Source organism: Mus caroli, unplaced genomic scaffold, assembly GCF_978045245.1.
Source record: "Mus caroli unplaced genomic scaffold, Mus_caroli_1 scaffold_5, whole genome shotgun sequence".
NCBI lineage: Eukaryota > Metazoa > Chordata > Mammalia > Rodentia > Muridae > Mus > Mus caroli.
In genome coordinates this window covers 37,204,563-37,348,741 of record NW_028227260.1, presented here as the reverse complement: position 1 = coordinate 37,348,741, position 144,179 = coordinate 37,204,563, and the positions used below count along the sequence as shown (strand labels likewise).

General features: G+C 40.5%; 2 protein-coding genes and 1 pseudogene across 9 annotated transcripts; 1 reads left to right on the top strand and 2 right to left on the bottom strand.

Moving 5' to 3' along the window:
- Positions 1-50,149: 50,149 nt before the first annotated feature.
- On the bottom strand, positions 50,150-50,952 carry LOC110287311 (prohibitin 1 pseudogene; annotated as a pseudogene).
- Positions 50,953-62,981: 12,029 nt separating this feature from the next.
- On the top strand, positions 62,982-90,613 carry Cstf2 (cleavage stimulation factor subunit 2). Of its 6 annotated transcripts, none has more exons than XM_029473387.2 (16): positions 62,982-63,210; positions 64,391-64,469; positions 64,692-64,861; positions 65,446-65,582; positions 66,113-66,232; positions 66,343-66,480; positions 69,816-69,939; positions 73,397-73,459; positions 75,967-76,026; positions 76,230-76,316; positions 76,766-76,829; positions 77,680-77,864; positions 78,077-78,369; positions 84,156-84,266; positions 85,018-85,143; positions 88,048-90,613. In XM_029473387.2, exons 1-15 carry the CDS (start codon positions 63,153-63,155, stop codon positions 85,138-85,140), a joined length of 1,812 nt encoding a protein of 603 aa, XP_029329247.1. In that variant the 5' UTR covers positions 62,982-63,152; the 3' UTR covers positions 85,141-85,143; positions 88,048-90,613. The 6 variants fall into 6 exon arrangements, with proteins under 6 accessions (XP_029329247.1, XP_085694159.1, XP_029329249.1 ...); XM_085838033.1 differs by having other exon boundaries at positions 76,230-76,331; positions 76,688-76,829; XM_029473389.2 differs by lacking the exon at positions 76,230-76,316 and having other exon boundaries at positions 62,983-63,210.
- Positions 90,614-90,940: 327 nt separating this feature from the next.
- Positions 90,941-120,306, bottom strand: Nox1 (NADPH oxidase 1). 3 transcript variants are annotated; one of them, XM_021153339.3, is made up of 14 exons: positions 120,275-120,306; positions 117,327-117,426; positions 113,336-113,431; positions 104,264-104,374; positions 103,966-104,050; positions 103,496-103,644; positions 103,176-103,357; positions 102,950-103,082; positions 100,835-100,927; positions 99,372-99,607; positions 99,055-99,217; positions 97,342-97,488; positions 97,030-97,154; positions 90,941-91,067 (listed from the first exon to the last, which is right to left on the bottom strand). In XM_021153339.3, the coding sequence occupies exons 1-14, from the start codon at positions 120,304-120,306 to the stop codon at positions 90,941-90,943; spliced, it is 1,779 nt and encodes a 592-aa protein (XP_021008998.2). The 3 variants fall into 3 exon arrangements, with proteins under 3 accessions (XP_021008998.2, XP_029329251.1, XP_029329250.1); XM_029473391.2 differs by lacking the exons at positions 97,342-97,488; positions 120,275-120,306 and having other exon boundaries at positions 117,327-117,371; XM_029473390.2 differs by lacking the exons at positions 104,264-104,374; positions 120,275-120,306 and having other exon boundaries at positions 117,327-117,371.
- Between the last annotated feature and the right edge of the window lie 23,873 nt (positions 120,307-144,179).

Genomic DNA, 144,179 nt, shown 5'->3' with positions numbered 1-144,179 from the left:
TGTAAGTCTAAGTAATGACAATTTAGGTTGTCTGATTTCCTCGATGCTGTGAAGAATGTTTCAATGAACATGACAATACAGCTATCTCTTCCAGATGCTGATGTTGTTTCTTACATGCATACACTCTAAAAATCAATTTTGGTAGTATCTGGTGCTTAGGTTTTTAAATTTTTGAGGATGCTTTGTGTTGATTTCTGCAATGGCTATACTAATTTACACTCTCCCCAACAGTGTGAGAGTTTCCCATTCCCCAGAGCCTTTCCAGCACCTCTTACATTTAGTTAGTTTTATGCATTTGTTTATTTATTTGGCAGTAAGGCAGAGGGGAGCAAGCTACAATGCATATGTGGATGAGAGAGGACAATTTATGAGACTCACTTCTCCTCTTCCATCATTGTGGGGCCCAGATCTGCATGCTTGGCAGCAGATGTCTTTACCCACACTGACCCATCTCATGTACTCTTTGTAATATTAGCCATTCATTGTGTAAGTGAGTATCTCACTGTGGGTTTCTGTTTTGTTTTGTTTTGTTTTGTTTTGTTTTGTGGTAGTGGTAGTGGTAGTGGTGGTTTGGGATGTGTGTGTGTGTGTGTGTGTGTGTGTGTGTGTGTGTGTGTGAGCATGCACAGGCCTGCATGTACACAAACCTTTGTGAAACAGGATGTAGCTCAGGCTGGTCTTGACCTTTCTAGATAGCCAAGAATGACTTTGAACTCCTAATTCTCCTGATTCCACCTCCAGAATGCCGAAATGATAAACACGTGCTGCCACTACCATGCCTAGCTTTCTCTGTTTTTTTGATTTACAGTTCCTTAATAGTTAATGGTTGAGCACTTTCCCATGTGCCTATTGGCTATGTATGCAATTTATATCTAGAAATGTGTATTTCATTCTTCTTCCCAATTTTAATCAGCTAATTCTACAAGTTTTTTTCACAGTTTAAATATCAACGCTTTGTGAGATATATGGTTTGAACTTACTTTTCCTTTTCCATGGGCTGCCTTTTCTCTCTGTTGACTGATTCTTTGTTGTAGATATTTTTTAGTTTGATGTAAGCCCATTTGTCTATGTTTGTTTTTGCCGTTTGTAATTTAGTGTTATCATCAAGAAGAAAGCATTGCCAGGAAATCCATGTCAAAAAGCATGTGTTTTCTATGAGGATATTTGTGGTTTCAGGTCTTCTGTTCAGATGTTTCATCTATTTTCAGTTGATATTTTTGTGTATGGTATAGATAGAATAACAGTCCAATTATATCTTTCTTGGTTAAGTATGTTTTATTAAAAGTTGGAGAATTTTGTATATGCATATGATATATTTTGATCATATGTATTCCCACAACTCCCCCTAAGTCCCCAAGACCCACGTTTCACCCCTTTTTACTCTCCTGATTTCATGTCTTCTTTTTTAAATTGCCTAATATGTACTACCCATAAGATCATGGGTATGGGGCCATCCATTGGAGAATGGATGACCTATCAGGTACCACGCCCATAAAGAAAGCCCATTGTCCTTTCCCCCAAATCCACCAAGTGTCAGTACCTTCTCAGCTAAGGATACGGCTCAAGAACCTTTCCCCAGCTCCATACTGGAATGTTGTCTGGCTTGATCTTATCCAAATAGTGTACAGGCAAACACAGCTTCTACGAATTTATGAGTTCATATCCCAAGGACATTATTTTATTCTGGTTTTCCTGAAAATTTGGCTCTTTCAATCTTTCTCTGCTCCTTCCATGAATTACCTGAGAGATGGAGAGGAGGCATGACACAGATGCTCCATTTCTGGCTGAGCACTACATTCTAAACCTCTGTTCCTTGACCACTTGTGAGTTTCTGCATCTGTGCACTACACAAAAAATCCTCTCCTATGATGCCTTAGAGTGGCATTAATCTGTGGGTATATACATATGAAATTAGAGAACAATTTGATATGTTATACATTTAGCAAAATAATAGTTGACTGTTTACCCCAGGGCCTGTGAGATGCCCATCTATGGGTTATTGACCAGAGACGCTTTACCTCCTTGGCATGAGTCATAATTTTTTGTTTGTTTGTTTGGTTGGTTTTTTTAGGTTTTTCGAGACAGGGTTTCTCTGTATAGCCCTGGCTGTCCTGGCACTCACTTTGTAGACCAGGCTGGCCTCGAACTCAGAAATCCGCCTGCCTCTGCCTCCCGAGTGCTGGGATTAAAGGCGTGCGCCACCACACCCGGCGAGCCATAATTCTAATGATAAAGTGGTTGATTACACCTTAAAACCAATTCATGCCACTACTGTACTAATTGGCATATCATTGTACAGCAGTCCCAGGATATTTCACAGGCTTCACAGTTGGCTAAGAACGATGATGGCTTTCCTGTGCTAGTAGATTGCATAACACCATTTGGTACTATGAAAGCAAGCCAGCTAGGTGGAAGCATCCCAGTCAGGATCAACTTGATCTCTCCATGTCCTGGGACCAAAATGTAGTGTGTTTTCAGCAACAGGGTCTTCTGTGTGGTGAGCAACTAAGATCAATGGGAATAGTCTATATTTTGGGGGGCAGTCTTTGAGACACTCCTTTCCAACATCTTGAAGAGGGTATCCCATATTGGGTAGTAGGCTTTTTGTTTGGCAATCTATGGTCTCTTGGAAGAGCATTATTCCCTAACTCTAATTAAACTCCATTACATGAGTGTGCATATGGAACTTATAAAATAGTAGATTTATATCTTTTAACATATCGGTATGTTATTTTTCTGGTGCTATTTATTGAAAAAATGGGTTATTACCACTTTGTAGGTCAAAATTCATCTCTAATGCTGGGGATACAGCTCAATAATATTAAAAAAAAAAGTCTTGCCTAAGAAGAATGAATGAAACCCTAGGTTCCATCTCCAGGACCACGGAATAATGGACATTATTGTTCTCTGAGCAAGGGAAAAACTCTTATTTCCAGTAGAGAAAAGACACAAAATTCTATAAGCTACCACATCAACAGAATATGCCATAGAAGAAATGCTTCAGTAAGTAAAAGTGCTTGATACACACACATGAATGCCTGACTTTGAATTCCCAGTACCCAAATAAAATGTCAAGCATGACAGGAGATAGAAGCATTGCTGGGGTTTTCTGGTCACCAGCCTAGCTCCAGGTACATGGAGAAACCTTGTTTCAAAGGAATAAGACAGAGAGTGATAGAGCATAACATCCAACATCCTCCCCTGACCACGCGCACGCGCACGCACATTATAGCTTCCATGGTGAGATTTTTGTTGTTGTTTTCTTTGGGGAGGAGGTTGCCAGGGGCAACCCTATGGGGCAGATACAAATGGAGATGAGTGGTATATGGGTACATGTTGTGAAATTCATAAAAAATCAATAAAAAATAAAATCTTAATGATAATAATAACAATAATGTATTGATTTAATTACATTTCTATCTGGACCCCAAAGTTACCATGAGAGGACCATTCATCAAGAAAGATAGACTGAGAAGAAACAGTGTGGTAACATAAAATAGAAAACTTTATTAAAGTTTTTAAATACTGAGAAGTGAGTAACTTCTTTATATCTCTGTTTTTTAACATCCAGATGATCAGCTCTCCTCTGCACAAAATCCTTTTAGTAAATACTCCTAGGGTGTATTATTAGATGAATTATTGTTAAATCTCCTGGCGATCTATATTCCCATCTGCCCAAGTCCACAGGGGAACTTAGATCCACCATAGCACCAATTGAAGAAGAACAAAGCCTGACCAGAGAAGATGGCTTAGACTCTCAAAAGAGTCATAAGATGCCATTGGTCTTATTAACAAGAGCACAGGAAGCATGTACAAAGGGTGATCTAAGGGTGTTGCCCAAGCAGAAGAATAAAGGCTGGTAAGGGTAAATTCACTGACACATGTGAACTCAACCTCTACCAGTGATGGCCTGCAATAACTGAAGTCAATATATCTGAACTTCTCTAGTGCCCTATGAAGTATGAGTCCAGAGGTACAAGGAATTGGATGCAGTGGAATGGATATATGTATAAACCACTTAACTACCACCCTAACAATACTTCAGAGATGCGCAATATGAGGAAGGCATTCACCAGAGATTAGGCCCAACATAAAATGTGAAGAGTCCAAGTGGAATTAGAAGGATTAGCAGACTCATACCAGGTATTGGATTATGGGCAAGATTAAGGGTGTACCCATGAAATAAATGAATACCCCAGAGCAAGGTGTCCAGGGTCTAACTGGAGCAGAGAAGGCACAAGTTAATTGTGGGAAACTTGAGAATAATAGAGTGTCAAAGTCTGAGGAAAATGAGAAGAGTGCTAGCAAGGGACAGGACCTTCTGGCATAGGGTGTGATGATCCCAGGTGTATGACAATGACTTTCATTCATCCGAAGTCAGAATGCTTATACCCTAGCACAGTAAGAAGGGCTTCAAAGAAAGACTATCTAGAATAAAAGCCAAAAGTGTTAGAAACCACCCACATAAGAAGAGCAGCCTGCCATATCCAGGGATCCTGCCATATCCAGGGATCCATCCCATAATCAGCCTCCAAACGATGACACCATTGCATTCACTAGCAAGAGTTTGCTGAAAGGACCCTGATATAGCTGTCTCTGTGAAACTAGGTCGAGGCCTAGCAAACACATAAGTGGATGTTCACAGTCAGCTAGTGAATGGATCACAGGGCCCCCAATGGAGGAGCTAGAGAAAGTACCCAAGGAGCTAAAGAGATTTGCAACCTTGTAGGTGCAACAACATTATGAACTAACCAGTACCCCGGAGCTCTTGACTCTAACTGCATATATATCAAAAGATGGCCTAGTCAGCCATCACTGGAAAGAGAGGCCCATTGGACATGCAAACTTTATATGCCCCAGTACAGGGGAATGCCAGGGCCAAAAAGTGGGAGTGGGTGGGTAGGGAAGTTGGGGAGGAGGGTATTGGGGGACTTTTGGGATAGCATTGGAAATGTAATTGAGGAAAATACCTAATAAAATATGTATATATACATATTTATATATATATATATAGCGAAGAGCAGCCTGTCATTTATGGGGTCTGAACAAAGAAACAGCTAGTAGGGCATATGTGCACAGTGATAGCCTGGCATGAAGTCTCAGAAGCCACGAGTTGTTACAAGGATAGCCACATAGTGGAGGTGGGAAAGAGATAAGATGGAAACAGTAGCAGAGACTGAGTTCGGCTGAATGGGAAACTCCACAATATATAGCCTAGAATGGAGGTGTCATCAAGAAGAACATCCAAGTGCATGAATGGTCTCATGTGTTAAAACAAAGATAGGTTGGAAAGGTATTTCCATAGGTGAAGGGGTGATAGACAATGTGCTGATTAACTATATACAAGAAACCTAATGAGATTATTAATATTAACTGAATCCAGGACTCTCAAGGACAGAGAAGGGAGTTAGCTACCAATATGATAAGGGGAAAGATAGAGTCATGTGAATATGATAAGGGGAAAAATAGAATCACGTGGTATTAGATTAGAATCACATGGATGAATCAATAAAAATTTACATTTTCACCATAACATTCAGAAATAAGCATGTTTTAATGTAAAGATATGCATTTATATAGAAATTAACCACATTCTTGTGCACATATCTATCTAGTCTGCGGTGAAGGCCTTAAAAAAATGGCTTCCTGGTAACAAAATCACAATTATCACCTAGACTTTGATTGCTAAATATCATTCTCTGCCAAAAGAAAAGAGAGAACCTTGGACAAATGCCTAGTTACAAGAAAACAATCACAGTGCGCTTCACAACTATAGGATTGTTAATGCTTCAAAAATGGTTTTGTTAGAATTTTTTATTTGTTCTTTGAAAATTTCATATGTGTACACAATATATCTTGATCATATCCATCCCACACTCCCCCCCTGGACCCTAGTCACCACTCCCTCCAAACTTAATGTCCTCTGCTCATAATGTTTTCCTTGTTAATTTTTAATTTTTAAAGAATTTCGTACATGAGTACTGCAGTTATATAATTTCTACCCCTTCCTCTCTACCCTCTAAATCTTCCCCTGTCACCCTTCTTAAATTTACAAGTTCTTCTGCCCACTGAGCCCTTTGCTGTTACCCATATGCACATGCATTTAGGGCTGACCCATTAGAAATAGATGACCTATCATGGGGCTCTTCCCTGGAGAAAACATTTTTTTTTCCCCTCTCTTATCAGCCATTGATGGGCTAAGGTCTTCATCTAGGGATGGGGACTTGTGACATTTCCCCTATCCACACTGACACATTGACCTACACAGCCATTCTGTAAGGCTTGTTTAAGGCAGACCAAGGGGCCTCTCTTCCCAATAGCTGTCTCTTGTGAGACTATGCCAGTGCCTGGCAAATACAGAAGTGGGTGCTCACAGTCATCTATTGGATGGAATATGTTGAGTAGGTCTTAAGTCCAATTAGAGAGCCCATTGGTTACCACTGAGGTAAGCATGCTACTAAATGCACTCTTGTGGTTCTTTGCTGTTATAGCTGGGTAGGACTGTTGGTACCTCCTTCCTTTGTAAGATTGCATGGTGCCTTCCGGTACCATGAAAGCTAGTCCTAAGGGAAGGGACATTCAGATCAGTTCTAGCTCAGGAGTCTCCAAGTCCTGATTCTGAAGTGTCTAGTATCTTCAGCAACAGGGACTTATCTTCCACCTCTGAGGAGCAACCAGGGGCAACAGCAATAGGATGCATGCATGTCCCAAGAGTCTCTTGTATAGCCCTGACCAACAACTTAAAAGAGGGTTTCTCAAACCTGGTTTAGAGAGTTGTTTTGTGAGATGGTGTTTGGTTTTGGAGGGAGCAATGTCAACCCAAATGAGAAAAGTTCGTTAAAGTTATATATGCATATCTATACATCATGTGTAATATAGGGGTTGTAAGGTAAATAATTAATAGTATGATTCTTTCTGCCTTTTCAGCTATTCCATTGTTATTATACCTCCCTCCCTCCTTCTTCTGTTTTAGTTTATTCTATTGCTGTGATAAAACTTTGATCAAAGCGAACTTGGGGTGGGTTCATCATACAACTTACAGCCCATCACTGAGGGAAGTGAGGGAAGGAACGGAAGGCAGGAAACTGGTGTCAGGAACTGAAGCAAAGGCCATAGAGAAGTGTTGGCTTGCTCTCCTGGGCTTGCTCAGCTTACCTTCTTAGACAACCCAGAACACTTTGCCACAGTGGTCTAGACCCTCCCATGTCAATTATCAATCAATAAAATGCCCCATAGGAAAAGGTATAATATTTTAATTTAAAATTTTGTCCAACTATACAATAAAAGAAAGAAAAGAAAATGTTCTATATATGCATCCACAGGTTAGTCTGATGGAAGCAATTTCTTAATTGATGTTCCCTCTTCCCAGGTGATTCTAGCTTCTGTCAAGTTGGCAAATATTAACTAGCACACACATTAACGTGTACAACTTTCTTGTGTCAGCTAATTAGAACAATTAAGTTAAACATTACAATTATATTTAAAATAAAATAACAGGGAAAGAAAACCTATCTGGGCGAGAAATTGGATGCATTGATGGAGTTGTTGCAGGCCAGATGGTACATTACACCAACAAGGTGAGTCAGAAAATAAACACCCATTTGATGTGTGTGGAATGTAAAAGGGTTGGCTGCTGTCTCACCCTCCAAATGTCCCACACCATTTTCTCGTGGCTTACACTAGTAAGAAAGGAGAAAGGGTTGAGAATGTATCTCAGTTGGTAGACTGCTTGCATAGTATGCATAAGACACTGGGTTCAATTCCTATCATTGCATTAAACAGCAATTGGCCACTCATAGGCTTGTCCAAATATATGAGTCTATGGGAGCCATACCTAAATATAGCATAATTAAAAAATGCATTTAGTACAACTTCTAAAGTCCCCATAGTCTATAGCAGTCTCAACAAGGTTTAAAGTCCAAAATTCAAAGTCTCTTCTGAGATTCATCCAATCACTTAATTGTAATCCCCAAAGCAAGACAGGAAACCAGCTGGGCAAATGCCAAACTCTGCATCTTCATATCTAATGTCAAAGTGGTCTTCAGATCTCCAACTCCCTTTTCATCTTTGTTACTGTAACAAACTTCCTTCTCCTGAGCTGGTTCCTTTGCCTGTTAGCAGCTTTCCTCAGAAAATATAGCCCACAGCTCTAGTATCTTTAACATCTTTGGGTCTCCAAGGCAACTTCAATGTTACAGCTTCTTCTTTCATCGTCTGGGATCCACACATGATCTTCTGGGCTTCTCCAAAGAGTTGGTGTCACTTCTTCAGCTCTGCCCTCTGTAGCACTCTAAACTCGGGTTGATCCACTCCAGTGCTGCTGCTGTTCTTGGTGATCATTCCATGGTACTGGCATGGGACCCCAATGCACTAAGGTCTTCCACTACAACGAGGCTTCAACAATAGCCTCTCATAAACTCTCTTCTTGTTGCCAAGCCTCAATTCCTTTGCATGATCACTTCAGTCCTAGGCCATCAACTGCAACTGAGGCTGTACCTTCACCAATGGCCTTCCCTGGCCTCTCACAGTGCCAAGAATCAGCGGTTCTTCACGACACCTTCAAAACCAGTACCACCTGGGTGACTCTTACACATTACCAAGTACAGCTGCAGTAGAAGATACAACCTTGGCTATCTCTGGAACACAGTTTCTTTCTTTCTTTCTTTCTTTCTTTCTTTTTTGTTTTGTTTTGTTTTTGGTTTTTCGAGACAGGGTTTCCTCTGTGTAGCCCTGGCTGTCCTGGAACTCATTTTGTAGACCAGGCTGGCCTCAAACTCAGAAATCCTCCTGCCTCTACCTCCGGAGTGCTGGGATTAAAGGCGTGTGCCACCTCACCCGGCTGGAACACAGTTTCTTTGTGCTCTCAGAAAACACTTCCCAGAAAATTTCATCTCAGTGATGCTGGTCTCTTCTTAATCACCACTAATTTTTAGCTCCAGCTAACCATCACCAATTGTCTCAGTAGTCCCTTCTATTCTGGACTCTAAAGCCAGAGCCACATGGCCAAAGCTTCTGAGTTCTGCTGCTTGCTGGGGCTAGAATGTTCCCCCCTTGTTCTATTACATTATCACCAGCTTTCTGTTTTCCAACTCCTTCACTGACTAAGCTTGGCTGTCCTGAAACTTGCTCTGTAAACTGACTTTGAACTCAGTTCTACAAGCCTGTCTCCTAAGAACTGGGATTAAAGTTTACAAAGAGGAGCTGAGAGTTCTACATCTTCATCTGAAGGCTGCTAGCAGAATACTGGCTCCCAGGCAGCTAGGATGAGGGCCTTATAGCCCACATCCACAGTAACACACCTACTCCAGTGGGGCCACACCTTCTAGTGCCACTCCCTGGGCTAAGCATATACAAACTATCACAATGTGACTTTCTAGCTTCAATAAGTGGTGAGACAATTCCTCTAATATATCCCCTATGTCAATGCCCCTAGCTAGGCAGCTGTACAAACATATCCCATTTATTCTGTTACTCTACATACAGAACCTCAACTATCATGCATATATAGGAATAAAATTTATAGGTATTCTACCAATAAACTTAACCTCCTCTACTTACTGTACATAATGCATGGCCTCTTATGTAGTTCACATTTTTAAATCAGATAGACGCACCCAGTTCATTAACCAAGAATAGGGGTCCTATGGAATTTATACATAGAATCTTTTCTTTAATATGTCTCACAGTAGAACTAAGGCTATATTTAATGGTTATTTTCCAATATTCACAATCTATTAACAGGCAAAATTCCAAAATTAATTCTTTGACCCATGTAATAAGAAGAATTATGGTAATAAAATCCAAGGGAAACTAGCCTCGTGATAGTTAACCCAAAGAGATATTATATCCCTAAGGAAACTGTACAAATTAATGCCTTATTCAAATTTCAGAGATGGTACACTGGCAATATATACCAAACCCCACCTACTTGACTACTGTGAGTCAAATGGTTTATAGGAAATGAAGACAAATTATTATAGACTTAATAATTGATACAAATAGGACTGGGTATATATGTTATATGAAACAATTAAACCAGAAAATGTATTCTTTTTCATTTTCATAAATGAGCAAAATCTGAAACAGTTTACAGGCTGGACAACAGTATATGTTCACTGCTTTCCCAGGGATATGCCAATTCTTGGTTTGTTGTCAGCATCTAGGAAATACTGGATTTTCTTTATATCCCAAAGAATGTTTTATGGTTTTATTACACCGATGATGATATTATGCTACATAAACCCAGTGAAGAGAAATAATAAGCACTCTACATATCTTATTGAGACATGTGAGAGAGAATAGACAAAGCTAGGGAGCTTACCAAATTGAAGGAAGTAAGGGTCCAATGGCATGGTACATGTCTAAAAGTTCTTAATAAAATGAGATTGAGCCCCACACTTATATCATTTACATAACTAGTTATACTACTTAGTGATATTCTTTGGATTTTGAAACTAACACATACCATATTCAATTATGTTGTGTGTTAGCTTTCTATCAGCATGATGAAATATAGGAAATGATCAACTTATAAAAATAAAAGATTTACTTTGTCTCATGGTTTTAGAGACTCCAATCCATGATCAATTTTCTCTGGTGAGGCAACATATCACCACAGAAACACATAGCAGAACAAAGAGAAAGAGAAAGAGTCAGGCCTCTACAAACTCCCCCAAGGGCAGACTCCCCTATCCCTAATGCAGCAAGGGATTGTCCTCATTGTCCTCACATCCTAAAGGCCCCACCACCTCCCAATAGCACTAGCCTACAAGAAAAGCCCTTAACACATGTAATTTGAGGACAAGTATCTAAATGCTATTTTGACCTATTTACTAAGAAAATTGTAAGGCTTTATTTTTTAAGGAAACCCACTGTAAAATCAATGGTTTGTAGCAACTTTCAGTAAGACAAACAGGTGTGTCACTTGAATCTTATGCCTCAGAAGATCCAATACCACTCAAAATACCAAGCTAAGGACAAAAAGTGAACTGTACAGACCACTGGTAAGTTCTAATAGGAAAATAGAAACTCACTGTGATATTATGAGGAAGATCATACTTTCATCTGTTGACAACTATTCTTCATTAGAAAATGGCTACTGGTTGACTCCAGACCACTGATAAAGTTTGAACAGCTAACCATAAAACACAAAATAACTCAACAGCCCATGTTTGCCTTCATGAGCTGAATGCTACCTGATCCATGAATCCATAAAACTGATCACACAATGCAACACATAGAAGATGGAAGTAAAAGAGAAACTGGCGAAAATACATTAGAAGCCAACCATTAGACTTCCTTGAAGGTGTCTTAATAGAAAACAATAGATGAAGACTTTTTTTTCCCAAGAAAACCCATTAAAAGCCCAGAAGAGCAAGAATCTACACTGGTTTAACTGGGACCCAATCCCTCCCTCCTCTCATCCCTCAGATAGGTTTGAAGAAAACTTCATTCCAAGAGAGTGAAGCCAAGAGAAATGTCTCTCTTACTCCAAAGCTGAAAATCAAAATTACCTTATCTTATTAGGAAATTCAGGTCACCAGCATTTCCCAGGGTCTCCTGATTGAAGAAACAAAATACTTAGTGAATACTGCTAAAATGCTGCAGTTCCCTGCTCTCCACCTACGGATGGATACCAGAGTGGAGGCACTCTAACAGAGCAAATGTTTAGAGATCAAAATTGCCTTCCTCTTGGTCATTTGAAAGAAGAACACTCCATGTTAGGAGAGACAGGAGGCTATTAGACATATCCAGTAATCAGGAGAAAATTGCAGAGCTCTTTTGTACAGGGGAAAGGGCAGCTTGTAAGTACACAGAACTCTGAAGTTCTGTAAGAATTAGCAGTATTTGAAAACTTTTTGTGGAAAAATTCAATTCTAAGAGTACACTCAGAAACAATGGATATATTTGTAGCCAGCTAAAACCTCTATGAGAGCAACAAGCTAAATTGTAGGCCAGCTAATTTCCAAGAGAGAACCAGGGAAATTATAAAGCTAAGCTAAGACCCTCCTGGCATCAAACCAAACCTCAAATAGGAGCCTCAAAATTATCCCTGTAAGAGTCTCAGATTTAATTGGATTCAGCTGTGATACAATTTAAACCACAGGGTATTCTCTAAAACAATAGAGCAATTAGCCAGCAATTAGAGGAGCCTAACATCTGGGTGTGAGAGCAAGACAGGGAGAGGGTTCAATAGACGATGAGAGAAAAAGACCAAAGACAACCCTGTTGAAGACAGTGTCATTGTATAGAGACAGTGCGTGTGCTTTAGGCTCATCATAAATGGCACCAACAAAGACTTTATACAGCTTGGGGTAAAAAACCATTCTACTCACATAGTCTAGCAAAGCAACTTTGGAAATAAATTAGAAAATAACACAACAGACCACACATATGGAGGAGAAAACAGTATCTACACTTACACGACAGTTTATTACCTAAAATGTGACTCCTCAAAGCCTACCAACTGCCTGCCAGGAATCCTCCAGCTACCCACCATTGCCAAAAGCCCCATGTAGGGAACCCCAACCATTTGCCAGAGACCCTCCAGCTGCACCTTTCCATGGTAGGGAAAGAAAGACTCCAGATTGTTAATTGTTAATTCTCCCAGCCTTTATGGGAGTCCTTGGAGCCTTGCTGCCAAGTCTGTTCTCTTTTTCCCTCTATAGTCTGGATTCCTCGAACCTTCAACCACTGGCGCTCCAAAATCCTATGCTTCTTCCTCTGTGCCTACTTCTCCTAGGGATCTCCCAAAGTCCCAGCTGCTGGCATCTAGTGTCCTGTGCCTCTTCTCCCAGCCTTTCTTTGAAGGGGATTCATTAAAGCCCCACCCACTGCTTGTTCAGGACTCTCCTGCTGCCCCACAAGACAGAAAACCTGAAAACCCAGGTAGTGACCTTATGTGTCCTCTTCTCTGCAGCTGCAGGCCATGGCCCAGAAAACAGTCCACAAAACCAGGGGAAACTTGCCACAGGCACTGCAATCACCAGACAGAAACTGATAATCAGAGAAAACTTGGGATAGATACAAGCTGCAGCTCTCAACTCCAGATCCACTGAGGAAACTGGCATCTCAGCCACAAAATGAGTTAGTCCACTTGAAAACATTATACAGGTCTCTCTGAGATGAGAAAGGTAACTTAAACAACAACAACAACAAAAAAAACCAGGAAGAAGGAATAAATTCTAACAAACTAACCCTGGATGTGCAAATCCCAGCATAAAACCAAAAGTAAAAAGAAAAGTCAGGATATGTCTTGTTTGAAAATTAGCAATTTCATAGTAAAATCCCCTAATAATCCCCTGCTTGCAAAGATTACATGCCCCAATACAGGGGAACGCCAGGGCCAGGAAACGGGAGTGGGTGGGTTGGGGAGCAGGGTGTGGGGGGGTATAAGAGGCGTTTGGGATAGCATTTGAATTGTAAATGAAGAAAATATCTAATAAAAATTGCTTAAATAAAAAATAAAATAAAATAAAACATGAGTGATTTCATCACCAAAAAAGTGACCTAGAAGAAGTTGCAGATGAAAAGTGGTAAGTATGTATTCAAATAACTCAAAGAAGAAAATATGAATTTACTCCAAGACATGAATGAAGTCAATCCAAGACAAGAAAATTGAATTCAACAAAGAGATGAGGAAAGCCAAAGTGAAATGAAACTGGAAATGAAGGCCTCAATAAGCCAAATAAAGGCCTCAATGGGAAACCGCAGCAACTTAATGGATCTTGTGGAGAACAGAGTCAGAACTGAAGGCAAGGCAGAGCAATTAGATCACTCAGTAAAAGCCAATGAGGAATTAATATAGTAACATATATATATATATATATATATATATATTACATACACACACATTTATATATACATATATATATATATAGAGAGAGAGAGAGAGATATCTAACATCTGAATTACTTGCCTTTCAAAGTCATAGAGCTATTTTTTCAGAAAAATCATGAAAGAAAATTACCTAAACCTAGTATCCATCTAGATATGAGTCCTACAAAACACCCAATAGACAAGACCAGAAGAAAACTTCTCCGTGACATATTATAATTAAAATATTAATAATGTATAATAAGAACAATTATTGAAAAATAGGCCATGCATTTGAAAGAGAGCAAGGAAACATATATGAGAGAGATCAGTAGAATAAAGGGGAAATTATATCAATATACTATATTCTTAAGCCATAAAAGAAATCTCTCTTTAAAGTATTGGAAAAAGCTGCCATACTTGACTAGGACTCTGATTAGTGCATCACTCGGCCCTCATCAGAGATGCTGCTTCTCGCAATACAGGAACCCACAAGTGGACAATGTGCAGAGGGTAAGAGATAGGAGCACTCAGCCTTTATCAAACCCCTCCCTTTCAAGGCTCAGGAATATACATGGAAGAGGAAGGAAGAAAAGGGGGAAAAACCTTGAAGAGGTGGTGGATGACTCCAAGGAAAGAGCATATTCCTGGATGAAAGAACTACAAGGATGTAAATAGAGAGGAGCCTGAAGAAAAGAAGGTCCAGCAACAGGCCCAAAGTGGGATCCAGTTCAAGGGGAGGGCCCAAGGCCTGATACTATCACTGAGGCTATGGAGCGCTAACAAAAAGGGGCCTATCATGACTTCCCTCTGAAAGACCCAACAAGTATCTGAAAGAGTCAGATGCAGATATTTGCACCCAACCAATGGACAGAGAAGTTGCTGATCCCTGTTGTTGAATTAGGGGAGGCTGAAAGAAGCTGAGGAGAAGGGTGACCCTGTAGAAGACCAGAAGTCTCAATTAATCTGGACCCCTGAGATCTCTCAAACACTGGACCACCAAACAGGCAGCATACACCAGCTGATATGAGGTCCCCAACACACATACAGTAGAGGACTGCTGGGTCTGGGTTCATTCAGAGATGGTGCAGCTAACACTCAAGAGACTGGAGGCCCCAGGGAGTGGGGAGGTCTGTTTGTGTTGGGGGGAATGGGGAGTGAGGACATTCTCATGGAGACGAGATGCAGGGAGAAGGTATGGGATGTGGAACAGTAGGAGGGTGGGCCAGGAGGGGAATAAAATCTGGAGTGTGAAAATAAATAAATAATAAAAAACAAATATAATAAATCTCAAAATAATAAGATAATTATACACCTTAAGACCTTTAGACAAACCAATCCACAAAACAATAGATTGGAAGAGATAAGAAAAATCAAGGCATAGGCTAATGAAATAGAGCAAACAACTGTAAAATAAAAGCAAGAATCAATGAAACTAAGAGCTGCTTCTTTGAATGATGAACATTATTGACAAAACTCTTAACCAAATTAACCAAAAGAGAGAGAAGATACAAATTAATCAATTAGAAGTGATAAGGGAACTATTACAACAGGTAACAATGAAATTAAGAAAATCATCTGGACATATACTTAAAAACTTCTGTTCTACTAAATCTGAAAATCTGAGTTGGGAATTTGCTTTAATTTATAGGCATGGGTAAGAACTAAAATCAACAATTGGCAAATGGATCTAGTGAGAAACTCCTGTGCAGCTAAGTGAACTGTCAATCAAAGAGACTGCATGGAGAACTGGGAGAAACTGTTTTCCATTTATATGTCTGATGGTGGATTAGTATGTAGAGTATACAAAGAACCTATAAACCTAAACATAATGAAAACAAATGACTTGTTTAAAAAGATATCAAAACAAGAAAAGCAAATGGCTAATAAACACCTTTAGAAGACTTCACCCTCAGTAGCTCTCACGAAAATGCAAGTTAAAAATATTTTAAGATTCCATCCCTCAAAACAAGATGGCCAAAATTTCCCAATAAATGTTGGTGTATATGTGGGAAAGGGGAACATTTATACACTGTTGGTGGGAGTGTAAACTAGAAATAATGCAGGAGGTTTCTCAGCAAACTAGAAATAGAACTCCCATATAACCCAGCTACACCATTCCTGGAAATACTCTCAAAGCACCTTCTATTCCAGCACAGAAATACTCCCACACCTCTGTTTATCACCACTCTATTCACAGCAGAGAGTAAATACAAAAAACAAAACAAAACAAAACAAAACAAAAAAAACCCTAGAGGTCCAGTAACTGAAAACTGGATAATGAATATGTGGTATATACATAAAATGTCCAATTTTCAGTAAAACCAATGAGATAGCCAAAACCAAAAGAAACAAACGAAAGATAGAAAGAGTGAAACATAGGCAGGAAAGAAACTGCGTTAAGTAGTGGCCAGATGATGTGTTTAAGAAAATAAGACTTTTGAGACTGCCATTATAAAATTGTGAAGAAATCACGATTAAACAAATCAACAAAGTCCTGGTGACTTGGTTTTAAAACACCAAACAAAATTTTGGAGTTTAAAGTACAATAACGCAATTAAAATATAAATAATAAATAAATAAATAAAGTTCACTAAAAGACTCCAGCAAGTCCAGCCCTAAATGGAACATCTATACTGAAAGTACTCCCCCAAAGCCTCAGAGATCATCCATTGTGGAAGAAGGCACAGAAAGAGTGTAAGAGTCAGAGATGGTGAGCAAGTTCGAGAAAACAGTGTTCTCTGGACACAGCAGGGCAGTGGCAGGTATGAACTGACAGCCTCTGTGGCACTCTCTGTGACTTCATATGTGCCTCATTGTGTCTAGAAGATACTGTTTCCTTGGAATCATTAATCACCTCTGGGCTTTATAATTTCATCGCTATTTGAGATGCCTAGGAGACATTATTTATCCTAGTTTGATTGAGGAATAGATTTCCCCTCCCCCCCAAAATCTAATCTTTTGAGTAGTGATGACATCAACTTTACTCCTTGAAACATTTCTTGTGTGTTCTTCCTGGAGGAGATCGTTCAGCTTTTGTTTACCCAGAAAGGTTTTCATTTTCTCCCTCATTTCTCTGAAGGACAGTTTTCTCAGCTATAGTACTTTTTTTTTTTTTTAATCTTATTCATTGAGACAGTGTCTCATAGCCCAGGATGGCCTCAAAATCCCTTGCTGCTAAGGATGACCCTGAAGTTCTGGTCTTTCTGTTTCCACTTAACTAAGTGCTAGAATGACATATATGCACTACCATGGCCGGTTTCTGTGATATATAGTGGGTATAGGGAGCCAGCTCTTAGTACATGCTAGGAAAGTATTCTAGCAACTGAACTTCATCGATAGCCCCAGATACAGTACCTTTAGTTAGTCATTTTCCTCTTCTTATTCTCCTACCTTCTATCCTGCAGAGATCCTCTTGAGAAGAAAACTATTAATAATCGAATGGGAATGGGAACTCAACTGTATGTAATGAGTCATTTCATTCTTGCTGCTTTCAAGATTCTCTGTGAGCTTTGATGGTGTGATTATGGTATCTCGGGGTAAATACCTGAATGGAAATTATTTGAGATTACTGAATTTGTGTATGTGTGCTTTCAGATTTAAGACATTTTCAGCTATTAGATCATCAAAGAGCCTCTCTGAGAGTTCTCAGCTCTTGGTCTTCTCTTTCTAGTCATTACATAATGCATATGCTGTTACATGTGAGGCATGATCAGTCCACGAGGCTCACTTTCCTTCATTATTTTATTTTCCTTTTCTCTTCTGCCTAGGCAACTTAGAATATCCTATCTTCAAGTTCACTGACTCCTTTATATTCCCAGGAAAGACTGGTGTTGTAAGCCTAGAGAGTTTTTCTGTTTAGTTTGTGACAATAGTTTTGAACTATTTACCTGGAACTCCATGCATCTTGGTTTCTTTACAGTCTGTTTCCAGATATTTGACTTGTTCTCATGATGAGCCATTCTCTCTATCGCCTTGCATTGCCTTGCATGCTTTATCTTCTGAGGCTTTGGCATAAACAGACAGACAGACAGACAGACAGACAGACAAATAGATAGATAGATAGATAGATAGATAGATAGATAGATAGATAGATACATAGATACATAGATACATAGATACATAGATAGATACATAGATAGATACATAGATAGATACATAGATAGATAAATAAGCAAGCACGTTCCATTCCCAAGTCTTTCCAGTCTGGTTTCTTGCAATGGAGAACATTCTCCAGTATATCTAACTGGAGATTAAAGACCTCTCAATTTTTTCTCCTAAAGATTTGTTCGTTTGATTGTTGGTTTTTTGTTTTGTTTTGTTTGTTTTTGTTTTTAGCCTGATCTCCTGCTCATAATCTTTGTGGTTCTCTGTTCACCATTTCTCCCTCCTATCCGGCTGTAGTAGTGCATCGTGCCTCATACGCCATTAACACGCGGTATTGGAGCGCCACCTAGTATCTATCTTTGGTACTGCATACCATACTGTGAACATCTGTAGCAGCCTCCAACTTGGCACTCAAGTCTTATTGGCACTCAGCTTTAATCAAGACAGCTCCTCCTTGCGTTTACATACAAGTTTCATGCGGATACATGCTTTCAATTTTTTGAGGATATAGCTTTGAGTGAGATTACCACATTGATGTTTATTATGGTTTTATTTTGCAAGAATGATGCACCATTTTACATCCACACCAACAATGTGTGACGTTCCAGTTTCTCCCTGTCCTTACAACACTTATACTTGCAGCTGGCCGTCTTTTTTAAAGTGTTATTATAGCCATCCTGGAGTGTATAAAACACTATCTCATTATGGTTTTGATTTTCTCTAAAAGCCAAGGGCAAGCCTCTTTTCTCATGCTCATTGATCATCTGTGTATTTTGCTTTGAGAAGCGTTGATTTCAATCCTTTACTTTTGAAGGTGGCTCATTTAACTGAGTGTGATGGTGCACAGCTGTACTCACAAAACTTGTGAGATAGAGGGAGGAGGCTGAGGAGCTCAAGGCCATCTTTGACTAATAGTGAGTGCACAGCCATTCTGCTCTACACAAGACCCTCTCCAAATCAAGTTATTCATCTGTTTCTACAAATGAAAGCATCCTTCCTTCTTGATACTATATTCTTATCTACTAGGTAATACAAATATTTTCTCCCATTCTGTGGGTTATCTTTTCAGTTTATTGATGGTACCATTTGAAAAAGAAGGCGTTTTTCTTTTATTTTGGATGTGATATCTATATTGGCATGGCTTGGTTCAAATATACAAACGTGTGTGATTATATTTTCAACTAACAGTTTAATAGACCTAGCTCTTACATGTAAGTCTTTGATGCATTCTAAGCATGATATAAGGTGGTGAATCAATTATCTCAGCAAGGATGTTAACAATACTGATACTTTACCATTGAATTGTCTTAACAAATTGTCTTGACAATTTTGTGGAAAATGGCTACAGGCATATGAGTGTATGGGTTTATTGCTGGGTATTGAATTCTATTTCACTCATCTATGAATCTCTCTCTTCTCTCTCTCTCTCTCTCTCATTTTCTCTCTCTCTCTCTCTCTCTCTCTGGTGTGTGTGTGTGTGTGTGTGTGTGTGTGTGTGTGTGTGAGAGAGAGAGAGAGAGAGAGAGAGAGAGAGAGAGAGAGAGAGAGAGAGAGAGATTGGATCCCATGTATCCCCAGCTGACCAGAATTTACTATATAACTGAAAATGACTCCATTTCTGGTCCTCTCAACTGTTGAGATTACAAGGATGCACTACTACACCCAGTTTATGTGGTGGTGGGACAGAACCCAAGGGCTTCAACCATTCTAGGAAAGCACTCTTCCAAATGACATACATCCTTACCCACTGTGTAACTGTCTTTATTTCAGCTCCACACTGCCTTGATGACTCCACGTGTCTAGTGAGTAACTAAATCAGGAGCATAAGGACTAGAACTCTCTGGCTCTTTTTCCAAAAAAAAATTTTTTGGCTATTTTGGTCCCCTAAACTTCCACATGATTTATGGTTGTCTTGTCAAATGCATCAGTAGAAAAGCATATGGCATTTTAATGGGGTCCATTCCAAGTCTGTAAGTAGAGATAGCTGTGTTTATTTCCTTCCAATCTGGGTGGTTTTGTCTCTTTGTCTAGGCTAATTGCCCTAGCTTGACCCTCGAGCTCAGTGTTGAATAGAATTGGTAAAACAGACATCCTTCTTTCTTCCTGCTTACAAATTTCCACTGCTCGCTGCTGTACTAAGTTTCGTCATGGGCTTTGAATACATGTTCTTTATCAGATTGGAAGGAAACTCCTTTCTTGTACCTAGTTTGTTGTTCTTACCATAAAAGTGTTTTTGAAATAGCTTTTCCCCATCTATTAGAACAAGCATTTGGCTTTCTAACTTTTCTATTAATTTACAACTACTCTATTACATTAGAGTAGTTGATAGGTGGAACTACATTCCTGAGTCTAACACCATTTTTCATGTGTATAATCTTTTACTAGTGTTTTGCTGTGGAATTTTGCATCTAGCTTCATACGAGGCCTGTAGTTTTCTTTCTTTTGTTTTGTTTCAAGACAAGGTTTCTCTGTGTAACATCCCTGGCTGTCCTGGAATTTGCTCTGCAGACCAGGCTGGCCTTGAACTCATAGAGATCCACCTCCCTCTGCCTCCCCAGAGCTGGGATTAAAGACATGCAGCATCATTGCTCAGCATTGTTTTCTTGCATGTGTTTGTGTTGATATTGGTGTAGCATTGCCTCATATAGTGAGTTTGGAAGTATTTCTTTTCCTAATATCTGAGAGAATAATATGGGTACTTGTTCTTTAAATGTCTGGTAGAATTCACCAGGAAAGCCATCTGAGCCTGAGTTCCTTGTGAAAGGATGGTGATCACTGCTATCTCTCTTTACTATTACAGATGATTTCCATTCCTTTTAAAGTAGATTTTGGTATTGCATACTTTTCTAGAAACTTGTCTGTTTCATGTAGACTGCCTAATTTGCTAGGTTACATTTGTTCACAATATTGCCCTATCGTTTTTCTCACGGTAGTATCGGTAATAATTTCCATTTTTCATACCTCACTTCATTAAATCAAGAATTTTCCATCCCTAGTTCTTCTGTTCCTCTCTGCCTCTTCTCCACCTCTTCCATCTGCATCCCTCTGTTCTCTGATTCTGAAATCCTCTCCTTTACATACTCATTCATGCATATGCAGTATTTTGAGACAAAACAAAGATGTATCAAAATTGATGAGATGCATAAAAGCAGGGCCCAGAACAAGATTTGCAGCCACATAAAAATTCAAATCAGTATCCAACATTTTACCATCAACAAGGAGACTTCTGGAAAAGATGTTGGACTTAGAAGTCACCTTCATGTGCCTTCACGGGAATAGTCAGGATAGGAAAAATTAGACTACTTCAAAGAGAGAGAAAAAGCTTCCGAATTTCACAAAAAGTGGAGAGAAAATTAAAAGTTCTATGGTGAAAAAAAAACTAGCCAAGTAGTCCTGCAGAGACTTGACATGCCAGGGGGGCCTCCACCCTCTCAGAGGACAGGGGTGTTGTTGGAGGGGGTGACCAGGAGGAAGGGCAATGAGTGGGATGTAAAGTAAATAAATAAAAAATAAAATGAAAAGAGGGAGGAGGGGGAGGAGGAGGAGGAGGAGGTAAAAAAGTGAGCCAAGCCAAATGCAGCTCTAGCCTTGTGACTTCCTGAGGGGTGCAGAAAAGCATAGCCTCCCTACAACTGTTAAAAACAAAAAACCAAAAACCAAATGTCTTAAAGCTGCTAAGATATATAAACCATTGTTAATTTCTTACTGTATCTGATTTATAAATAATACTTTGTAATGGGTAAAAATATATTGATGCAGTATATATTTATATGGCCAAATGCTATGTATGGTTTCAGGCATCTTAGAACACATGCCCTGTAGACACGGAAGGAGTACTCTTATTTTCCTGCTAGTACAAAGGTGGCGCTTCTTCGCTAGGGAAGAGTTCACATTTTGGTAGACATGCAAGATGTCTGTAGTACCCCGATAAAACATTTAGCAAGCAATCAACAAGGCTGCTCCATAGCACAGGATCAGCCGCAGTGTATTCCTGCCCAGCAATGTTTAGTGATTTCTTCCATAAAACATGTAAAGGGAATAAGATGCTCAGGTGTGCCGGTACAAACCTCAAATCCCACCTCGTGGGAAGTAGAAGCAAAAGGTTATTGAGAGCTCCAAGTTAGACACAAGTGAGAGTCATTCAGAAGAAGGACCCACAGTTGCTAAGACATCACCACTAGATTGTCCTGTGGGCTGTAAGAACTGTCCCTACATTTGTGGCCCTCTGACTTTCAGGCTTACTTTTAAACTCAATTTAAAAAAATCTAAATGCCCACAGTTTTATTTCAGCCTCTTAATTGTCATTCTACATTGACTCTAGACCTTGGCTGTTTACCTAATACACTGTTCCAGGTTACCACATGTAATTAACTTCCTACATTCCATCACTCAAATTCTATGAATAAAATAATTCAGTACAAGTGCAGTACTTTGTATGGTGGAATGATGAAATCAAGTGATACTGTTTGTTTTATTTGGGGGGGATAAAAAGATATTTTTAAATCATTTATTCTTTCACAAGTTCATACACATAATGTTTTCTGTTGAAAAGTCTCTCCCATTAGTCTATCTGATCCCCTATGCTCTTTTTGAAAGTCTGGTAGTACATATGGAAGCTTAAATATGACCAAAATATATGTTTCCCTTGTATTCACCTTTCTGGTAGCTTTAAAGCGTATTTGACACCAATCTGGAACTCTGTTTGTTCATAGGCATGCTTTTATTTACACAGCAGCTGCAACACAAAGGCTCCTATCACAGACATGGATAAAAGCAAGGCTAGTAAGAACAAGAATAGCAATATGAGCAGCCAGTTATGGATCTCACATGGTCAACCATGAATAAAGGTTCTAATCCTTTAATGATTTGAGAATTCCATACACTCACGTAATATGATTTGATCAAATTCATCCCTTTCACTCCTTCAATCCCCCCTCTACACCATAACTTTCCCCTCCCAACTTCATGTGATTTTTTTTTTATAACCCACTTAATGTGTACATGTGGTTAACTACCAGAGAATGGGTATCCTCTCAGGAGCTGTATCCCTGAAGAAACCGACTCTCACCCAGCAGCGATCAGTCCCCAGTGATCCTTGATCTAGCGGGTGGGACATTATAAGCCTGCCCCTCCTTTATGCTCAGATTCTGTCTGTCTTGGTTGTATTCCATCTTCTGTTTGCTGTCACAGTCTCCGAGTCCAGTGTGCAGCGGAGTCCCATTGACCCTCCCAAACAATAAAGGCTATAGCCACCACTTTTGTTTTTAACCATCCAGAAGTTGATGATAAGAGTCTATTGCTGAAGAAACCACATACTTGAGTCACAGGATATGAAGAACTCAAGCTGGTACTAGCCTGCAAGCTTCCTTGTTATTGGTTACCTTTCATAGTGCTGGAAGGTTCTATGCATACTACCCAGCTGTGAATCTACAATAATGACTGACCTGGCGAAATAGTGGCACTGTTATAGGAATAAAGCAACAATTTCTACTCAGATTTAAAACCCACCCTACAAGATAGAATCCATGCCTAGTAGAATTTACTATGCCAAAAATCCATAGATTCCTAAGGAAGAGCACAACACTGTTATTCTGGTAAATGGACACAATGCTAAACTGTTCAAACCTATAGATTCCTGCATCTCTCCACCCTCATTATATAAGATGCTTTTGATGGGAGATGGCAATTAATAGAGAGGCTCACATCTGGTTAACATTCAGAGAATAAGAGAATGTGGAGTGTGCTCTATGTGGCGCAGTTATATCAAGTTCTGTACTCCCAAGAACCAGGGATAATTGTGGAAGAGCAGGCAGAAAGATTGTAAGAGCCAGATGTGTAGCAAATGATTGCAAATTTGTAGATGCACATGTTCTAGATATAGTAGAGTCTCTATCTTCTTTCTTACTACAAGAAAAAGCATGTGTAAGTTTGATTCCCAGCACTACAAAAAAAGAATAAATAAGTACTTAGTACAATGTTGACTAGAATGCCTACATATATTCCTCCAGACCCCCCAGAAAAAGACATTAACACAAATACTATGAGTTTATGCAGAATATACCAAAACATTAAATTTTTCATATTTTCACTATATATATATGTATGTATGTATGTATGTATGTATGTATGTATATATATATATATATATATATATATATATATATATATATATAAAGGAGCATTACATTGTAGAGAAAAATTGATTCATAGAGTTTAAGAGACAATGCGATATTAGCACTTCCTTAAATCAGTCCAGGTAGAGTTCGAATTTATTTGTTGATACTTTAAAGAAAGAATTTATAAAATAAAATACAGCAGACATATACGTGAAAAATGGTTTAAAGACATAAAAAATGTAGGGATCTGGGGCTGGTGAGATGGCTCAGTGGGTAAGAGCACCCGACTGCTCTTCCGAAGGTCAGGAGTTCAAATCCCAGCAACCACATGGTGGCTCACAACCATCTGTAACGAGATCTGGCGCCCTCTTCTGGAGTGTCTGAAGACAGCTACAGTGTACTTACATATAATAAATAAATAAATCTTTAAAAAAAAAAGATTTCTAACAAAAAATGTAGGGATCTGGTATATGGTGCTGACATTTGGGAGGATTTTGGATTTCATCCACAGTTAAATATGAAAGACTTTAAAAAGAATTACACAAAAAGAAAACAATATTTCTTCTTAAATGAATCAATTTAAAGAGCTTACCTGATAAGAAAACACTATATTTGCTGGGAATATAATGAAGAATTTTGTGTCCTTTGGCTAGTAATATAGCTCCAAAGTAGATTATTTGCCTAGCATGTACAAGGCCCTAGATTTGATACCCAGAACCACAAAAAAAATTCTACTGCGATTTTTTTGGAGATGAGATCTTACTATATACACTGGCTAATTTAGAACTCACTGTGTGACCAAGTTATCCAGAACTGGTAGATCCTCCTGCCTCTGCCTCTTGAGTTTAATTCCTCCTGGGATTAAAGGTCTCCATGCCTGGACTGATTATATTTTGTTAAATAATGTTTTTATTTATTCTTTGAGAATTTCATGCAATGTATTTTGATCATATTCTGCACCATCCTTGACTGACTCCTCCCAGATCCAGCCCCACCTCCTTACTCACCTAACTTCCTTCTCCCCCATTCCCTTCTTAAACCCAACCAGTCATGTTTATATTTGCCTACTACTTTTGGATGGAATGCCTACCCTAGTGTGTGGTCATTATGCCAGGGGTTCACACCATTAAAGCAAAACAGTTCTCTCTCTTCCAGCCATGGTCAAATGTCATTACTTCCTCAGCTAGGAGTGGGACTTCTTCATGGCTACTTTTATCCCTCCATGCTGGGATTATTTTTTCTGGCTTGAGTGTTCACAGGCGTTGTGAATGCTGTAATATCTGCTGTGAGTTTGTGGCAGCAACTGCCCTGTTGTGTCTGGAAAACACTGTCTCCTTACATTCCTCCCCCACCTCTGACTCCTATCATTTTTCTACCCCCTCTTAAGATCCACAAACCCTCACTATGTAGTATCATTGGTCGTCCTAGAACTGGCTATATCCACAGAGATCCACAAGCCTCTGACTCCCTAAGGGTGGGATTAAAGTAATGTGACATCAGCACAATCCTTTCCCCCTTTATAACACTATATTCAAGTTCCCTATCTTAAAAGATTCCCTTCTTCCCCATGGCACATTCCTACCTTCCTAACCTCTGTGGGTATTTGAAATGAAACATATAGTAAAGCTAAAAAAGCTAACATCTCCATATGAGAGAAAACATGAGATATTTGTCTTTCTGGGTTTGGGTTGCCTCACTCACAATGGTTATTTCCAATTTTATCCATTTGCCTGTGAATTTCTGATCACATTTTTGAAAGAGTATTTATAATCCTCCTTGTGCTGTTCATTGTGATGATTGGTATACATCTGTAGTTGCTGCTATCCTTCTGATGTTAGACTGGTTTTTTTGTTTGTTTTTTGTTGTTGGTGGTGGTGGTGGTTGTGAGGAGCAGGTGTGGCAGCAGTCCCAAGATGGCGCCCAGGACTGCAGCTAAGTCTTATGACTTGCACCTGACTTCCTCATACACCTAAAAATAAGCCACGACCATCATGAGAGCTGCGCAGGTACACCATGATGCTGGTGGTTTAAACAAGTCCATATTTGGTGGAGACATGCCCCTGCCGCCCTGATTGGCTGAAGCTGCATGCCTGGTGAGGTGACATGGCCTGCTGTGAGTGGATGGGGGCTGAGAGTATATAAGAGTGAGAGGCCCGGGGTTCGAGGGAGAAAAAAGATGAAGCGAGAGAGATGAAGACTGAAGTTTGCTGAATAAACTGCTGTTAGAAGAACTGGTGGTCGTGTCGTTCTTGCTGGTCGAGAGCTGACACGACAGTTGTTTTTATTTTTATTTTTTATTTTTTGCCTTTTAAAACAAACTGAATGCCAAAAGTTCACCTGGGAGCTCTAAGATTCTGGCACCGGTTTGGGACTGAAGCATCCAGTTTCAGAGACTAAGTGATTACCAGATTATTTCACTTTCCTGCATTCATTCAGCCATTGTTGGAATACCAGCCTGTATTCTGTAAACCAATCTAAAAATCCACACACACACATACACAATACACACACATATACACACACACACACACACATATATACAAATATACACAAATATATGTATATATACATATATACAAATATATATATATGCATATACACATATACATATGTGTGTATGTATATATATGTACATATATGTATATGTATATGTATATATATATATATATATATATATATACTGTCTATTAGTCCTGTTCTTCTAGATAATGCTGCCTAATGAAGATTCAACTATATCACAATCCAACAAAACAACTTGCTTATGGCCTAGAACAAGACTAGTAAGGACTCAAGTGGGACTCCACCTAAATGAGAATACAGGAGAAATGAGTCTATTTCAAGCCACTGGTTCCTAGAATTGTAACCTGATGAAGAGTCCTCTCTCTGCCCCTCAGCCTGCATGTCTCCAGAATAAAGTAATGGTGTGACTTTCAGCCTCTCAGTGATAACTAAGAACGAAAAAAAAAATTGCCAGATTGTATCAAAGCTACACTTAGGGAAATAAAAGTAACACAGGCCATCTAAGAAACAAAAAGAAAAAGGGAAAAAAGATCAAACAAAACAAATGAGTACACACAGTGCCAGTAACATTCTAGTAGCTGGCTTAAACAAGAATTGAAAATACTAACAATAATAGCATAGACACTCACATCTTTCAAACTCGTGTTTTATTCCACTTAAGCTTCTTCACATCAAACCCCTCTGGTTATTACACCTCTCTCATAGATGAAGACAATGAGGTGCAAAAGCACTCAGCTATAAAGTGGAATTTGTTCTGTGGCATATGGCTTTTACTTTGTGCTTTTATATTGTCTCTAATCATGAACTATTATTATTCAGGATACCAAAAGATTATGACCCTTCCCATCTTCCTCTAATTTTTGCTCTATTAAACATGCCTGTGTTCAGACACTCCTTCAAATGGGTTGTTAATGGCTCACGTACAACATAGCAGAATCTTTTGTAGTTTGAAAGATTTGTTTTTGAGTGGGGATTTTCACTATGTAGCCCAGGCTGGGCTTGAACTCATCCTCTTCTATTACACATTTTTAGAGAAATAACTGTGGCAAGACATACAATTACATCTTGTAATTCCAAATAAGAGTATGCTCTTTACAATATGCCACAGTATTCTGGGCTAGAGTGGTACTTTTCTGTCAGTACAGTTGACAGCACCAAAACAAGGAAAGCCAGTGGGAACTGTCAGTCATGAAGAGATGAAGAAAACAATAATAACGTGGAATACTGCATCGTGGGTTCGATCCTAGTAATAAAAGCACATTAGATAAAAATAAGGAAATCTGAACAAAGTACAGACTTTAGCTATGATTATGTGTCAATAATAGTTCATTAAGTATAACAAACATACAGATTGATCTAAGATGCTATGCAGGAATAGGGCAGGTATTGGCAGATATGGAAACTCTATGTACCATCTTTGCAACTTTTTACTAAATCTAAAGTAACTCCACAACACACAAAAAATGTTTTTTTTAATCATAATACCAGGAAAAGAGTAAATAGAACCAAATCTCTTCTGTCTTCTTTCTATACTTCAGTATAATCTTTCACAAGTCACTATTTTTAGTAACGTTTACATGATGCCAGGTTAGGAAGACTCAGGTCCCCTCTTCCTCCATGGAGACCAGCATAAATAACTTGGTAGGAGGCCAAGAAAAGAGTCAAAGGTTCTTGAGAACCATGTAAATGCCAAATGAATAAAATAAAACCAAATGCTAAATTATAGAATGAGAACACCATGTCTACTTGCTATGTCCCATTACCCACCCAGCCCTCCCACCCCACCCCCCGCTTGGAATAGCTAAATGAAGCAATGGGCCAGCCATCAGTTCCCTCCCTGGAATCCCAGAGAAAGTAAAGTGGTCTTTATTCACAATATTCTAACCTGCTTAGGGTCTGCCTAATTACTGATCTCTGTTTTCCCTATCCCAGTGCTCGTATGAGAGAAAAAAAGCAGAAGCTTCAACCTCTGATTAGAAAAAAAAAAAAAAGTCAACACTGATCACAAAAACCAAAAGAGCATCACCAACTTGCAGGCATCTAAAGCAAGAGACTAGAGGTAGATGAATATACTAATACATTTCAATCATCTAAAGAATGAGATATAAGCAAGAATGAGAAATTTAAAATATGAATGCACTAGAAATTCTAGTACCTATATTTAACTGAGTCAGAGAAGTCACTGTAACTGTTTAACAGTAGGCTCTAGCAGGAGGAAGGAAGAGCCTAATTTAACTTGAAAGCAGGAATTTTTCAGTCTGAGAAACACGAAGAATTAAGAAAAACAGAGATTGCCAGGTGTGGTGGCGCACGCCTTTAATCCCAGCACTTGGGAGGCAGAGGCAGGCGGATCTCTGAGTTCGAGGCCAGCCTGGTCTACAGAGTGAGTTCCAGGACAGCTGGGCTACACAGAGAAACCCTGTCTCGAAAAACCAAAAAAAAAAAAAAAAAAAAGAAAAGAAAAGAAAAGAAAAGAAAAGAAAAACAGAGATTTAGGGGGTCCCCACCAAGTTGACTGATGGATATGGATATCAGCGAAATCTTGGAAGATGAAAAGGCAGTGAGAGAAGAGTTACTGAAGGCAATAATGGCTTAAAAGTTCCCAAAGATGACTGTAGATATTCCCTTACAAATAAAAACTTCCGGGCTGGTGAGATGGTTCAGTGGGTAAGAGCACCAACTGCTCTTCCAAAGGTCCTGAGTTCAAATCCCAGCAACCACATGGTGGCGCACAACTACCCATAATGAGATCTGATGCCCTCTTCTGGTGCGTTTGAAGACAGCTACAGTGAACTTATAATAATAAATAAATCTTTGGGCCGGAGCAAGTGGGGTTGGCCAGAGCAAGCAGAGGTCCTAAGTTCAATTCCCAACAATCACATGAAGGCTCACAACCATCTGTACAACGATAGTGTGTACTCATATACATAAAATAAATAAATCTTTAAAAAAAAACAAATAAAACTTCCAGTAAAGGAAGGTATTATCTATGTAAGGTAAACTGAAAGAGGTAGATCCCAGAACATATTATCACCTATCAGACAACAAACACAAAGTGGGAATCTTGAAATCAGCAAGAAAACTAAATTCATTACATACAAAGGATCCTAAATAGGATTATCTGTGGAAGGTGAGGAGGGGTGGTGGGGCATACCTGTAGTCCCAGACTGGGGGCAAGTTCAAAGTCAAATGACAAATTGACTCTAAATCTACTCTAAATGGCAAATCCCAGACCTTCTCAAGATATAGAGTGAAACTTATTTCAGTTAAAAAAAAAAAGTAAAGATGTTCCATGGATTTTTCCATAGAAACCATAGAGGCCAGAACAATTATTATAACATACTTAGACAAATGATACAAAGTCTGTGGAGGATTCTATATCAAGAAAAACTATTCTTCCGAAACAAGGGAGAAATTGAGGCATTCCCAAATAATGGAAATTTAGTGTTGTCAGAACAAGTAGACATGAAAAGAAAACAAGTAATTTTACTGATACGCTGATATATCAGCACTGTAAATAGCAGTAAAACCCAAAACAACTAATAATGGAAGAGGGCTGGTTTCTTGCAAATTTTCAGGTTTCTACAAAAATATCAAAGCATACAAAGAAAACAAAAGTTGCAGCATATGAAATCAACACATAAGAATCAGTTGTTTCTGTATCAATGAAAAGTGATCTAGAAAGGAAATTAAAATGATTACATTTGTGATAAAAAGAAAAACAGCTTTTGCTTACTTTCTATTTTTATTTTCTTTGATCCATTAGTTTATTTATTCATTTTACATCCCAATCGAAGCCCCTCTCCCTCCTCTTCTTCCAGTCCCACCCTTTCCCCCTCCCCTTCTCCTCAGAAAAGGGGAACCCCACCCCAGCCCCATACCAACCTGCCTTGGCACATCAACTCACATCAAGACTCAGTGCATCCTCTCCCATGGAGGCCAGAGAAGGAAGCCCAGGTAGGGGAAAGAAATCCAAAGGCAGGCAACAGAGTCCAAGTCAGAGACAGCCTCCATTCCAGTTGTTAGGAGACCCACAGGAAGACTAAACTGTACATTTGCTACTTATGTGTAGGAGGCCTAGGTCCCTTACATGCTGCTCTTTAGTTTGTGGCTCCCTCTCTGTGAGCCCCCATGGGTCCAGGTTAGCTACTTCAATATGTTTTCTTATGGTGTCCTTGGCCCCTCTGGCTCTCTCAAGCCTTCTCCCCACTCTTCCACAAGACTCTCTGAGCTCTGCCTAATGTTTGACTGTGGGTCTCTACATCTGTTTCCATCCGCTGCTGGACCAAACCTCTCAGATGACAGTTGTGCTAGGCTCCTGTCTGCAAGCACAGCAGAGTATCACAAATAGTGTCAGGGGTTGGCTTTCTCCAATGGGCTGGGTCTCAAGTTGGGCCAATCATTGGTTGGCCATTCCCTCAATTTCTGCTCCATCTTTATCCCTGCACATCTTGTAGGCAGGGCAAATTTTGGATTGAAGATTTGTGGGTGGGTTTATGTGCCTCCCCTTCCACTGGAAGTCCTGCCTGGCTACAGGAGGTGGCCATTTCATTCTCCATATCCCCCACTGGTAGGAGTTTCAGCTTGGGTCACCCCCATATTCTTCCAGAAGCCCCCTCATACCAGGTCTATGGCTTGTCCCACAGATGCTCCACACACTGATTTTCCTTCTCTCCCAGCCCTCCCAAACCCAACCACCGACCCCCTACCCACAACTTTGTTCCCCTCCCTATCTGCTCTTCTGCCCAGTTTCCTACATCCACACGCCTCAATGTCTACTTTATTTCCCCTTCTGAGTGAGATTTAAGCATTCTCCCTTGGACCCTCCCTGTTTCTTAGCTTCTTTGAGTCTGTGAATTGTAGCACGGCTATCCTGTACTTTCTGGTTAATAACCACTTATAAGTGACTCTATACCATGTGTGCCTTTGTGTTGAAGGTATTTTCTGGGCCTTGGAACCAGGAATCTTCTAGCCCTATTATTCTTAGATTTTCATAGTGTTCCAGATTTCTTGAATGTGTTGTGCCACGAATTTTTTTGATTCAACTATGTATTTGTCTGATGTATCAGTTTCTTCTATTGTACCTTGTAAGCCTGAGATTCTCTTTTTTTTAATTAATTTTTTTATTAGGTATTTTCCTCATTTACATTTCCAATGCTATCCAAAAAAGTCCCCAATACACTCCCCCCCACTCCCCTACCCACCCACTCCCACATTTTGGCCCTGGCATTCCCCTGTACTGGGGCATATAAAGTTTGCAAGTCCTATGGGCCTCTCTTTCCAGTGATGACCTACTAGGCCATCTTTTGATACATATGCAGCTAGAGTCAAGAACTCCGGGGTACTGGTTAGTTCATAATGTTGTTCCACCTATAGGGTTGCAGATCTCTTTAGCTCCTTGGGTACTTTCTCTAGCTCCTCTATTGGGGGCCCTGTGATCCATCCAATAGCTGACTGTGAGCATCCACTTCTGTGTTTGCTAAAGCCTGAGATTCTCTTTTCCATCTCCTGTACTCTTGTTGCGGCCCGCCCGCAGTCCACAACACGAACGGTTCACTGAGAATGGCAGTTCCCTGCAAAGAGAGGAATCTAGACGGGGCGGAAGAAACAATGGAGTCAAGACAAGACTCTGATCAAGACTCAATTTAATATTTCCAGACACTCAGTTTATAAAGGAAGGGGGAGGGAACCCAATTTCCCGCCAAGTAACTCAGGGGCCAGTAGCAGGACGAACACGTGTGTGACTCCAGGCAGCAGAGGCAGGTTCCAGCAGTGGGCGTGGCAGGACGAATGAGCCGGTAGCTCCACCCTTGAGCAGGCAGGTTCCAGGCTGGGGGAAGGGAGGCCACATTTCCCCCCATTAGATAACAAAACAAAAATAAAAAAAAAAAAGGGTGGCCTGTGGCAGAAAAATTATCTATGTTCAATAGTTCTGCCTGAGTTCCTAGGGCTAAAGAAAAAAAACTGTATCTGGCTGAGACTGTCTTAAAAGCACTGACTGAATAGCAGCACTGGGCTGTAGGCTCTGACTTTATAATGCTAATTAGTGCTGAATAGGTAGCTACCTGTTTGCCTTTTAAGTAGGGCGTTGGAACCCTGGCTGAGTTTAACTAAACAATTTTAGAATAACACTGAACTGATAATCCTCTGCAATTTTGGGGAACAGGGAGAAGGGGTTAAGACCAGCTCTTTAGTACAAGGCCAATTGGCTTTTTTATTTTTTTGGGTGGGAGGCAGTAAAGGGCCTGCTCTTACAACAGCAAGGTCTCCAATCTCTCTCCCCCCTATTAATTAAGTTTAAATAGGCAATGCTTAGCAGAGGTGATCAAATGATTTTCTCATCCGTAGATGAGTGGGCCTTTAACCTTGACTTGGGTGGACATTGGCCTGATTCCTCCCATGAGCATTGTAACGACTCACATCTGTGGCTCTTGGTATCTTTTGGGGAGGGGAGGCAGAGCCTTAAGTATTTTTGGTTTTTAGCTGGAATCGGATACCAACCTCCGTCAAATCAGGTGTGTCGCACAGGGAACTCAGAAACGGTCAAACTGGACCTTCCCTCCGCAGTAATCTCCTGCGCCAAGCGGTACCCATACCGTATTCATATGATTATGAATCAGTATCGCAATTCTGAGTTATTGCGAGGTCTCTATATGAGACTTGTCAACCTCAGATTTAGCAAGGCCTAGACAAGAATTATGTCAGTATTAACACCATTAATTTTGGTTAAAATAGGAGCTGAAAGTCCTTCCTCTTCATCTCTGTTATTCCCAGTAGCCTGAGGAACTAAGGACACCTTGCAGTAACAGCAAGGGTGAAAAGCCAGAGGCCAGCTAAGGGACTAAGCCTATATCTATCAAAATAAGAACTAATCTTTGTAAATATATATGAAATTTCTACTTCCCTAGCTCTCCTGGTAAATCTAAATCTTATCTTAGACTGAAAAGCCACATGCTGGGATGTCCCTGGAAGGGAGATTAGCAGAACCACCTGTTTGCTCGTAGGGGCGGGGCGGGGCGGAGAACCGGAGAATGTAGATTGACCTGCTTGAGAGAAGGAAGAATACTAAACAATGAGAGTGTAGCAATGTAAATTTTCTGTTTGGAGAAGTCAAGGTACTTTATTTAGATGCAAATTGTAAAGCTAAAGTTAATCTCCGGCCTCTTGTAGGGGAATTGGCTCAGAGGAAACAGTGTTTTTTGAGAGCTTCCACTCCCAGCTCAAGAGGAATTTTAGTCTTTAGAATGATACTTACGAGGAGAGACAGAATCTGTGTTTACCTGACGAATTAATCTCTCTGGTAGCCACCGTGCTTCATCTTCATCTCGTGAAAAAACACAAACCGAGCCTCTTCCCCAGATTAGAACTGGATCTGGACCCTTCCATTTATTAGTCAGGGCGTCCTTCCATTTTACCAATGCATAAGAATTAGAAGTAACTGGGTGCCAGTGGCGTTCAGCTGCAGACTGACCTTTAATGTCAGTTTGCAAAAAGTTTAGGACAAATAAGGTAAAGGCAAGGTGAGCCTTTGGTGACCTTGGGGGATATGCTTTGAATTAACTTTGCTAGGTAATTTAGAATATAGGAATCTCTAATAATTGAACTGAATATTAGACCAGTCTAAGATTGAGTTAGAATGGCTGGTCACACTGAAGAAGAGTGAAAAATCATTATGACTCTATTAAATGACTAATTTTACTAAGTCTGAATATACAGTCTCTGATGTACTATTGCCATAAAGTTAAAAGGCTAGAAGCTAGTCCAAACTGGAAAAATGACAAGCAAGGATGGATCTAAAACATGAATTTAATCTTTTAGTCCTTTTAATCAGGACACTGAGTTAACTTACCTGTCAGCTCAGCACACGAATTACCAATATGCTTCTGTAGAGTTCTGTGGAGAGAACCTGTTTTTCCCTTTCCTAATAAGGTAGCTGTTTTAGGATCAATTTATAAGCCAATAAGTAGACCCTTTTAAGATACTAAAAAGCATTTATTAAATTTGACATTTTAATCTCAAATTTTGAAAATAAAGGTATGTTTTAAATAGTGTGCATGGAAATGCACTAAATAGTATATATGGGGATACAATTTCTCTCTTTTGTCTTTTAAGAGGTTAAAGTTTAAAATTTTACAATATCTAACCTTTTGAATTAATAACTTTTTGGACAAAACATTTTAAATATTTGGCTGTAAAGGGGCAGTGACTGATTGCACTTTCAATCATTTTTCTTAAGGAACGGTTGTAACTAGAAAGCTTGAAAAGTTATTAAGAGTCACACGTGCATAATTTATTTATTTATTAACTAAAAATATGTATAAGCAATTGTAAATTTGAGAATTAATAGTATCTGAGGGACAAACAATTTTAAGTAATTATGAGCTCAGAGATATAGCATTGACTATCAATATATAAATTAAGGTTTGATTGTTCAGCATTTTAAAACACCATCTACAGCACACAACCAGATTATTTGTGCTGGAATAGGGGCAACTGTGTCTTAAGACTCCGCCCCACAGCAGCTAGTTGGGCCCACGTGGCCAAGAAATGACTTTACAATAATGTTTTTTCTGGCCAAAGAATTGTCTTGGGCACAACTAATTTTTAATTACCAATTAACAACAATTATAAAAGCTTTCTTTATTTTCTGCAAAACCCCTTGCAGCAAACCAAAACACCAAATAACAAAAGGATACTGTCTCTGAATCTTTTGGGTGAGAGCAAGGATTTAAGGTAAACTTCCCTTGAGAAGCATTAGTTAATAAAATACTTTCCACTTAGGAAACAATATATACTGAAAGATTAAAACTTTTGGCTTCTTGTAAAGAAGCAGAAACAATAAACATTTTTCTTACATAATGTAAAGCTATATTAGCCATACGTAGAGGCAAAATTTTCTAGTGATTACCAGTTTACTAGAAGCAAAAATCTTTGAATTTAAGCATTATTTTAAACATCTGAATAGATCTGTAACACTGTTAAAAAGAAATTTTCTTGAACACAGGGAAAAACTTTTTTAGGCATTGTTTGCAAAACAAAAGAAAAGGCCACAAGCCGCTCTGGGACTGCCCAGAGCCCTGTATTGACTCAAAGGTAAAATACTTTTTAATTTGAGCATCAATCTTAAATTTGCAATCAAACTGCAAGCTGCAGTCAATGGAACAATGGCAGTTTTAACCATAATTTTTAAGTTTTTGTGCAAGGTTAGGATAATATCTACAAATTTGGGAAAGCAAAACCTATGTTTAAAACAATTTATCACTGTTAAAATCAATATTAGAAGCATTACTATCATATTACGAAGTTTGGATATCAATTAATACCTATGAATACCTATTAAAGCAAGCTTTAACGCTTTAATAAAGAGGCATTGCTTTATATCTTATCTTAAATTTTACTATTTAGGATAGGAACCACATTAATCATTATCTAAACTAGAAATATCTTAAGAGACTCAGCCTCTGAAGCTTAATCTCAAACTTTAACTTGCTTCAGGGCCTCACCAACTTTCTCTCAGGTTCCACAATCTATCGTTTCTTCTTCTTTGAACCATGGACAACAGCTATCTCTCTTATCTAAAAGATTTCTGACTTTGAACCCTTCTTTCTTCCACCTAAGCAGTTTTCTAAAAAACTGCAGCACACCGCCTGTCTCCGTATCTAGTTCCGATTTACGAACTGCTGACCCCAAGCAGAACCAGTGTTGGGTCAGCACTGCTTCAAACTTGTTCGTATCCTACCGCATCCTCAGCAACACTTTACAAAACTGAAATTTTTTAGGCTAGCGCTAGCATGTGTACCTGTCCGTTGCTCCGATGCTCCTCCGATACGAAGATTCTTTCCTTTCTTGTGGAGCTCCACACAGCAGTCGTTTCTCTTAACATCCCTCTGCCATTCTTCAGGTCCCAGTTCTGGCGCCAACTGTTGCGGCCCGCCCGCGGTCCACAACACGAACGGTTCACTGAGAATGGCAGTTCCCTGCAAAGAGAGGAATCTAGACGGGGCGGAAGAAACAATGGAGTCAAGACAAGACTCTGATCAAGACTCAATTTAATATTTCCAGACACTCAGTTTATAAAGGAAGGGGGAGGGAACCCAATTTCCCGCCAAGTAACTCAGGGTCCAGTAGCAGGACGAACACGTGTGTGACTCCAGGCAGCAGAGGCAGGTTCCAGCAGTGGGCGTGGCAGGACGAATGAGCCGGTAGCTCCACCCTTGAGCAGGCAGGTTCCAGGCTGGGGGAAGGGAGGCCACATACTCTGTTGGTGATGCTTGCATCTGTTGTTCCTGTTCTCTTCCCTAGGTTTTTCATCTCCAAGATTCCCTCAGTTTGTGCTTTCTTTATTGCTTCTATTTCCATTTTCAGTTCTTGAACAGTTTTATTCATGTCCTTCACCTGTTTAATTATATTTTCCCATATTTCTTCCTCTTTTACTTTTTATGTTTTGTTTTGTTTTGTTTTGTTTCTATTTTCTTTTGCTGGGGAAGTTAGAAGGTTGGGTGATGGATGCAACGTAATGTAATGGGGAGATGAATGGTATCGGGTTACATGATATTTTACTGATTCCTATATTTCTTTAATGGATTTACTCATTTCCTTTTTAAAGGCCCCTCATCTTCATGAAATTAGATTTAAGGTCATTTTCTTGTGCTTCGCCTGTGTTAGGATATCAAGAGCTTGCTGTAGTAGGCTAGCTGGGCTCTGGTAATTCCATATTGTCCTGGCTCTTGTTGATTGTTTTTACACTGGCCTTTAGCTGTTTGTCCCTGATGTTGGCTGAATGTTTCTGATGCTGACAGGACCTCTCATGGAGACAGGCAGAGCTTAGAAAACAGCACGATGCTCACTTCTGCTGGCTGTGCCCCAGGTGGAACTCCTGGGATCTCCCAGGCCTCCTCAGAAAGGGAGGCAGAGCCATGGGCCTGTCAATGAAGCTTAGGGGAGACAGAACACAGCTCACCTCTGCTGGTGGACCAGGCAGGCAGGGGATTGGTGAGGAAAGAAGGCAATGAGTCCGGGGACAGGGAAACAGTGTACATACAGCTCACCTCTGTGGACTGTGCCCCATATGGACCAGGCAGACAGGGAAAAAAAATAAAAAGTAAATTTAACCAAGGAGTTCAGACATCACTTGAAAATTTGTAAAAAATGTTTTAGAAAATTGTTAAAGCTGAAACAAATAAGTGAAAGCTTATTCTGTGTTAGAAGAGTTGGAAGGCTTAGGTTTGTTGTCAATGCTACCAAAGTATTATTCTTCCAAAGTCAGCGCAACAGTTGTCAAAATCTCAATTACATTTTTTAGAAAAACCTTTCTGAAAAGTCGATGTGCAAAAAATAAAAAATAAAAATAAAAAATAGCTTGATTCAGTTGTAAGAAATAGGCAGACAATCAAGCTAACCCAAATTCTGGCACAGATTGGGTAAATGATATTTCGGTCTCACCCCTTAGTACTGCTCTAAAGGTGGTGGGACCTGGGAGAATGGAACCAGTAAATGAGATAGACTAAAGTCTTAGCCAATAAACAGCCTTATTCAGAGCATCAGACAATCTATACTCTTGAGTGTTAAGAGGAGTCACATGAGAAAGGTATCCAATCACAAGGACTAACCACACATGGCAAAACAGGTTTTTCCATACAGGTATATAAACAAATAACAGTAGCCAGTTATAATAGATATTCTAAAGTGAACTTATTTCAATCCACTGCACCTGGAAGAGACCCAAAAGCATAATCCAAGACCAGTTCTGTGTTTTTTAAGAAACTGAGGTCACAAGACTATTGTCTTGATTTCTAACAAGCACTCAGAAACCTCTCCGGAACCCCTTCTTGAGCCATGTTCTGACAAGGAGCTATTAGCAGTGAGCAGTTGCTGGGAGATGCAGAGTCATTCTTTTTGCAGATATGGCCACTTTTAGGTTTCCCATTCTCCAGGGCATGGCCCTACACCCATGTACATTTACGAGCAGTTGCTGGGAGATGCAGAGTCATTCTTTTTGCAGATATGGCCACTTTTAGGTTTCCCATTCTCCAGGGCATGGCCCTACACCCATGTACATTTACGCAGCAGTGAGGGGACTTGGTGGTTTGTCCAAAAAAAAAAATAATAGGCATGAGGCCAGACATGGTGACAAATATCTATAATCCAGTACTCAGAAGGCAGAGGCAGGTAGATCTCTGTGAGTTCCAGGCCAGGAAGTTCTATATAAACCAGTGTCAAACAGGGCTACCTAATGAGACCTTGTTTCAAAATAGGCATGAAGTTGAGAGTGGCATGTTGGAGAAAATGGAGATAGTTGAAGGGGTAAAATATAATGTTCCATTGTATGCATTTATGAGATTCAAAAAAAAAAACAAGTTTTTTGGGAAAAAAAAAGTCAGCCAATTGCTTTCTGATTAGAATTGATTCCCACTCCACAGGAGTGGCTGGGGAGGTCATAGGTTTAGTGGAGAAGCTACTGCTGTTACATTGCTAAATGGGCTTGGTGTCCTGGTCAAATTGCCATCTATATAACTATATAACTATAAGCACAGACTAGTACTGTTGTCAGCTGTCTCAGAGGAGCTTCTTTTTATAGTGCTCAGCAGTGATTACAGAGTTAAAATTAGTCAAAGTACATAAAGTCGGTAATTGATGAATGTTGCAGGGTATTTGATTACACTGTGAACCTTAAGATTGTGTTATGGTGTGTGTTAAAGGTGTGTTCTCAGCCCTTAGCACATACCTTTAATCCCTCTGGCTGGAATACAGACACTCCTTTATTACACGCCCTTTTTTAGGGTCTGTGAATCACTGAAGAATTATACCCCAGACTCAAATAGTATGCAAAAGCAAAGAGTGTTTATTGAATAAATTCTTGTATGCAGGGGCCCAATTTCATTAGAATGGAAGAACCCCAACTGAATTCACAGATTCTATTTTAAAACCAAAAAGACGAACATTAGGAAGGAGTAGATAATCTATATCTTGATTGGTAGGCTCTATCTCTGGGGATCTGGGTGATGCTATGATTGGTTAGGGTCTTGCTTCAAGCATACTTGAGTAAATAGTCTTGCTTCATGCCAAGGAGGGATAAGCTCTTGACCTCTTGGCTGCAAGCTTGGATAATTGTCCTTTTGTAAGCTGGAGCAGGGTACCTTTGACATAAGTCTGCAGTTGTTCCAGTAACTGAGTTGCCCAGTTCTCAGAAGTAGAAATTCAGGCCTGGTCTCCTGAATGCTAGTTTGCAGCCTATCATGAAGTCAGCATGGCTCAGGCCAATTCACTTCTTTCACTTTAATCCCAAACAATTAAGGTAAAGTTAGTTTGGAGAAGGAAGCACCCACGTTTGAAAATGATGTCTAATTGAGTGGCAGACAAAGTGATGAATCAGGGAAAGATTGGATGAAATAGATCTGCCCAACTCTCACGAAAAGAGAAATGAAAGGGAAGCTACTTAAGATAGTAGTGCAGAGAAAGAAAGGAGAAAAGATGAGAGAGGCACTTTTACTGGGAAAGTCCTACAGAGACAGATTTCAAAGAGAAAGGGCTAGACATGGGTGAAGACAGAACAAGCCAGAGAATGAGAAGGAGCTAGAACTGTATATTGCCAAAGTTAGTTTGAAGTCAAGCAGAATAATGCAGGAGAAGCTGACAGAAGGTAGATTGAATTATTCAGCTTGGAGAAAAGTTTTATTAAGCATATTAGCTAAATACATTGTAGGCCTAGACAAAAACATTGTAGGCCTAGACATTGTATGGAGGCTAGAAGCTTCCAGGACCAGATCTAGGTTAGCAGACTGAGGCAGTAAACCTCCCAGACAATTACTGGCACAAGCCATGTAGGGAAGGCTATGGCAGGCAAGTGTATTCTCTGGAGATGGCCCACCCCTTTGCATGGCTGTGATGGGTGCACTCTGAGTGGCATGAACCCCAGAGACTTCATCCCAGGATTGCTTCTTCCTGCTGATGTGCCTTTCCTGCCACTATTACATAGCCTAATGATTCCTGGGCATCTGCCCACCATACAGGGCAAATTTCCTACAGACCAATATGGAGGTGTACTTTCATGTAATAGTGATGTTTAGATGAATTGATGATGTCATAATTTCTGATAATGATTTTATAGAACTCCTGAATTGATTCAAGTAATGTTAAGCCCCCTGTAGAATAAAAATCTGCAAATAGAGTTCTCTACCACAAACACATGAGTTGCACTAGGAAGAAAATTAGACTTGAAACAAATTAGTGATCAAGGAAAAACATCCATTCTAGGTAAGGTCCAAGGATGAGGCCACAGGTGTGCAGCATGATAAAGCACAACCATATGCAACTGGTGCTTTGGACTTACAATGAGCTTATACAGTGAAATGCTTGCTGCTTTGAACTTACAATGAGCTTATACAGTGAAATGTTGTCTTGAACTTACAATGAGCTTATACAGTGAAATGCTTGCTGCCTTGAACTTACAATGAGGTGGATTTCTGAGTTCGAGGCTAGCCTGGTCTACAAACTGAGTTCCAGGACAGCCAGGGCTATACAGAGAAACCCTGCCTTGAAAAACAAAAATAAAAAACAAAAACAAAAAAAAAATAAAATATTATCCAGGTATGGTAATCCATGACATTAGGTCTAGTAGTTGGGAAGCTGAGATGTTATCGTGAATCTGAATGTTGTGGTCTAGGAGTCATTCCACAAACCACATGAATGCCAATCTCAGTCAGACAGGAATGGTTTAGTGAATGCTCACCCTAATACTGATCATCATATCAGGACTACAAACAGGAATAACCCAATTGTGTACCGGTCTGTGCAACAAACACATGGCATGAACCAATCCAGGGAAACAGGTCTCTAAAGATACTTTTAAATTAGGATAATATTTTTATGCAATTCCTGTCCTAAAAGATCAGACTTATAAAAGATGAGATTTAAAACAATGTTTATTTAATGACTTATTAAGGTTGCACCTTCATGCATTCATATACAAGAACTTTTCTTGCTGGCAGTCAAACTTTATAACAACAAAATAATACACTTGATATTGATTTTAGAAACAGTGGATTGTTTAAACTGTCTAAAAAATTTTTGTCTTCTAAAATTATGGTTATTAGTTTTGTCTTTCAAAAATTATAGCCATACTCCATTACTTCACTCTTATGAAAGATACTTTATCTTGATATTGCAAAAACAACTTTTAAAAATTATTCAAATAGAATTTATAAAACTCCTAGGCAAATGAATGGGCCTGGAGGGTATCATCCTGAGTGAGGTAACCCAATCACAAAAGAACTCACATGATATGTACTCACTGATAAGTGCATATTAGCCCAGAAACTTAGAATACCCAAGATACAAGATACAATTTGCAAAACACATGAAACTCAAGAAGAACAAAGACCAAAGTGTGGACACTTTGCCCCTTCTTAGAATTGGGAACAAAACACCCATGGAAGGAGTTACAGAGACAAAGTTTGGAGCTGAGACGAAAGGATGGACCATCTAGAGACTGCCATACTCGGGGTTCCATACCATAATCAACCTCCAAATGCTGACACCATTGCATACACTAGCAAGATTTTGCTGAAAGGACCCTGATATAGCTGTCTCTTGTGAGACTATGCTGGGGCCTAGCAAACACAGAAGTGGATGCTCACAGTCAGCTATTGGATGGATCACAGGGCCCCCAATGGAGGAGCTAGAGAAAGTACCCAAGGAGCTAAAGGGATCTGCAACCCTATAGGTGGAACAACAAACAATATGAACTAACCAGTACCCCCAGAGCTCATGTCTCTAGCTGCATATGTATCAAAAGATGGCCTAGTCTGCCATCATTGGAAAGAGAGGCCCATTGGTCTTGCAAACTTTATATGCCCCAGTACAGGGGAACACCAGGGCCAAGAAGTGGGAGTGGGTGGGTAGGGGAGTGGGGGAGGTCTGAGGGACTTTTGGGATAGCATTTGAAATGTAAATGAAGAAAATACCTAATGAAAAAAATAAAGGAGGGTTAAATGAAAAAAAAAAAAAGATCCATGGCAAAGCATAGGGATGAGAGCATACTTCCTTCTGCAGAGGAGCAATCTATCCTTCTAGACTCCAATGTGTGCTGGAAGCTTTGCGAAATTGCTCCGGTGAGTACAGCGGACCGACATGTCAGAAGCATGTGAATGTGAATATTAGACAGAAAGAACTGCTGAACCATGGAGTGACATGGTAGAAATTAGGGTGAGGTAATATGGGTGAGTGGAGGCTGAAGCCAGACAAACTTCATCCTTCACCCAGTGAAGACTTTCTCAAAACAGCGCAGATGTGACAAAGGATGGGAGATCATTCAAGAGAGAAGATCTGGTTTCAAATGTGAATAGCTAGAGAAGACAGTGGAATTTCTTGTCTACAAAGTCTGCATGCACTGGATCAGGGCTTAGGGGCAAGTGTTGTCAAGAAATGCATGCTATATACAAAAAAAAAAATAGTCAACAGCAAGGAAAGTTCAACTGGATCCAAGAAAATGGAGACTCTGGAGATGGGCTGTGAAGAGAGGAATGGAGAAATGTGGTTGAGATGCGCTATAGTCTGGCCTTGGACAGGTGAGCTGAGCTAGTGTTGATAGAGACAAGATTGGGAGGCGACACTCAGGATTGACAAAGAATTAAGGGAACAAAACAGATAGGGAGCCAAAGAAGTTGAATTAGGAAGAAGACACATTTAGAAGAGTTTCCATTATGACCTGGGATTGAAAATCAAGGAGAGGAAAGATGGGAGGTGATGGACTTGTAAACATGCGCAGAATGATGTCACTATGCGCAAAGGCTCTGGCTGCTACTCTTCCTAGGTATGTTACACCCAGACAACTTAATTTGCAGAGGCTTACCCACTATAAGGCTGATTATCTTTCCCCATTCATGCCTTTCCCACCAGCTTGGCATGTGATCTTATTTTGGACTGAGGGTACTGCAGCTCTAAGGGATCAATATGAGTTCCTACTATAACAGAGTGGAGCTGTAATGCAGTGTGATGCTGGTGTCTTTGTAAGAAGTGGTGAGAGACATAAGGAAGATACCTATGCCTGTAATGATGGGAGCAGAGTCAGGGGTTGTGGAGCAGCAAACCAGGGAGCCCTTAAGGGTGCTGGGAATAGCAGAAATGAGGGGAAGCTATGGCTCTCATCCTGTCCTAGCGTTTTCGAAGGAATGGGGCTCTTCCCTTTAGGACTACAAGAAAAAAAAAAAAAGTTCTTTAGAGCCACGAGTTTGTGGTATTTTGTCGTGGCAGTCCCAAAACCGCAATACATTCAGCCACCTCATTCTTAAACTGGAGGTAATGCTTTCTCAACAAAAGAGTGGAAAATATCACACTGAAAAGTGTCTAGCACAGGGTCTGTTATAATCACTAAATAATCACTGTGCGTTTAAATACAGATGACAAATGCCTTACCTATGAAGACATGCACCATTTCAGATCAAAAAAGCATTCTCTAGGTAGGCCACTTATTTGGTGTGACACCACACTTCAAAATTTCAGAACAGTAGACTCACCCTCAAATTACAGACATTAGCCCCACTGAACACAGCTTTCACAAGAAGGCCAATTTTCTTAAAGTCAATTTTAGGTATCTGCATATGAAAGAAGAGACTCTGATTTTAAGTGAGAAATCAACGTTGACTTAAATTCTCAATGACTTAAATCCAAACAAGATTTCTTTCAACGTAACTTTGTGAAACTACACAGTACATTCAGTACATTGTTCCCTTCCAAACATGTGAACAGCTCTATCTACTTTGTCTGAAACACTCAGGGAAAAAAAAAAAAGATCAGGGGTGAAATTTTAATTGCGTTCTACACAGCGAGTTCAAAGTAAATGACTGATCTAAATTTTAAAAAGTTATTCAAATGTGTAAAACTACGTGACATTTTGGAATTTGTTAAATATTTTATTAAAATACCTTTACTAGTATAGGATGGTTACAATAAAGAAGGAAATTTTAATGAAAATAACTATAATAATGATGGAAATTATAATGACTTTAGAAATTATAATGGGCAATAGCAATCAAATTATGGACCCATGAAGTGAGGCAATTATGATTTTAAAAGGTCAGGCAGTCCATATGGTAGCTATGGCTCTCAGGATGGAAATGATGGATATGGGAGCAGAAGGTTTTAAAATAAGACAGAAACAGGCTACAGTTCTTAGCAGGAGAGAGAACAAGGAGTTGCCAGGAAAGCTGCAGGTTACTTTGAGACAGCGGTCCCCTGTGCATTAGAGAAATTATAAAAATCTGTCAGAGAAGGAACGATGATCCATAGTCAGAAAGGTTCCTGCAGCTTAAACAGGAAAACCTTCTTGTTCAGGAATGATAATGACCCTGGGATGATGTTCACCATCCAAAGATTCCAGGGTCTCAGACATCATCAGTCCCAACAGAATGGTAAATCCTCTCTCTGACCAAGGAAGGACAAGGCCTCTGCTTATACACAGGCTCATATAAGATATCAGAGTCTCTGTACCATCAACGCTGTATGTACAGGTGTTAACTGCGGGAGTTTTCCCTTACTATTTAGTACCTCCAAAAGGTACTTGGTTTGTGTATGCCTTAGGACTAACTCCCTGTATCAGTCCCTTTATCCTCATGAAACTTCTGACTTTTTCCTTCCTTATATATCTATTGCCTCAGGTATACTGTTATTCCAGAGAAGGAGGCTGAGACCAGATAGGGCTTCTATACCAACAGCTGATGGCCAGAGCAGCCTCAATACTACTGCCCCTCCTAGTGGGCATGTGAATAGCAGCATCTGCCAATATGAGAGTAGCAGCACTTATTAAAGAAAATCAACCTTTCAAATATTTAAGTCAACAAATTGATCAAGACTTGTCAAAGTTAGAAAAATCAATTAGTCGTTTCACCTCTTCAGTCATTAGCTCAAGTCATATTACAAAACAGAAAAGGATTTGACCTTCTCTCTACATAATAAGGAGGCTTACGTAATGGCCTTAGGTGAACAATGCTGTTGCTATGCTGACCATTCAGGCATAATTAAAGAAAACCTAAACTTAGGCAAAGAAACAAATGAAACCATGAGAGAGAGAGAGATAAATCCAACAAAATGCCAACAAAGGCTAATATAAAAGTTTGTTTAACTGGTCCCCCTGGCCTCAGAGGAAAACAAATGAGTCAATGGTTTCACTCACTGGAACAAATTCAAAGGGGGGAAATGTTGTAGTCTGACACACACCTCAGAAGAGCTGTAGTCATTTTGTTTCATGCCTGCCAGCTATTGCTATAACATGCCAGGCAGTCATTGACACAGAAAAATAACTTGACTCAGGACCAGGACATACTGATCACCTATCTTGTTCTGTTCTGTTCTGTTCTGTACAATCCTGAGCTTTGTTGGTCATGGGAATTCCACAAAGCTTTACATAGGACCCATCGAGATAAAGGTCACTATAAACTGTTATGGACTGAGTCAGGGCTGACCACCAGGCAGAACCTTCTACACCTGGGTATGAGCTCATTGTTGTTTTTGTGGCTGACACTGAAGAGTGCTACTAATAATCCAAAAATGTATGATTATAATATTCATGCTCTCTTATCTCAATGTCCTGAAATTCCCATTAACCACCCGTCCACCGCCCCTCTTACCTCACTCAGGACCAATCAGCTTAAAGGTTAGCTGATACTTTCTCTAGTAAGACAAAATGCAGGACTATTCTCCTCCTTTGAAACTTTTGAATCTGGGTTTTCCTATAAAAAGCCTGCCCTGACAGCAAACTGGTACCACAATTAGGCTTTTGCTTTTTGAGGTCCTGGTCTGATCAGTATTAGGGTATGTGTTCAATCTGTCTGACTGAGATCAGTGTCCATGTAGTTTGTGGAGTGACTCCTAGATCACAATGCTGAGTCAAACTTGGGTCACATAATGAGAGAGTATCTCAAAAATAAAAAATAAAGAAGATTCAAACGCTGGAAGAAGCTGAGGAGGAGGGTGACCCTGTAGGAGGACCAGCAGTCTCAACTAACCTGGACCCTGGGATCTCTCAGATACTGGACCACCAAACAGGCAGCATACACCAGCTGATATGAGGCCCCCAACACATATACAGCAAAGGAATGCCAGGTCTGGGTTTAGTCAGAGAAGATGCACCTAACCCTCAAGAGACTGGAGGCCCCATGGAGTTTAGAGGTCTGGCAGGATGGAGATGGGGGGTGGGGACATCCTCATGGAGACAGAGGGACTGGGAGCAGGTATGGGATGTGGAACAGTCAGAGGGTGAACTGGGAGGGGAATAAAATCTGGAGTTTAAATCTAGAAAAAAAAAGAATGAGAGAGCATTTGTCTAGTAGTGTGAAACTGGGTTCAAGTGTATTTTTTTTAAAATAAAGCATAGAAAGGAATAAATGCAAATATAGCCTTTGAGTATAGTTTCTCCCTCTTGCTTATCTTCATGATTCTGTTGTCTTACTATCATTTTAAAGTACTTTGTTTTGTTTTAATCCTGATATATTTCTGTAAGCATTGTGAGATCCAAAAGCAAAAATCTGTAGTAGGCATTGAACAGATGGCTCAACTGTTAAGAATACTTGCTGCACTTGCAGAGGACGTAGGTTCAGTTCTGTGCACCCACCTGGTGGCTCATAACCACCTGTAACTCCAGTTGGAAGGGATCCAACACTTTTTTCTGACTTCCATGGGCAGCAAACACACATGTGGACATACACACATGCAGGAGACACACTCTTACATATAAAATTAAATAAATCTATGAAAAATCTGCAGTAGCCAAACCAATAATACTAAGCAAAGAGTCAAAATATAATACTCTAGGAAGTCATTTAGACACAACGACTGTAAGAGAGAGAAAGATGAGCTACAAAAAAAACCCAAAAAACCATGAATCAAGTTGCAAAGGGACAGTAATAAAGCCTTACCTATCTGTACTGGCTAGTTTTGTGTCAACTTGACACAGCTGGAGTTACCACAGAGAAAGGAGCTTCAGTTGAGGAAATGCCTCCATGAGATCCAGCCATAAGGCATCTTCTCAATTAGTGATCAAGGGGGAAAGGCCCCTTGTGGGTGCGACCATCTCTGGGCTGGTAGTCTTGGGTTTTATAAGAGAGCAGGCTGAGCAAGCCAGGAGAGGCAAGCCAGTAAAGAACATCCCTCCATGGCCTCTGCATCAGCTCCTGCTTTCTGACCTGCTTGAGTTCCAGTCCTGACTTCCTTTGGTGATGAACAGCAGCATGGAAGTGTAAGCCGAATAAGCCCTTTCCTCCCCAACTTGCTTCTTGGTCATGATGTTTGTGCAGGAATAGAAACCCTGACCTAAGACACTATCAATAATTTCTTTAGGTATAAATGAATTAAAATTTCCCATTGAAACACATAAATAAAATTTCCCATTGAAACACATAAAATAGCACAATGGATTACAAAGCAGGTCCCAAGTATACAATGTACAAGAAAGTCACTTCACTTTTCATAACATACACACGCAGGTCAAAGGCAAAGATATGGAATAAGAGCCTGGAACCTTTCCTGAAGGAGCAAGATCCTAGGAAATGAAATAGAGAAATATGCACAGCTTGCATTGAGAACAAAGTTAATTAAGAAATGAAAATGATAAACCCCAAACTATCCAAATGAACTATTTTGGTAAACTGAACAACTCCTTGAAGGAATAGCAGAGCTAAAACCTTCAGTCCTATCAAAATGTATTAATATTGCTGTAGAACAGGTCTGATAATGTGACAGTACAAAAAGTAGAATCAGTGGATACTCACAGTTAGCTATTGGATGGATCACAGGATCACAGGACCCCCAATGGAGGAGCTAGAGAAAGTACCCAAGGAGCTAAAGGGATCTGCAACCCTATAGGTGGAACAACAATATGAACTAACCAGTACCCCGGAGCTCGTGTCTCTAGCTGCATATGTAGCAGAAGATGGCCTAGTTGGCCATCAGTGGAAAGAGAGGCCCCTTGGTCTTGCAAACTTTATATGCCTCAGTATAGGGGAACTCTAGGGCCAAGAAGTGGGAGTGGGTGGGTAGGGGAGTTGGGGGGGAGGGTATGGGGGACTTTTGGGATAGCACTGGAAATGTGAATGAAGAAAATACCTAATTAAAAAAAATAGGTGGCCAATAAAAAAAAAGGAAATACCTAATAAAAAATTATAAAATTAGAAACTGTGTAAAGGTTTGGAATCTCTGACTCTAAGTGAAATAAATGTTGAAAAATTCAGATTATAAAAAAAAAAGTAGAATCAGTATTTCTGGAAACAGGCAATTGGTACCTTCAACCAGACATGAATTGTCTGTAAGCCACATCTTTCCTTATCTCTTACAGGCTGTATTCATTGAACATATTTTTTTCTCTCTACCAGTTTCATCTAGAATCCTTTACATTCCATGGTAAGGATGGTTGCCTTTTCATATATACTCTGCAAGACAAACAAGGGATCGTTTCCCTTACCATCTGGACTGCTGAGATTACAAACATGAGCTAAGTTCATTTTCTACACTCAATGCCCATGAACCTGATTTTTTATTCACATATGAAATTAATATCTTTGGAGGAGCTGAAAATATGCAGTGAACATGAATCATGAGGTGATACTTATCTCAGTGTTGAAAATTTGACCTTCTATAAACAGAAAAAAATTCCAAGTCTAGTAGACTTGGATGTTATAGCTTGCTTTATTTAAATAAATACCATCCAACATTTGTGATGTCATCAACAAGATTGGATAAGAATACAGGATTTTCTTACAACTTTTTTTTTCTAGTAGGAAAGTCTGGGTATCATTTATTGACAGCTGCTTACACTGTGTTCTCCTTCCTTGATTGCTTCCTTAAGATCACTGGCTCACAGCCCTTGGAAAGGTAAGGCAATCTCTCAGAGAGAGGGAGCAGGAAGACAGGTGTGCTCAGCTCCGGCAGGATGCAATCCTTCACGTTGGAATCCCATTAGGTATTTGAGTGGACCGATGTTGGGGGGTGGGGGGTGAAGAGGAAGTCTTCCACGGGAATCACATCTCAGTCCAGGCCTTTTGTCCTGTCCAAGTCCATCCAGGTTTTAGGACTCTGGTGGGGACAGTAATATTAGGCCCACCCACGTTGATGGGCAGATTCTTCACTCCATGCACACACCTACTTCCACTGGTCATGGTTAAGAGGGAATGGGCCTTACAGTTGAGATAGACCACTTCCTCTGGCCCTCCCCAGCTGCATCTGTCCAGGTTCGTATGGCTGGAAAAAACTGAGGGCTTGCCTTTTGGTTCAAGTGTGTGGGCTACTGTCTGAAAATGTTCAATACACAGCAGAATGGAGGCTCCAGGATGCCAGCAGGCTCCCTATCCACCGCACATGCTGCCCGGCCTTTCTTCTGCAAACTGCCCACACCTCGGGTGAAAGAGGTCTGCCTAGGCCCTTGGCAATTTGGATATGAAAGAGGGTAAAAAGTGTAACAACAAAAGCTTCATTTGATAATTAGAGATCTGAAGTGACTCTACCTTTATTTCCTTCACTTTAAGCCAATGATTAAATTTCACAGTGATTTCTGGGTTTGGGGGCAGAAGGAATTCAGAATGATGGAGGCCGTGGCCTGGCTGGCCTCACTGGGGAAGCTGGAGGAGCACAGACTGCCCCGCTGGCAGGTAGGAGATGAGAGAGGGAGAGCTGGTATGCAATGTCCTCAGCAGCTTCCAGCTTTCGCAGCCCAATCAGGCCAGCACCTGCTGTGGCCAGAGAGTTGGCGATCAGCTCAGCTGCCTTGGAGTCACCCTCAGCAGAGATGATGGCTGCCTTCTGCTGCGCTCAGCCTTTTCCAATCACAAATCTGGCTCTCTCTGCTTCCTGCTGAGCCACTTGTTTGACTTCTACTGTCTCTGTGAACTCCTTCCTGAAGGTCAGATGTGTCAGAGGACACACCATCCAGGATGTTGCTGCTCGCTCTGTGAGGTCATCGCTCACCTGCCTGGAGACCAGTTCTCGCTGGGTAACCAACTCTCCAGCATCAAATCGAGCCACCACCGACTTGAGGATCTCTGTGGTGATAGATGGCAACACCCGCTCATCATAGTCCTCGCCAATGTTGGTGTAGATATGAGGAAGCTGGCTGGCCACCAGCCAGAAGAGGATACGCAGTGTGATGTTGACGATCGGCAAGTCTGCTCCCAGTGACAACCAGCACATTCTGTGGTCGAGAGCGTCAGTCAAAGATAATTGGCTTTGGTACCCAAGGGATGAAGAAGTGAGTCACTTCCCCTATCACAGTGACCTGTATGCCATGGAATTGGTCAAAGATGACAGCTCTGTGTCCAGCATCCACATTCTACAAAGCAGAGTTCACCATGCCTCCTGCAACTGCTAACACCAGGCCGAACTTTCCAATGGACTCAAACACTTTGGCAGCCATGACTTCTTCTGTTGCTTCCACTCACACCTGCTCTCTCTCTCTCTCTGACCTCCACATGAATTACCCCTTCTTACAACATTTTAATTCTAAAAACCTTACTTACAAGTACCTATATTAATTACTTTTGTATTGCTGTGCTAAAACATCATGACCATGGCAACTTATAGAAGGGAGAGTTTATGCGGGCTAACAGTTCCAAAGGTTTAGAAACCATGATGGTGGTGTAGAGACAGCAGGCAACAGGCAAGAAGCATGAGAATTTTGAAACCTCAAAGCTTATCCCCAGTGACGTATTTCCTCCTGTAAGTCCATACCTCCTAAACCTATCCAAACAGTTTCAACAACTAAGGACCAAGAATTCAAACAAAAGAGCTCATGGGCAACATTTTCATTCAAACTACCACAATTCTTAAATTCTTTGATTCTCTGTTAGGGGTATTTTCTATCTATTTAAAGTTCCTAAGTAACAGTCATCTTATATATTTGACTCCATTTATATATTAGTATTCTTTGTTAGTATTTTCCCACTTCTTACTATCACACCCATATTTTTGTTATTTTAGCCTTTAATCATAGCAGCTGGAAAAGGACCAGACACTCCATTTTGTGTCTTCACTTTGGTAAAAATGGATGACGAAAGGAATGTCACACAGGGAGTATGTCAATGATGAGAAGATTCTCCATAGGCAAGCACTGAGCCAAGAGTAACTAAGTCACAGCCTATGCATGAGATCCAAGGATAAAAGAGAAACCATTTTGGATGCACCCTTTGCCCACCTTCTTTTGGATAATTACTAGAGACGGTGTAGCTGCTGATGTTTTGGGAACAAGCAAAAGACTTATTCTGAGGAATACCATTTTGTTTGAAGGCTCCATTTAACCATAGGGTGAAACTAAATTCAAAGTTCCAGGCCCTAGCAGATCTGGGGACTTCCCTATTGCTGAACAGCTTCTGTTGTAAACTGTTGTATGTTACCAGATATTTAAGGGGTAATTTGTAAAGAGACAGCTGTTTGTGTATAGCCATCTTAAGGACAACATCTTCATCACACTGGCATAGTTCATGTTCCCAGGCCTAGGAATAAACACCTATCCCAGTTTTCCAAATATTTTAATTGTCTGTTAATTGGTAAAGAATATAGAAATTGGACAACCCTCTTCCGGTCAGAAAAGCACCTGGGCAGCTGGGGCGCAGGGTCTGCTGACACTCGCCAGCTACCCACAACACCCGCCACAGGATCTTAAGACTTCGGGTGAGTGGAACACAGCTTCTGCTCCAATCCAATTGCGCGGGACCTGAGACTGCATTAGTTAGGGAAGCAGAAACCGGCCTGAGTAGGACCACAGGCCTCACCCGGCCAGATCAGCGCCGGGGTAGCGGGAGCGCAGGGTTGCCTGACACCCGCCAGCTACCCACGACCCCCGCCGCAGGATTTTGGGACTGCTGGTGAGTGGAACACAGCTTCTGCTCCAATCCAATTGCGCGGGACCTGAGACTGCATTAGTTAGGGAAGCAGAAACCGGCCTGAGTAGGGCCACAGGCCTCACCCGGCCGGATCAGCGCCGGGGTAGCGGGAGCGCAGGGTTGCCTGACACCCGCCAGCTACCCACGACCCCCGCCGCAGGATTTTGGGACTGCTGGTGAGTGGAACACAGCTTCTGCTCCAGTCCAATCACGCGGGACCTGAGACTGCTCTGGTTGGGGAGAGAGAAATCCGGCCTACATTGGGCCACAACCCTCTTCCGGTCAGAAAAGCACCTGGGCAGCTGGGGCGCAGGGTCTGCTGACACTCGCCAGCTACCCACAACACCCGCCACAGGATCTTAAGACTTCTGGTGAGTGGAGCACAGCTTCTGCTCCAATCCAATTGCGCGGGACCTGAGACTGCATTAGTTAGGGAAGCAGAAACCGGCCTGAGTAGGACCACAGGCCTCATCCGGCTGGATCACCGCCGGGGTAGCGGGAGCGCAGGGTTGCCTGACACCCGCCAGCTACCCACGACCCCCGCCGCAGGATTTTGGGACTGCTGGTGAGTGGAACACAGCTTCTGCTCCAATCCAATTGCGCGGGACCTGAGACTGCATTAGTTAGGGAAGCAGAAACCGGCCTGAGTAGGGCCACAGGCCTCACCCGGCCGGATCAGCGCCAGGGTAGCGGGAGCGCAGGGTTGCCTGACACCCACCAGCTACCCACGACCCCCGCCGCAGGATTTTGGGACTGCTGGTGAGTGGAACACAGCTTCTGCTCCAGTCCAATCACGCGGGACCTGAGACTGCTCTGGTTGGGGAGAGAGAAATCCGGCCTACATTGGGCCACAACCCTCTTCCGGTCAGAAAAGCACCGGGGCAGCTGGGGAGCAGGGTCGGCTGATACTCACCAGCTACCTACAACACCCACCACAGGATCTTAAGACTTCTGGAGAGTGGAACACAGCTTCTGCTCCAATCCAATTGCACGCGGGACCAGAGACTGCATTAGTTAGGGAAGCAGAAAAACGGCCTGAGTAGGACCACAGGCCTCTTCTGGCTGGACCAGCACCGGGGTACCGTCAACTAGCCACGACCCCCGCCGCAGGATATAGAGACTGCTGGTGAGTGGAACACAGCTTCTGCTCCAATCTTTAAATAGTGACAACGATAACAACTAACCCCAGAGATTACCAGATGGCGAAAGGTAAACGTAATAATCTTACTAACAGAAACCAAGACCACTCACCATCATCAGAACCCAGCACCCTCACTTCGCCCAGTCCAGGGCACCCCAACACACCGGAAAAGCTAGACACGGATTTAAAAGCATATCTCCTGATGATGATAGAGGACTTCAAGAAGGACTTTAATAACACACTTAAAGAAATGCAGGAGAACACTGATAAAAAGGCAGAAGACAATAAAGAGGAAGCACAAAAATCCCTTAAAGAATTGCAGGAGAACACTGCTAAAGAGTTACAAATCCTTAAAGAAAAACATGATAACATAATCAAACAGGTAGAAGTCCTTACAGAAAAACAGGAAAACACATCCAAACAGATGATGGAAATGAACAAAACCATACTAGACCTAAAAAGGGAAGTAGACACAATAAAGAAAACCCAAAATGAGGCAACACTGGAGATAGAAACCCTAGGAAAGAAATCTGGAACCATAGATACGAGCATCAGCAACAGAATACAAGAGATGGAAGAGAGAATCTCAGGTGCAGAAGATTCCATAGAGAACATCGGCACAACAATCAAGGAAAATGTAAAATGCAAAAAGATCCTGACTCAAAACATCCAAGAAATACAGGACATAATGAGAAGACCAAACCTACGGATAATAGGAGTGGATGAGAATGAAGATTTTCAACTCAAAGGACCAGCAAACATCTTCAACAAAATTATAGAAGAAAACTTCCCAAATCTAAAGAAAGAGATGCCCATGAACATACAAGAAGCCTACAGAACTCCAAATAGGCTGGACCAGAAAAGAAATACCTCCCGACACATAATAATCAGAGCAACAAATGCTCTAAATAAAGATAGAATACTAAAAGCAGTAAGAGAAAAAGGCCAAGTAACATATAAAGGCAAGCCTATCAGAATTACACCAGACTTTTCACCAGAGACTATGAAAGCCAGAAGATCCTGGACAGATGTTATACAGACACTAAAAGAACACAAATTCCAGCCCAGGCTACTATACCCAGCCAAACTCTCAATTAACATAGATGGAGAAACCAAAGTATTCCACGACAAAACCAAATTCACACATTATCTCTCCACGAATCCAGCCCTTCAAAGGATAATAACAGAAAAAAACCAATACAAGGACAGGAACCACGCCCTAGAAACAACAAGAAGGTAATCCCTCAACAAACCTAAAAGAAGACAGCCACAAGAACAAAATGCCAACTTTAACATCAAAAATAACAGGAAACAACAATTACTTTTCCTTAATATCTCTTAATATCAATGGACTCAACTCCCCGATAAAAAGACATAGACTAACAAACTGGCTACACAAACAAGACCCAACATTTTGCTGCTTACAGGAAACTCATCTCAGAGAAAAGGATAGACACTACCTCAGAATGAAAGGCTGGAAAACAATTTTCCAAGCAAATGGCATGAAGAAACAAGCTGGAGTAGCCATTCTAATATCCGATAAGATTGACTTCCAACCCAAAGTCATTAAAAAAGACAGGGAGGGACACTTCATACTCATCAAAGGTAAAATCCTCCAAGAGGAACTATCAATCCTGAATATCTATGCTCCAAATACAAAGGCAGCCACATTCATTAAAGAAACTTTAGTAAATCTCAAAGCACACATTGCACCTCATACAATAATAGTGGGAGACTTCAACACACCACTTTCACCAATGGACAGATCATGGAAACAGAAACTAAACAGGGACACAGTGAAACTAAGAGAAATTATGAATCAAATGGATCTGGCAGATATCTACAGAACATTCTATCCTAAAACAAAAGGATATACCTTCTTCTCAGCACCTCATGGTACCTTCTCCAAAATTGACCACATAATTGGTCACAAAACAGGCCTCAACAGATATAAAAATATAGAAATTGTCCCATGCATCCTATCAGATCACCATGGACTAAGGCTGATCTTCAATAACAAAATAAATAATAGAAAGCCAACCTTCACGTGGAAACTGAACAACACTCTTCTCAATGATACCTTGGTCAAGGAAGGAATAAAGAAAGAAATTAAGGACTTTTTAGAGTTCAATGAAAATGAAGCCACAACATACCCAAACTTATGGGACGCAATGAAAGCATTTCTAAGAGGAAAACTCATAGCTCTGAGTGCCTCCAAAAGGAAACTAGAGAGAGCACACATTAGCAGCTTGACAACACACCTAAAAGCACTAGAACAAAAGGAAGCAAATTCACCCAAGAGGAGTAGACGGCAGGAAATAATCAAACTCAGGGGTGAAATCAACCAAGTGGAAACAAGAAAAACTATTCAAAGAATCAACCAATCAAGGAGCTGGTTCTTTGAGAAAATCAACAAGATAGATAAACCCTTAGCCAGACTCACTAGAGGGCACAGGGAAAGCATCCTAATTAACAAAATCAGAAATGAAAAAGGAGACATAACAACAGATCCTGAAGACATCCAAAACACCATCAGATCCTTCTACCAAAGGCTATACTCAACAAAACTGGAGAACCTGGATGAAATGGAGAAGTTCCTAGACAGATACCAGGTACCAAAGTTGAATCAAGATCAGGTTAATGATCTAAACAGCCCTATATCCCCCAAAGAAATAGAAGCAGTCATTAATAGTCTCCCAACCAAAAAAAGCCCAGGACCAGATGGGTTTAGTGCAGAGTTCTATCAGATTTTCAAAGAAGATCTAATCCCAGTTCTTCATAAACTATTCCACAAAATAGAAACAGAAGGTACTCTACCCAACTCATTCTATGAAGCCACAATTACTCTGATACCTAAACCACAAAAAGACCCAACAAAGATAGAAAACTTCAGACCAATATCCCTTATGAATATTGATGCAAAAATCCTCAATAAAGTTCTTGCTAACCGAATCCAAGAACACATCAAAACAATCATCCATCCTGACCAAGTAGGTTTCATCCCAGGGATGCAGGGATGGTTCAATATACGGAAATCCATCAACGTAATCCAGTATATAAACAAGCTCAAAGACAAAAACCACATGGTCATCTCGTTAGATGCGGAAAAAGCATTTGACAAGATCCAACACCCATTCATGATAAAAGTCTTGGAAAGATCAGGAATTCAAGGCCCATACCTAAACATGATAAAAGCAATCTACAGCAAACCAGTAGCCAACATCAAAGTAAATGGTGAGAAGCTTGAAGCAATCCCTCTAAAATCAGGGACTAGACAAGGCTGTCCACTTTCTCCATACCTATTCAACATTGTACTTGAAGTCCTAGCCAGAGCAATTCGACAACAAAAGGAGATCAAAGGGATACAAATTGGAAAAGATGAAGTCAAAATATCACTTTTTGCAGATGATATGATAGTATATATAATTGACCCTAAAAATTCCACCAGAGAACTCCTAAGCCTGATAAACAGCTTCGGTGAAGTAGCTGGATATAAAATTAACTCAAACAAATCAATGGCCTTTCTCTACACAAAGAATAAACAGGCTGAGAAAGAAATTAGGGAAACAACACCCTTCTCAATAGTCACAAATAATATAAAATATCTTGGCGTGACTCTAACTAAGGAAGTGAAAGATCTGTATAATAAAAACTTCAAGTCTCTGAAGAAAGAAATTATAGAAGATCTCAGAAGATGGAAAGATCTCCCATGCTCATGGATTGGCAGGATCAACATTGTAAAAATGGCTATCTTGCCAAAAGCAATCTACAGATTCAATGCAATCCCCATCAAAATTCCAAATCAATTCTTCAACGAATTAGAAAGTGCAATCTGCAAATTCATCTGGAATAACAAAAAACCTAGGATAGCAAAAACTCTTCTCAAGGATAAAAGAACCTCTGGTGGAATCACCATGCCGGACCTAAAGCTCTACTACAGAGCAATTGTGATAAAAACTGCATGGTACTGGTATAGTGACAGACAAATAGACCAATGGAATAGAATTGAAGACCCAGAAATGAACCCACACACCTATGGTCACTTGATCTTCGACAAGGGAGCTAAAAACATCCAGTGGAAGAAAGACAGCATTTTCAACAAATGGTGCTGGCACAACTGGTTGTTAACATGTAGAAGAATGCGAATCGATCCATTCCTATCTCCTTGTACTAAGGTCAAGTCTAAGTGGATCAAGGAACTTCACATAAAACCAGAGACACTGAAACTTATAGAGGAGAAAGTGGGGAAAAGCCTTGAAGATATGGGCACAGGGGAAAAATTCCTGAATAGAACAGTAATGGCTTGTGCTGTAAGATCGAGAATTGACAAGTGGGACCTCATGAAACTACAAAGCTTCTGCAAGGCTAAAGACACCATCAATAAGACAAAAAAACCACCAACAGATTGGGAAAGGATCTTCACCTATCCTAAATCAGATAAGGGACTAATATCCAATATATATAAAGAACTCAAGAAGGTGGACTCCAGAAAGTCAAATAACCCCATTAAAAAATGGGGCTCAGAACTGAACAAAGAATTCTCACCTGAGGAATACCGAATGGCAGAGAAGCACCTGAAAAAATGTTCAACATCCTTAATCATCAGGGAAATGCAAATCAAAACAACCCTGAGATTCCACCTCACACCAGTCAGAATGGCTAAGATCAAAAATTCAGGTGACAGCAGATGCTGGCGAGGATGTGGAGAAAGAGGAACACTCCTCCATTGTTGGTGGGATTGCAAGCTTGTACAACCACTCTGGAAATCAGTCTGGCGGTTCCTCAGAAAATTGGACATAGTACTACCGGAGGATCCAGCAATACCTCTCCTGGGCATATATCCAGAAGATGTCCCAACCGGTAAAAAGGACACATGCTCCACTATGTTCATAGCAGCCCTATTTATAATAGCCAGAAGCTGGAAAGAACCCAGATGTCCCTCAACAGAGGAATGGATACAGAAATTATGGTACATTTACACAATGGAGTACTACTCAGCTATTAAAAAGAATGAATTTATGAAATTCCTAACCAAATGGATGGACCTGGAGGGCATCATCTTGAGTGAAGTAACACAATCACAAAAGAACTCACACAATATGTATTCATTGATAAGTGGATATTAGCCCAAAACTTAGGATACCCAAGATATAAGATACAATTTGATAAACGCATGAAACTCAAGAAGAATGAAGACCAAAGTGTGGACACTGTGCACCTTCTTAGAATTGGGAACAAAACACCCAGGGAAGGAGTTACAGAGACAAAGTTCGTAGCTGTGATGAAAGGATGGACCATTTAGAGACTGCTGTATCCAGGGATCCGTCCCATAATCAGCTTCTAAACGCTGACACCATTGCATACACTAGCAAGATCTTGCTGAAAGGACCCAAATATAGCTGTCTCTTGTGAGACGATGCCGGGGCCTAGCAAACACAGGAGTGGATGTTCACAGTCAGCTATTGGATGTATCACAGGGCTCCCAATGGAGAAGCTAGAGAAAGTACCCAAGGAGCTAAAGGGATCTGCAACCCTATTGTTGGAACAACATGATGTACTAAACAGAACCCTGGAGCTCTTGTCTCTAGCTGCATATGTATCGAAAGATGGCCTAGTCGGCCATCAATGGAAAGAGAGGCCCATTGGACTTGCAAACTTTATATGCCCCAATATAGGGGAATGCCAGGGCCAAAAGAATGGGAATGGGTGGGTAGGGAAGTGGGGGGCGCTATGGGGGACTTTTGGGATAGTATTGGAAATGTAATTGAGGAAAATATGTAATAAAAATATTAAAAAAAAAAAAGAATATAGAAATTGCCGTTACCTAAACCAAGATGCATAAGTTACAAAAATATATAACCAATTGCCTGTCATGCCCTAACCCACTACATGCAGCTGACCCACTCCTTTGTCTTCTTATCACTCTGAACTCTGGACCTAAAGTCTAAGAGAATGAGTTAAGCCCCTTGAAGCCATATGCCCTAGATAAGGCCCAGTCTCCAACCCGTACTCCCTTGCTCAACCCAATGCTATCAAGATACATTGGATAACACTGCAGCACGCCCTCCCCCCACCCAGCCCTGCCCCAGTGCCTCTTGCTTTGTGTTCTCATCCTTTAAAACTGTTGTACAATCTCCCTTTGGGAATGCAGTTCAGATCCTGTACAGGCCGCCTCCATGAGCACTTAGACAATAAGGCTTTCGTTTTTTAAGCTTCCATATCTGAAGTGAGTTTTTCTCGGCTTCTACCCTGAACCCAACATTGTGATACTGCGTATGGTACATTTTTCCACGGATGGTTGGTGGTGCAGAACAAATTCTGACTGCCTCAATCTTTTCTTGGTGATTTTCATTCTATGAGCTATCGACTCACCATCAAAAGATCATACACGTTTGTATTATTTTCTCTAAGTGGTAATAAAACATATTGAGCCATCTAAAATTTCTCAATTACATTATAAGGGAGTAAAAACAGCATTTAGATAATTTCTCGCCCTAGAAAGAACTGCCTATCTATAAAATGGGCACAAGAAGCAGTTGTCTAACATGGATCCTAAGGTTGTTTTCTTCCCCCAGTGCCTTGTATCTGCCTGCTAAATCTTAAGGCCTCACATGATCACAATGGATTTTACTTTCATGATTCTAATTTGTTGCACAATAGTAGATGATCTTTCTACAAAAATGTATTATTTATTTTTGTTTTATGTGTATAAGTGTTTGTTTGCATGGATGTTTGTATATCACATGCATGCACAGAGGGCAGGAAAGGACATGTGATCCCCTGGACTGGAACTCCAGGCTGTTTTGAGCTGCTCTGTGGGTGTTGAAATGGAACCTGTGTTCTCTGGAAGAACAGCAAGTGCTCTTAACCCTTCAATCATTTCTCCAGCCCCCACATAAGTTGATCTTAATACAGAGAAACCATCCAGGTGAGCCTACCCAAGACACAAAGACCCTATCCAAGCAGAATAGTCTCCTGCTGATTACAGATCTGAGATTCCAAGTGCAAGTTTCCATTGGGCCATTGCTGGTGTGTAGCTCTTTCCTCTGAGACTGAAACACTCTATCCTGCAAGGAAGCTCTGTAAACAGGAAGGCAAACAGCTCCAAATAGCTTCAGAAATCCCCGGAACTGACCAGATTCCCTAGGTCCCTTCTTCCAAAGAGTAAACAGACCAAGATGCTGCAACCTTTTCAGACAAGACAAAGAAAAAAAAAGACTTTCAGATAGTAAGCCAGGTTGCAAGGGAGACTCTGAGAGCAGACCAACTAACTGCCTGGCAGAAGCAGAAACCAGCCAAACTGCCTGGAAGCGGTTTAAACCAACTGCCTGTCCTTTCCAAGTGAGTCAGACAAGTGTGCTGCATCTTCCCGGGAAAAGTCTTTTCACTCAAAAGCTGGCTCATGCCTTGAGAGAAGCTTTTGCATCCAAGAGCTGAAGCCAAATCCCCAGAGCAATAGAGAGCAAGGAAACAAGAACCAGTCTACGACCACAGAGAAACAAGTTTTGCTGACCATAAAGTGAGCTTGAAAGCTGGTTGTCTCTCATAGACAACCCACATAATGCCCAGCACATTAATTTCATCATTGTAAAAAAAAAAAAAAAAAAAAAAAACTGAACTGAGAACCCAGCCATACGCACTCAGACTTTCAACCCACAAAACTGTGAACAAATGAACATTGTTGTAAACTATTGTTCCGTGGAAATACATCGAACAGTGATGAAAAGTTTATGGTGTATGTGTGTGTGTGTGGGGGGGGTGTCTCTGCAACTACCATGGCCAGCAGAGTAATGATCCCCAGGAGGCAAGAAGGTTCAACACAACTAACTAGCTGGTGTTGGTTCAAACTTTGAGAGTCTGACATCAGGCAGTTTATTTTAGACATAAAATAACAGCACAATTTGGTGACTTTTTTTCCTAGTGATAAATATTTCAAATCCCATGTGCAAAACAAAGCTAAGGACATTACTACATTGAAACTCTTTGTAAGGTACATGCAACATCTTCCACAAAGATGGGTTTTATAGATTGACCAAGGAACGCAAGCTCCGAATAAGGCTTTGGGGGAAGATTCAGTGTGGTCTCAGTCCCACAGTGCAAAAGTCACCAGGCTGTTAACCATGTCCGCTCCCAGCCTTCTGGGCAAAACTAGGCTATACATCTCTCCCCTTGATGAGCCAACTTTGTATGTTTGCTATTCCTGCTTCTCTTAGGGCTTAGTTGTGAGCCCAAGAACCTCAGTGTCGCCCACAAAAACTAGAACGTGGAGCAAATACAAATGTCAGTTTTTATCAGAATTAGCTGCCTAGTTGGGAGAGAGCTAGCATAGAAGTTATGCGTGCACCTGAGCACGCACAGCATGGCTGTTAAAGGCAATGTCTGCTTTCTCCAGTAGAGCTCATACAATGTGTTTCTCACAGAAATATTGGCACTGATGGAGTGAGGGGTTTACTGGAGCAGAACTCTGCACGTGATAGTATGTTTGTTTTTTCGGGCTCTTCTTCCAGTAGTGGTGTGTCACTCGGCATCCAGAAACCCAAACCACCCCAGTACAGTTAAATGTCGTCCCTCACAAGGGAAAGAGCTGAACAGAGGACACCAAGGCCTACTAGAAGAGCTGTGCAGCTATTACTTAACAATGTGCAGCTAAAAAAAGACGGTATGGCTCTACCAAAGGCTGTCCTAAAACTACTTCATTAACTATATTTCCCAAATTGCATAGCCCTGAGAACCACCAGAGGCACTCGTTGAAAAATGACTCTCCAGTTTACTGTGTAAATCTCACTCTCTAGATTGGAGTGGAGGTCCAAGAAAACCGCTATTCTTAGTTAAGTACCCAAGCAAATACTTCGTCTAGATGAAATTTTGAAAGCATTAGGTGAGGAACCTACTTCGCCATACATATTCATTTAGCGAAAATTCACCACTCCGAACTGTGACTCATGAAAACTCTGATACTGTGCCTCTTACAGAGCTGCAAATATCTGGCTTTGGATAATTCTATCATCTAAGGTATTCTATCAGTCACATAGTGATTTTAAATGGAATTTCCTTTCTTTACCAGAATTACATCTTGAGACATGTTCCATAAAGTGTGTGTGTGTGTTCTATTTCTCTAATATGGGATGCGTTTTGCTGGAGATTTAATCTAGGACCTCATACATGCTATCTATGTAAGCCTTCTACAAATGAACCACATATCCAGCTCGCGGAGTTAATGTTTGTAAATGCTTGGGTGGGCGCCAGCGGAAAAGCGACCTTCTGCAAGAAAGGCTTCTTTCTGCAGGCTCCAAGGCTTCACATTAGCCTAGCCCCACCCCCTTACGACGTCGCCTCGGCCCTGGCCCCGCCCCGCGGCACGCGGCTCACGCCGCTTCTCCCGTGCCCCCGCCTTTTCCTGCAGCCTGTTGCCCCTCCCCCGGGGCCGAGCCGCCTGGCGGGAACGACCGCGGTGAGGCGCGCGGCCCGGCTCCGCGGCGGCGCTTCGGGGCCAGGTGCTTCCGGCTCCCACCGGACGGAGGCGGGCTCGGCCGTGGTCTCGCTCGGCCGCGGAAGTGTGCTTTAGCGCACCGGAAGCCACCTCGGGGGTGAGCCATGGCGGGTTTGCCAGTGAGAGACCCTGCGGTGGATCGTTCCCTGCGCTCCGTCTTCGGTGAGAGGATTTTCCGAGGCGCCTCGGCTCGGGGAGGGACGTCCCCTGCGGTCCCCCGTCTGGAGCGGAGCGGGTGTCCCCGGCGGGCGGGCGGGCGGGCGGGCTCGCTGCTGTCCTTTGGCACTGCAGCCAGGCGGACTCGTGGGCACACACGATCCCCCGCCCCCGCCATCTCCCTGCCTCCCGCTCCACGGTACCGGAGGTTTTGCCGCAGTGTGGCTCAGGGAGCCAGCCTCGAGCCGGTGTCTTCTCTTGCGGTTTCTTTTCCCCCCTTCATGATTCTCAGTTATTTTTTTAGGAGAAAAGGTGCGTGTAAACAGAGCGTCCCTGTTCCGTGCTGCTTCTCCTACCCCAAAATACAGATTTTTATTCTGAATCCATCGACCCCCATAGCCACTTCCCGCCCTCTCATAAACGTGTTCTGTGGCTTGGTTTTTTGATTTGTAATGTTCCATCCAACCATAGTGGTAGCGGCCACCTGGCATCTTGAGATGGGTTGCGAATGAATGAATGAATGAATGAATGATTAAAGCGCAGGGCGATTTCAGAGGAGCGCAACTAAGCAATTCTTAGGGTTTAAATGAGTTATTTCTAAGATACGTGCATTGCTTTTAAAGCACGTTTGGGGGCAGTAGAATTGCTTCGAATTCAAGGCCAACCTAGGTTACCTCATAAGACCAGCCATAACAAGATTCTTCCTCAGAACAAAAATAACAAGAAATAAGCACTGTTTGAAAGAGACACGACAAAGCGGTCTCGTCATCGTGAGGGTCTTAATAAGCACAGGATAATTTTTAAGCATCCTGTGCTGTATTCACGGCTTTTCCTCCGTAAGTGTGTGTATACATGGAAATAAGGAGACACCCCCACACACACACTGTTAAGGGCTTTGAGGAAATACCAGTGTTTAAAGATTTTACTTCCAGCACAGTTAGGGAAAACCTTTTATTTGTCATATCACTATGAGAACTGTTTGAAAGGCACCTTTTTAAATGTAGTCTCTGGCTCATTTCCCTTGTTATAAGATCTGAAAAGAGACAGTGGTAGAGGGGGGTTTTGGGGAACGCTGTTCAGTCAGTTATTGCCTATGTGTTGATGCAGATAGAAAGCCTACTGTTCACTTGCTCGCTCAAGAGCTCAGTTACTGCCCCAGAATTTTAATACGTTGTCTCTTCTTTAGTGGGAAACATCCCTTATGAAGCTACTGAAGAACAACTGAAGGACATCTTCTCTGAGGTTGGGCCTGTTGTTAGTTTCAGGTGAGATCCTCTTTCAGGAGTCTTCATTGTGAGAGTCTTCAAAAACACAAATTTTGGGGGTAGAGGCACATGCACGATACTTCATATCCAGTCTTGCCTGAAAGGTTTCTTTCGTTAAAAATGTTTCCAAACCAAGAAAGCAGTCAGAGTGGGCTAAATAAGACTATGGCAGTGTTAGCAGGAAGCCTGTGTGAGTTCCTAATGCTTGGTTTTGGTCTGCAGATTGGTATACGATAGGGAGACAGGAAAACCAAAGGGCTATGGCTTCTGCGAATACCAAGACCAAGAGACAGCACTTAGTGCCATGCGGAACTTGAATGGGCGTGAATTCAGTGGGAGAGCACTTCGAGTGGATAATGCTGCCAGTGAAAAGAACAAGGAGGAACTGAAGAGTGAGTATAAGGCCACGCCATGTGCATCACCTGTTAGTAAAGATGGACGAATGGAAGCTTTGCATTTTCCGTGATATTTTAGAAGGTGCTGAGGTAATGAGCGGAATGAATAGCTTCTTAGACCTGAGGCGCCTGAATGAGGGATTGACTATGTTTAAGAAACTTGGCTGTAGTGATTTTTCTGTTCCTTAGGAGTTAATTTCCAGTTTAAGGGACATGCAGATCTACTAAGCCATCACATCAGTTATTTCTCTGTGTTGCTAGACTAGAAACTGGTAGGGAATCCTAAAGACATTTCCACAAATACTCTGTTGAAATGATAGCCTTTGTCGGTTTCAGTGCTTTTCTTCTGGAGCGACTTATGGAAGAAGTAAATAATGATATTACCATCACTGTCGTAGCTTTCCACTAAGAACAGAAGATATACCCTCACTTTCCTTCACAGAAAGATTTTTGAGTGGCTCAGCTCTAAAGAGTTTTAAGTTATTGGTTGGTGCTTCCAGCAGCCCTAGAAAATAGATACTTGAAATGACTTGGGTTGTTACTTGACCATCCTGACTTTCTTCTACTTTCTTCCTAATCAGGCCTTGGCACTGGTGCACCTGTCATAGAGTCACCTTATGGAGAAAGCATCAGCCCTGAGGATGCCCCTGAATCCATTAGCAAAGCAGTTGCCAGTCTTCCACCAGAACAGATGTTTGAGTTGATGAAACAAATGAAGGTGGGAGGAGGCATTCAAGTATCAGCAAAATCATTTGCATCAGATTTTCAAGCAGTTAATGGATATAATTCCCTGAGCTTAAATAGTTGATACTATAGACACCATTTCTTCCACATTTTGTACACTGGGTATTTTTATACATAAGTGGACCTGCCCAAAACAGCTGTTTTTGTGTCTTCTATAGATGTTAAATTGTAGCGTTTTCCCTGAGTGATATTATTTCGTATTATAAATACCTCCTCTTCTTCTTGCTGCTGCTGTTCCTCCTCTTCTTCTTCTTCTTCCTCCTCCTCCTCCTCCTTCTTTCTTGCCTAAACTGTACATTCAATGTCAGAACAGTGCTAAATCACCAGCATGGTGTGATGTGCTTGTAGTCACACGGCTTGGGATGCGGAGGCAGAAGGGCCACAGTGAATTAAAAACCAGAATGGGAAACATGAGGCACTGTCTCAAAAAGCAACTCAGTAGTAATTCAGAGGGGATGAGATTTGTAGCATTGAACCTGAAGGTGAATTTTCTTATCTTCTCAGCTCTGTGTCCAGAATAGTCCCCAGGAAGCACGAAACATGTTGCTTCAGAATCCACAACTGGCTTATGCTTTGCTGCAAGCACAGGTAGTGATGAGAATTGTGGATCCTGAGATTGCCCTGGTGAGTGCCTCTGGTTCTTGTATAGAACTAGCAGGGTTATCTTTGGGATAGGAACTGCCTGATTGGCTTGTTAAACAGACAGCTCATAGATCTATCTTTTCACTTTTTAGAAAATTCTGCATCGCCAGACAAATATCCCAACGCTGATTTCAGGCAACCCTCAGCCAGTTCATGTTGCTGGGCCTGGCTCAGGACCCAATGTTTCAATGAACCAGCAGAATCCGCAGGCCCCTCAGGCTCAATCTTTGGTAGGGCTTTATTCTGCACATTTTTTTTTATCTGTCTTAAAATGTTATTTTCTTTCCAGGAAACTATTGAGAGAAGAAACAGCAGGAATCGGAGATGGTAATTAAATTTTCAGGCATAAAAGCAATTTCCAGATTGCGCAGCACATGCCACCTGAAAGAATGTAGATTCAGTTCCAAGATAACAAAACAGAGAGATCCTTGCTGTAAACCCTTTTCTAATAAGCTAATTTTTGCAGGTGTGTTTCTCTATCACTGTGGTGATTACTTCCATATCTTATATGAAATCTCATTTAGTCCTCATAGCAGCAAAATGAGGCAGGCACTCTTACTGTCTCCATTCTCAGCAGTTACAAAGGAAAAAGCAACATGTTCAAAAGCATGAGTGTAAGGCTGCAGACCTATAAAATGGATGCATCTAAAGGTGACATGTGCAGAAGGTACTTCTAAATAAAAAAGTACTTGGTCATGCTCAGAGATGCCAATTGCTCTATGATAAGAGCAAATATTGGAAACACAGGAAGTGTTCATCAATAGAAAATGGAGAAAATTTGGAATACCTATCTAATGGAAAACTCTAAACAGTTAAGCAAACTACATGTATGTCAGTAGAAATGACTTTTAGAAACCTAATGCTATACAGCATTAAAGTAGGCTAGAAGATGTGGTATCAACACAGATAACTTATAACACCGTGCAGAAAGTAAAACTGCGGAAACATTTTCCATATGGATGTGGATATCAGCATAAATTCTCAACCTGTTAAGTGAAACGTAAAACTAGTACAATATATAATGATAAATGCATTTTAAAGATTTGTTTTATTCTCTGTGTACCTGTCGCATGTACTCTGTGTACATGTCACACTGGGCTTGCAGTGTGAGGATGCCAGAAAATTAGTTTAAAAAAAAAAAAAACACCCTAACAAACAGAAAAACCTATCAAAATGAGTAGTGGGCATAAACCGCTCACAAAACTGAAAATAAAGCATCCAACCTCAGTTGAATAAACAAATATGAGCTAAATTAAGCCCCATTTTTTACCTCTTAGATGGGAAGAAGTAAATAATGTGGATTAATCCAATGAATGGTTTAGGGCAAGGATTAGTAAACATTTTCTTAAGACATTTATATTAAGTGTATTTGGCTTTATAAGCTATATGATGCCATAATATGTAAAATGTGATTGTAGTCTAGTAAAATCTTACTTATAAAGCCACTGATAGAAACAGGCATGGTAGTACATGCCTACAATCTCAGCGCTTAGAAGGTAAAGGCTGGCAGATCAGAGGTCAGGGTCATCCTTAGCTACCTAGCAAAATTGAAACCAGTATAGGCTATTTGAGATACTGTCTTACAAAACAGGAAGGCTGGGGCCTACAAAATAGTTCAGAAAGTAAAGGTGCTTGCTATCAAACCTGACAACCTGAGTTCAATCCTCGGGACCCACATTGTGGAAGGAGAAAATGTATTACTGCAAATTGTCCTCAATATGCCATTAGTATACAAACATACACTAGAAGGATGGATAGATGGCTCAGTAGATAATAGTACTTGTTGGCAAGCCTGACAAACTGAGTTCTATCTCCAGGAGCCACATAATGGGAAAAGGAAACTTTATACAAGTTGTCCTCTGATCTATGACTTCCACATGCATGCTGCTATGTACATGCAAACACAGCTTGGGAAGGGTCTCACTATAAAGCTCTGGCTGTCCTGGACCTTACTTTGTAGGCCAGGCAGCCCTTTTTACTCAGAGGTCTACCTATCTGCTTCCTGAGTGCTGGGATTAAAGGCATGTGCCACTTATGCTTAACTTGAAAAAAAAAAATGAACTGGTTACGAGTTTAGCCAATTTGGTGGCGCTTACCTTTAATCCTAGCACTTGAGGGGCAGGGGCAGTTGGATTTCTGAATTTGAGGCCAAACTGTTCAATGCAGTGTTCTAGGACAGCCAGGGTTACATAGAAAGACCCTGTCTCAGAAAATAACAAAAAGAAGAGAATTTAGCCAATGAGCAATAGTTATCAGCTCCTGTCCTAAATAAGTATTTTATAGAAATGGAAAATTAAGACTGAAACTGCACCTGATCAAAAAGCAGAATAAGTGGCAAGCCTTGGATCTGAACTTCGTCTAATCTCATAACCTGTTTTAACCACTCCCTGGACAATTTTCCCTTTTCTCTTAGTTTTGTTTACAGTAAACACATCTGATATTTAAAAATACTCATACAACTTGTGCTGTAGTTGTTATATTTTTAGTTTTTGTTGTAAACCTCCAAATTGAACCTAGGAGGAAAATAGTGATGCATATACACAAGTTACACACTAAAGCTTCAAATATCCACTGGCGGTCTTGAAATGTGTCTGCAGAAAGCAGGGTGCTACTACGTATCACTTCTCCTCTCCCATCACCACGCACAGTGAGGAGATTGGGCATGAGCATGTGAACCAATCATGATTCCTTTAGATCCATGCTCTTTTGGACCTTCTATGTCACAGTGTACACAGACTGCAGACATGCAGAAAGAGTAGGGTCCTACTGAACTTAGACTCTTAAACTGATTTGGTGTTAATGCATTTGATATTTTGGGAACTGTTTTGATTCTTTACAATTCTTTACATTCCAAAGACATGCATAGTTCTCTAGGGAATGCCCCATGAAAAAATTGTGTTCCCTTTCTCTCAGGCAATTTAATTTATCATTAAAAAGTTTACTATTGCACCCAACAAAGTTACACCCAAGGACAGAGGTTATTAAAACTTGAACAAATGAAAATGTTTTTTCATCTTAAAAATATAGAGTACTAGCAAATCTTTTGGAAGTCTCAAGTCTCTCTTGTGTCCTGGGTATAAGGCTTTTTTTTTTTTTTCAGTTTTTTTCTCTTTCTCACCCTTTATTTATTCAGTTTATATCCCAGTTGCAACCCCCTCTCCCTTCCCAGTCCCGCCTCACCCCATCCCGTCCCCACCTGGGTACCAACCCACCCTGGCACATCAAGTCACTATAAGACATTTTAAACTTATGGTTATGCACCAATTAGTGAGGTCAAGAATGGGTTATTTGCTGCCTTGCCACATGGACAAGGCATGCTTAACCGTCTCTATATTATGCATATGTTCTGTCTTAACTGCACTCACATAAACAGGCTTGAGATACTACAATTGCTTCTGTGGAATTCAGAATGTGTGATAAAACTAATGTTACAGAAGACATGTCATACAAAACGGATGTTTGACAGACTATTACAATTACCAATATTAAGAGAAACTTCAGGCTATAGACTAAGTGGTTTGAGTCTCTACAGAGACAGGCTCATACTTGTTTTTCTCTTGGTCAGGGTGGAATGCATGTCAATGGCGCACCTCCTATGATGCAAGCTTCTATGCCAGGTGGAGTTCCAGCCCCAGTGCAGATGGCAGCTGCTGTAGCAGGACCTGGCCCTGGTTCCTTAGCCCCTGCAGGTAACTTGGAATTAGAGTCCTTACTATTTTGTTAACTTTGCTGAGGTTGTACAGTAGTAACTGCTGAAGTGCAGCCAATTATTTAACAATAGGATCTTGGTATAAGATGAATGTATAGCTGTAGCATGCATTCTAGGCTGAGGAAACTAGATGATTTCTTCTTTTGTATTGTTTTTAAGACAAGGTATTGCTCTGTAGCTGGGACTAGACTGGCCTCACACATGCAATCCCCACTATGTGAGGTATCCAAGTGCTGGGATTAGAGGCATATGCCACCAATCTTAACTGAATAAGCTTTTATGTGCGAGAAGTGTGCTGCTCACACACTTGGATGTCTTAACAGTGGCAAACTGCCATAGACATTCCTAAATATCTCTTCTCTGTTGCTGTACTTCCATTGTCATGAAATACTAACATACAGGTCAGTACCTTCTCTGGACATGTTGAATAACTTTGACCTCATGAATAAGAAACAGCTGTATATGCACATATTCAGGAACTAATGGGATCAACAAGTTCCACAATTGAGAAAAAGCCACACATTTTTTGGCTGCAGAATATATTCCCCTACTCCAGATGACCATAGGACCCTTAAAAAGAAGACTACATGCTTAGCCATTGGTTAAATTTAACAAAATTTGAGGCAGTGGAGATTTTTACAAATCACATTGTCTGATTTTAAAAAAATAATAAAATTAGAAATAAGTAATTCACAGGTGAATGGGAAGAAATCTTGCCTTGGAAAATTAAGGAACATACTATAGATAGCTATTTAAAGAGGAAATAAAATTATAAATTGTATAAATTAAAACAATAAATAGTTATATTTCATACAAACAAGTATGAGAAATAATAAAGGTAGTGCCTAAAGAAAAAAAAGAATATTCTTAAATACGCATATAACTTAAAAAGGAATTCCATATTAGTTCCAAGTTAATTAGAAAAGTAATAAACCACAATACACCTAAAAGAGGAAATTAATGCAGATGGGGGATGTGGCTCAGTGTTAAAGCACTTGTTTACATGTGCAAAAAGCCCCATGTTCAGTCCCTAGTACTGGACACAAAAATATTGTTATCAAAACAATGTCCTCCCAAAAAGAGAACCAAAAGACAAAAATTGAGCATACCATAAAATTTAACTAACTTTCAAGGAATGTTTTGGAATTTATAGTACTTATATTTGTGAATTCATTAAAACGTCATGGGGTGTCCTACAGAGCTCTTTGAAAATTGGTAAGAAAAGGGAAAACACCCTCTAGAGCAGTGCAGGAAGAAACAAGTTTCAGAGCTTCACAGCAAAGCAAAGGCAGATGGCCAACACAACAGCCTCATTATAGTAACAGTAAAATGCTACTTCCACTCCTCAGTGCCAAGTTTCAAAGAAGAGGACAATATTTGTAAAGAAATTTGTACATGGGCTGGAGAGATGGCTCAGTGGGTAAGATCACAGACTGCTCTTCCGAAGGTTCTGAGTTCAAATCCCAGCAACCACATGGTGGCTCACAACCATCTGTGATGAGATCAGATGCCCTCTTCTGGTATACGTGAGGACAGCTACAGTGTACTTATTTATAGTAATAAATAAATCTTTAAAAATGTACTTTAACATCACTAGTAGAAATAGGAAGGTTTTCAGCCTTTCAAGAAAGTGGAATAACATGAAAGATTTATACGTTCTGACCACCAGTTCCACCATGGATTTAGTCTGTACAAGTTAAAGGTATTATGTGACGATTTCTTTATGTGGGGAATTATGCTCATGCCTTCTGCTACCTTTTCCTCAGATCCTAAGCCTTTGTTTTGTGTTGATGATTGGTCTGTATTTAGTGGAATGGAATGATTTAGCCAGAAGAAGCTTTGAAATCTTTTAGCAGTTGTTTCTGACTTTAATCTGTGTTAGAATCCCCTCAAAGGCCTATAAAATTCAGATTGAAAGTTCCTGCTGCCAAACTATAATTGAACGAGTCTGAGCTTCAGAACCTTTGAATGGTCAGGTTTTGCATCGTTTTTTGTTGTTGTTATTGATACTGATGTGGCTTACCTTGCTGGGGACCACTTTCTGAGGACTACTGTTTGGAACAACATACTCATTTTACAGATAAGAAATCCAGGAGTATACAGTTTATTGAGTCACTTGCTCAGAATCACAGGTATATAATGCTGTATATAATAAACTGGGGTACCATCCAGTTCTTTGGTTATTTATAACTTTAGTGCCTAGCATGTTCAATGAGATAGGGATGATGTGATCTGTCCTTTGTATTTTAAGGAAATATTAATGAATTACAACCAAATCTGCTTACCTTTTGCCCCTGTGCAGCAGCATATCTAGTTCCTTTGAGGAAAAGAGAATTATTGCTATGTGGAAGGGACCAGACAAGGATTTGTGGTGTGTTATTATTTTTTATATAGTAGTCATCATACCCCATCTGGTTAGTGTAAACCATAAGTTCTCAACTGTGTTAAATCTAGCATACCCTTTTTATAACAGGTATTTTGCAGTAGCTTTACTTTGCTGAAATGTAATGCACAGATGACTCAACTTTTGTAACGTGACTCCAAAAGATTAGTATAACACCCTAATTGTAATACATAATAAAAGTAAAAGAAAATCAACTTATTAAAAATTAATATGTAAATGTCCAGGTATGGTTAAAACGCTAAGTGTAATAGGTGTTTGCAACTGTCCTGTGAGTGTAAAAACTAAAAATGTAGACAGTTACAGTGATGTTTGCTTTGGTAATTGAAACACCACAAGGACTATTGATGTGGTTTTCCTAAATAGTGAAAAATCATATTAAAATTCTTAAAACAAATCGCAGTCTCCATAATTTACTCAGTAATTGTATTTCTGGAAAAGTCAGTGAATATGTACTAAAATAGTGCATATAACTTCTGTTTTTACAAATAAAACAGACTCAGACTCTAGGTTGAGATGACAACAGACAGCTTTTCCTTTGTATGAATGTTCAGTGAGACATTTGAAAGTTTTATCAGACACAAAATCACCCTTGATTTTGGGCAATTGTATCATACTTTGTAGGGCACCTAGTATCCCTGACACCATCTCGTTCAGTGTCATCTATGCCCCCAAAGATTTTGTCATAACTAAATAATATACCCATACATTTATAAAATATCCTATGAGTAATACTGACTTCCATAAGAAGAGCCTTGTAGGTAAGAGGTGTTACTTTCTTGTATTAAAGGGCTTTCTGCCACAATTTTGGTAATTGTGATGAAATACTCCTTCTGAACTCACCACTTGTCACTGAAGTGTGACATATACTGACAGACTTTGTCTTCTGCTCATTGCATTGTTCAATGGTAGTCCTCACCTTCCATCAGAGTTTTGTCTTTGTGGGGAAAAGGGATGACATTTGTAAACTCAGCCACTGTTGTTGTTTTTTCTACAGGCCCAATTTATGTTTTTTTCCCTGCCCTTTATTTTCTAGGAGTCATGCAAGCCCAAGTTGGAATGCAAGGAGCTGGACCAGTGCCCATGGAACGAGGACAAGGTAAATATTAATATAGACTAGACATGGAAATGTTTCATATCTGCACTGTCTAGTGTATCAGCCACTAATCACAGTTGCAATTTAAAGATTAAGTTAATTAAAATTAAGTTCAAATTAATCATAAAAGCCTAAGACTCTGATTTCCTGGGCACAATGATTATTACATTCCGGGTGCTCAGTAGCCACATGTGCTAATGAAGACCACACTGGACATTGCAGATGTAGAATGTTTCTATATTCACCAAACTTCTATTGGTCCAGACTTTCCATAGGAGATACAGCATACTGATAACATGATGAGGCAAATGCATACTTTGTTTCATGATAGTCTAACAATTCCACAGGCGTGGTCTCACTCAATCTGTGAATAGCTATTTACTGTGTAAGAAATTTCAATAATGAGCATTTAGTATATGATCAGGTCTGTAGATGACAAGATGTAAATCCCATAGCAAACTGGGAAGAAAGCAGAGGTCTATAAATCATAGTTGTAAAGTTTCTCCTGTACTGTGGTAAAAAAAAAAAATACTGACTATAACAGCAGCAGCCCTTCCAGAATCTTTGCATCCTTTCCTCATGTTATTATAGTTTGAAGGAGAAGAAAGTCCATTAGTTCAGTGAGAAAATGAAAGACGATGGAAGAAAGGGGAACTGGATATGTACTATATATACTCAGTCACTTCCGTTTTCATAGACAGCCCTTTGGGTTAGGTGGCAGTGCCTTAGTTTTACAGGTAAAGAGATGGAAGCACAGGATTTTAAGTTTCTCAGTAGGATGAGGTAAGTATATACTCATTTCTGAGTATTGGGAGCTGAATCTGGTGCTCTTCTTTTTAACTTAAAGAGTGAAGTCTCCATATCCAATAATCTGCCTTCTTCCTATCATTCTATTGCCACTGTTAATTTCAGAATTAATTTTTAAAATAATCTTGTTATTCATTAGGTGCCTGTGTTGGGATCAAATTGCTTTGGACAGACCAAAGGGGCTTAATATTTTTCTTCTCAGCTGATTCCCTATAAGAGGAAACCCATTTCAAAAGCACATAATAAGCTACAGGCCCAAGATTGGTATATAGGGATTGGTGATTGAAATGACAAGTCTAAACCCATCAGATGAATGACAAGACAAACCTGTAGCATCCCTCTTATTTTCCCTTTAAAGTATCTCATGTTTCTGTGCTGCCGCATACCCCCATCTCACTATTGTCAGTGCATGGCGTGTCTACCTCAGAGGGTCTTTGTTAGTAAGTAGTGAGGAGGGCTTGGCCTTCCATTAATCTCTTCCTCTTCCCAGGCCATCAGTCTTATCAGTGAACCCTTCAGCTGTTTAACACATACTTCTACAAGAGATCTCTCTTCCTACTTTAGTTTAGTCCCATCTTTCTGGTAAGAATTAACAAAAGCAATTGGCTTGGATTTTGAAAGTATTTCAAGGACCTTTTGAAGCAAAGATAGAGTGAGATGAATTTTAAAAAATAATTTCCTTCAGTGCCTAGCAGAGGAAACAATGTTTTCATTTGTGACCAGATTTGTTTTCCTTTGCCTGGAATCCTTGTTGGGTTTGTGTGTTTGTAATGGTGACAGATGTTTGAGACAGAACTTGTTCCTTTCCCATCTCCTTCAATATTGGTTATACCTGTCAACGCATTAGTCTTTGTCATGTTTTTTTATAACTGTAGACTGGTTGTAGTAGACTATTTCTTTCAGAGTGATAAATACTCTTTTTTCCTCATCTGAAGTTCAACTGCATTTTTCCATTTGATAGTTTTGATAGAAAATTTTAGACTTTTAAAGTCTAAAAGTCTAAAGTCTAGGACAGATTAGTATGCCCCACTTCTGTTATGGCTGTCTGTGATAAATCTCACATGTCACATTCAGTGCAATTTGTTTTGTGTTTTGCTTTTGAAAACATTTTACTGTTTTCTTTTTTTTAAATAATGGTACAAGAAGAGATTAGGCAAAATGCTCTAGTAACAAAAAGAAGAGTTCAAGATTGTTGGTTATTCTTGCCCAAGTCAACCAGCCTATAGGATTCCCTTAAAGATATCTGAAGCTGTTAAGATGGCTCACTGGTTTAGAACACTGGCTGCTCTTTTGGAGGTCCTGACTTAATTCTCAGCAACCAAATGGTGGCTCACAACCATCTATAAAGGGATCTGATGCCGTTTTCTGACCTGTAGGTGTACATGCAGACAGAACACACCTACATTTTTAAAAAAATAAATAAAAATTTTAAAAAGATTTTACAAAGAAAGATGTCTAGTCAATGTGGAGCTGTTCTGGATAAGAGAAAGGCCTATTATAGTTTAGGGAGTTTTGTAGTCTAGGACAAGTAATTGAACTCTTGGCTTCTTACTGACGTGTAAATTTCTTAATCTCCTGTCTCCGTGTGAGAGAGTGTGTGTGTGTGTGTGTGTGTGTGTGTGTGTGTGTGTGTGTGTGTTTATGTGTGTTCAAGCTATTTTAAGTATCTGCTATTTCTCCTTTTGAACTTACTGCTCACCTAGGAACCTTACAGCACTCGCCCGTGGGACCCGCCGGGCCTGCATCAATTGAGCGAGTTCAAGGTACCCATTGTATCTGCGGGTTCCCTTTTGCTTGTGGTGTTCAGGGTGGGACGTTGAGGGGAAAAGAGCTGCTTGGCAGTGATCCTCACGTTCAGAACCCCAAAAGGGTAATAATGTTCTGGGGATTTTTTGGTTTTTGTTGTTATTTTTGTGTTTTTTTTTCCTCTTGAGGCCACAAGCCTAAGATTGACCTCTTCACACAGGGCAGAGAACATGGATGATATGGGCATCTGTCCGAGGCTCTACTCCCTCCCTACTGGTGTCAGGAGGCTTGGATGGAATTGCAGTCTGTAAGGAGACGGCAGGTTCTTGCAGAGCCATGACAGTGTTCATATGCCAAGCCCCTACCTCTCTTTTGTGACTCTGGTCCTTAAATTAAGATTGGTTAGAAAGAAAACCAGGAAGTTTCTTGAGATAACAGTGCTAGTTCTTGACAGGTGCTCCCCAGTTTGCTCTTTATGTATAATTCCATCCATACCTCTGACATGGTACAGATTCTGCCTACACCCTGCTTCTGTTCTTGAGCTGCAAGAGGATTCTGCTGTGGTGAGGTTTCACCCACTCTAAGGTGTTTGAATTACATTGTCAGTGGTATAAGAGTCATTTCTTGTTCTCTAATGTGTCTTTCACAGCAGTAACTCCCCATTTGTTTCCCTGTCAGTGCCAATGCAAGACCCCAGAGCAGCTATGCAGAGGGGAGCCTTGCCTACCAACGTCCCAACTCCTCGTGGTCTTTTAGGTGATGCTCCCAATGACCCGCGGGGAGGCACTTTAATGACTGTAACTGGAGACGTAGAACCTAGGTAAGTACTGGCATAGAAGGAAACAACTTGAAAAGTTGGGAATTCTCCTTACTTTGGAAGCAACGTCTTTTCTGGAGCAGTTGGACCTGTTTGCCTTCTTCAAAAGATAAAAAAAAGTATTTGTAGCCACTGTCCAAGACTAAGGCTTTTTGCTATAGTATAATTATATATATATAGTGAAGGTAACTTTGAGCCAACCATGACTACTCTATATTCAGAAATTGAAATTTCTAGTCATATATACCTAAACAAGGAAAACTTGGGGTAATGGCCGTCCTAATAACAATAGCTGTTGATGTTGGTGAGGATCACACCTCTGGCTCTTCTCTATGTACCTAACACAGATCATCTCATTAAATCTGCCTTAGGCTAGCGGTGTAACACCAATGGTAGAGCACTTGTCTAATATGCCCAAGGCCCTAAGTTCAATCTACAGCCCCACAAAGTTACAAATGGGTATTATTAATCCTGTTTTACAGGTTAAGAAATTACAGCATATAGAGGTTAAGTCAGTGACCCAGATCAAACAGCTAGTAAATGATAAGACCTGGATTTCAGTATTCAGTCTGAATCCAGAACCTGCATTGCTAAGCACTATACTGTATACTTATTGTATACACAATAACTATCCATTAATTCTTCCCTAACATTGATTGCCCTGGTCAAAAAGGTTCTAGAATGCACAAATTTATGTTCAATAGCTTTCCTTTTATCTTAGTTTCTTGTTAACATTTATTTACTGATGTTTGTATCAGTACTCTCTCTGTTGGATGTTTGCTTACTGATCTGGCTGAAATTTCAATGTCTGTATATTCTGCTTTAAAATATGTCATTTTTCTCCTATCTCTAGAGCTTACCTGGGACCACCACCACCACCTCATCAGGGCCCACCCATGCACCATGTTCCTGGTCATGAAGGTCGTGGACCGCCTCCACATGACATGAGGGGAGGACCCTTAGCTGAGCCAAGACCTTTAATGGCAGAACCAAGAGGACCCATGCTAGATCAGAGGGGCCCACCTCTGGATGCCAGAGGTAAGGAGAAACTGCTTCACAATGCCAAATGGTAGCTGTGGATTGATGAAGTACTTAGGTCTCTTTAGCTCTTATATGGGACATATGTTTTAACAAGAGTCTTTCTGATTTACCTACAAATCTGATAAACTAGAAAGAAGACAGTCTTATAGATGAAGGAAGATGTGACTAGACGTTAGTAACTACACACAGGTTTGCTTGCAACTTTCTAGGTGGAAGAGATCCCCGAGGATTAGATGCACGGGGGATGGAGGCCAGAGCCATGGAAGCAAGAGGACTAGATGCCAGAGGACTGGAAGCCCGTGCCATGGAGGCCCGTGCCATGGAGGCCCGTGCCATGGAAGCCCGTGCCATGGAGGCCCGTGCCATGGAGGCTCGTGCCATGGAGGCTAGAGGCATGGACACCAGAGGCCCAGTACCTGGACCTAGAGGACCTATGCCTAGTGGAATCCAAGGTCCCAATCCAATGAACATGGGGGCAGTTGTTCCCCAGGGATCCAGACAGGTAATGCTTGTAGCATATACATAAAATCTTAATGTATTCAAGAATTGGTTACTAAGCCTGATTTTATTTTAATTTTTGTAAGTGATTTTGGTTTGTCTCCCCAGTGCAGAGTAGTCTCTGAGGTCTACATTTTCAGGTTTTTCTAAATGAAATAGCCACTAAAACTGAAACCTACAGGTTCAAGTCAGAAGACAATAAAAACAGGCCTCAGTGATGTACCCCTACCCCTACCCCGTCCCCTGCAAAAAATATAGTTGTGCAGATCTCAGGCCATTTGAAGAACTTCTACCAGGTGATTTTAATGTGTAACCCTGAGTTACAGCATTTGAGGAGCTGCATATTGGGTGTTTACGTTACAGTTCATAACAGGAGCAAAATTACAGTTATGAAGTAGCAATGAAAATTTGTGGTTGGGTCCCCACAACACGAGGAAATATATTAAAGGGTCGCAGCATTAGGAAGGTTGAGAACCACTGATAAAGATCATCTCAGAAGCCTATGTAGATTTCTTGTCATCACAGCATCTAAGTGACCAGTGACAGAAAAGGCAGTCTGCGTTTATTCTGGAGCTGCAGGTTGTCTCTTCTTTGTCTCCGTCAGTTGGTTTGCCCCAGCTGTGCCTATGGGATGCTTTGTAGTAGTCATTTCCTCACTCATCATCTCTAGTTGCTTGGGGGCATAGAATATATGTATCTTTGCAAGGCTCTATATGTTGATGCCTTCATCTTTTCATTTCTTTATTCCTATTTTCATGTGTTTCTGTTTCTTCCACTGTATTGGGGGTGGGGAGGAAAAAAGGGAGAAAGAAAAATATCAAAGCTAGAATGCAACATGTCCAGCATCCAGTTCTCTCATTTTAGAGGTTGAGAAGCTGAAGGTCAGAAAGTCAGGTGACTTGGCCAGATTCACTTAACTAAAAAAATGACAGAGCAAGAAATACAGCTTGCTTTTCTATTATGCAACTCTCTTATTATATTTGCATGTTATGTGTGTGTATAGACGTTTGCCTGGTCCTTTTTAATTTGAGATAAAAATGTGACTTTTTCTTGGTATATATAGAATAAAAATGTATTTTCTGTTGTATTTCAAGTTTTGCTTTTTAAAAAAATGTTTGTGGGCTTTGATTTTTGTTGCACCCTCTATGTTCAATAGCCTCAAAGTATACAGTTTTTATCTATCCTTTCTGTACATACTTACTGAACAGCAAGCAGTACTAGGGATATCATAGTGTAAATAGCAAAGTCTCAACATCCTGGCCGAGGAGATAGTCACCAAGTAACCATACACTCTGCTTCCGTGATTCTGCACACCACTCTATGGGGAAAGACATTGAGAATGGTGGCCAGTGTCTTGTTCTTTTATTTCTCGGCTAGTGCTTAAATGTATTACTTTTTTATGCTAGGGTTTTGGCTTGATTTTATAATGCTAAGACTCAAACCTAGAGCCTCGCAGATGATAAATAATCTACTACTGAGCTATAACCCCAGCCCAATACAGTTTGTATCAAAAGTCTATAAAACCAAGTAGATCCAAGGTAGAGAAAATAAGAACTTAATATTGATAGTTTTAGTATTTTTCAAAATTAATATATTCACTTACAAATAAATATATAAGTAAATACATATAATATTCTATAAAAGCTGTATGTTAGGAATCTCACTTCCTCCTGTATACCTCTCATTTGTGATAGATAATTGCTTCTATTAGATTATTTTTTCAGACTGAGTTTTTTTATGTTGTTGGCTAACCTGGATTTCATTATATATATATTGGGCTGGCCTTGAACTCACCAAGATCTGCCTGTCTCTGGAGTGTTTGGAGATAAGGCATACTCGACATCTGGCTTATCTGATATTTTAAGTATATCTTCTACTTTTATCCTATTTATGATTTTTGGCTTTTAAAAAAAACCTTCATATGGCCTTCATTTATCACTTTAAATCAGACTTTAAACTTCATTCAATGCATTTCGAAGCTTGTTACATAAATTTGTCTTACAAAGAGACATGCATTTGACAGTGAAAGTGCTGTAACAATTTACTCTGAGACAAAAACATAAACTGGGACTGTCTTAGGCTAACCAAGGTATATGGCCAGTCTTGCTGGTAATGCCTAGAACAGGTACTGCCGGGAACTTAAGTACCTAGTGTTAGGTAATTATTTCATACTAGTGTCTCAGATTGGTACTAATCAGTATTAGTAAATTCCCAAGTGACTACTCAGAGGTAGTTCAGATGCATAACAGATAAATTGACACAAATCCCTGAACTATTAGTATTAGTATAGGTGGAATAGTGGTGATATTTCTACACTATAAGGATGTCCCACTGCTTCTGTACCCAGTGTCTTGGGAAAAAGCTGATGCATGGGAGTATTTTCGGTATCTTAGTTACTGTTCTGTCGCTGTGAAGGGACACTATAACAATGACAACTCTTATAAAACACTTCACTGAAGGCTTGCTTACAGTTTCAGAAGTTAGTCCATTATCACCATAGCAGCAGACATAGCAGGCATGATGCTACTGGAGAAGTAGGTAAGAGCTACATCCTGATCTGAAGGCAGAGAAGGAGATACTGGGCTTATCATGGGCTTTTGAAATCTCAAAGTCCACCCCCACCTTCAGTGACAAACTTCCTCCAACAAGCCCAGACTTCATAATCTAGAATAATACTATTCCCTGGTGACTGAGCATTCAAATATATGAGTCTATAGGGACCATTCATATTCAGACCATCACATTTCACTCCCTGGCCCCCATAGGCTTGTAGCTATATCACAATACAAAAAAATGCACTCAATCCAACTTCAAAAGTTCTCCTAGTCTATAATAGTCTCAACACTGTTCCAAAGTTCAAAGTCTCTTCTGAGGCTCATAGCATTCTCTTAATTGTAAACCCTATAAAATAAAAAAGCTGATCACAGACTTCCAACATAAAATGGCACAGAATATACATTACCATTCCAAAAAGGAGGAAAGGGAACATAGCGAGGAAGCACTAGATCAAAGCAAGACCTAAAACCAGCAGGGCAAACTTCAAACTCTGTATTTCCATGTCTGATGTCAAAGTGCTCCAGATCTCCAACCTTTCAGCTCTGTTGACTAAAATGCACTTCTCTCTTTTGGGCTGGATCCGCTCCCTGTTAGCAGCTCTTCTTGGCAGATATCCTACAACTCTGGCATCTACAACATCTTGGGGTCTCCAGTGAAATTCAGTCTTCACCTTCACATTTTCATGCAATGGACTCTATGCCCCCATACAGGAACACCCTTGACACATGCCGGGCCTCAGCAGCCTTCCTTAGCTTTGGAGGGATATTAGACAACTCCTTTTTTGTATCACTGACTCTAAGCCAGAGCCACCTGTGGCAGAAGCTGCCAAGTTCAACTGCCTGGTGAAGCTGGAATTAGACTCCTTTGTTCACTTACATTTGCTTCAGATTTCTTCTTGATGGTTCCCGTTACTTCTTAAGCTTTTCTTTAATTCCTTTTCACAAGTTGAAACTTGGCTAGGCAGGGTCTTAGCCTGAACTTACCAATCCATTTATTCCATTTAGCATCAGGCTTTTCTTTAAACTTTTTATCTCCTTGAGCACTGGACTTACCTCCATTATACTTCCTGATGCTATTTTTGCTCTTAAACTATACATTTTTTTCCTTGCTCAGCTTGCTCCTTTTCATTATAGATATGCATAAGAGTGGCCATTAATAACTACATGACACAGTCAATATTTGACAGTCCCAAAATCTCTACCAAGGCCATTCATCCAAAACTGTTCAATTTAGCCTAAGGCAGATTTTTAAGACTTTAGAAACAGCTATAGTCTTTGTCAAAATCTAGGCTACTTACTAATAGTCTTCCCCCCTGAAACGTCTTGTGCTGATCCTATAGTTGAAATGTCCCTCAATATCCACTGCCTTCCATGTTCCTACTAGCCCTGTTCCCATTAAGCCTTGCTTAAAAGGATCCAACCACTTTTCTAGTTCAGAGTCTTCCATATTCCTCTGACAAAGAGCATGGTCAAGCCTGTCACAGCAATATCCCAGTCTCTGATATCAACTTCTGCCTTGGTCACTATTATTCTGCTGCTAGGAAGAGACACCATGACTACAGCAACTCTTAACATTTATTAGAGGGCTTCAGTTTCAGGGGTTTTGTCCATTATGACAGTTGGCATGGTGCTATAGAAATAGATGAGAGCTACAGCCTGGTCCACAAGCAGAAAGGGAGATGCTGATCTTAGCCTAGGCTTTTGAAACGTCAAACTCCATCCTCAGTGACACACTTCCTCCAACATGCCACACTTAATCCTTTCAAATAGTAGCATTCCCTGGTGACCACGCATTGGAATATCTAAACCTGTGGGGGCCATTCTTACTCAAAGCACCACATCAGGTAAAAGAACAAGAAGTTGCTTGAACTCTTTTAGTGGGAAAATGATGGCTATGCTTCCTGTTTTCTTAACTAAAATGAAAACAATTTAAATCACCTTTGTTCACACTCACCATGGAGATAGATTCATTATTGTCTGTTATTATGTCATAGTACTCTCCTGTGGGTATCAGCTCCCTTTATTAATGGATTGTCACCTGATTCTTCACAGTGTTGCCACATTATCTAGTTCTAACATGTGTTTTTCTCCATTCCTTCTATACTTTGCTGCTTGTAATCTGAGGAAGTAGGTGAAAAGATTTTTTTAAAGTTTTGTGTGCAAAAAATATCTAAACTCTGGGTAAGAGCCTGAGTGTGAGCATCATGTTAAGTGTTGAGCCTAACTAACAATTATAGTAGATGAATAGAGGCATTTTCTTTGAGTTCCAGTTTCTTCCAAAGGGTTGGACTCACTACCTATCTTAAATGCCAACAAATATGCTATAGTTGGATGATGTTCTTTTACTCAAGTAATATTTTTTTCTGCATTAAGCATGAAGCAATTATTGTCTCTATAGAAAAGAGAAAAAAAAACGGCTGGAGAGATGACTCTGTAGTTAACAGCACTTACTGTTGTACAAAACCTGGGTTTGGTTCTCAGCACCCACATGGTAGATCATAACCATCTATAACTCCAGTTCCAGAGGATCCAACACCCTTGTCTAGCCTACATGGAAACTAGGCATGCAGGTGGTGCACAGACATACATACCAGCAAAAAAAAAAAAAAAAAACTCATAAAAATGAATTTTTAAAAAATATTACACCATTGTTGTGTGTTCTGAGCACTTAAAATGATATTCAGGGATTTGGGTTTGTGGGCTTTTTTGGTTGGTTTGTTTGTTTGTTTTTTAAGGAATCTCTAAAAAGCAAATGTTGGGCTAATAACATCTTTTCCCCAGAGACCTTCCTATCTCCTTTCTGCCTTTCTGACACTCACCGTCTCTGGTTTATGGGATAGAATTCTTTGAGAATAGCTATCATTGTATGATTGAACTAGAGGTAGGCCATGCATGGTCTTGTGAATGCAGCTTCGCCAGCAGAGCAATATACAGTTGTTTAAAATCTCTTAGCTTTACTTAGGTTTCCTCTGAGCATTAATTTCTCCAGTGTTCATAGTTTTCCCTGTGCTTATTGGGCTAAGTTTTGTTAATTTGATGCCCCTTTCCTGTACTGTGTATTACTTGTTAATGATGTTGGGCCTGTTATAAGCAAGTATGTGGATCTGTGGCTAAACACTGCCTTTGGCTGGTCTTTAAATCATTCTCTTTTTACTCTTGTCAAGATTGTTAATTGTATTGAGATTCCTTGGATGTCAGGAATTCTGTATGTTCTTTCCTTTCTTTGTACACATAGGTACCAGTCATGCAGGGAGCAGGCATGCAAGGAGCAAGCATGCAAGGTGGAAGCCAGCCTGGTGGCTTTAGTCCTGGACAGAGCCAAGTCACACCCCAGGATCATGAGAAGGTAAGCAACACTATCCGACTGCCTCCCTGCACACAAATCTAGTCTTTTTGATCTTTTCGCAGTTACCGTGAAGATCCTGGGTCTTCAAAATCCCTTTGGAGGTGATGTTTACTCTAACTTGGTACTCTTTAATGAATTTGGCTGAGCATTTTGGGGACCTGCTCCTAAAGTTTTTAAGTGAATATAACTGGCAACTTATTTTATATTTCAGACTCATCTAAAAATGGCAGATTTTTTCTGTGCAAGCCAACTGACCTGAAAATCCAAGCTCCTTTCTGTCCCCTCCTCTACCATTTCTACCCAATCCCTACAGAAACAATAGCAGATTGACCACAAGTATATCTTTCTGTTGCTATACTTGGCTGTTGTTGGGAGCTTGTGTCTGGTGGAAAGGCTTAAAGTTGTGAAAGAGGGAAACTCAAACTAGGACTCAAAACTTAAGAGTTCCCAAGGCTCGCAAATACCATCTTAATCTGTAGGAACTTTGAGTTCCTGAGCTGTCTGTTTGCATCATGTAATCTTAGATATTTTCATTTATTCTTATGTTATTCATTGTGCTTTTCTTACCAGATTTTCTTTCTTTTGGCCTGCAGTTTGTTTTTGTGTGTGAGAGTATGCAATATCCTCCCTTTTCCCATTTTGCTTCATATCCCATGACAGTAGCCTTTTGGACAGAAGCTGGTGATGTTTTTGTTTCATTTGGTTTTCTGGCTCGTCCTGGAAACTCACAACTCTCCTTTCCTCTGCGCAGGCTGCTTTGATTATGCAGGTCCTTCAGCTCACTGCAGATCAGATTGCCATGCTGCCTCCTGAGCAAAGACAGAGTATCCTAATCTTAAAGGAACAGATACAGAAATCCACTGGGGCACCTTGAAAGGTGAGCGGGCGGACGGAGTGGCACCTGGGCAGGACTAGGTGCTTCTGTATTTAAAGTGCTAGCTTCAGCCTTTGACAACATTATGTTCCTGAGACCCTCAGACTTCATTAGGTTCTCTTTACCCTTCGGTAGTCAGTGCCCCTGGAGATAGGGTAAGGCTATAGAACATTTGCTCAGCCTTATGGAATAGTGAAATTATTATGTCGGTTTCCTAAACTCAATGACACAGGAACGCAGAAAGTTAAAGGAAGGGCCAGTGAGATGGCTTAGCAGCTAAAAGTGCCAAATCTCTTGCCAGTTCTGATGAAATGAGTTTGAGCCACAGAAGTTACATGGTAGAAAAGAGAACTGACTCTTCTCAATCTGTGTCCTCTGACACACACAGCTCATGTGCACCCAAATATAATAAATAAATGTAAGGGAAAGAAAAGGAAGAAGGAAGAAAGAGAGGTTGATAAAGGTGAAGGGCCTGCTTCCTGAATGCTCTCTCATACCCCAATAGAACTCAGCCCTTGTAATGAACATTTGATGGCTCACTGTTACAAGCCATTTCATTTCAAGTTTGGCTTGTGTTACTCTATAACCAGTTGTTTTCCTCCTGACCTTTCCTTCAAAATAGAGGAAATACAAAGCATTTCAATAAAATGTACTCTTTAGGCTTCTAATATTTGTTCTATAATAATTTTGTGTATGTGTGAAACTGGGTCACTTATAGCCCAGACCAGCCTCGATCTCACTATGTAGCTAGTGATGGCCATAAACTTGTGATCTTCCTGATTCCACTTTCCGAGTGGTGATGACAGGCGTACAGTGCCACACTCTGCATTTGAGATCAAACCTGGGATCCATGTGTTTGAAGCATATTCTATACCAGCTGAGCTACATATTGGCCCTTGTAGCATTTTGATGGTTCACTATTACAAGCCATTTAAAGTAGTAGTTGTCCCTGTCACCATCAGTTTCTAAAGATTTATTTCTTATATGTAAGTACACTGTAGCTGTCTTCAGACACTCCAGAAGAGGGTGTCAGATCTCATTACAGATGGTTGTGAGCCACCATGTGCTTGCTGGGAATTGAACTCAGGACCTCTGGAAGAGCAGTCAGTGCTCTTAACCGCTGAGCCATCTCTCCAGCCCAAGTTTCTTTACATCATAACGATGACTGTATACTATCATTATTTTTCTTGTTCATCAGTCAGGTAAGGAGGATCCAAGTGCATTGCCAGACACATGTAATCATGTGACCAAACTCGCTGTAGAAATATTGTTGTGTTTTTTTAAAGTATTTCCCAACATCTTTTTATATTGTAAACAATTCTGTTCTCTGAAGGCAATTTTAAATGTATATTGTCCCAGTACTTGTTATAATGTCTTTTTGGAACTTTTACTTTACCTACATGTCTTAAAATTCCCACATACATGTTACCATGTAACAATGAACTCATTTATGATAATTGGCGGTCTTACTAACTATGCTATAGTTCATATTTGTACCTTTAAAGCTTCCAAACTGCAAATATGCATGTTATTTTACTGAGACTTTAAATGCCTGAACTATAATTGGATCATAACTAGACATTTAGTATATTCTATTTTACCTTTTCCCCATATATCCCAAACATTTCATTTTCTTCATTAAAAATATGGACTGTAATATTCATAGCAATTTACTTTTTAAAAATTATGTCAAAGAAGGCATTCTTTGCAGTACAAGAAAATTACTGGTTTTAGAAAGTTCTTCATTGTATACTCTCAATTATCTCTCATTTGCCTTGCATTCTGACCTTGGGGCAAGATTTTACTTTTTTTTAATTTTAACCTCTTGAAATGATTATAGTTTCATAGGACATCGGGAAACTAATACAAAGGGCCTCATGTTCCTTCTCACAGTGATTACATCTTACACCTTTGTTTTGTAGTATAAGGCCAGGCAGGTGTCCTTGGTATATTACTGTGAACTAGACTGCAGACAGTAGTGAGTTTTTACAACTGTGAGGGTGGTAATTTATCCCAGTGGGTGTAGAAGCACAACTGTGATTTTATGTGAGCCAACCCTCTCTTGGCTGAAGCAGTGGCTTTCCATCCTAAACTGACTTGACTCCTCCTTATCATCCCGGACGGGATAGGTTACCACCATTAGAGATAAGTACTTCTTGACCTAGAGAGATAGCTCAGTGCCCAAAGTGCTTGGGCATTTACCCAGTGGACGCACCTGAGGAGTACTTGAGCAGCCAAGTTCAAACCCTAGAACCAACATGAAAAGTTGGGTATGGTGACACATTCTGGTAATCTTAGAGGGGGAGGGGGAGACAGGAACATCTTTGGCACTTACTGACCAGCCGGCCTAAACCTAATCAGTAAGCCCTAGACCCCAATGAAACAGCCAGTCTCAAAAACCCAGGTGGATGGTCTTCCTAAGGGTCATTATCACTTGACGTTGACTTGGTGGACCTGTGGCTTCTGCCCTCATATGTACATGCACACATATGAGAGAGGTAATTTTGAAGTAGGGGAAATTTACCTATCTATGGTATATTTGTCAGTTTTATGTTATTGCAACTTTAGAAAGTCGTATACCACTGTCATTCCATGGGTAGAGATCAGAGATGCTTCTGCACATCCCATAATGATACCTAGGCTACCTCCCTCACTCCTTCTTACATGTGAGCACCCCTCACTCCTTACAAGTGAGAACTTTGTTTGAATATGTCCATATAATGCTAAGGTTGAGAAACCCTGCTGCAAAGGATGATGGGGAAACATGACAAGAGTCAAGCTATTTGATGGTTGGCACATCCTCTCTTCCCTTAGTCCCTTTTTGTTCTGGGGGGCGGGGGGGCGAGTTCTCCTGGTGTTTAGAAAAGAGAAGTCCACTTACAGCTTTCTCCCAAATTTGTCTTACAGGTTCTCAAAAATAGCTGGCAACAAATCTGGATATGTAATTCCATAACATTTTTGAAATTTTGAAAACATAATGACGTCTGCATCCGAACCTCCCCGGATGAGCCAGATGGTGCCAGGTGGAGGTCTTGCATCGCCATTGCTCCAAAGGAAAGCAGTTTATTCTGTTGTCGTAGTGTGTATATTTTCTGTGACATTAAATAAACTTTGAACACAAGTTTAACATACTACAAATTGATATACATAATCGTTTTGCTTTTAAGAAGCTAACAGCAAGGATGTAAGCTTAACTGTGATTTCTAACGTACTGCAGTATCATTCTTTAATCTTACATTGCCATAGCTCTATTCTTACTTTAGCATAAGCATTTATTCTTCTTAATGATACTTGAGAATTTCTCAGAAACAATGTTTTCAGGAACTTTGATTTTTTGTTGAATTTGCTTTCAGTAAAGTAATAACACTTTACCCCTTGAAAACTTTCTAGAGTCTCAGAGCTTTCTGGGAGGAAAAAAAAAGCATGTGGTTAGAACTAAAAATGATCAGAAGGCCAACAAGCGAAGAGCGTACCACAACGTGTGTTTGCCTCCAGAAATGCCAGTTATCCAAGTGTGTTGTTTGGTCAGTAGCAGCTGTGAACATACATAGGACAAAGGCTCTTCTGGCACTGGTTTGAGTGTGTGTCAACAATGCAAAAGATTGTCGTAAAGCTCTTCTGTCTAGGTAGCCCGCTTTACAAGTTTAAAAAGCCACTGGTTTTCCACATGATCACATTTAATAAAGAAAACCAAGTGAATAAAATATATTCCAATCTTTCAGAAAATCACAAAGCTTTCAGCCCTATCATCTTAACTAAATCCATTCCAAGAACTTCAAACATAAAACCCTAAAACTTTGACATTTTCAAGTCTTTTAAGAGGACCAAGTATAGAGCACCGGACCGCAAACCGCCCCTTATGGTTGCCTGCTTCTTGCCAAGTACGACCAACTTGGAAGGCGATTAGTGCCATTAGCCTGTGCTAACCTGCAGGTTGCCTTGCCTTTTGTTCTCCCACAGTGGCATTAAGGAGGAACTTGGTTTCTCTCCACCAGTTCGACCTCAAGACATTTGAAGAGTTGCCTTAATAATTATTAAGTTTACTAGCATTAATTGTAAGCTTATTTGTATTCCCAGATCCCTACCCTCTACATTAGGATTATGGGCAGGTGAATTAAAATCACTACTTAAGGCATAAAAAGCATAGTAGTACATTGCTTACATGCCAAGAAAAAGAAAGCAAAGATATTAAAATTGAAGGATTTTTCTCCATATATTTTTAATGAAAATTTGCTGGATATGTCATATTATAACCTGTCAAGAAAAATATAAAACAAGCACTCCTGCCTGCCTATTCTACTCATGCCCAGTTCAATCCTGATGTTAATTATGCATGCACTTCTTTGTCATTACCTTTTGTGCCTCCTGCAGAAGCAGTCCTTGCTGTGTTGATTTTGGCAGCTGTCTTGACTTAAAAGCACCAGTGTATTTAGATGCAGAGACCAAGAGCAAAGTATTTCTAGTGAGGAACTTGGGTTTTACACAACCAATTCCAAATCAAGATAAGTGAAGCTGAAGTGAGTTGGGAAACAGTTGTCTAGTAGAAACCATGTCCTGGAAAGCCAGCACATTTTCCCAAAGCCTCAGTAAACTTAATTTGCTTAGCAGGCATTCAGGTGAATAAATTGACAAGAGCAATGGCATCCCAATTCATCACTATGGAAACACTCATCAGTGGTTGGTTGGTTTGTTTGCTGTTATTTTTTACTGTTGTAATAATACAGTTAGCTACCCCACGTTCATGATCTGCCTTTATTATGTTCAAAACTAGATAATTGAAAACAAAAATGTGTTCACTTTTGATTAATTAATGGTACAAATTAGATGGTCTAGTGCTAACTCTATAGATTCATTCTGCTAAATGTCTGAGGTCAACTGCCTGAGTACAATGAAGTGTGGAGTTTTCTTTCTCCCTGAAGAGCCTGCACCTTTGCGTGTAATTCACCTTAACTAACATCCCAGAGCCAGTGTGCTTATTGTCCTGGTTGATAGGAAAAATCAACATTTTTGTAGGAAAAAGAATGACATTTAGTGAATGATTCCTGATTGAGTAAGACCTGGAAAATAGCCAAAATTATAACTTTTTTTCTTTTTATAATACATTCATTAACAAACTCCTTTAACAACAACAACAAAAAGCATAAAAGAGCTTCAGTTCAATTATCCCATGATGTACGTCAGGCCTTTCCAGTTATTCCAAACAATACAAAGTGACAATATAGTTGGCTTCTAACTATAATACAAATTTGATTACAGTTAATATACTTAAGATATTACTAGGAAATTGTTCAATAAACAAAAAGGAAAGTCAATTATTTTGACAAAGTAATGTGTAAATTGTTGGTCACACTGGATTAGCTCATGTGTAACAATGTACTTAGTGGGTGATATGGGAGTGGGAAGCTTGGTCGTTCTATGTTGTTTATTTATGATTGTTGTTTTGTCGTGGATTCAATAAATATTTTAAAAGTCACCCTACTTAGAAATCTTTTGTGAGGGACAGGTGGGAGGGAAGATTATCAACCAAGACACCTGAAGTTAAATTGTGCAAGTGGCAACCAGCAAAATTCAGCTAAAGGCAGGTTTCCCAGAAGGATTTACAATCCCCCCAGTAAAAAAACAATTCATGTGTTTTGCAGTTGTGAATTATGCAGCTCTCAGGTTGGCAAAGCCCATGTATGGTCAAACTTTTACGTTGGGAGTGAAGGCCTTGTGAGGCAAAGGGTTATCTAGTAACTGCCCCCAAGTTAGTGAAGAGAAAAGGAAAGTGTAGAGGCACTACTGTGCTGCTTCCTCCAAGTCAGAACGTTTCTTTGTTGAAGTAGAACTGAACCTTCCGAGGATCCAGACTTGAGTATCGCTGACAGCATTTGCGCAGGCTTTTTGACAAAGTCCGAGGGCCACATAAGAAAACCCCCACCACAGACCTGTAAGAATAAGCAGTAGTAATTACTTGGATGCAATTGTGAGCTGAAAGCAGTGGAAATGTAGAACAGCCTCTGCTACTCCCAACAATTTCCATGAAAAACGCACTTGGTGATTGGGTCCATCATGGTTTTGTCCTGAAACAGGGCAGGCTGGGGTCACAAGGACCTAGCACTCTTAGGAGCTATTGGTAGTAATGGTTGCTGGGAAAATGAGAGCCATTTTATCATTTTCTCCAGTGTAGCCACTGGTACCTAGCCAATGCTCCTGGAAGCAGGCCTAATTAAACCCAAAGGTCACCAAAAGGGAGCAAAAAACCTTGAAAGTAGAAGAGGGATGAGTAAAAGAAATCAGGAGTGAGAAGGGGCACAAGAAAAAGAGGGCCATAGGAAGTGAATAAGATAAAAATCCAAGTGGTCAGCCCTGAAATCATACACATACAAATAACATTAAATGAACTAGGCAGGTTATGTTTCTATATTTAAGGGAAAGGGATATATACACATATATATGTGATATATGTTATCACAAATATATATTTTTATATACATGATATAAGGCTATATATATACATGTGTATGTATATATATATACATACATTTGTGTGTATATATATATATATATATATATATATATATATGAGGCCTTGAAAGAGAGGGATACATGGGAGGAGTTGGGGAAATGATATAATTTCAATTTCAAAAAATATGTTATGGACATAGGAAAATATAATGAAACATGTATAATTAATATGCACTGAGAAAAACTTAAATTCAGTTGTTAAAATTCTACTTTCTTCCAAGTCAATTTTTTCTTAAACTTTTTATTCCCAAGTCTTAAATATGCTCTCAGCCTCCTCCATTTTATTGAGAACACAAGAGATGTGGTGCAATAAATACCATTGTTAAGTGATATGCACTGTGGTAGAGGCAGGATAGAAAGATGGGAATGTAAGGGGCGTAAGCAGGGAAAGAAGCCCCTCCCCCTGAGATCTAGTTTGCCTTTCATACTAAGTGAAGAAACCTCCGCCCAAATGATGAAGCCAAAATGACCTACTGAAATACTGCACGTTTTTCTAAAGACGTGGCCAACAGGAATACTGAAGCAATGGATGGACTATGCTTACTTAGGACTAGAGTGGCTGTCACCTTGACTTTGGCTATATACACTCCTGTATCTCATAGCTCATAAAGGAACCTGACAACATCATTTACAAAAGAAAAACACTTAAGAAAAATAAATAAGCTCAGGTGTTTTCTATCCAATTTTTAAACTTCCCCTAAAATTTAGTCTTCCCTTAACCATTAAACCATGTCAATTACCTAGGGATGTAACCTTACCCTAGGACAGGATTCTGTGTATAGTCATTGTCAAGAAACCTAGATACAACTCTCTTGAGAAGCCTGTGTCTATGTCGTGGGATTGTACTGTCCTTGTTCTATATGCTTCGCTAAGTACTTACACTCTGTTTCATTTTGCCTGGTCTCCAAATTCTTTTCTGCCAAATAATCAAGGATTTGTCTTCCTGAATGGAAGTCTCTAAGGGGAACAGGTTGGTCCATCTGAGCTACTGCAGGCAGATCCAGTCTGCCTGGCCAACTCTGACATCCCAGCTCACAGCCTTTTGAAAAGGAGAATAAAAATAGCACTTACCTTGCAGGGTTGTTCTAAGAATTAAAAACATAAAGTAAATGGATGAGTATGGGGCACACAGGAAGTGCGCTTGAGCTAACTGCTATATAAACTAGCTTTTGTGGACCTAGTCCCACCCCAAACTTTGATGTGCCTGTGAAGGTGGTTCTCCAAAGCCAAGCTTTCTAATTACACCATGGATCTCAACTTCTCCCAACCTCTCTCCTCTTTTTAAACCTAATTATGGTGTAATCCACGTACCATAAAGTGCACCCTTTGAACTGTACAATTAGTGCTTTTCGCTATAACCACAGTTATGAAACCATCATCACTAATTCCATCCCCCTTAATGGAACCTGTCTACATTAGAGTCCACTGATTTCTTCCCAGCCATATCACCTATCCTACATAGTCACTGAGCAACTTTCTCTACATGTATTACCATACCGTGAATGGCCTTCTCTTTCTAATAATTTGTAGCATTTAAAAATGATGTACACATGTAGGAGCTGGGGCATGTTCTGTGTGTCTGCAAAGTCCCAAGGAGGTATCAGATTCTCTGAAGTTGAAGTTACAGAAAGTTGTGATAGGCATTGAACTCAGGTCCTCGCGAAGAACAGCAAACACCACTGAGCTGTATTGTCAACCCCCCTCTAGTTTCTTTTATTCAGCATAATACCTTCAAAGTTAACCCATGGTATTGCATGTGTCAGTACTTGAAAGAAGTATTCTTTATAGATGAATAAAATCCCATTCTCTGTTCACCACATCTGGTGATAGAAAGAAAGTCAGGTGGTTTTCACTTTGGGTTATTATAAGTAAATAGCTGCTGTGTACATGCATGTGGAAATTTGTGTGTGTGTGTGTGTGTGTGTGTGAGAGAGAGAGAGAGAGAGAGAGAGAGAGAGAGATGTCATTTCTCTTGGGTATTTATCAAGGAGCTAGATTTTTGGACCGTGTGGGTCTCTGTCTAATACTTTGAAGAACTGTTGAAAGTTTTCTCTAGGAGTTGCAGTCTCGCATCCCTATATAACCAATATAGACTCCAGAAAATCAAATAACCCCATTAAAAAATGGGGCTCAGAACTGAACACAGAATTCTCACCTGAGGAATACCGAATGGCAGAGAAGCACCTGAAAAAATGTTCAACATCCTTAATCATCAGGGAAATGCAAATCAAAACAACCCTGAGATTCCACCTCACACCAGTCAGAATGGCTAAGATCAAAAATTCAGGTGACAGCAGATGCTGGCGAGGATGTGGAGAAAGAGGAACACTCCTCCATTGTTGGTGGGATTGCAAGCTGGTACAACCACTCTGGAAATCAGTCTGGCGGTTCCTCAGAAAATTGGACATAGTACTACCGGAGGATCCAGCAATACCTCTCCTGGGCATATATCTAGAAGATGTCCCAACCGGTAAGAAGGACACATGCTCCACTATGTTCATAGCAGCCTTATTTATAATAGCCAGAAGTTGGAAAGAACCCAGATGCCCCTCAACAGAGGAATGGATACAGAAAATATGGTACATTTACACAATTGAGTACTACTCAGCTATTAAAAAGAATGAATTTATTAAATTCCTAGGCAAATGGATGGACCTGGAGGGCATCATCTTGAGTGAGGTAACACAATCACAAAGGAACTCACACAATATGTATTCACTGATAAGTGGATATTAGCCCAAAACTTAGGATACCCAAGATATAAGATACAATTTGCTAAACGCATGAAACTCAAGAAGAATGAAGACCAAAGTGTGGACACTATGCCCCTTCTTAGAATTGGGAACAAAACACCCATGGAAGGAGTTACAGGGACAAAGTTTGGAGCTGTGATGAAAGGATGGACCATCTAGAGACTGCCATATCCAGGGATCCATCCCATAATCAGCTTCCAAACGCTGACACCATTGCATACACTAGCAAGATTTTGCTGAAAGGACCCAGATATAGCTGTCTCTTGTGAGACTATGCCGGGGCCTAGCAAACACAGAAGTGGATGCTCACAGTCAGCTATTAGATGGATCACAGGGCCCCCAATGGAGGAGCTAGAGAAAGTACCCAAGGAGTTAAAGGGATATGCAACCCTATAGGGGGAACAACATTATGAACTAACCAGTACCCCGGGGCTCTTGTCTCTAGCTGCATATGTATCGAAAGATGGCCTAGTCGGCCATCACTGGAAAGAGAGGCCCATTGGACTTGCAAACTTTATATGCCCCAATACAGGGGAATGCCAGGGCCAAAAAATGGGAATGGGTGGGTAGGGAAGTGGGGGGGGGCGGTATGGGGGACTTTTGGGATAGCATTGGAAATGTAATTGAGGAAAATACGTAATAAAAAAAAAGAGGAAAAAAAAAGAATCCAAATTTTCCAATTCCTTGCCAACATTTGTTATTGTTCATTTTCTGCTGTAGCCATTTTACTCCTCTCTCTTACAGACTGGATATTGTCCTGTCTCTAAAGTACACTCAGACCACCCTTACACCAAATAATAAGCACTTCTCGAGCCTGTCATTCCAGCACCCATGCCCATGATGCTGAAATATTTTTTTTCTCTTGGCTCCTGGGACAGCAGTTCTCTTGCTCCTTGTCGCAGTTTATCATTACTCTGTGTTCTGTAGGCAGTCCTTTACAGTGTTCTTTCTCAGAGGGCAATGTGATGAGAAAGCAGAATGGGGAAATATCCCCCAGAGAGAAAGAGATCCAGCCGGGATGATTTGCTTTGGGGTCGGGGGTAGTTGAAGGGAACACACGAAAACACAATACGGTGACACACCATATGTATGAGAAGACAGGATGATGCCCATGACTAAGGAAATAAATGAAATACTCCACTCGTTCTCCTGTTTGCCCTCCTCCTTCCCTCTTTTCTGCACCTTCTCTCTCCTCCCTGTCCCCTCTACCCAATCCTTCTCACTCCCTCTCAACAGTTTCAACTGATCAACACAAACGACATAAAAATTGCATAATGCCTTTTACTAACATTCTGCTTTGCAATTTAATGAAACTTTTGTATGTTGGCCCAGTCTTCACAACAACCATACAAATAAATAAGGCCTGCATCTACTAATGTCCCCATTTTGTGTACAAGAACTCTGAAGATCAGGAGGACTTTTAGCTCCACTTACCATAACTGAAAAGTGTCAAAACGAGAGAGTTGGGACCCAGGATCGCTGCAATTTGTCACTACAGACTCTCACCACTGCCTTCATAAAGCCTTTACTGTTCACTTCCTGTGTCCCTCCTGTCCTTTGACAGTTGACATCTCGTCCCTGAGGTGTCCACAGACCTTTGTCCTAGAGTGCATTATTCTACCTTGAATTAATTCTCTGCATTTCTTCTTTGAGTGTTTATCTTTTTTAAAAAAAGAATCCTTATTCCCGTGTTTTTTTCAAGCTGTTCTGGAATAGATGAATTTACAGAAACGAGTGAGCAGCACTTGTGGACATGGATTGCTCTTCCCCTGCCAGCTTGTTCAGGGGGTTAGCAAAATCCTCCTCCTCTTATTCCCATTGGCAGTGCCAGCTTCTGAGCATCTGCTTTTGCTGTTTGCTCTAACATGTCTAAAAAAGTCTCCAGAAAACTGGGTGTAGTGGCGTGCACCTGTAATCCCAGTACTCTGGACATGGAGGCCGGAGAGCTAGAAATCAAGCTCGCCATCTGGCTATATATTGAGATTATGTGTAATTGTAGAGGCCAGCCTGGGAGACAGGAACTGCTCTCTCCAAACACTGAGCTCTATTGGGCAATGAACTAGCTAAAACACCCCAAATCGTATTACTTTATGTAGAAATCTCAACTTTATGTAGAGATCATTGAGCATGCCACCCCCAAAAAATGCATGCAAATTCTCCAGTTTTCTGTTTTGTTCAGCACTAACTTTATGAGCCAAGTCTCTTCACCTTGCTCACTCAATAGAGACTTATGGGGACAATAAACAGCTGCTTATCAATGACAAGATCATGACCCTTATTTTACTAAAAACCTGGATGAAATGTCCTCATTCTTAAAGTTTTCTATTAAATTTTATTTATTATGTGTGTGCAAGGGTTTGTGTGTGGGTATGTGCATGCGTGTGTGCACACATAAGCACACATGTGTGTGTAGAGCTGTCAGAGGTCAACAAGTGGGCAGAGTGTCATATTTCATATGTGGAGGGCAGAGGACAATTTAAGGGAGTTTGTTCTTTCTTAACACGTGGGTCTTAGTGGCAAAGCCCCTTCCCTGGTAATTCATTTCACTGGCCCACTCTGTCCCAGGTGTGCTCAGTAAGCTTAAATCCGAACTCTGCAGACTCAGTTAACTAGAAGACGAGGTACTTACTTGGGGTGGGCAGTAGCTATTCTAGAAAACTCATTGTCCCACATTGGTCTCCCAAAGGAAGTTTTCTGCTTCAGACCTGTCAGGATGTCAGTGGCTCTGTCAAAGTTTAATGCTGCATGACCAGCCTGGAACCAGAGAAGTATAAAATTAGAAAACCCAAGTTTGACAGCTGCCTTTTCTGTAAGCTACTTTTAACTTTCAGTGTGAGGATGGGGCCAGGTAAGAAATGATAAGGGATAATTATTTTGGTAGACATGCACTATATTTTGTTTTAACATTTGCTATTGGAATCAGTGTTTTATTTGAACTCACAATGTTGCTATCCCAGCCAGTGAGGAAGAGACGGTAATTTAGAAAATCCATTTTGCCTAATTCCTCCATCTCTTGTTCCAGGGAATTCAATAAGTTGTTGAACCAGGCAAAGGCACCTGTCTCTCTACAGATCCAGTAGAAATAGATCTAAAATGAGCAAAAGAATCCATACCCTTATTAAGAATCTTTCACAATGTATGTTGTGATGACAGGGGTGTGTGTATATGTATAACATAAATGCATATATAACATATGTATATACGTAGACATACCTATATTTGTTGGCCAAGTCTAAGGGCAATGGATCACATAAAGTGGAAGACTTTTAATTTAAATGTCCATTACAAATTTCCATTACAGAAGAAACCTTCCAAGGTCATCTTTGTTACTGGGAGGTCATCATGATAAGCAAAATAAGGGAGATACTGTCTAAGTTTTGTCTCATATGGAAAACATGGAACTAGAATGAGAGTATTTGGGAGAAGAGAAGAAGGCTACTTAGACAGGGGCTGGAGATGGTGAAGAGAATGGGTGAGTATATGGTCATAGTAAATGACTTTAATGGAAACGTCATTATGAGATAATAATATGTATAATGAACATAAACTAAAAAATAAAAGTTCAAAGCAAAAATAAAAAAGTTCAAATAAATAAAAATAAAACTGCAAATTGAAAAGAATCTGATTCAACTCATAGAAGCAGTTGCAAGGACGAAGATCACTTTTTTTTTTCAGGAGGGGAGGGGGATTTGTTTTGATTTGTTGTTTTCTTTTTAGCATGAGATGTTGAGTTCATTTTGTTCTTTTTTCTTTTATCATGGGCCTTAAAAGGTATTCGGTCCAGATTATTAAAGGCTACTTTAAAAATGATTTAATAGGAACAACCTTGGGCAACAAGCTAAATAGCTTTAGTTTGAAAAATTAGTGTCATGAGAATTTTGGTTTCTTTAAAAACCCAGTTATTTTATGTGAGTATTTTCTTTTTGTTTGTTTGAATCCCAGGTATGGGATAAGAGGCTACTTCACAGCAGGTGATTATGATTTGCCTCATGCAGTAGCAGAAGCATGATCTTTGCCAGCTGTAGACAGTTTAATTCTGGGGACTCTGGAGAAGGTATAAATGAGAGAGCCCTGAAAGGGTCTGAGACAGTGGCTGCTCCCCCTGCTGCTGTCCTAATTGCTGCTGGTGCAATTTGTCCATGAGCAAAGAAACTAGAAGTTGGAGATATCCTGGCGACAAAGGTAGGACTTGCCCCAAGGAACCAAATGCCCCTAATCAGCAGGAAGTATTCTAAAGAGATCTCCACTCCTTTCTCCTCTAACTTTGTTTCTCTCCTATCTAGTGTTATGCAGTTGGAATAGATTAGGGTGGAATAAGGGTTGGAAGGGTGGGAGATACAAGAGCCCAATAAAATAGCTAAAGACAAATAAACCAACAGGTTAGAGCACTACAGAGCTGAGAATTCACCAGACAGGTGACAAGAATTGACAAGATACAGATTGTTCTCCAGCAGCCTGGACTGTGCAGCCTGCTTGCAGTGGTGCAGAGGCCAGCTGTGTAGCAACAAACTGAACGAACTGCTTGGTGCATCCCCTGCTAGTGCCCTATGCCCCACTCCTATCTCCAGATAGGGTCTCCTGACCCACTTATGAAGCGAAAGACCTCGGGCTATAATGGCTCAGGCCAGAGGAATAGTGAAATGTGGGAATGTACCTTTTGTGTTTTGAGCTTGTTGTCTGCACGCTGGAATTTGTACCAGATAGATTTCAAGATGGAAGCAAAGGGAGTGACCCCAATCCCTGCCCCAACCAGTACAGCCACTTCATACTGGAAAACATCCTCACTGACTGTGCCAAAGGGACCGTCCACCTCAATCCTAGCAAATGAGAAAAAACAATGAATGCATAAAGACTCATCTCCATCCTTGAGCTCATTTTCTCAGAAACTTTCTTAACAGACTTGCACTTCAGAAGGGAGCTGCTTTCTCTTTTCTGTTACTCTATATCTTATTTTGAGTCTCAAGGACCTACCTGGGCATTGGTGAGTGCTGTTGTTCAAATGTCCTTATGAGATTTCGTGTCCAGTCCCCTGCTGCTCGAATATGAATGGAGAAAAATTCTTCCTCTGGAGCAGAAGTCAGAGTGAAGGGATGCCACTCCAGGAAGGAAATGGAGGGACAATTTACAAATATATACTGTCCTACTTCCATGCTAAAGCCTCGCTTCCTCATCTGTAATTCCAAAACATTAGATGGGTGCATGACAACCTGTGAATGAAACACATAGATCATTAGAGGCAAACTCCAAACATGACAAGGACAGACATTTAAATAGATGAAGAAAGCCCAAGTGCTTCTAACTTATAGTACATGGTCAAGCCCTCTCTAGAAGGCACTCCCTAAGCTACTACTTAGCTCCAGACAATATTCTGTGTTGTCAGGGTTCCTGATACTTCAAGAGAAGCAAAAAAAAAAAAAAAGTCTTTAAGATTATTATATTTTAGTTATCTTACAAAATTATGGATTCCATTGTGAAATATATATACATATTACTGTGATATATATATGTATTTACATATGTGTGTATTATATATGTATATATGCATTATATATACACGTGTATGTATATATGTGTATATAATATAATATAATATAATATAATATAATATAATATAATATATGTACCTTGCTCATGTTTGCTTCAGGCTTCCCCTCTCAGTGCAGGTACCCTTTTCCCTGAGTAGACAGCTTTCTGCTTTCCCCTCACAATCTCTTCATTTCACTCATAGTTCTCCTTTGCTTCCACACTCTATGTACATTTCTATTTCGTTCATATTTATCGCAAACCTGAGAAAGTGCTTATTTTGTTTAAAATGATAATCTCCGGTTCTCATCTATTTTTCTGTAAATGACTTCATTCCTTTCTTCTTTATGATTGAATAAAATCTTATTGTGTTTTTTAACAGTTACTTTCTGTTCTGTGTGTGTTCTCTTGTCTGTGTATGCACTATGTGCATACAGTGCTAGAGAAGGGCGTCAGCGCCCCTGAAGCTGGAGTTACGAGCAATGATGCACCACCATGTGGGTGGGTACTCTTAACCACTCGGCCATCTCCCCAGTCCCCAGGAAAATTGCCATCCACTTTGTTTAAACATTGGTAACCAGTTCTTTAGTCTAGCTTACAAGATCAGTCACAGAGCCTTGAGCACTGAGTGGTACCCTCCAACTCAGTTCACCCCTTAAATAATCACCGTGTACACAAAGCAAAATACATTTGTGGGCGAGCTCTGGCTCCAGTCCCGTTTGTACCCTGCAACATAGAATTGTTCCAGCCAAAGCCATGTTTCCTACAGTCTTGTCCAGCACTAGAGACACAAAGCATGTTTCCTCCAAAATCCTTTTTGAGCCTTCAGGGCGAACATCAGGACAGTTTAGTTCTGCACTCAAGTAGAACACAACTTTTATCACTGCAATGGAAAGTGTTTATTTTGTTACCTTGGTAATCACGACCTTCTGCTGGGAGCGATAAAAGCGAAGAATCCTTTCAAAGATATAAAAAGCAATCGGTGCAAGGATCCACTTCCAAGACTACACAAAGACAGGGTAAAGAATGAAATTAACCTCCAGTCTCTCGTATAGGACTTATTTGAGTAGCAGTTCGTTTCTTCGGTTATCGAGTATCTATCAAGTTCTCTACTGTCTATCACTATGAAGTCACTAATCTCAGCAAAGTTTAGAATGGAAATGAATACAAAGCAATAGTTTTGTTTGTCAATCTCATTAATGAAATAAATCATTCTGTGAAACGCACAGGTCATATCAGGAAGCAAATGGCAAAGATAAATCATAAGAGCACATGTTTGTGTGTGTGTGTGTTTAAATTATATTCAAATTTAAAATTTTGAAAATCTAAGAAAACTAGTCCATTCTTTAAAAAGCAAATGCACAATAGAAGCAAATGACTAAATGCTATACTAGCAAAAGGGTATATACATATAGATATAGATATATAGATATATGGATGACTAATTCTACTGGTAGAAATACACAAAACTTGACTTCTAACCTAGCACCACAAAACGCCAAAAGTAAACAGATTTTTAAAAACAACACAGTAACACTCTATTCCGTCAAGTTGGATGCTGAGGTTTACAGATAGAAGCCAGTGTTCGGCAACAAATGCCCAGTCCACATGTTCACATATGTAGCTAAAGTGTGTTGACAGCACTTTCCTAGACGGCAGCAGTTTGCCAGTACATCTCAACAGAGTCAAAAGCTTTCTCTCTTTTTAACCATGGAATTTCACTTCTAGAAAGTAGGGATTAAAAAAATAATAATGAGGGTGTGCAGAAAGCCCATGACAACTGTATTGGTCAAAATATTGACTAAGAAAACTAAAATGCCACATTACAGATCTTTTAAAAACAAATGTTTGAAAAGGAATATTTGACAATACAGGACAGCCTCTATGACATAGAGCGATCACCTCAGGTTGTAGAACTATATGAATTCACTTCTAAGACTTTCTATGTTTTTATACTGTCTTTGATAAAAATGTATTATTTATGTAAATTTCCAATGGCAGATGTGTTAAAAGAGTATCTTTTTGTAAATGTCTGTGGAAAAAACAAAGCAATACATTTGAGTGGCAAAATTGGTATCCTCACCCTTAGGGGATATTATATGGTCAATCAAAGTAACTTCTGAACTTAAGTATACCTCAAAACAGGCCAATTTAGTGTGTCTCCAGCACTATATGGAGAAAATACACTGATAAGAAATAATCCTCACCTGGGTTCTGTAAAGACCACGACATCTAGCAGTATGACTTCAACTCAGTTAAGTCCCCACTGTAGACAGGATCCACTCTAATCCCAGCCATCTGCCCCTCCACCCGTCTATCTAGGCCTGACCCTGTACTTGATCTCCTCTGCCTAGCAATTGCAAGTGGACTCAGCATTCTGTGCAGTCCTGACCCTGTGGCTTTGCCCTCTCTTTAAGTGAGTGCTGAGGCGCTGATCTCTTGTTCTTATGCTTGTGTAACAAGCACATTGCATGCCCTCATAAAAAAGGGAAACAACAAGCATGCTATAACATTAAAGATAGCCTGCTTCAAGGATGAGGGGAGTTTTCTCCCTGAACATTTGACTGGGAATTCAAAGCTGAGCTTTGGAACAATACAGTAGTTAAAGGTTTCATCACTGGATTCAAACACAAAACAAAACCAAACAAAAACCCAAAAAAAACCTAGACCTGAATACAAGCACCATTAATTACTGATTGTGATTTTACTTCATCTTACAAAATTCTAGTCCTTCTGTCCCAAAATGAATATGAAAGAATTGCCACAGAAATCATCTATCTCAGGCAGCAGAACTGGGGCATAGTAAATATTACTTCACCTCTATAGGAAGATTCCACAACACATAGCCACCATTAATCTTATCTCTTTTAAGCATCCCTGTAATTGCCTGTTGCAGATAAGTTTGGAAGACTGTAGATAGCTTTCATAGGAAGGAGCCAATGATGAGCTAATAATAGTAGTAATGGCTCTACTTAACAGGGGTAACATTAAAAGAGAAGTCAGTCATTCCTCCAGGGCATTCTTACCTCAGGGGGGTGCCCCGCAAAATGAGGATACCTGCAACTCCCCTCATGGTTATCCCACTCGTGAAAAGAATGGGAACAATTGTGAGGATGGCTTTCAACCATGCTCTCCTCTGTTTGACCCCGGACAATCCCACTGCAACATAAAAAGTAGGAAAGCTTATGATAATGAATTATGCACTATCGGGGGGGGGGCTGGGATACAAGAATGGGGATCAGAAGACCTTACCCCAGGCCATGGATCCCTAAGCAGACGATATAGACGATAAAAAGGTGATGTGTATACCAAAAGAGCTCAAAATAATTCCTGCGGATAAACTCCATAGCTGAAGTTACCATGAGAACCAAAGCTACAGTGGCAATCACTCCAGTAAGGCCAGCAATACTGGTAAATGCTGCATACATCACTGTCTGTGAAAGGAGAAAATGTCAGCCTGGCCAAAAAAAAAAAAAAAAAAAAAAAAAAAAAAAAAAAAAAAACGCACCAAGAAAACCATGATCTTCCTAGTCTTGACCACATACCCATTCTTTGTTATCAAATCACCTCACCATGTTTGGAGACTGGATGGGATTTAGCCAAGAATCTTCTTTCTCAGGATGAGATAGGCTGGAGAGGACAGAAGCAAGAGATCCATCCATGGCCTGTTGGCTTCTCCTGTAGCGTTCGAAGTTAAATAGGTGTGCAATGATATGAATAGCTAAGAGGAAAGATGGGAGGTGTCAGGGACACTCTGGAAAACATACCCCCTCTGAAACAAGAGACTTGATCTATAGTGCCTGCCAGAATGCTGACTCCATAGTGTGCCCAACTACACAGAAAGACCCAAAACCTTTTTTTCTCCCACCCATTCAGTTCCCAAAGGAACCGAATATATACTCCATGAATATGGATCTAAAAAGGTGTCTCTTAAGTAGTTCCAGGTGATCACTGAATATGCTTTAATGTTTCTATACACAAGCAAATAACAGTACACCCTGAATCACCTACTGTCCATGGCTGCATGCTTTGCCCAAGTTACCTGTGAATATGCAGATCATATATGCCACCAGCTTATGGAAGGTGAGGTTGTGATCCAATGGCTTTCTCAGTGTACGGTTGCAAAACTACAAATGCAAAGTCATTCTGGTCAGGTATCACCAGTGGGTCTTAGGAAATTCCCTCATTCACACCAACACATCTTAGCCACAGCACACCAATACCCCGCCATCCTCATCCACCCAAGGAGACCTCTGGCTTCCATTCCTAAGGACTTGGTGTTGAGCTTCAGGTGCTCCCTCTTTCATGTGAAAGCTGAACTAAGAAAAGCTGGAACTCACTGAGCAGGTGCCCCTCAGGAAGGACAGCAGATTTCGACACACAGGAATCAGGATCATCATGCTGTTAAAATTCAAGCACAGAGCAGATGCTCTGGCCAAGGCCAAGGCAGTCTGGAACAGAGGAGACAAGAGAAACTGCTGCTTTATCTCAGCATCTGGCAGGTGAGGCTTGGTCCAGTCATTTTCTAAGATGAGCAAATGGATACTGGGATGGCTTCCTGCACCCCCTCTGTCACTCTCTCTCTCTCTCTCTCTGGCATACCAGACTAATCTCTGTTTCCAAACAGAGAAAAAAGGTGTCAAACTTCCTTAATTGAATTGAGAAATCCCCATGAGAGTGGTTTGCTGTTGTTGGATGATCTATTAACTAACGTGAGCAAGAACAAGATCCAGTAATTGCACACTAGCAAAGACAGCCTATGGATGGAAAATTGTGCAGTGGGTATTTTTATTTCATGCATCTAATTATGGCTTTATTGTTTGCCCTTTATAAATTAGCCTTGGAGATCATATATCCTTTTATACATTTTTAACTAAAGCTTATATTAAGGTACAATTATGCATGATAACTATTTTATTCTCTTTTCTATATTTTCTAATGCTGAAAATATAATAAAGTAATACTTGTATAGAAAATAAAAATTTAACCAGTTATGCAAGACATATTTAAAATGGAACCCTTGGAGCAATATTCTTAAATATAGCTAGAGATAGAAGGGAGAGCCTTTCTCTGTTTAGTACTTGGCATGTGACACAGGGTCCATTGCATGCTAGGTCTCCAAGAAAGTGTAATTTCTATGTGCAGAATTTTGGGATTGTTTCCTTGAATGACCAAGGACCATAAAGCAAAAACAGTAAAAGGTCTAGGCTCATGATATACTCAGTTCCATGGCAGCTAAACCCAACTGTGATGGTTTGTATATCCTTGGACCAGGGAGTGGCACCATCTGAAGGTGTGGCCTTGTTGGAATAGGTGTGACCTGGTTGGAATGGGTGTGTCACTGTGGGTGTGGGTATAAGATCCTCACCCTAGTTGCCTGGAAGTCAGTCTTCCACTAGCAGCCTTTGGATGAAGACATAGAACTCTCAGCTCCTCCTGCGCCATGCCTGCCTGGATACTGCCATGCTCCCACCTTGATCCTTGATGATAATGGACTGAACCTCTGAACCTGTAAGCCAGCCCCAATTAAATGTTGGTTTTGTTTTTTTTTTTATAAGACTTGCCTTGGTTATAGTGTCTGTTCACAGCAGTAAAACCCTAACTAAGACACCAACCTTTCAACTGATATAACTTGTCTCCAAGTTGCTTTATGTTTTCTGAATGCTAGCTATGAATTTTGACAATCTTATAGAAGTATTTGGGTGAGGGAAGAGCCAGGGTATTTCTCATTTTAATTCAGCTAATTGGTGAGTCTTACACGTGTGCCCGTGTACAACTAACTAAAAAGACAATTATGGGTGATAATTCACAATACCTTAGCCCTTTTAAATAATAATTATTAAGGCACATCTCTCATGCTCATAGATTAGGAAAATCAATATTGTTAAAACGGCTAAATTAATGAAAATAGCATACAGATTCAATACAATTCCCCACAGGGTTCCAATGACATTTTTCACAGAACTAGAAAAGACAAAGTACAAAAGGACTCTGAATGGCAAAAAAAAAAAAAAAAAGCCCTTAGTAGAAAGAATCATGCTACAGGTATCACAAAACCTGATCTCAAATTATACATATCAATATATGCACAACAACACTAAACACATATAAAGGGATGGGGAGATGGTGCAGCAGGGAAGAAAGAACATTGTTGTGAAAGCATGAGGACCTGGATTCAAACCCCTGGCACCAGTGAAGAAAGCCAGGCATGAGAGTCACACCTGTAACTACTATGCCTGGGCAACATGGGTGGAGACAGGAGCGTCACTGGGGCTTGTTGGCCACCTGGCTAGCTCCAGGTTCAGTGAGAGACCCTGTCTCAAAGGAGTAATGTGCAGAGGGATAGAGCAGAAGACCTAACATCTCCTGGCTTTTGCATAGAAGTACTCAAACGCGCGCGCGCGCGCGCGCACACACACACACACACACACACACACACACACACACACACACACGTATACCACACAAACAAGAAGTAAATAATTTTAGAAAACATAGTCTGTAGGAATAGAATAGAAGACCCAGAAATAAACCCATATGCTTATCCCTAAAATTTGATAACAGTGTTAGAGACACACATTGATTAAAATCCAGCCTCTTCACCAAATGATGTAGGCGAAAGCTGGATGTACATCTGCTGAGGGATGAAGCTAAGTACATATTACTTTATAAAAAAATCAATTTCAAATGGATTAGAGACCTGACTATAACGCCTCAAACTCTGATTGTGCTAGAGAAAGACATTGGAAAACTACTTCAATATATAAGCAAGTTTCTCTGCAAAAAAAATTTAATAACACAGGCTCCAAGCCTAAGAACTGAAAAGTGAGATTACATGAAATTAAAGTTTCTCAGGGGCTAGTGAGATGGCTCAGCTGGTAAAGGCACTTGCTGCTAAGCCTGACAATCTGAGTGTGATCCCCAAGACACACATGTAGAAAGAGAGAAAGGACTCTTGTTGTAGAATGTATGTTTCAGTTTGTCTCTTGTCTATGTCTGTGTATATGCAGGCCACTAAGGTAGAAAAGGACCATGGGAGGAGAGGTCCTCTTAAGTAAGGTGGAGGTAGAACACTGTGAATAAAATGAGAGGACTAGATTGCATGGGGCTTGAAAACAGAAGAGGAAACATTTCTTTTTTTTTAATTAGGTATTTTCTTCATTTACATTTCCAGTGCTATCCCAAAAGTCCCCCATACCCTCCCCCACCCACTCCCCTACCCATCCACTCCCACTTCTTGGCCCTAGCGTTCCCCTATATTGAGGCATATAAAGTTGGTACAACCAATGGGCCTCTCTTTCCACTGATGGCCAACAAGGCCATCTTCTGATACATATGCAGCTAGAGACACGAGCTCCAGGGGTTAGTGGTTAGTTCAAATTGTTGTTCCACCTATAGGGTTGCGGATCCCTTGAGCTCCTTGGGTAATTTCTCTAGCTCCTCCATTGGGGGCCCTGTGATCCATCCAATAGCTAACTGTGAGCAACCACTTCTGTGTTTGCTAGGCCCCGGCATAGTCTCACAAGAGACAGCTATATCAGGGTCCTTGAGCTTCAGTGAAGTAGCTGGATATAAAATGAACTCAAACAAGTCAATGGGCTTTCTCTACATAAAGGATAAACAGGCTGAGAAAGAAATTAGGGAAACAACACCCTTCTCAATAGTCACAAATAATATAAAATACCTTGGCGTTACTCTAACTAAGGAAGTGAAAGATCTGTATGATAAGAACTTCAAGTCTCTGAAGAAAGAAATTAAAGATCTCCGAAGGTGGAAAGATCTCCCATGCTCATGGATTGGCAGGATCAATATAGTAAAAATGGCTATCTTGCCAAAAGCAATCTACAGATTCAATGCAATCCCCATCAAAATTCTAACTCAAGTCTTCAACGAATTAGAAAGGGCAATCTGCAAATTCATCTGGAATAACAAAAAACCTAGGATAGCAAAAACTCTTCTCAAGGATAAAAGAACCTCTGGTGGAATCACCATGCCTGACCTAAAGCTGTACTACAGAGCAATTGTGAGGAAACATTTCAAAAGAGTTAGGAAACCGGCAGGTTGGGCATAGGGGAGATTGGGGAAAGACATTGCAGAAATAGATGAATAAGAACAAAGTCAAATCGACATATATGTATGAAAATATCATAATGGAAGCCCATTACTTTACAAGGTAACTTGAAAAAAGGAATTCAGAGAGAGAGGGAGGGAGGGAGGAAGAAATGTTGTCAACTATTACAAAAAAAAGGAAAAGATAAGAAAAAAAAACATTTTTTTCCATACACCCTAAGCCCGGGACAAGGTGACCTTGGTAAAGCAAGTGGGATCGAGGTTGCTGTCATCCATAATGACTTTCAGCAGCAGGCAGTGCAGTGAACAAGAGCTTTCCTACTGCTTTCCAATTCGGAAGCTTCACATGACCCCTGCTTTCTCTTGCTGTTGAGTCACAGTCTGGCTGGTTTTGGTAGAGACATCCTGTTCCACTGCAGAAAAAAATTTCTCTGCTCATCTCAAAGATCTCCCATTTCCACATTGGCTCCCACAGTGTACTTATTTGAGTCACAGAGGATTCTGGAAGCTAAAATTGGCAAGTGAATTGAAAATACATGACTATTTCACATCTTCACATTCTGTGGCAGTTATCCATCCAGGATTAATTATTTTAGAAAAGAAAAAAAAAACCAACAACAAAAACCCTTTTCATCCTTCTGTGGCAGCACATGGAACTATCCCAATGTATATTCATCTCTCCATATCAACCAATATTATTGAAATCCTGCAGTCAATAAGGCCTTATTTACTATGAGTTTAAATTCCTTCCTCTATTCCTTTTTTCTATGATCCATACATAGTTAATTGAATGGTTCTCTCTATTCTCCTAAGATGAGCATGAATTTTAAAAAATACCATATGTAATGATTAAATCAATTATGGTCCCTCAATAGAAGGGGTCTCTGACACTCTTCAAACATGAAAAGCAGTGGTGTGGGCATCGTAGATCTCTAAAGGCCAGTTTGTAAAACTTAAGTTTGCTTATCTTTTAGTTTTCTTTTGTACAAGTATATTGTATGTTGACCAGATTCTCACCCACTCCCTTCTTCATCTCACCCTCCTCCCTGCCTTCTAGTGCTCTTTGCCCCATACCAGACAGCACGCAGTTTTACTTCTACTTTCATGTCATCTACACATGTGTGGCTTTATTTACCCACTTAGAACTTGAGACCCACCAACAACAGAAAACTGCATGTTTGCCTTTCTGTGGCTAATGTGATTCTTAGTATAATTATCTTCAGCTGCATCAATTTTTCTGCAAATAACCCAATTCTGTTTCTTCTTTATGGTTGAAGATAGAAAGGCATTCTGCTGTGTATACACTACGATTTATTTGTATCTTCCTGTGCTAACAGTCCGTGTACTTTTTAAGCCTGTTAAATAGAGCCTCCACAGTTCCAACATCTGCCTGTTTGGATAATGTAAACACGCTGGATTTAAAGATACCAGCTAGCCGTCCTTGAATGCAGCGTGGGAAGAGATGCTTGCGATTGTAAACTAGAATGAGATGTCTCTACTACAGTCACCTAAAAAGATACCTAAGACACACTGAGTGTAGGAAGCGATATTCCATCCAGTATCTGGAATGTGATTCTGTTTGACTGAATTGAAAAATGGTAAGTGAGCCTTACTGTATTTGTAGACTCGTTTACTAAAAACGAACAACTTTTATTAAATTAAAATTCAAAAGTAAGTAACCATTACCTACCTTTGAAACAAAAGCAAAACGTGAGCCTGAAGCATTTGTGAACACATGAGTGAAGCTGTTTAAACATACAGCAACCTAGAGTGTGAACGCTGGGGAGTAGATAGAGTAGGCTTTCACATGTTACTGACACACTTTGTTTACAATGTTTACAATGATACTAATCGAAAGCAGCATCGTTGTAATTCATTTTTTTTCCTTTTATTGAAAATAATTTATTTCCTCACCTAATATATCTTGATTATGGTTCCCCTCCCCTTACTCCTCCCAGTTCCTCCCCACCTTCCTTCCCTTATGGATCCACCCCTGCCTTTCTCTCATTCGAAAATAAACAGGCTTCTAAGTGAATATAATATAATATAATATATAATATAGTGATAAGATAAAACAAAACTAATACAATAGAATAGAACTAAACAAAAAAGAAAAGGGGCCTAAGAAAAGGAACAAGAAACAGAGTGGAACACTCCGCTGTAAACAGGATATCTCCATCAAATCCCTTCTCTTAGGCTTAGGAACCCAGTGGAAGAGGAGGAGGAGGGAGGGAGGGAGGGAGGGAGAGAGAGAGAGAGAGAGAGAGAGAGAGAGAGAGAGAGAGAGAGAGAGAGAGAGAGAGAGAGAGAGAGAGTCAGAGAGGAGGGAGGACACTCAGGAAACAAGACCCTCTAAGCAGCAGGATTATTGTACAATTGAACTCACAGAGACTGAGGCAGCGTGAACAGAGCCTGTACCAGACAGAGTTGAAAGGAGAATTGGACACTTATCTCCATCCCTAACCCTGGAGTTAACTCCAATTGGTAATGAAAATTATTTCCTCCAAGAGATTTTCACTAGGGAAACAAACTACTCTTATGAATGTAGGCCCCATGCCCAGCAGTAGATGGCCAACAGAAGAGGAACTCAATGACATCTTTGGAGATTCCTTGTCTCATAATGTCCTGTCAGAGCTTTTTAAAAATTATCTCATTTTAATTTTTAATATTTATGTTATACACGTGTATATATGTATATATATATATATATATATATATATATATATATATATATATAATCCTACAGGTCCTTTGTGTATATATAATGGCTCCCACCTTAGTATTTTTATGAGATTCCTGTGTGGTTCTCTATGTCTATAATTCATTTTTAAATAGGGCTTTAAAAATCAAAACAGCCACAGGATATCGGTATGATTCATATCTCTGCAGCTGACTTTTTGGTCATGAAGAATGTTCTTAATAACTAGTCATATTTATTGCATCATTCTATTAATACAAGGCTATCTTAAGACAGATTAACACTTCCTTTGGCACTTTAGTTTCTACTTTTCATGTAGGAAACAGCAGGGTGAAATATGCAGTAACCAGAACATTCGAATTCATTGCTATCCCAACATGTGTCCTTTGATTATAACAACAAAAAGATTCTTTTTTTTTTTTAAGGAGAGCTGCCTTTCAATATGACCACAGTGTGAGTCTTTGTGGAAGGCTACTGAACTAAAGCTCCATCAAGACAAAAGTGTTGTAACAAATCCCCTACCTCTTACTCCATGCTACAGGGAAGTGAAAAGCAAGCTGTCCTCAGCAGGTCATGCTCAGGTAGGTGCTCCACTCTGGAAAGAAACTGCCTCACTTCCAGGTTTCCTGCCAGCCACCTCCACACATGTGTGGTCAGCTAACTCTGCCCTCATTTTCCTGTACTTGACCTACCACCTTTCCAGCCTTCTCATTTCTGTTCTTACCCTGCGATAACCCAACTTTTCTAGAGGTCTTGAATTCTACAGCAGCGTCCACCCTCCCTTTCATCCTAGGTATCCCTCTATCTCACAGGAAGGCAGTAAACCACAGCTGTGCTTTCTACATTTTCTTTTAATTTTTAATTACATTTAGTTGTCTGTACGGGGCTGCATCAGACTAGGCTCAAGCGCTAGGAGAAGTGGATGTGGGCTCCCATTCCCTAAACCAGAAACTGTGTCCGGTTGATTACTGCTTGCAAAAGAGGTGGAAGACTCTAACAAACAACAGCAACAACAAAAGATGAACAAGTTCGTTTGGAACTTCACTTCTGTAGTTTGCATGCAACAAGCTTGTACTATACAAAGCATTGTATTACTTCACATGCATTAGTTCTTGTAAGCCCCACAACACTGCTATGAGTTAGATGCCTATCTTGGTTAAGGTTTTGCAGCTGTGAACAGACACCATGACCAAGGCAACTCTTCTAAGGACAACATTTAATTGGGGCTGGCTTACAGGTTTAGAGGTTCAGTCCATTATCATCAAGGTGGAAACATGGCAGGATTCAGACAGACATGGTGCAGGAGGAGCTGAGAGTTCCACATCTTCATCTGAAGACTGATAGCAGAATACTGACTTCCAGGCAGCTAGGATCAGGGTCTTAAAGCCCATGCCCACAGTGACACAACCTACTCCAACAAGACCACACCTTTTAATAGTGCCACTCTCTGGGCCAAGCATATACAAACCAGCACAATGCTTCACATTACAGTGAAAGGATTGATCCAAGAATTTAATGATGCAAGAAAAGAGTGGGGTGTGTGTGTGGGGGGGGGGGGTGTATGTGTGTATGTGTGTTTGTGTGTGTAAAAATCGGGGGACAAACTTGCAGGAGTCAGTTCTTCTACATGTGAGTGCAAGCTATTGAACTTAGGTAATCAGGCTTAGTAAATTTCCTTTACTTGCCAATGTATCTCGTAAGCCCAAACCAAGATTTCCTTTTTAATCCTCTATTTTCTTTCTTTCTCTTTTTTGTCTATTTATTCCTTACTGTTTTCAAAACCTTATTTTGCATTGCTGGGAATTGAACCCAGAACTTGAGTATACCAGGCAAGTGTTCTATCATTTATATCTACACCACAGCAAACTCTTCCTTAAAATCATAAGCAGGAGACCATTTGACAGGAGACAATTGTTCTGGCCAAAGTGGAAACTGAGGCAGGAGCTCTGTCTAGTTAGCCATCTGGCACCCTGTGGGATCAGTCACCTGAGCTTTAGAAAACCAGCTGTGAATCACTATGAGTTTCGCTTAGTTCTTGTTCTTGTTGGGCCTGTGGAATGTACCCATTGTCAGATGTAGCAGGTAAAAAGACTGCCTGTTCACTTAAATTAGAACTTCATATGAAGCCAGGCATGGTAATGTTACACACCTCTAATTCCAGCTTTCTGGAGGCCAAGAGGCAGATGAGACTCTGCCTCAAAAGAAAAAAAAATTTAAAAACCCTTTACATGAATATAAGAACATGAATATTTTTGTATACTTCTGTATATAATTGGAGTGTATATCTATCAAATATGATTCATTGTTCATCTGAAATTCAAATTTCAATGAGCATCCTGTATCCCCCCCTCTGGTAAGCCGAGCCTTGAAGCAATTCAAGCAGTGGGTCAGGAAGAAGCAGAAATGGAAGATTGGAACAAACACCATCAGCAACAAAAGAAAACAGGAGCTAGGCCTGGTAGCCCATGCCTATAATCTCAGCTGTTTGAGAGGCAGACGCATGAGGATTGCCAGAGCTAGGCCATCTTGGGCCACCTTGTAAGACTACATCTTAAAAAGAAGAAAAACATAATAATAAAACAGCAAAAACAAAAACAAAAACAAAACAGCACAGAACTTCTCCACATCATAGCACAATACTCACCCCAAGAATTTCTCTCGTGTAATAGTACTTGTCAGACTTCTCATAATTCAGGAAGGCATACACAAACAGAAAAATGTTCAGCCCCAACCAAGAAACCTAGAAGAAGAAGAAGCAAAGGGAATGCAGGAGGAATTGGGAAAGGTGTACGAAAGAGATAGGAAATGATACGCGCATCTTGAACACTTTCTGTTCGTCTATTTTCATTTTAAATTACTAGAGTCCTGCCAGTATCTAACCTGTTTTCAGAGTGAACAATCTGAGCCATGCATTAGATGCTGGTGAATAGGATCAGCAAGTTAAGGCCTATGGCTGGCATCTGGCTCATCACCAGATTTACATGTCCTGAAACCTCAGTAGCTGCATATTTTGTTTCCCTTCCACTGATTGAAAGCATCAAGAGAATAACGCATAGTGACATAAAAATGATATGGACCTCAATTGTTGTTGACTATATGTAAAGTGGGAGTGGGATGTCTGCTCTGGTCCACGATGTTTAGGGATGTTTTTCATCTTGCTATGGTGAAGCTGAGTAGCTAGAACAGAGACCAAAGAGCTTGCAAAGGCCTAACATACACAGCTGGCTTTCTTTGGAAACATTTGCCAGTTCCCGGACAGACTGAAGCTTTCAAACAACTGCACCTAAGAGATGGCACTAAGTAACCATGTGAATTTCTGCAGAAACCAAAAATAAACTTAGCATCTTTAAAACAATGCCCACTGGAAAGAAAAATGGCTGAAGCATTTCCAGATAGGCCTGCCTCTTTAATTATACCCTGACATATATTTTTCTGCTTAGAGGTTGTGAGACTTTTTTTTTTTTTTTGCAAATTAACCTATTGTTTTGGACTTGTTTGAGCTGCCAAGACTGTGTGTATCTGTCCAAACCTCTGCACATCGGCTAAGAGGACAATTTGGAACCCATTATGTGTTACCATGGAGATAAACCAACTGAGCCCTACCTCATGTTTGGAGGTGCTAGTCTGCAGGGATATGCCTTTTGATACATCCCAAATCCCAAATGTTACCCCAAATCCCTAAGAATAATTTCATCCACAGGTTAAGGGCTGTAGCCTGGGACATGGTCCATTCATATGGCCTAGCTACAGACCACTCACAGACCTGTAGCAGTAGAGTAAGGTGGTTTTAAGTGTAACATTGGAGTCAAACACCTGAGGCTCAAATTCTGGTGCCACCATTTAGTAGCTCTGTAACCTTAGACATCTAAATTTATTGGATCCATTTTTTCACCTGTAAATTGAGATATCTACCTTATGGCAGTTGTAGGGCTTGTAAGAACTAATGCACGTGAAGTGAGTAATACTGTGCTTTGTGTATAGTAGGAACTCAATAAATGCTAATTTTAGAGCTGAAATTCCATTATTGACATAATAGCTTCTTCTTCTTCTTCTTCTTCTTCTTCTTCTTCTTCTTCTTCTTCTTCTTCTTCACTCCCTCCCTCCCTTCCTATCTCCCTTCTCTCCTTCTTTTTGTCTTTTGTCCTTCCATCCCTCCTCCTTTCTTTCTGTTCTCTTGTGTGTGAGAGAGATGGCGGTCTCATTTCAGCTGGTTTTGCCCAAGCTTGTCTTGAACTCCTAAGCTTAGACTATCCTTCCAGTGCAACCTCTCAAGTACCTGGGACAAGAGGAGCCACATTAAATCAACTCCTTCCTGCCTCCTTTGTCCAGAATCCTTTTTCAGAGTTGATGTATTTTAGAGATAGTGAAAAGGGAACATTGAAAGGCACAGATATTTGGAGTGGGAGGTGTATGGGAGGAGTTGGAGGGAAGAAAGGGGAATGATGTACATATAGTATTCTTGTGTGAAATTTTCTAACAAATCAAATGGATGGGGAGTGGATTTGTTGAACAGAAAAACCCATTTGGGGGGATCAGAATCTTTCTGGTTGTGAAATGGACTCAGGAACACAAAATCCTGCATTGGTCCATGACCACCTATAGACAAGATAAGTGAAACATAGCAACATCTAGGAGCCACTGTGGGTGGAAAAGAAGGTGAAGTGCAAGACCTGGAAAGAAAGAAGAGTAAAAATATTTTTGAGTCATTTATTCATTATTTAAAAATAGTACATTGGAGTTCATTCCAGAAATAGTAAGAACTTGAGCCTGCCAGCAGAGCTGCAGAAGAAAGGGTGGAAACTAGAAGCCAGAGAGTTAAATAGAACTCATCCCTGTAAGTGATGAATCTCTGCAGCCAAAAATGAATGCAGGGGAGGGGATGCAATGGCTTTTAGAGCAACATGCAGCCTTGTTCTGAAGCTAATCGGTTTAGTTAATGAATCGCCCATTCCTCCACCAGTTGATCTATCACACCCATACCATGTGGGACCTGAAGTCTGGACAGAATAAATATTTGGTCGAGGTCACCCAGGAGCAAAACTGAATGTACTTGCAAGGTTCCTGTCTCCTGAGCTAATGATCTCTCTGTTATAGTGCGGAAGGAACTAAACACGGGGCACCGAGTATTAAAAATATAAATCATGGGATAGCATGATTAAAACAAGCTCTTGCTTTTTCATTAAATATTAAATAAAATCCTTCTACGGGCAGTGCATTCTTTCTACCTGTGGCACCTGAAAAGTCTTATAGGACTCAAGAAAAGTGATACCGAAAGAAAGAAAGAAAGAAAGAAAGAAAGAAAGAAAGAAAGAAAGAAAGAAAGAAAGAAAGAAAGAAAGAGAAAGAAAGAAAGAAAGAAAGGAAGGAAGGAAGGAAGGAAGGAAGGAAGGAAGGAAGGAAGGAAGGAAGGAAGGAAGGAAGGAAGGAAGGAAGGAAGAAAAGGGAAAGAAGGCAGGCAGGCAGGCAAAACCCCCAGGAGAGAAATAAAATTCTAAGAGAGTGAGGAAGGACATGGGAACCTCACACTTAGGTGTGACTTACAAATGTAGGAAGAACGGTTAAGAAAAGAGATGGTGTGTGTGTGTGTGTGTGTGTGTGTGTGTGTGTGTGTGTGTGGAGAGGTGGGGGGGATTCCATGTAAATGGAATGGTGAACAAGCTCTGGCCTGAATATCAGTGAAATGGGTTTGAGTCAGAGTCATAGTTTGTCAATTCACAGTGTGACATCTGGATTGATTTCCTTCATAAAACCTTGGAGATTGTTTTATATCTGTTCTGTGTAGTGCAGTAGCTAGCTATCAGCATGCTCTTATGAAACCCTTTAAATGTGGCTAATTCTGATGTGCTGTGTGTCTGAAATACACAGTCTTCTGAAGATGAGAAGTAATCAAACAGTAGAAATTGATATTGTATATGTCAATTACATGTGGAAAGAATGTCCATGAATTACACTGCTCAAATCTCATCTGTTTCTTTTATCCTTTTCAGCACAAGTATGAGATAATTTAGAAATCCCACAAGTGCCTCACAGTCTATTTCTATTGAGCATTGCTGGATCAAGATTATCTCAAAGATCACTTTCATCTCAACCAGTCAATTATTTTATGAAATCTTTTGTTGTTGTTGTTGTTGTAGTTGTTGTTGTTGTTGTTGTTGTTGTTGTTGTTGTTTTGAGATAGGGTTTCTCTGTGTAGCCCTGGCTGTCCTGGAACTCACTTTGTAGACTCGGCTGGCCTCAAACTCAGAAATCCACCTGCCTCTGCTGGGATTAAAGATGTGTGCCACCACCGCCCGGCTAATTTTATGAAATCTTGATGTCAACATTATAGGGAAGATAGAAATGAAGGCTCCATGTCAATAGTTTGGAAATAGGACAGAAGAGAAAAGAGAAAAAAGTGAAAACAGATTTCAACTCCAAGTCCTCCATTATTTGGCAACCTCAACAACTGCAAATCATTTGGCTTTGTTTTCTCGTCTGGCCTAGAGTTGGCTTTTTCTACTTGTTAACTGGTTTTAATAAAGCAAAGAATTGCTACAGACACTTTCTCTTTTGAATAACTTCACAAATATTTACAAACATGATGTCTCCTTACTCGGCTAACATCCCTAATTCATAGGAAATGAAATACCACTTACCAGAAACAAAACTGAGAGCCAGTGGTTAACCAGCCAGTTTCCCATTGTCAAATGGAGGTTTGGAGCCTCCCTAGGAGCAATCTGGATTCTCTGGAGAGGTCTTTCGGGAGAGAAACTTCTGACTAGCTCAAGGTATATGAGTCTTTATGACACCCAAATGCACACCTACTCGGAAAGCTTCCCAAAAAAATGAATAAGTAGATTCTGCCTTCCTCGTCTAAACGGAACTGTTTTATCAGCTTAGGTAGACAAGCCCTGCCTCTGACAACCACAGGGGTTTTCCCTGCTGAGGGTTTTCGCCCCTACAGGAAATATTAGTCTTCTCATGTCAAAATAGTCTCTCTGATAATCTTAACAACGGGATTCCATAAAGCACTGCTCTCCTTGATAAGAAGTTAATTTAAGATTTTCATGAGATACATAATTACACTGAGAAACATAATTAGGCTGAGATTATACACAGATCAACTACAAGAAAAGTAGAAAGGAAAGCATTTGTTTTAAGGAACTTTCTATTTTTTAAATTTTTAATTTTTTTTTAAAAAATTAATTTATTGTGAAACAAGGTCTCATGTAGCCAAGCTGGCCATAATCAGGCTATGTAGCTGAGGATGACTTTAGGCTTCCGATTTTCTTACTTCCTGGGGTTACAGGAGTGCATCCCCATGCCAACTTTATACAATACTAGGGCAAAAACAAACAAACAAACAGAAACCAAAACAGAACTTCTTCCACGTTAGCCTGGTACTCCAGGAAATTGAGTTACATCCCCAGAGCAAGGAAGATTTTTTGGAACCAAACACTACATAGCAGCACTGTCTATCTAGACTGTAGTTCAGCTAACTGGGAAATTTCAGTAGACCAGTTTCCCTGCAGAATGCTTCGAGACGGATGAGCATAGTATGGGTGCTAAGGAGAGCTTCAGTGGCTGGAAGGGGAGATCGAATAAGAAACATATGCTTTATTCTCGTTAAAAAGGTGGAGCTTTCAAAAGTAGGAAGGTGAGCATGCACACAAGAGTATGCAGAGCATATATGTGTAAATTACAGAATAATTATAAGGAGTTAATATCTAATTTCTGACTTCCTCGTTTAAAATAGAACAATTGTTTGCAGTATCTTGAAGTTCCTCTTTAATCATGTCTCTCTTCTCTCCTTCACTACATGCCACCTGAACTTTGAGTCAATATTTCCCTTTGCTTCAGGTTTTTTGATAACCATAGGTACAGAGCTAATAAACTCTTCAGTTATTTTTATCCTGATTCTTTGTCTTATTTTGAATTTTTGTGAAAGAAATGCAGAGTGCTCTCTCTCTCTCTCTCTCTCTCTCTCTCTCTCTCTGTGTGTGTGTGTGTGTGTGTGTGTGTGTGTGGTCTGCTTCTGTGTTTTGCTCTCTGAACCTTTTCTTCATAGAGTCACACATGTTGGCAATTCCGCTATATTGTATAGACTCGTTTGTTCCTTATACAGATAACAGAGGAATGATGAGAGATTAATGGAATGCCACATAGATGCCACATTTTGTTTAAAGTTGACACCCGGGAGTGGAATTCCTGGATCCTGAGATTTGCAAATGCTTTTCATGGCCAATCTACTCTAAAGCAGTCACATAAGTAACTGCTCCAGTGATCTTGCAGGAGAGTTCACTTCCTCCATGTGAACTGTTCAGGTTATTAAATTCAGCATCATTTAATTTGACTGTTAATATTTGCATTTTAACTTTTGATAAGTACCTACTCTAGCTTATGGATTTTAAAAAAATCTATATTCATACTGACTTCTTTCCCCTTGCTTATATATTTTTAGAGTTCGTTTATTGTAGTTGCAGCTGAAATTTTGTGTTGTTTTAATGTGAGTGATGAATGCATGTGTGTAAGTGTGAGTGCCCATGTATGTGAAGAGACCAGAGGTCAATGTCAAGTGTTTTCCTATCACTCTCCAGTTTTTGGGTTTTGGGTTGTTTGTTTGTTTTTCATTTGTTTGTTTTATTTTTTGAGACAAGTCTCACTCACTGACTTGAAGCTTGTATTTTGGCTGGAGTGAATGGCCAGTCAGCCCCAAGCCCCAGAGATCCAGCTATCTCAGTACCCCAGGCTCTGAGATTGCAGAGAACCCTGGCTTTTATGCTGGCAATGGAGATCTGGACTCCTCAGGCCTGTACAGCAAAGGCTTATAATTCGTGACTTGCTTTAGTAACCCATTATTACAGAGATGTCAGGATCTCTCTCTCTCTCTCTCTCTCTCTCTCTCTCTCTCTCTCTCTCTCTCTCTCTCTCTCTCTCTCTCTCTCCTAAAACGTTGTTTTTGCCTGTTACAATTATGTTTTGGGTCTATTTGGATTTTTTTTTATTGTTACATATGCCACCATTCTTGTATAGAGGTCAGAGGACAGTTTGAGATTGTGAGTTCTCTCATTCTACCACATTGGATTTAGGGATTTAGCTCTGGTCATCAGGCATGACAGTGGTCACCCTTATTAGTTGAGCACTCTCATTGGTTTTTTTAAAATTAATGTTTGTATTAATTCTTTAAGACCCTCATACATGATTCAAGATATTTTTTTATCATATTCACCCTCTATTCCCCCTCCCTGAACTCCTCCCAGATCTATCTCTGTCATCCAAACTTCATGCCATCTTTCTTTTATAGCCCATCAGTCCAACGAGTGCTCCATAGACTTGTGGCTACCCCATCCTCTCTGACTTCTTGCTCTTACAATCTCCCGTCTGCAACTGTTCCTTAGCCTCAAGGAAAAAGGTTAATGGCAGTGTTCCATTTGTGGCTGAGCACTCCACAGGCTTCTTACTCTCTGTACTTTGACTTTGATCAGCTGTAAGTTTCTGTGTTAACTGCCATCCACTACACAGGTCTGAGAGCTGCAGTAATCCTCTGGACATTAGAGACCCAGATTTAGAGACCAGCTTGATGTCATATTCACTTAGCAAAGGCTCACCTCTTGAGCCTCTGAGCTCCCCAGCCATGGGTTCTTGGGGCAGATTTACAGTACAGCATGTGTTTCCTTCTGACAGAATGAAGTAGGGGAAGCAGGCCTTAAATCCAATCAGAAAGTAGTTAGTTATTAAACATTTTGTCACTATTGGGCCTGTGTGCATTGTCTTGCCTTCCTGGTTGTTATTGTAGCTCTGCTAGCTTCACAGCTGGATAAGACTATTGACAGCATCATCGGCATCCGCATCCCCCACCCCAGCAGCCTTCATCACACTTTCTGGTACTGTGAAAGCTAGTCAGTAAGGACAAAGATTTCATGTCAATACCCCCTAGATATTTTCGTGTCCTGTGACAAAAGTGTGTGCTGTCTTCAGCAACAATCTTACCATCAAATTATGGTGAAGTAATCAAGATCAATGGCAGTAACCTACCTGTATTGCTTTGGGGGTCTTTGAGGCAATAGCTTGAGGGAAGGTATCCCACATCTGGCATTTTGTTCTTAATTTGGCCACCTTTAGCTTCAATGATTGGCCTAATTCTTAAGTTTTTTTTTATTAGCATGTGTTAATTGCCGCTGCTGCATTTTTACATATTGTATAAAGAAAAAGTTTGGTGTATTATGTTTCTATGTGTAAAACTAAATATTGCAAGATCATTTTAGAAATGTTTTCTTTCTTTACTGCTATGAAGTGGTAATTATGGTATGTATCAAATGTCTATTGCATGTGACTTTGTTCTTGATCTTTCCATTCAGTTCTCCCTTGCAATTGTCTTATTTGCTATGGTTTTGCAAATCTTATCTGATAGGACAAGTTTTCATACTTTGGTGTTCAAAAGTGTGGCTATCCTTGGAATTTTGAATTTTTACATAAATTTTATTTCTAAGTACTTTGCATTTTCATGGGAGTGTAGGTGATACATGTTTAAATTACAGCCATTACATAAAGACCTGATTTTTTACATATTGAATGTTATATTCAATGGCACTACTAAATTTGCATATAAAATATTTTATTTTTATTTTATGTATAAAAGTACTTTGCCTGCATGTGTATCTGTGCACCACATCTGTGCCTGGTGCCCATGGAGGTAAAAAAATGATTTCAGATTTCCTGGAATTGGAGTTATAGATATGAGCACCTGGTCCTATATAGCAGCAACAAGTACCCTTAAGCACTGAGCAATCTCTCCAACCATGATCTCCAAAATCTAATAGGATTTCTTTTTTTTTCCCCCTAGGATTTCTATATTTAGGTTTGCTACCATAGGTTTGCTAACAAATAAATTTAATTAGATTCCCTGCCCACTAAAATGTTGAACAAAGGGAGTATTTATGTCTGGTTGTTTGATTTAAAAATCGCAAAGGGGGATCCATTCAATTGACTTTTAAGTAGTTTTTTTGGTGTGAGTTTCATAGATACCCAGATACATATTCTTGTCTTATTTTACATTATGTACAAAAGACAATTTAAAAGAAACCATTGCTTGTTTTAACAGCTTTGTTAATGTATAATTTTATGCCATAAAAGTTTTACTTATAAGAATATAGCTCAACGCAAACATACTTTATATTTATTTTTAAAAGCTAAAAATCTCTTCCACCCCACAAAACCCATAAAAGTAACATTTTCATTATCTGGGTAACACACCTGCACGTTAGTGTTATGCAATACAGAGTGAAATTGGAACAGCAGGTGTTAAGAGTATTTATAGAAATAATTCTTACACTAGGGCATCTAGAAATCAGTTAATTATACACAGACGTGTGCAAGAATGCACATAGTTCATATTGTCCTAAACCAAAGATAAATATGTCGCAGATTGACTATCTGAATAGCAATATCACTGTAGCTGTATCCCAGATACATGCATGGCCACTTCAGGTCCATTCCGTGTGGAAGGAAGCATGCACAGAGGGAAGTTGGAGTGGCTTGGTGATTTAATGACTCATCACAAAATGACCTACTGTTGGAGGTTGCACAGAACATTGGAGAAGCCGAAGACCACATCTGAAAAGAGGAGGCTGGAGCCTGTGTGTAGGAGGGTGACCAGGATTTGAGACATACTGTATTAGGAGAAGATAATGACTTTAGGAAATGCATCTTGGAAAAGAGATTTGTCATGGATAGGAGTATATGTATAATTCACTCCTGGGTGTGGACATAAGGAGAGGACCTAAGAATGAGGACTCCACTATAGCATATTTTGTTTTAATACAAAGCTAATTTTCTAACTCTAGTATTCAAAGAGGTAAAAAGGGAGCGGTTCATTCTTACTTGCAATACCTAATGAAAATCAGACGATTCCTTGCCAGTTCCCTGGTGTAAAAATATCAGCACTGGATAGAGTGTGAACTAAATATGTTTCAAATATCCTCTAACCTTGAATGTGTGATCATGGCCTTTACTGTGTTCGCTTATATTTATTTCCTAAAGTACTATGCTGTGCTAAGTGGACCTTTGTGTCTAAGGACCCCCACTCTCACTGATGTACTACTAAGTCAGTTGATAAAGCTGACTATCAATGACCCTGAACTAAGATAAGATGGCTGAATGATCTGAGTGGAGAATTACTGTAGAAAGATCATTTAGCAAGAAAATAATAGCAGCTTATGCAACTGCAATAGCCATGCCTCTAAACTGAAACTGCTCTTCCATAAACAATGAAAGACACACTTTTTTTTATACCAAAAGTCCCCCATTTCCACAAATTCACTAGAAAATGCTTTCCTCCCATCAACTCCAAATATTCTAACAGTCTCCCCCACCCTGTATTCTTTCATCTGCCATCTTAATGTTTGCATTTCCCAGGTTTATAGATTATTGACATTGATTAAATTTGAACTCAATTGCTTCCTGGAGACGTCCAGAGTACTTCAGCGGCATCAGTGGTTAGTGAGTGGATTCTTATATACTGTCAACCCTTCCATAACTTAACTGCTTTGTTGTTGCTGATATTTCATTTGTTTCCAAGAGAAAGCTTTTCTATTTAGCCCTGGCTGTCCTAAAACTGGCTCTGTTGACCAGGTTGGCCTCAAACTCAAAGATTCGCTTGCCTCTGTCTCCTGACTGCTGGGATTAAAAGCGAGCACCACCACTGTCCAGCTAAGGCTACGTGACAGTTCTTTTTTTCTGATTATTTGTCTCATTCATCACTTGTCCTAAACTTCCTGTTCTTGTACATCTCCAGGAATTGCTATGTAACAGGTGGTGTTGACACACACACAGGTCCCTTTCAAGAGCCTTTGAAAGAATATGATGGCCATGCCTGCCAGAAAGTTCAGTAGTGCTGCCTGCAGACTTTCTCCTCTTTGTGTATTCCCCTGGATGCAATCCCAGTCGTGTCCCTAGCACAAAACCTTTCACTTACAATCTGTCCTGCTGGCAAAATATACTAGGTGGCACAAAAATGTGTGGTAGTAGCCAACCAATGTCTGATTTGATCTAACGCCCACTCCACAAGAAGGAACCCACACCCAGCCCAGAGGTCTAAGGTAAATCAAGAACTACTGGTCTAAAAAATATCAATAACTTCTGCTCCATCCCCTTATCCCTGAATTTCTTGTAGCCAGGATAAATTTTGAGTTGAAAGTTTTGTGGGTGGGTTAGTGTCCCTAACACTCCACTGGGGTGGGGTTTCTGCCTGGCAATAGGAAGTGGCCTCTTCAGGTTCCATGTCCCCAATGCTGTGAGTTACAGCTAAGATCATCCCCATTGCTTCTTGGGTCCCTCCCTTATCCCAGGTCTCTTTCTCTTCCTAGAGATTCCCCCTCCACCTCTCCACCCCTGTCAGTTGCAGATTTCCATTCATTCTCATGGCCTTATGGACATCTCTCATGCACTTCCTCATGCTGGATCCTGAACCCCCTCACTCCCCTTCCCATCTCCTCTCCCACCCAGTTCCCTCCATCTGCCTCCTAAGACTATTTTATTCCCTCTTCTAAGTGAGATGCAAGCATCCTCACTTGTGTCTTCCTTCTTGTTTAGCTTCTTTGGGTCTGAAATTACTGACCCAACTTGAGACCTATCCCCTGGGCAAGCACCAATCCCTGACACTATTAATGATCCACTACTATGCTTGAAAACAGGAGTCTAGGCTGACTCAGACAGATGTAGACACCCACAGCAAAACAGTTGATGGAACTTAGGATCTTTTATGGAAGAAGAGGGGGGAGGATTGTGGACCCCGAAGGAGATAGGAACTCCACAGGAAGACCAACAGAGTCAACTAACCAGGAACCTTGGGGATCTCAGAGACTGAACCAACAACCAAAGAACATACACAGGGTGATGGTATGCTTGGTCCAGGGAGTGGCACTATAGGAAGGATGGGCTTGGAGGAAGTGTGTCACTGTGGATGTGGGCTATAAGACCCTCATGCTAGCTGCCTGGAAGCCAGTATTCTGCTAGCAGCCTTCAGATGAAGATGTAGAACTCTCAGCTCCTCCCATGCTATGCCTGCCTGGACACTGCTATACTCCTGCCTTGATAATAATGGACTGAACCTCTGAACCTATAAGCCAGTCCCAATTGAATGTTGTCCTTATAACAGTTACCTTGGACATGGTGTCTCTTCATAGCAATGGAAACCCTAATTAAGATACATGGGCTAAACCATTGGACTGAGTGTGTGGTGCCCAACAGAGGAGTTACAGAAAGGACTGAAAGAGTTGAAGGGGTTTGCAAGCCCATAGGAAGAACAACAATAACAACCAACCAGATCCCCCAGAACTCCCAGGGACTAAGCAATCAACAAAGGAGTACACATGGCTCCAGCTGCATATGTAGCAGAGGATGGCCTTCTCATGCATCAGTGGGAGGATCGGTCCTTGGTCCTATGAAGGATCAATAGATGCCCCAGTGTAGGGAAACCGAGGGCGGGGAGGTGGGAGTGAGTGGGTGGGTGGAGGAACACCCTCATAGAAGCAGGGGAAGGGAGGATGGGATAGAGGGCTTCTGGGAGGGGGTAACCAGGAAAGGGGATAACATTTAGAATGGAAATAAAGAAAATATCTAAAAAAAAAAAAAAAAAAAAAAAGAAGATACATGAGCTGGACCTAGGCCTCTCCACGTGTATATAGCAGATGCACAGCTTGGTCTTCATGTGGGTCCCAAACAACTGGAATGAGGGCTATCCCAAAAGCTGTTTCCTGCATATGGGTTATGTTCTTCTAGCTGGGCTGTCTTGTCTGGCCTCAGTGGGAGAGGATGTGCCTAGCCTAGCGTTGGTATGCCAGAGTGGGAGGATACTCAGGAGGGCCCCTAACCACTCAGTGGTAAAGGGGATGGGGGAGTGGAGAAGGATTGTGGGAAGAAATGACTGGGAGGAGGGCAGTGAGTGGATGTAAAGTGAATACAACAAAAAGCAACCACTACTATATCAATAAAAGTCATTGATGTTCTCCTACCTAAAAAATAATAAAATTACTCCTTATGATATCCTGGTATACTCATAAATCAGTGACTTAGTCATCATCAGAGAGGCTTCCTCTGGCAGCAGATGAGAACAAATATAGAGACCCATAATCAGACATTATAGAGAGAGTGAATCTAAATGGGAGGTCTATACCAAATCTTTCTCCTTGGGGCTCAGGGAATCCTGTGGAAGAGGAGGTGGAAAGCTTGTAAGAGCCAGAGGGGATGGAGACTACCAGGAGAACAAGGCCCTCTCAGTCAACTGAGCAAGGCTCATAAGGGCTCACAGAGGCTGAAGTTACAAGCACAGGGCCTACACAAGTCGGCACCAGGTCCTCAGTGTATATATTATAGCTATCAACTTAGTATTTTTATGGGACTCCTGACTGTGAGAACGAACAGGTGTGTCTCTGACTCTTGTGCCTTCTCTTGGAACTCCTTTCTTCCTGTTGGGTTGCCATGACCAACTTCAGTGTTACAGTTCTTACTTTATCTTATTATATTATACATTGTCATGTGTGGTTGTTATATCTTAGAAGCCTGTTGTTTTTTGTGTAAGACAGAAAGGGAGTGGATCTGTAAGAAAGGAGAGGTGAGAGGGACCTGGGAGGAGGAGAGGGAGGGAAACTATCATCGGGGTATATTGTATGAGAAACAAATCTGTTTTAATAAGAGAAAAAATGAGTAAGTGTAAAATTCTTAAATATTGATTTCTGAAATTGATCACAAGAAAACAACTTATCTAGCTAACTATCTAAAGAATAACATGTAAAATGATTATCCTGTTCTGTTAAGTGCAAACTTCTTGTTGGCTTCTCACAAACCTGACCATGACCACAATTTATTTGTGAGCATTTCACTTTAGGTTATAGTTTCAAGAATGCAGAAGTAGAAGAAAAGGAAACTGAGGCAGAGTATGAGGGAGAAAATGCAAAAGGTTCTGGGTGCTATTGGACTAGTGGTGACTCTATCTGTGGGATTTCCTTCAGAGAAACCAGGCAACAAACATCCAATGGATGGCTGTTCTTTAAAAAGTATTCAATTCTATTCGGATGACTTTTAATTTTCTAACTTAACAACTTCACATAAAACCAAATAAATAAATTTAACAACAGCAACAGAGAATATGATAGCTGGAATATTCAAAAGAAACTAGTGATATTTTGTTATATTTATTTTGTTGTTGTTTTTTATTTGAATGTATAGAAGAAGATGATGTTGGATGATCCTTTTGTGTTTTTGGTTATAAAACTCTTAAAGGAACAATCTGGCCTTGAGAAAAAAAATGACTCAGCCCAGAAAAATCAAAGTGCGTGATGGCTGTGGAATTCTTTGAAATCAGTTCTCTTTACCATGCAGAAACAGAATAAAACCTCATCAAACTAACACTCTATTGAAGTCCACGGAATGTGATTAATCTAAATTTGACTCTCAGAAGCCTTCAAAAAAGTCTAACTTCCACAGGCCTTAGCTTCTTTTTTCTGTAACACAGTAACCCAGATCCTTCTAAAGCATCCATCTTAGCTGATGGAGAAGAGTATTCACCTAGCATACTCCAAGCTCTGGGTTCCATATTCAAGGTTTTCGGACTACTGTATAAACCAAACATGGTGGAGTACATCTTCAGTCCCAGGACTCAGAAGACATAGGCAAGAGGATCACAAGTTCAGTGTCAGTCTCAGCTGCATAATAGTGAGTTCAAGGTCATCCTAGCATACATGAGACCTCACCTCCAAAAAATGTCTATAAGATTTTCTCAGCTCAGAGATAAGAATGACGTGATTATATTTTAACTTAATGATGTGATCATATATTTACTTTATATGTATTACATATTCATAGACATATAATAATATAAATATATATACATATATTATTCTAGTCTTACATTGTTTCTTTAAGACTAGCAGTTGGGGGATATAGCTTAGTAGGTTAGAGTTAGGCACAAGGCCCTCGGTTCAAGAAACAGAACCGCCTCACTAAAAATAACTTCAAACATTGAACCTGTTCCTTCTCTCCTAGAAAGCCTTCTCTGATCGCTTCAGTGATCATGTGGCATCCTCTTAGATTTTCCTGCCAAATGTTCCTCTTCTCTTTTTACATCTTCTGTACCTATGAAAACTTCCATTGTTATTTACTTTTTTCAAATACTTCCTGTCTCTTGCAGATCACTCCTTATGTCCGAACATAACGCTCTCTACAGATGGTCATGTCTAACAAATATTTTAAAGTAGTGGTATCATAGGCAGAAGTATGCCTCCCTCTTCCTCAGAACATGAATCCATCTTAAATAAGCATTGGACCCTATAAGTCAATAAGCCTCCTAAGACAAAAAGGAGTGAGTGTTGCAGGTGGGCTTAAGATAAGACTAATCATATGACTTTAAAGTAAGGTGATGTCTGTGGATTAGATGGATGGCCTAAGCAAGCACAGGAAGCCAAAAAAATGAAAGATGGAAGCAGAACAGGTCAGGATTCTGGGATATGAGAATGTACCCTGTTATTGCTGACTTGAAAAACTGGGGAGGGAAACCAGAAGCCAAAGGTTTAAAAAAAAAAAGCCACCTCTCAAAGATGAAAAAGAGAGGGATTTTTTTTCCCAGTAAGCATGCCCAATATTTTGACAGTGCCACAAGGCATTGTCATCTACAAAGTTCACACTCAAGGATCAATCATACAATTAAGTTACCAAAGAAATAACCAAAAATTCTATTCTGTTTTAAACATGTTTCTAATTTTGTGTTGTGCCATCATATGCATAGCTGTCCTGGGCTTCATGGAGTCTATGAGTTGGGCATACCTGAGAGCCCCCCGAAAAGAACACAGCCTACTGAGGCTTTTATTTCAGCCCTATACTCTGCAGATGTCTGACATCCAGAACTATGAGATGATAAAAATATGCTGCCTCAATGGCCACTAAGACTTGCTATGGTGGTGACAGGAAAGCAAGCTAGGATGGTAAGAAAGGGTATGGAAGTTCCCTACTTTGTCTGGGACGGAAGGTGTAGCTGCAAGTTTGCAGAGCTAAAGGCTGACAAAGCACACCCTTTATCATGTACATACATGGGGGAAATGATTCAGAAGTCTTTTCTCACATATACAGCAGGATGCTGTGTGTGTGTGTATGTATATATATATACATACATATATATATATGTATATATATATATATGAGTTTAAAAAAGGAAGTGCACCACTTTTGTTTCTTATATTAGAAACACTCAGCTCACATAGAAGAAAAAGCATTCCTCAAACCAAAAGCAAATATTTATCCTCCTTTACTGAGAGTATACGATATGATTATTTGAATTTTGAAAACAGGAATATGAGTTGAATCTTAGTACATTTTGCTGATTTTTTTTAAAAATTTTTTTGTTACTTTTAAAAAGGGAGAAATAAAGAGAATTGGCCTTGTGATAGAGGGAAAGTACTTTGAAATCCAGAGAAGATTTGGTGTTTGGGAAAGGAGAATCACAATTACTGCATGGATTAAATGCCCCAGGTTGAAGCAGAAGCCCCGAATGCTGTTTTCCCTGTGTTCATGAACAGGACCTGTATTCCTAAGTCCTGTTCTGCTTCAGGGCTTCACCAATTGACTTGTGGGGGCAGGCAATGCCTATACATCAATAAGATGTTTTATCATTATAAAATGCATATACCACAAAATCTACCATTTTAACCCTTTAAAAGCATACAGTCTGGGGGCTGGAAAGATGGCTCTGTGGTTAAGAGTGTTTGCTGTTCTATAGAGGGCTCATATTTGCTTCCCAGCAACCATATGACAAATGACAATAACAGTCACTCCAGTTCCAGGATGTATAACCACCTCTTCTGACCTCTGAGGGTAACACACAGAGAGAGAGACATGTACAAGTATTTACACATACACATACAAATTAAAATTTTCAATATATAACTCGGTGGTATATAGCACATCCCAGCATTGTGCAATTGTTGACATACCCAGTTCTAAAACACTTTCATTGCCACATGAGAAAAATCCACTCATTAAGCAGTCTCTTCTATCCACCTTCCCCAGACCCCTAGCCATAATTGTTAGCATTCTGGCATCTGCTTTTGGCTTCTGTGGATCTGCCTATTACGGACAGTTTATATAACGGAAATCATCATACCCTACCACTTGTTTCTTTCCCTGAGCAGGTTTTCAAGATTTCTCAATGTCAGTGGAAGTATCTGGGCTTCTTACTCTTTCTTTCCCCAAAGAAACTCTATTCAATAGATAAACCAATTTTTGCTTATTTGTCCATTGATGCATATATTTTGGCTGCGTCAATCTTCTAGTTGTTGTGGATAGTGTTGCTATGAACATTTATATGCTAATTTTTACTGGAACATCTGCAGTCCCTCGTAAAAGTATCTTTTATTTACCTGATGTAATTCTCATCTCTGAGGCTGACTGCTTCTGTCTGCAAACCTAGGCCTAGTCCTGGAAGCTTCTAGCATTCATAAACTCTAATCTGACCCCAGAATGTTCTTAGCTTCTGAGACTCACTGCTGAATAAGTTCACCCTTTCTTGTTCTTTTTGATCTCTGACTGGATGGATCAACTCAGCTGCTCTGGTTCAAACTCCTCTCCACGATAATGGATTCAATGTGGCCTCTCTGGTCTTCTTCTGAATTGCTCTGCTTAGTCTTATACTAACTTTGGCAATCTGCTCTAATCTTCCAGTTCCTTCTCATTCTCTGACTCATTCTGTCTTTACCTGTGTCTATCTTGTTCTCTCTTCAACCTGTCCCTGTAAAACTCTCCCTGTCAAACTGCCTCCTGCTTTTCTCTGTGCTTTTCTCTCTTAAGTATTTCCCCTTTCCTATCTCTTCTCGTCAGAGTTAGGCATATCCTATTCTAAATCTTTCTCTGATTTTTTCCCCTTTGTCTGCCACTCAAATTAGACACTACTTTCAAACATGGATGCTTCTTTCTACAAACTAACTTGTTTGGGATTAAAGGGGAGTACTAAGAGCTGAGCTACACCACAACTAGAAATAGGTTTTTCCAGTAAACACAACCTCTGTGTTCACAGTGTGATCAAATATCCTGCAACAGCCCATTCTTTTGTGCATATACCTAGGAGTGAAACTGATAGATCATATGGTACTCCTGTGATTGAGTAAGGGTGGAACAGTTTTCCGAATGGTGATTGTACCATTTTAATTACAATAATAGTTTCTTCTGTCACCAACCACCTATTTCATGAAGATATCTCCTTACAATAGCCTCAAACCACCCTTTATTGAAAGAAACACTCCTCCACAAATCTCTTGTGCTCCTGAAACACTTCCTGAACATGCCAAGAATACAAGGCCACTTAAGAATACTCAGGGCACTTGTTACATTCAGTTGCTGCTAACAGCCTTGGGAGAAGAAAGACTACCTTCTCAGTGTTCTTTTGCAATGAAGTAAAACCATCCTGTGCTCGGGGTCCACCTGCCTCTCCTCTGTGCTGCTTACTTAGTCGCTGTGAACCTTGGCTAGCCAACAGACACCACCTTGAAGCTCCTGCTACGTGCTATGCTGTAAGTAATAAATCCCTTTATCTTTGACCGAATGCAATCACTTTACTTACTAGCTTGTAGGTAAGGTAAAATTCTCAATGCTTCAGTTCTTGATACCTATAGGCCCAGATCATGGATGGATTTCTATATATGCTGTAGAAGGGCTTGTGAGCAAGCTTAAACCCCAGGGTCACGACAGAGAAATTTGGAATACCAAGGGCTTCTCCTCCCATTGATGGCCGACTAGGCCATCCTCTGCTACATATGCAACTAGAGACATAGCTCTGGGGGGTCCTGGTTAGTTCATAATGTTGTTCCACCTATAGGATTGCAGATTCCTTTAGCTCCTTGGGTACTTTCTCTAGCTCCTTCATTGGGGCCCCTGTGTTCCATCCAATAGCTGACTGTGACTTCTGTATTTGCCAGACATTGGCATAGGCCCCAGTACAGTGGAATGCCAGGGCCAGGAAGCAGGAGTGGATGGGTTGGGGAGCAGGGCAGGGGGGAGGTTATAGGAGGCTTTGGGGATAGCATTTGAAATGTAAATGAAGAAAGTATCTAATAAAAAATGCCTTAAAAAAAGAAATTTGGTCTTTGAAAACATCTTTCCACGAAGGGCTATATAACTACTGGGATCTACTTTTCCTGTAGATTTATTCCTGTAGCTCATTCAAATTATTACTGGGGTTTGGCAGGGGAGGGTGCTTTGGGGTTTTTCAAGACAGGGTTTCTCTGTGTGGCCTGGGCTGTTCTGGAAGTCACTCTATAGACCAGACTGGCTTTGAACTCAGAGATCTGCTGGGATTAAAGGCATGTGCCACCACAGCCAGGCTGCTGGACATTTTAATGGCCACTTTTTGTTTCATTTTTGTTAGTTCTGTGTATAGAATTTGACTGATATTTGTTTTTATTCTGGAATCTAGATCAATCTCCTTGATTCTAATAAAGTATCTAGCCATTATTTGTATTCTACATTTTGAAAATTAGTTAGGTTCACGGAAATTTATTTTAAAAATACATTAATACAGTTTAAAAATAAAGTCTATGAGCAAAACATAAAGAAAAACACATAAATCACGGAAAGGTTAAGAATCTACAAAGTGGTCTGGAGAGCTGGATCTGCAGTTAAGAGCACTGGCTGCTCTTCCAGAAGACCTGGACTTAAATTTCTAGCATTCACATAGTAGCTCACAACCAGTAACTCCAGTCCCAGGAGATCTGATGCCCTGTTTGAGCCTCTGGAGGTACTAGGTATGAGACTGATGCACATGGAAACATGCAGATAAACCATCCATTCACATGAAGTAAAATAAAATATTTTTAAACCAATCTACCAAACTACACTATCTGGTGTTTTATTTTACTTCCTCACACCTTTCCTAGAACAAATGTTCACCTCCATCCTTTCTTTATCCCTACAGTCTCCGGGGTATTTCCATCATTATCACTTAGTTTTGAATCTCTGTAATTCAAGGACTACAAGAAAGGGGGAGCAATGTTTTCATATAGATCTTCTCTATTATTGGTATGGATAGTCCCCTCCCACCTCTCTATTGTTTTTTGTTCCTTCACAGCTTTCCTTGTCATGACATCTACTTAAGATATGCTTTCTACATTCTGTTCTCCTGGCCATTTCTGATTCCTGATAATAGAATTTGATCAGTCTAGCCTTTCTTACGCTGCAAGCCAGATGTGATATGAGCTGGTTTTTTGACAGAGTTGTCTATCACTGTGTGATCATCCTCTGGCATAACCAGTTAATGGGATTATTAGTGAATTCTATATTCAGTGGGGCATGGAAGGGCTGTGAAAAACTTTTGAGTATGGTATGCAATAGACTAGGCAGTCATTTATATCTCTAGTATGGCAAACTCATCCCTTATGAAACTCTTGTGTGAATTGCAGGCTAAAAATAGTATGGATAGTTTTAGAGGTACAATGGTGAGTTATAAGAGAGTTACTAAATAGATATGAATCCAATAGTATCAGAATACTTAAAAGCTTCATTTAGTATCATATAATGTACTGTTATCTTTAAGGAAACTATTACTTAAACAGATCTAGAAACTAAACAGATCTCTGCTGACTCCATTGCTCTGGAATTGCAATTCCTTTAGTCAAAAACACAATAACTATTTGAAAGTTCCAAGATTTAAATTAAGACAATGCCTGCATTTAATACATAATTAAGACCAAAGCCACTTTATACATTCATTCAGGGCTTCATTGGCTTCTCACAAAGAGATGCTAGAAGAGGCGAATCTGAAGGAAGGATAAAACAGAGGAATCCAGCAAGGCGGGGATAGATGTGGAGAAAGATTGTGGGAGGGGGTGACTGGGAGGGAGGCAATGAGCAGGATGTAAAGTGAACAAGTTAAAAAAAAGATGGAGTACTGGAGCTGTGGACTCAGATGCTGGAGTGCATTACTTAGCTGGAGGTAGGCAGAGCTCAAGTGGATGGCCAAATGACCCACTCGCTCAATTCCACCGTAGCCTCCACTGATCTATAGAACAAGAATTCTCAGTTGAACACGATCAGCAGGTGATTTCGTGTGTATATTACTTTAAGATGCTTTGCTAAAAGGTATTTACAATGCACAAAGACTTAAAAGTCCCTGTGTAAGTAGGTTGGGGAAAAGGCCGAATGTCAGTAAGCTGGGAATTAATCTCACAGAGTGGTTTCAATTCCTTCCTCCTTTTATTTAAAGATTTGTCTGGTGGGAAATAAGTTTTTCAAAATCAACTTTCCCTCCTGCATTTCCTCGAATCTTTGCAAAGGGTAAACTCCAAACAACTCCTTCCCTTTTTATTGCAGGAAAAGCCCAATTTTAGTTAGATAAACTTCAAAGATGCCGACTAGAGCCCTCTGCTGATGTTGGGGGAAATCCCAAAACAATGGAAAAACCCTGAGTCTTTGTAGAGTTTTCGATTTATCTTAGCACCTGTCACTGATCCTACATCCTGGAGAAGGGAGATAGGGCCAAGGTCATTAGGCTCTTTGCTCTGCTTCAGGAAGTTCAGTGGCCACTTCTCCACTGACAAATCTGAGAGACAGAATAAAAACTACTAGCATGATCTTAGGTCTTAACATTTAGAAAAGTCAGCTGAACTTCCTTGTCTTTTCCATGCATCAATTCATCTATAGAGAAGGATTCTCATTTTCCTAATATGTAGTCTGGTGGGCCCATCAACCTATGCTTATTGAGCCCCAGAAAGAGCCTGGAAGGCTGAAGAGAGCCATAGAGCCATTCCCATCTGAGAAAAGCATGCAAATGAGCCTCTGCCCTCCTTTCAGTTGCTTCTGATTTCTACTGCCATCAGCTGGTTTACCGGTAGCACAAGGAAATGGAAAATGGGGAATTTGGGGAGCCAGGAATATAACCTTATTGTTTTATAATTGGTTCCTTGAAAAGATTACATTGTTTCAAAGGGGAGACATAAGTGGCTTTGGGAGTTTGAGATAAACCCTAGTTTCCTCAGAGAAAACTTTCCTCTACTGCGCTTCTCAGAGACTCACAGAACAAAGTGAGTATTCATTTATTTAATGTTCATTCAACATACATTAAATAATTCCTATGGAATAAAAATATCATCTAAAGCAATTGACTGTATTATAAAATTAATCAATTAAAATATATGTAACTTTAAGTCCATGCTATATACATGTTTATAAAGCTTAGATGATCTAATTTATGTCTATTTCTTTTTATTGATATATAATTATATGTGATAAACAGCTATTATATATTTGCTATCAAACAGGTACTGTGCAAAGAGCTGATATGGAAGCCCAGGAGATGAGAACGCTTTCTGTCACCATAGAACTTATATCCTAGGAGGGACAGATCAATAAACATACCATTTGGGGCCATCATGAGTTCTATAAAGAAAAGTCAAACAGGAAATGGAGTCCAGAATGATTTGCATGTGATAGAGGGGTTATTTTGGACAGGCTGATCAAACAGAAAAGTTTACATAGGACCAAATGTCTTCTGTGTTTTGAGCAGGCTTCTGTGTGTTGAAACCTGCTCCCTCCAGCATAGCTACAGCCATTTTGTTCCATGTCTGCCAGTCATTTCATGTTGGTACTGGTGCAGGAAAAATAGCTTGGCTCAGAACAGGGTCAAATTGACCACATACCCTATTATGGTCTGAGGTTTGTTAATCTTAAGAAATTCTACAACCAGAAGCTTCACTTAGGACCAATCAGAATACAGATCAGTTAGAACTGTTCTGTTTTGCTAGCCAAAATAGCTGATCACTGGACACCACTTCCTGTCCCTGCAGATAAGCAGATTGTGGATTTTGCCTTTATAAACTGGCCCTGAGAAAGATTCAGGACTGCAGTCAGCTCTCAAGTCTGGTCTGCAGCCCTGATCAATCAATCTTGGGTTGTAGGTTCAATAAAGCAGCCCTGTTTGGTTGACATTAGTGTCTGAGTGGTTTGTGCGGTAATTCCCAGACCTCAACACTGAGAAGGAAACAGTCACATGTCTTTGGGATTCTATACTGAAGGACCTGAGATGAAAATCATCTCAGTGTGTTGAAGAAGCAGTAAGGTTGGTATCAGGCAAGCGTGCATCTTCCTAGAACTCACAGTGAAAGGCATAACTCCGCTATGCTAGTGTGACAAGGTAAAGGTTTCTCCATCTTGTCTCAGCTGAAGCCATCTTTGGCTTCCACCTCCTTCCCTGAAAAGTTCTATGAGAAAGCACCCAATCCTATTCTAGAAACTCTGAGTCGAAATTCCCCAGCTAACTGTATAAGTTTGGTTCTTGTTAAACTGCTTGTTTGCTTCCCCTTGCAACTGCCAACCAGAATGTAGTTTTTTTCTGTATTGTCTTATAAAACTCCCTATAATATATAGTCAGGGCTGTCCTGTGAGAAGTGTTTCTTTCTAGGCAGTTGCCAGCCTGCTTAATACAGATTCTCAGTTTGAACTTTGGTCCGTGCTGAGCAGTCTCTGGGATTTTATTCTATAACACTAGTATGGAATCTTATTTGGAAATAAGGTGACTGTTGATGCAATTAGTTAATATGAGGTGGGAAGTAGGGTGGTGTCTTAGGGTTTTACTGCTGAGAACAGACACCATGATCAAGGCAACTCTTATAAAGACAACATTTAATTGGGGCTGGCTTACAGGTTCAGAGGGTCAGTCCATTATCATCAAGGCAGGAACATGGCAGCATCCAGGCAGGCATGGTGCAGAAGGAGCTGAGAGTTCTACATCTTCATTTGAAAGCTGCTAGCAGATTACTGGCTTCCAGGCAGCTAGTATGAGGATCTTAAAGCCCACACCCACAGTAACACACCTGCTTCACAGTTTCTAATAGTGCCACTGCCTGGGGCAAGCATATATGAACCATCGAAGATTGATACAACTGGTGTCTTTACTAAAGAAGAATGTGAACACAGAGACTTATACAGGAAGACCATCGTGCAAAAGTGAAAGCAGAGGTCAGAGAATGTTTATTCCCAGAATGTCAAAGGTGTCCAGCAGATGCACTCATAAACATTTGCCTGCCTTTGTCTTTCTGCCTCTCTGCCTCTCTGCCTCTCTGCCTCTCTGCCTCTCTGCCTCTCTCTGCCTCCCTGCCTCCCTGCCTCCCTGCCTCCCTGCCTCCCTGCCTCCCTGCCTCCCTGCCTCCCTGCCTCCCTGCCTCCCTGCCTCCCTGCCTCCCTGCCTCCCTGCCTCTCTGCCCCTGCTCCTGACCCCTTATTTTTTGAGTCAGGGTCTCTCACTCAACCTGAAACACACTGATTCAGCTAGACTGGCTGGCAAACAATCCCTTGGGGTCCTCTAATATCCATTTCCTGAGACTTAGGGTTACATGTTCACTGCTACTGTAACTGCCTGCCTGCCTGCCTGCCTGCCTCCCTCCCTCCCTCCCTCCCTCCCTCCCTTCCTTCCTTCCTTCCTTCCTTCCTTCCTTCCTTCCTTCCTTCCTTCCTTCCTTCCTTCCTTCATTTCCCTTCCTCCTTCCCTTCCTCCCTCCTTCCCTCTCTTCCTTCCTTTCTTTCTGAAAATGGCATATTACTATAAAAGCCAGCTTTCCTCCCAACTTTGAAATCTTTGACATATTTGTCCATGTATATACTAAATTTGAGTCATTTCCCCTCTCTTTTCTCCCTCCCTCTCCTGCTGAAACGTTTCTTCTTCCAAACAAGTCCCTTCTACTTCCATGTCTTTTTTTCTGTGTGTAACCCAGTGACTTTAATTATGAGAAGCTAGTACAAGCATGGCTGGGAATTTATTTAATGGAGCAAGGGCAACTTGCCAGTGACTAAACTGCTAAAGAAAATGACAGCTCCTCAGCAACCATTAACTGCACTGAGCCTCAGGGAGGCAGGTAGCTTCCTGGGCCCCTCTCCAGTTCATGATAAAATGTTGATAGGCCCAAACATGTCCTTCTCGTGTACAAATAACCACAGCTGCAGTGAGTTCATGAGTGCAGTGTATGTATGTAGCATGTATCCAGAAGACATACACAGAGTTGTATATCTCCTCATACTCTGGCTCTTACATTCTTTTCTCTCCTTCTTACCCAATGTTCTCAGAACCTTGGAGGGTGTGATACAGATGTCTCATTTAGACCAAGCACTCCAGCATCACCTACTCTTGGTACTTTGGCTAGTGATGAGAACCTCCACTAACTGCCATTTATGACAACTAGAAGCTTTCTGATAAAAGCCAAACCCAGTACTAAAATAAATAGTATTTAGAAAGTAGTTTAACACAACTATTGACCAAAACAATGGTAGTATATTTTTCCCTAGTGCCTATGATATTCCCAATCTTTGAAAGGAGGGGAATCTTGTCATTTACTGTGGGAAAAACACGACATCAAAATAGCCCTTTAAAATGGAGAACGAGAGCAACATCGACTGGGTAACATTGCAACTGTCGATCATGCTAATGTATGATATGCAGAACAATTGCTGAGAAGTAGAGCTTAAGTGTTCTCACCATAAACAATAATTATGCAAGTGATGAAGATAAGTTAATCAGTTTGAATTGATCATTTCATGTTGAATAAATTGTATGAAACACATTACTTCCTATGCTGCTAATATATTGTATCAATTATACTATACTGTACCAAGGGGAAGAATCACACATTCATATGTCATCAACTGTAATTTTAATACATTTTAGGGGCTACGCATGATGGTACACACATTTATTCCCTACAATCTTGGGAAGCAGAGGCAAGTGGATTTCTGTGAGTTTGGGGCCAACCTGGTCTACATAGAAAGTTCCAAGACAACAAGAGCTACTTATTCTAAGAAAAGAAAAAGTTCACCATTGGGACAAAAGGATACAGGATGCACAAACAGTTTAAGAACATTTGATTTAGTCTAGGCTTCAGATAGGAGAATGTAAACATTCTAAGGTCTAGCTACGTTGGAGGATGGAACACCTGGGCAGGCTATTTCAAACACTAAGGAATCACTTCTTAGTGTATATTTTTTTTATTAAGACAAATAAAAAGGTGATAAGCCATCCTCAGACTATGTATTAAAAATAATTTAAAGTGAACTGCAAAACGGTTCACCAATGTGAATAAATATAGCTAGTCCCGCTCACCCCTTCAAAACACATTCCTAATGTACCCCCTCTTCCTACCTCCACCACTTCAACTTGAAACTAGAAATCCAAAAGATTATTTTGTAGGTGTATGCAATATTTCATTAAAGAATAGACTCTTTGAGAGTGAGATATCATAGGTTTATAAGATCCATCACTCTATAATACATCAAAACAGTCTCAAAAGAATGCAGACGATTAAACTATGACATATTAATGGTAACATTCACACCGGTCTCAGAGATGATAAAAGTATACAAATACACATCTTAAGTAAACTAAGATACGACACACCACTGGAATGGAAATACTTTGAAGTACGTTATAGACAATGCAAAAACAGCACACATATACAAATAAAATATAGTAAAGAATATTGTTCTGCTGTTCTTAGGAACTCGGAAGAGTTCTCATTCCTACTGTTCTGCCACAAGATGGCGAACGTTCCAAGGAAACTCCGAGAGAGGCTGTGAGGAAGTGAGGGCTAAGTCCAGTTGCACGGAACAAGACAATGGGACTGTTTTGAGAGCCTTCAGTGGCTTATTTCAGTTGATCATGATGAACAGAAAGCAAGTACTTTAGAGAGATGTAAAGATGCATGTGGAATGCTTCCTTCTTTACACAAGGTGCATAAACAAATTCATGTGGTTGGGGGAGACACAGATAGCATGGATTCTGTCCATCAAGGCTGTTTAATATGTTCCGGACCGTGATTCTGTCCATCAAGGCTGTTTAATATGTTCCAGACCATTCTTCAGGCCCAGGCAGGCAGCTTGGTTGGTAAGTGGCTCACAACAAGACTAAGCTTGCCACCAAGGCTGCCTTACTGCTACCAGGCAACTCACTGGGTTTTAGTGCAAGGGATGCCGCAGGGAAACTCATGAGATGTGAGCTCTGAACACGTCTGTGAGACGAGTGAGGCAAAAGGACCAAATTACCTATGAGTCACACTGGCTCTATGCAGCTTTATTAAGAGGCCTGGAATCCACATATCCAAAGCTAAACAAGAAGGCCTAAGTGAGGAAGCTAGATTCTCACTTAGAAGGGGAAATGAAATAGTCATAAGAAGCAGGTGGAAGGAGGGAACTGGGAGGGAAGGGAATGGGGGTTGGTTCCGAATCAGATGTGGGGAAGGTCAGGAACGATGGCTAGATGGCCGTGATGGTGAACAGAGGTCTGAAACTGGTGGGGATGAGGAGGTGGGAGGGGGTCTCCAGGACTAGACAGAGACCTGGGATAGGGAAGGCACCTGGAAATCAATGGGGGTGACCTTTGCTGTGCCTCACAGCATTGGATATGTGGAGCCTGGGGAGGCCACTTCCTGTGGTCTGGCAGGGGCCCCAGTCAAGCAGTGGAGACACCGGCTTGCCCACAGGACTTTTGGCCCAGGGTTTATCCTGTCTGCAGGTGATACAGGTGTGGAGTATGGGGCAGAAACTGAGGAAGTAGTCAACCAAAGACCAGGCCAGCTTGAGGCCCATTCCGTGGGCAAGCACTGATCCCTGGCACTATTGATGATGATCTATTGTTTCCAGACAGATGCATGTTGTCTTCTGAGAGGCTCCACCCAGCAGCTGACTCAGACAGATACAGACACCCATTGCCAATGGTGGATGGAGATTGAGGATTCTTGTCAAAGAGATGGGGGAAAGATTACAGGGCTCCAAAGGGGATAGGAACTCCACCGGAAGACCAACAGAGTCAACTAACCTGGACCCTTGGGGCTCTCAGAGACTAAACCACTAACCAAAGAACATACACGGGCTGGACCTAGTCCTCCCGCACATATGTAGTAGATGTGCAGCTTGGTCTTCATGTGGGTCCTGAACAACTGGAAGAGACTTTCCCAACAGCTGTTGCCTGTACCAGAGATATGTTCTTCTAGCTGGGCTGCCTTGTCTGCTGTCAGTGGGAGTGGAGGCGCCTAGCCTCGTGGATACTTGAAGTGCCAGAATAGGGAGATACCCAGGGAAGCCCCCACTCGCTCAGAGGGGAAATGGGGGAGGGACTGGGGGTGACCAGTAGGGGGCAGTAATTGGGATGTAAAGTGAATAAGTGGAGGGATGGAATTAAATTTTAAAAAGACAGAGAGATGGAGTGGGAATGCATACTGGAACAAAACCCCAAGAAACGAATTTGCCACTACCTAGTACAAATTAAATAGGGATATGTTACTTTCTAGAAGCTATTTCAATGACATACTGGGAAAAACATAATTGACATATACTCAATGCTATGTATTAACGTCATTTTAATGTCAGTAGACTAAATAGACATAATATACCCCCATCATGGAGTATCAATAAGTTATAAAAGGGCATGGAAACAATCTTCACATATTTAAAAATGAGCTTCAAGATGAGTAAGTGAAGATCAGAAATGTGAGCCAAAATTTGGAGAAACTAAAGAAAAAGGGAAACAGGATGGAATGATGAGTGGAAAATGAACTCTCTACTTTGTTTTCTAGCTGTAAGTTTTAGAAATATAGATGTGGGCTAAAATAAAACCAAGTCAAAGAGAAGAAAAGAAACTCCTAAAATTGTGACCAACTGAAACGAATCAGAACTGTAGGTCCGGTGAGCGGCATAATTGAAGAGAATCACTTCCAGGGACTCTAAGATGCATAATTTGATTATATATCTGGAGTGATATGATTTAAAGACAAAGCAGCCACAAAGTAATCTTAAATGGCTTTAAGCAAATAAGTATGAACTTAATGTAGCTGTAAATATAAGAAAAACACAAACAGAATGCAGTTGGCTAGAACTCTGTTCTACTAAATTTAAGTTAGAAATACCATTGTGCTATTTCTCTTTCCCTCTATCCTGTTTTCTCTCCATCCACTCTCCTCTCTCTTTTGGCTGAGTCACTAAATTTATTGTCTTCATCTGCAAGGCCTTTGCAGAGTGTTATTGTTTGGGTCAGCTCTGTACCGCTCCAAGGAAGCTTCTTTCAAGCCATTTGGTCTCTTTTGTGGCAAGGGACATTTGAGGACGGCTCCAACTTTTCTTCACTTCCTTATCAGGATCCTTATCCTCGCCGTAGAGTAGGTTTTTTTTTTTCTTTAATTGAAAACAGATTTTCTTCATGCAATATATTATGATTATACTTTTCCTTCCCCCAACTCCTCCAAGTTCCTTCTCACCTGCCCAAAGTTACATCCTTCCTTGTTCTCTCTTATTAGAAAACAAGCAGGCACCTAAAAATTAATAGTGAAATAAGATAAAATAAAAAATAAACTTGAATAGGACAAAACAAATGAACAGAGAAACAAAATGTCAAAGAAAAAGCCATAAGAAACACATATAGACACATCAGCAAACACAGAGACCCCGAAAAATACAAAATCAGAAACCATAATATGTAAGCTAAAGACCTGTAGGGAAAGGAAAAAAAGAGTCCAGACAAAGCATTATGAAACAAAAGAAAGAAAGAAAAAGAAACTCTAAAAATACCATTAAGGTTGTTTCGTGTTGGCCATCTGCTGCTGGGAATTGGGTCTGTGCTTAAGACTGGTATGTATGTTCAATAAGAGTCCTTTGGAAAACCAATTTTTCATTTGCAAGTGGTTATCAATTGGAGATAGCTTCTGGGTTAGGGTTGTGGGCTTGTGTTCAATTCCACTCTCAGCAGTGGGAGCCCCTCAGGCCCAGACATGTGCAGGCCCTGTACATGCGCCACAGTCTCTGTAGTTCATGTATGCATTGGTACTGGTGTGTTTAGACGGCCTTGTTTCCTGGGTGTCCTCCATCCTCTCTGGCTATTGCAACCTTCTCTTTGGCAGGGTTCCCTGAGTTTTGAGGGAACAGACATCCTATTTAGGGTTGAGTGTTCCAAGGTCTCTGACTCTTCGCACATTATCTGGTCCTGGGTCTCTGTATTGGTTCCCATCTGCTGCAGGAGGAAGCTTCTCTGATGATGGCTGAGCAAGGCATTGATCTATAAGTATAACAGAATGCCATTAGGAGTCATTTTATTGCTGCATTCCTGTAGCAGAACAGTGGTATTGAGAAGGCTAGGCTGATTCCATGACAGACTTCAAATTGGCAGTTAAGGAGACTAGGCCTAAATCTCTGTTTCAAAAAACTGGGCAAGTCCAGGCAAGTCCAGGCCTCAGAAGTTGCCCCACCACCTGGCCTAAGGCAAGGACATTGGTCAGCAGCAGTTTCCAGACCTCCCCAGCAAGTTTATAACCCGCACACCTAGATAATAAAATGTCTGTAGAGATGGACCTAACGGATTAACATAGAAGTCACCTACCCTGGAATTCCCTAATGTGCTTTAAATCAGGCCTGCAAACTCACTTGGTTGTCTCTCTAACTTGGTAATGGGACTTCTGCAGAATAAAACACTCTGGATGGCCTTTTACTGATCTGTTGATTGCCATTTTGTCCTATTGACAGTGGTCTTTGCCTTAGAGAAGCTTTGCAATTTTATGAGGTTCCATTTGTCAATTCTTGATCTTAGAGCATAAGCTATTGGTGTTCTGTTCAGGAAAATTTCCCCTGTGCCCATGTACTTGAGGCTCTTCCCCACTTTCTTCTCTATTAGTTTCAGTGTCTCTGGCTTTATGTGGAGGTCCTTGATCCACTTGGACTTGAGCTTTGTACAAGAAAATAAGAATGGATTAATTCGCATTCTTCTACATGATAACCTCGAGTTGAACCAGCACCATTTGTTAAAAATGCTGGGTTTTTTCCACTGGATGGTTTTAGCTCCTTTGTCAAAGATCAAGGGTCCATAGGTGAAAGGCCCTTGGTCCTGAGAAGGCTTGATGCCCCAGTGTATGGGAATGCCAGGACCAGGAAGTGGGAGTGGGTGAGTTGGTAAGCAGGGGAGAGGGGGATGGATAGGGGTTTTTCAGAGAGGAAACCAGGAAAGGGGATAACATTTGAAATGTAAATAAAGATAATATCTAGTAAAAAATGAAAGAAAAAAAAACCAATCTTTGCGTTTACATGCTATCTGAGTCCAGGGTATCTTTCTTCGGCGAATCATGGACCCTTACAGTATTTGGTTTTACCCTAGGTCTCTCAGCTATCTAGTGTTTGGTCTTGATTACCTGAGCAGTATTGGGTATAGATAGGTTGCATCTCATGGCATGGACCTTAAATCCAATCAGATCTTGGTCGGTTACTCGCAAAGCTTTGTACCACTGTTGCACTAGCACATCTTGCAGGTGGTTCATCACTGTAGATCAAAGGGTTTGGAGCTGGGTTGGTGTTTACCTTTCTCTTTTGGTAGCATGCAGAGTTAGTTGTCAAATTACCTGCAGCAAAGAAAGGGGAGCTTACTGGAGAAAGACCATTGCAGAATAGCAAGAGCGAACTTTGACCTTTTAAATCACCACTTCCATGTCATCATGTCCCTCACCATGTCATCATGTCCC

Coding starts and splice junctions, on each gene's coding strand:
- Cstf2 (XM_085838033.1), top strand. CDS start 63,153: ATGGCGGGTTTGCCAGTGAGAGACCCTGCGGTGGATCGTTCCCTGCGC. Junction 64,862..65,445: donor GAACAAGGAGGAACTGAAGA/GTGAGTATAAGG, acceptor CTTCCTAATCAG/GCCTTGGCACTGGTGCACCT. Junction 66,481..69,815: donor CCCCTCAGGCTCAATCTTTG/GTAGGGCTTTAT, acceptor TCTCTTGGTCAG/GGTGGAATGCATGTCAATGG.
- Nox1 (XM_021153339.3), bottom strand. CDS start 120,306: ATGGCTGGGGAGCTCAGAGGCTCAAGAGGTGA. Junction 103,645..103,965: donor TATGATCTGCATATTCACAG/GTAACTTGGGCA, acceptor CTTTCCTCTTAG/CTATTCATATCATTGCACAC. Junction 91,068..97,029: donor ATAGCTACTGCCCACCCCAA/GTAAGTACCTCG, acceptor TTATTCTTACAG/GTCTGTGGTGGGGGTTTTCT.